General features: G+C 40.9%; 1 protein-coding gene across 10 annotated transcripts; it reads right to left on the bottom strand.

Annotated features, from left to right (window-relative positions):
* Positions 1–16459: 16459 nt before the first annotated feature.
* Positions 16460–115434, bottom strand: OTUD7A (OTU deubiquitinase 7A). 10 transcript variants are annotated; one of them, XM_066196730.1, is made up of 18 exons: positions 113742–113899; positions 80179–80254; positions 76323–76440; positions 75652–75757; positions 69510–69632; positions 61207–61339; positions 54057–54213; positions 52785–52936; positions 42334–42516; positions 40214–40432; positions 35018–35119; positions 33458–33585; positions 32629–32741; positions 26667–26794; positions 24979–25128; positions 20450–20564; positions 20119–20203; positions 16460–18083 (listed from the first exon to the last, which is right to left on the bottom strand). In XM_066196730.1, the coding sequence occupies exons 8-18, from the start codon at positions 52867–52869 to the stop codon at positions 16650–16652; spliced, it is 2742 nt and encodes a 913-aa protein (XP_066052827.1). In that variant the 5' UTR covers positions 52870–52936; positions 54057–54213; positions 61207–61339; positions 69510–69632; positions 75652–75757; positions 76323–76440; positions 80179–80254; positions 113742–113899; the 3' UTR covers positions 16460–16649. The 10 variants fall into 10 exon arrangements, with proteins under 10 accessions (XP_066052827.1, XP_066052830.1, XP_066052828.1 ...); XM_066196733.1 differs by lacking the exons at positions 69510–69632; positions 113742–113899 and adding an exon at positions 115412–115434; XM_066196731.1 differs by lacking the exons at positions 69510–69632; positions 113742–113899 and adding an exon at positions 114436–114453.
* Between the last annotated feature and the right edge of the window lie 7627 nt (positions 115435–123061).

Below are 123061 nucleotides of genomic sequence, written 5' to 3'. Positions count from 1 at the left end.
AACTGGTGTTAAGCACTGTTGTTGCATAGTGAAATTCCTTTCTCTAAGGTGGTACATATTGCATTTTTAAAAAAAGATGGTTATGGGATTAATATGTGTGACCTAAGTTCAGAGAGTCAGCCGTCCTTTCTTTCAAAGCCCATGTCTTTGCAAATGTCCGATATCTCTGCAAGTGCCAATACCATGTCAAAACAGTAGCAATGTAATCTCACAGTATCCTGAAATGTTCTGTCCTAATTGTAACGATGAGAAAATTGAAGTACAAATTTGAGCCACTTTCTCAAAAACATAAGGCATTAGCAGATATGAAGGAATGAATCTGAAGTTTCTTGAGAATACAGGTTACACAACACTTCTAGGCACTGTTTGTTACAAAAGGCATTCCCAAAGTCTTCCTATAATGAAAGACCCACCTCGCGTTTGACAACAGAAGCGCAGTCAGAGATTGTTTCCTAAACTTGCTAGAAGGATGAAAAGGGAAACAATTCCCTCCAAAGGACTATGCCTTTTCAGCTGAAGTCTAGAGTTGCTTGAAACTGTAATGTAATGCGCCTCCCCACCCAGGCACCCACACTCTGAAATGGGTATGTTAACACATCCTGTCCTGCTTCTCCTCTCCAGTTCCTAAATGCAAGGAGTTTGCATCTCTCCTGCCTGCATCTTCTGTCTTGCAAGGGTTTCTGTCTTGCCTGTGACTCAGCATTTGCCATGAAATCTCCACAGACTTGGCAGTAGTCCAGCATTTCAGGAGAGAAGCAAGAATAATGCTGGAATTAGGGTGGCATTTTCTTATTTCCATTTACCTGTGTAGAATTTCTGGCTTCAAAGTAATCCACCTTAAAGATTTATTGCGCTGGCTTTTCAAGGAACAACACTCACTCATGGCATGCTTTGCTAGTTGACTGCAAGAGATTAAAGTGACATAAATATAAATGTGCAGTCAAAAGAAAGAGATAGAAAAGTGAGAGAAGATGAAGACTGAAATAAAAATGAGGTGAGGACAATGAGACAAGTGTTTGTAGCAGCTGACTAGAAAGGCTTCTACAGCACCAGAACACATGTGGGGCTTCCGACAGAATTTCAGAGCAAGCAAGCAAGGCAGCACCTCCCAAGATGAGCAGAGAGTGCAGAATGTTTTCCAAGAGCAGCAGAGAAGGGAGCTAAGTCAAGCAATAGTTGAAGCAGGGAAGCACTTGTATTTAGCCAGCTACACTGCATTGCTGGCACAGCCAAGAGGATAAAGGGAAAGGGAGGAAGTATCTGAATAAATTTCTCAATGCATGCAGCAGAAAAAGGATGGAGTCTTTGTGCCCAGATACGTGAGCAGCAAGAGGGGAAGAGAGAAGCATGACTGACCACAGGCTTTGGGGCAGATTTGTGCTTTGAGCAACTCGGAGAACAAGATTATGTTAAACAAGTCATAAAAAAAAAAACCAAGATGAGAAAAAAGACATGAGAAAACCTGAGGGGTGTTATAGGCAAGAGCAGGCCCCAAAGGTCTGCTAACAAAACCAAACCACTGAGTTTAGTAATAGCTCTACCTCACCAAGAGAAAACAGCCCGAGAGTATAATTGCTACCTCATCATAATTGCAAATAAAGGATCAACCTGTCCCACCTGGTTGGCACTGGCAGGAGTTAGATTTAATCTTTGGCTCCTGCTGGCTGAAGCAAATATTCAATGAAAAAGGAGGCGTTGGCACCAGGGGCTGGACTAAGGGAGGCTCCAGGATGCTGTTGCTGCCAGGTTTCTGCTGAGCTGATGTTTCTTCTCTGCATCACTGGATGATCGTGCCTGGCTGAGCACAGCACAACAGGTCTGGGCCTGCAGCACCAGGACCTACAGGGAATACTCCAGAGGGTCCCAAAGGTCCCTAGAGTCCAGGTTGGCTTGTTCAGAGCCAGCCTCCCCAAGGCATCCCAGAGGAAAGGTGTGGTGTTGCCAAGTTGGTGGATATGAGGACACCATTGAGAGAAAAGGTGAAGGACATGAGAGGTGGTGCTCAGGTGTGTGGCAACACAGAAAGAGGGATGAGAGGAGCCAATGTAAGGAATAGATGAGGTGCAATAAATGGGGAAGGTAAGTTAAAGAGGGGGATGATAAGTATAGAAGAAGGAAGGAGTAGAGGCTAGGGAAGTTTGATGTAATTTTCTAGAGACAGAAGGCCTAAAGTGCAAAATCCTAAGAGGGTTCTAAAGAAAGGAGTGAAGTAGCTCATGTGGTAGTAATTCCAGCAGACAGAAGGTGAGGCACATCAGTGTGCGATAAACAGGGCTGTGTGTCTTTAAGAGACTAATGTTTGTGTTTTCCCATGCTCTCCTATTGTGGAATTAACTTTCTGAGTCACTTCTCTGATCCTGGAGACAAACTGAACAGACACAAAACATAACAAAACACAATAGCAACGGGAAGAGAGAAATTCCTCCCTCCCCCTTCCACCACACACACATTTTATGTCAGTGAGCTGAATGCACTCAAAGCCTCAGAGTGGAAGAGAAGGAAGGTAAAGACTGACAGTGTTGTTTGGTACACACTCATTGAATCAAGCTCACCTTCTCCACCACTGTATAAACAATTAAAACATGAAAGCCACACTTCCCCAGTCTGTTACTTTTAAATGTTATCCAGCCTCTTAGCTTCCAGATTTTGCACAGACAGTGAACTGCAGCAGGAATTTGCTAGCTTTTTTTAAACTTCAAAGCTTTGCACTTCAAAGACCCTGCTCTTTTTTTTTTTTTTTTTCTCAAGCCTCATGCCCCACCCTTCGCAAAAAAGATGTCAGTTTGGGACTCTCAAAATGCCACGCTTGGAAGCTCAGATACATCTAAGAATCAACATCACGGCTACCATCTGCCCAGAGGGGAGGAATGAGATGGGCACACCCACGAGCGGCTGGCCCCAAACCCAGGCTGTATCACGACTTCCTACACCAAAACACAGAATCATCACTCCTCAGAGCCGAGTTTGGAAACCAACTCAAACCCTTTGAAATTATCCATGGAGTTGCAAGGCCTTGCAGGTTCGGTTTAACTTCCAAGCCGTTTGTTGACTTTGGAAGTCGTAGAACAAATCCCAAGATTCCCCTCTCTGGGGTTGCTGTACAAACTGCGTTTGCAGCCTGCTGGAAGGAACAGGATGACTTGTCAGGAAGAAGAAAGAAGAAATTTTTGTTCAGGAATGCCATCCCTCCTTTGCTGCCAGCTCACAGGGCCAGCCAAGGGAGACACCCGTGCTCCCAGGCACAGCAGCTTGGCAGATGCCACAAAAGAAATGACCTACGTGCACCTTCCTCCCCGCATGAGAGGAGCCGCTCTCGGGGCGGAGCGGGTTTGAAGGCAGCCACACACTCCCCAGCTGTTGTCACCTCCCCAGAAGACTGGGTAGGGGATGGCTTCCCCTAACCTGCCCCTGCAGGCAGCTCTACTGATTAACTGGGTGAGCAAATAAGAGCCAGGCCTGGAAACAGGAACCTGGTGCAGGGTGGGCCTGCACAAACAACAAGACTGGGTGAATAAATCAGGTCTGGCTGTTGGCTTCCTGCTAGAAACCTTTCATTAAGGCTCCACTGGATATTTTTGGACCCCAGCTGTCTATTTTTAGGTGGGATAATTAATGCTGAAGGAAATAAGGAAAAAAGTCAAGTTTTAAGTCCAGGAATGGAAAATTTGTTATTCTTCACAAAATCACTATGATTAAGGTTGATCTAGAATGGAAGGGTTGTATTTCTGGAGTAAAAATATACTACAAGTTGCTGAAAAAATTGCATGTTATGTGGTGTTTGCTAAGAGAGGGGAAGTTTTTCAAGGAGACAGCACTTCACCACTTAACTGCTATTAAATCAGAGTCAAGGCAGAGCTGAATGGCCAGCTTCAAATCACAGCTGTGCTGTGGCTGTGTTTTTGGCTGGCTCTGTGCTGGGCTTAGGCTCCCTCTTCTCTGGGTGTTGTGATCTGGCTTTGGGAGGCCCAGCTGGGACCTGAGAACATGCCCAGGCCTGTACATGAAGTAACACAGTGAAAGAAAAATCACAGCCAAGCTATGCAGCACCCTCACCAGGTCCTTCAAATAATCTGCCTGAAGTACACGGTGACTAAGGCCAGAAAAGTGGCTTTATGAACTGAGATAGGAGATTCTCGGGGAAAAGAGACCCACCCTACTGGTTACAGGAGCTGAAATATGATGGACAATGTGTGCAATGCTTTCAAAATTCTGTTTTACTGAGGTCAATGGTTTTTATATTCACATCCCTCAGCTGACATAGGCTTCTACCAGTGTTCTTGTTACCACAGAAGAAAAGAGCTTTTCCTGGGTCATCTTCGGGCAGTGTGCTCACATCCCACTGCATTCCAAATAGCAGCTGCTTCCCAGCAGGGCCTCCCTTCCTGCCTGCTCAGCCTCTTCTGCACAGCACCTTGCAAACAACACACTCAGGGATGGCATCCTTGCCCTCCTCCTCCAAGGGAAAAATCTGGCCCTCTGCTATCCAATTGCAATCTACAGGCACTGTTACACACACGGATCTTTATTCTGTAGGGGTCACCTCAGTCTGGGCTGAGCACAGCTTGCAAATTCCTGACAGCCCAGGGAACGTTTGTGGGAGACACCTGACACAAGTGCAACATGTCAAGCAGCAGTAAGGATCTAAAGCTGTACCTTCCTTTGGGGTGCCTCTAAAAAGATTTGGGGAGTATCAGGCAAAAAATATCTTTTAACTTAGAACTGCCATTTCCTATGAGCATGACTGTGATCTAGGAAGGGCTGTTGCTAGGAAAATCCCTGGGAATTATTCAGTTCTATTCCTAATTATACCTTTCCTGCCGATGAACACTTGCCCTCACATCTCCAGTTACACAAAACCTCTTTGCAAACATGCTGGATGAGGATCTGTTTATTTTTGAGCTCAGGGAGGTAAATGTCATTTTCCACGAATAGACAGAACAATTGAAAGAATAAGGACATACTACAGAGTATCTTTTCTAATGAACAATATCTCTAGTTTTAGAAAGGTTTGCACATGTGACAGGGTAACGAGCATTTCGGCTACTTGGTGTTACCCACATTTTAATAAGAAGCACTATACAAAAATTTGATGCTGCTGCATTTATATTTTGTATTTGTTTTCAATTATTTTTGATAATAAAATATGACTGCAATATTGTCCAAAAAGCTTAGAGATGTTTAGGCTACAGCTAATGAGCTCCTGGCTTCCCTGATAATTTCCTCAAAAAAACAAGAGTCACTGTGAAGAACAGAAGCCAAAGGCAAAGCAGGCCGGCTGCAATACAGCTTTTATCAGTTGTGGAGATACGCAGCCTGTCATGACTGTGCAGATCTAAGGCAGAGGCACTTCACACGCCTCACAAGCCATCAGACAGCAACAGATTGAATTGGGAAATGAGCCTGGTGTGTCCATCCAGCCCTTGGGTGACAATGACCAAACAGCAGCCACTACCATCCACATCTGTGGATACCACACAGGGACACTGACAGAGCTGACATGAGCACTGGTGGTGTCCTCCATAGCTGCATTCTGCTCCACAGAAAAGCTCTGTAGCAGGAACAGTACTGCCTCTGAGCACAGCCCTGCCTAAAAACCATCTTCCTTCTTGGATGTGTCCTGCTCTCTCAACCCCACAAGTTCTTTAGTTCTAATGGCAAATTTATAACACACTTGGTAACACATTAGGCAGCCTTTTGCAAAGTGTTTGTTCCTGTATTCAAACCCAGCTAGCACCCAGAAATTCTGGAAGATTCTCAGAACGAGTAATGGGTCAGCTTGGTTTTTTACTTACTAATTAAAATGCATTAATAGCTGGGTCCTTCACTAGACATTGCCGCTTGCTCCACCACCTTCCTGCTCAAAAAATCCAAGTTTTTTATCATAATTGCAGATGAGGTCTAGGGTCTAATGTCACAGTCCAAAGAAACTTGACTGTACTGTGACTTACAGGCTGTTGAATGCTGTGGAAGAGGAGTGGATGCTTGCATCTGCCATCCTTTCATTCCAGTCTCTCCAACAGTTTTCAGCCTTTGCAGGCATCCTGAAGATGACTTCCTGTAGAATGAAGAAAGTCAATTCAGTGTCATTCTGCACAGCACTGAGACATCTGGCTTTTCTGCTCAGATGGTTCTGTGATCTTCCTGAGTGAACACAGTGAGTTAACATTTTTCTGTGCAGAAAGACAGTATTTTGCAAGCACAGAATGAGGCACAACAGAGGCAGGGCAGGAATCCTTTAGGAATTTCTCCAGCTCAAAGGAGCTCAGGTAACTGCCTTGGGTCTTTGCTTCATCAAACAGATTTCCCTTATGCTGCAAATAGCTAAACATTTTGGCAAATACTATGGTTACAGGAATAATAATAATTTTTTTTCTTTTTCTTTTTTTTTTTGGTCTTAGATTCACAGAGCTTTGTGAGTTTTGATTAGCTGTTTAGCAGTCCATTATTATCAGCCCTTTAAGTCCTTCTCCTTGGAGAGGCCTTCAGCACCACTCCTAGGAGGCACATGGCTGGCATGTCAGCCACAGCTCCTACTTCCATTTCAGGATCCTTTTGCTCCTTTAAGTTCTCTTCACTCAAGCTACCCTTGGCCTTTTTCCTTCCATGATTGCCCTCAAGGGGCAGCCCCTGCAATGCCCTCTCCATTTCCAGTGTGTCCCTGACCTGGGTAACTGTGACACAGACACTTTTCATTGATGCAATTCCATTGTCACCGTTTCTGACGTGCGCTGGAATCAGGTGAGAGACAATCAGCCCCTACAACAGGCAAGAGAAATGAAATCTTTCCCACAGGACTTGTGCTTGCTCTTGATCTGAGGGTTATAGCAACGTTAGGCTGCTTGAACTACTTTGGTTTTGTTTCCTCTTTCGGTAACAGTATTAACAGCTTGATTTCAGCAAGGTATCCAAGCGACGTGGAGTTTTGGGAAGGGACTCAATTTGTCATTTAAATGCACTTCATGGCAGCAGCACACAAGATTGTGCTGAGCCAACTCTCCCTCCAGGTTTGCAGCAGCCCCTTGTCCTTTTCCCTGCGCTTTGGGATCTGGCCAGCATCACCCTGAGACAGCACACAGAAAGCACAAACAAGAATTCAAGCAAACAGGTACTTTAGAAATAAGTTAATTTTATTGAATAGGCATTGTAGCTTCTCTCAGATTCAAATAATGGAGAAGCCAATTCACACAGATTACAGAGCTATCAGTTACTTTGAGTAATCTTTCATAAAAGAAAGAAATTAAATACAGTTCTGCTATAAAAAGTGCGACAGTTATAACTGGAAGTTTTTCAAAACAAAAGCAAGTTTTACTACCTATTGCAAAAATTGGTTTAGTGCTTTAATACTTTACAAAGTAACAATCCAACTGCTAAAAACAGCTCTTACACATCATCTTTGTCAAAGTATGGATCAGATTAAAAATGACATTTAATTTGAATGAAAACTGCATGTAGAAAAGGTTCTCAAGAACTCACATTTTTCACAACAAGAAATATTCCTTATTCTTTAACATTAATTAATGTTCCTATTTCTTTTGAACAGTGGATTTAAACAATATGGCAGTAAGCTTAAAAATGACCAACTGTTTTCTTTTGCAGACAAAGGTGACTGCAACCAATTGTGTTTTGAAATTATAAATAGGGAGGGGAAATGGGAAAAGATAAATTCATTCCTTTTGGCATGAAAATGATCAAACAAGAAACCTGAAAAGTAATTTCAGCTTTGACTAAATTTCTATAGTTTCTATTACACAGTTTATTGAAAGCCTAAATCAATATTTGCTAACAGAGTATAAACTTCTAGAAGGCAACAAGAAACTCAGAGTCAGAAAAATGAGAAGAGTGGTAAGACTATGAAGAAGTTGAATTCTCAGCCAACCAAAATCAATGAGACTTACTTTATTCCTTATTAACATTTTCTCAAGCCCCAGCTAGAGCCAACTACTTTCTTTGAAATAGACTTCAAGTACAAATACATTTATTGTACACTTCTATGGGTTAAAAATGCTGAGTTTGCCAGGTTATTAGCTAGAGTCACATTACCAGTCCTCACATTTTGAACTTCATAGAATTAACTTTGGTTATAACTGAACAGAGACTCTCAGTTAATGAGTAAACAAACTTCTCTAAGCCAAGGGTGTGACATCTGTTACTTTAATTCTTGTTTGGGAGACAAGCCACTCTATATGCAACCTGAATTGAGAAAGCCAAATCTTCTTCACTGGAAAATCTATCACAGGCTTTAAGGACAAAGAGCTTGAGAATTTGTCTAAGAAAGTAGAAGATTAAAAAACCCAGTTAGCAATAGGAAAAAAAGATGTACAAACAATTGAGGGGGGGCATATTATACAATAGCAACAGTAGAGTTATGAGGAATTAACTACATACACCTTTTGTATTTAATTCTTCAGACTGTCCTTCAAGCTTTGCCCATGTCTGAGAGGCATGGGGTTTTAACAACACAAAGTGTACCAAATGGCAGAAGGGCATGTAAACAGCAGTGACACTTTCAATGGTCCATTCAACTTTTTCCATACAAAAATGTTAGTCACGAGAATCAATGAGGAAGAACAAGGCCTCCCAAGGAGAACAGAGTCTTTCAGCCCCACAAGACACAACTTCAAGACATTATGAAAAGTTCATAACAAAATTTTATGTCTTAAAATTGAATGCAAAGTAAAACTTGAGATGGATTCCAAAAACAAAACAAGAGCTCTATGGAGATTTTACAAACTGCTTCCTAGCTGAATCATGCTAAGCCTGCCACATTACAAACACAGGAGTTAGAGACTAAGAGCAATGGGCTCGGAAAAGACACAGAAGTAATTGCTCCTCCCCAGGAAAGAGCACAAACCTAATCTCAGTCACTGGGATGGAGTTTTGTACAAAGCTGTCAAAGCTGGCCTAGTACACCGTGGCTGGGAACTCGCAGCTGTTTAGGTCTATGTGGCTGATTTCATCCATTATTTAGTCTAGGCCTAAATCCTGTTTGCTCTCCTTGGTTCTGGTGAGTGGGCAGACTTGGGCACCATGTGCATGTAAAGCTCTCTGATGGCTCAGAGAGAAAAGCATTTCTGTACCGTACACACACTGGGCATTATACAAAGACTGTATTTACAGTACTCGGAATCTTGAGCAAATAAACAATAAAACCATTGCTTCATTTCTGTTAGTATTAAAAGTGCACACAATTTGCAAAGTCGAGAGATGAGAGCGCTTCTGTCACGCCCACATGGCTGTGTTTCAATTCATACCTGATTGCAAAGCCCATTGGAAGGAGAGGAGGGGCATTCTCTGAGCCTGAGATGCCACATTCTGCTGCTGCATCTCCTGCATATTTTAACCAAAAGCATGGGGAAGAGGCTTTTTGTAACTCAAACCTGGAAGCAGATGGCAGCAAGGCAGCGTTCCACTTCATCTTTACTACAAAGATACTGTTCAGACACCACGGGCCAGAATAAACTGCATCTGTGTTAAAGGCAAGAACCATCAGTGCTGTTTTGGCTACGGCAGCCATGGCTCTCAGGATCCTGACATGCTGTCAGGCTTCATCAGGCAAAGGTTCTGTCCCAAGGGGTTCTAATTTTCCTCTGTGGCAAAGCAATTACACGGAATTTACCTATAAAGGTGGCTTTTACCTCTCAGCAGGGGAAGTGTAACTCTTTTCATGTTTGTATAGGTTCCACACGTTAAAGAAGGAAGAACTGGATCATTAACATACAAGTTTAGTCCATAAACCTCCCCCTCCTTCTTTTTCTAAAGAAATGATGTTTGAAAGGGGCAAAATGGAAATGAAATACACAATGCACATGGGAGTTAGGCACTGTTTAGTTCCAACACTGGATCATATTTTTGCAATCTCAGATGATTCTGCCACTAGAATTTGTGTTAAGAAGGGAAGAGAACTTCCTTTCCTCGCTTCTCCCCCAATGGCAAACCTCTGCAACAAAGTAAGAGGCTCCATGAGATGCAGAGATGAATGGCAAAAACATTTCTCTGTTTTCCCAGAGTACAGAAGATCTACAAAACATACAGTCTTGACAGGAAATAGGTTTTGACACATCTTAACTATTTTCCCCCGTTTTAGTATTTTGGTGCCCTGGTTACTTCACTAGCTACGATAATTTCTCTGTTTTAACTCCATCTCCTCTTTTGACTAACATTTCCTGACACACTAATACTTACCAACCAATCAGAATTTTTTAAAGAAAATTTTCTGTTAACACGACAGGGTATTCAGATGAATATGTCTAGAGACACACGGACTACAGCAGGCTTGAGTGTTTTACAGTCATGGTTAAATGAGGAAGTAGGACAGAGGCTGCATCCAGTTAAGTGACTCCCAGTCCCCAGAGAGTCGTAATTTTAAGGCTGTTTGGAACACGGTGGCTTTAACCCACATGGCCTGTTCCACAGTGCAAATGTGCATCAGCCATTTCAATTCTCTTGGTACAGTACAGGCATTCAGGTAATGGAGATAAACCATCAGAAAACAGCAATCAGAACAGAGTATCCACTTGAGAAGAATAACCCAACCAGACAAATAACAGGGTCACGATACCCAAGGAAAAAACCAAAGTCTTATTTCCCCACCCCAACAGTGAAATACAAGAGCCCCATTAAGAACGCAACAGTTAAACAATTCTGTGGTGTTTTGGTACAAGGCAAGTCTCTCCACAGTCAAACAATCACTTAATGAATAAGCCCAACTATTGCTCACACATGGAAGATCACTAAAGCTAAAATATAAATTCCATTGACTGAAAATACGTGTAGAGTGTTAATAAGGAAAAGACCTGAATATGTGTTGGAGTAACACTCAATTGATTTTCTGGAACCGAGAGGGAGCTTTTCTTCCCACACAAACTGATGCTCAGTACCCCTTAAACCAGTCTATTGATCAGGAGAAATCCAGACTCAGGATCATCAGGCATCCAGATTTGAAAATTTTGGTTGCAGTAAATACCTTAATAGTAATTCTTAAACAAACAAACTAAACCACAAAAGTTAGGGAATTTTAAAAACTACACAGACTTCTAATTTAACATATGCATTAGTTTGTGATTTCTGTTTTTGCACAGTTCATCAGTAATTGATATGTACAGTACAAAGAACTATGAAGAAATAAAGTCTGAACACTTCAATCTGCAAGAAGCTAATGCATATTTGATACATATTAAGAGGATGTATCTGCCAATTAGAGATGACATTTCTGTGATCTAGAGTGATTGTTTCCTCCAGATGTTAAATGATTGCATGGGTTATTCAGTCTTGATTTTCATTCTGAAGGAATAATAAATAGCTGATTCTCTAAAAAAAAAAAAAAAAAGGGAATCCTGCTCCAATGGGTTCAGGGTGTATTATGAAAGTCCCAAGTCAATCAATATCTGTGCAGAAATGTTTCATTTGGTAAGGAAATTTTCCAGATGCATGTTTATTCAGAAGCTGCTTATAAAAGTGGCTATTGGTAAGGACTGGAAGAGAAGAATTAAATAGAGAGGAACAGTGTTGTACCAAAATATATAAAGAAAAATTTAAAGCTTTTCAATTAAAAAAAAAAAATCTGTATATTCAACTCACATTAGATACAGACGTGCACAACAGACAGAGCAGTTAGAAACAAGTACATTTACAAAGCTTTCTTTTCATGGTTAATTTCTACCAGCATTTCTGAAAGTAACCTACTAAAATGATGACCCTGTTTATAATAAAGGCGCAAAATATTGCTCTGTAGCGTATCTTGAAAATAATATAAAAATAATTTCTATATTACAATTTAAACTTGGCTTGTAAAATTCCAACATAATACAGCCTTAAGTCTACAAATAGAACATACTTACAAACACCTTTGCGTTGTTTTCCTCTCATTTTTAACAATATAATATTTTAGTCATATACACTGAAAATCCATGTGCAAATTAAAATAGATATTAGTGTCTATTATTGAAATAATTTCATTTCTATGCTATAAGTTTGGTGATCCTCCGCATAAGCTGCCATTCCCTAGAACAAATACTCTTGAAATACACTGACAAAGACTTAAAATACACTAAGCTGAAGAGCAATCTACAATCAGCATCAGTTATTTTGCTTCTCTGGACTTATGTTTATCTGAGATCATTGTGGTTTCCACCAAGAAATGGGTTTTCACCTGTGCAAGACACTCACAGTGTTATGAAGACCTTACCCCCTTACTAACCTTGTACTTTACTTTCGTGCCCAGTCTGCACTATTTTACATGTCAACGAAGCACTTGATTTGAGGCCCCCACTACTAATGGGATTCTGTCCCCACACTGCAGAAGCAGCAAATGCAGCCCGAAGAGGCCTAAGGCTTCTCTTTACTGCTCAGGCAAAATTCTCATCCCCTGTCTCTCGGCAGAGTAACAGTAGGCAGCCTGTGGGGAACAGACGCTGCCAAAGGCTCAGGCCTCGATCAGAACCACTTGTTCTTTAACACCTGCTGACGTTTCTGAAGATAAGCAGCCTCCTGCTGTCAGGGAGACCGTTCACGTTGGTGAAGGTGAGCACCAGTGCGGCTGTTTGAGAACCGGGGAGGTGGAGGGCAGTTTTGTGTCAGCTCTGTGCTGTGCAGGGTTTGAGATCCACACGTTCATCACCCCAGCAGGTGCCCCTGCGAGGAGGGGCCGGGCAGGCACCGCAGGTGGGTGTGACAGATCCTGTGCAGTGTCCCTGGGCCCCTGCTCACACCTCAGCTCTCACTCCACCAACACCACTGGAGGCTCCACTTGGCCTCCTTAGACTTCTCAGGATACAAGCAACACTAAACTTCTCAAGTACAGCATCTTTCTTTTACTGATGCTCCTCATGTTGCCTTTGATTTAGGAAGAAGCAACTAATTGCTAAAGAAAGCTGGGACAATATTGCCATTTATAGAACAAAAGGTTCACCAATTGTTTTAAAATCCAAAATCTGACGTTACTTTTGATAATCTACAAAACCTTCTTCTGAATGAGCTGCTTGTTAGCCGTACGCTACGACTGACACCCACCTCTGAAAATATATTTGTAAACTCTAACAGTGGTTTATTAACTCTGTATAAATCATTTTAAATAAAACTTTAATATAAAGCATGACTGAAACCCATTATGTATCACAGGTATCCTCTGTTACAAAAAGACTTTTGCATCAGAGTTTAGAACAAAGTAAAAAAAATAAAAATTGCATAATAGGTTTAAGCCTTTTTTAAATTAGAAAAGTTGCACATTCACACACATTTAAAAGAATTCCAGCTTCCTCCAACCTAAGTATCTCCTGGTGATTTTGGATCCATTCTGGGAAGGTGTAGCCTACCCAGTATTTACTCTGTACATCTGACATCTGGACTACAGTGACAGATGTTGAATCACTGTCAAGAAGAGGGGGGAAAGCACATACAAAGTCATAAATACGTGTGTGCATTGCAGCCACTCGGGTAACAGAAGGAATGAGTAGGGTCCCTCCAAAGCAAAGCTGATTTCTCCACATCTGGGACTCTGTGGGAACTCTACAGCTCTGGAGCATATCAGGCACAGGGCTGGCTGGCCTGTGGGCCGCTAACACTTCCAATTGTCAGGAAAAATAACCCAAAAGAGCACTCACAGAGAGATTAGCACACAGTACAACAGAAGAATACATAGGAAGATAATCACCTCTAGCATGTAGCTAAGGAATGACACGATGTCTTTCAGAGCTGGTGAATGCAACTCATGAGCAGTTGGGAAGTCTCTTTAAAAAAATAGGTAGAAAATTTTCTTCTATAGCTACAGTCTTCTTTTAATGGAGCAACATTTCTTCAAGAGGGGGCACAGTTTCTGCATGTTTGGTCTGTTTAATGACAGCTACGGCACAGCTGCCACAAATAGCCCAGAAATAGAATGTTTGAAGAGCATTCTAAAAGAAAACAGTAATTAGAAAATTATTGAAAGATATCCCACCAAAAGATTCTAAGGAAATGGGCACAACTAAAAAGGGTTCTGTCAGTATTTCATACAACAGATTATTTTAAAGTGAGCAATCCTGTAGAGGTAAATATTTCTGAAAATATCTGAGTGTCCTGAGGACGATAACGAACACTTGGTTTGGTATCCTAGGCAGACAAGACCAAATAATTTTTCAAAATAATCTAATGCACAAGTACAATGTATTCAATAATTCAGAACAGAGTAATTCACCTAAATGTTGACCAGCTGTAAATCTCTTTTTTTTGTGATAAGATCTTAAAACATACTATAGAAACAAATCCTATGAAAATGGGGAACAGTAAAATCTCATGGTAATTGCTTATTTTCACATATGCACTGCTTTTTTCCTCATTCACAAAGGGTGTAACACTTCAATACATGGGTTGGTATGGTTTGCTGCTAATGAAATATTTCTGAAACACAACTTTACACAGAAACGGAGTATCACACACTACTGCTACCCTAATGCCCTAAGAATTCTTAAAGATTTCTGTTTTATCCTGCCAGTTTTCTCAGTCTCAGCGGCAAATACAATCAAGTATAGTATTTAATTTCTTTTAACGTGGTCTGGCTTGTTTTAGCATAATTTGCAATCCCAGTTTTCTTTGACAATTAGAACTTAAATGCAATAATCACAACAGCAAAGCAAAACAGGACACTGCTTTCCAGTGTATGCAACAGGAGACGTGGGATTTGGAAGGTGCTTACCTGAAGGACAGAAGTCACACAATCTTTAACAAATACCAACACTTCCCTTTCATGAAGGAATGCAAGTTCAGTAAGGTTCAGTGTATGCGCAGTATACAGCAAGGAATATGAAGTACAGGTCTGGATTCATGGAACAGCTAACATGGCAAAGACCCTAACTTTTTATAAAAGTGACCGAGGGACTTATTTTGAAACCTCTCATTCAGCAGAAAAGCCTAAAAATATGGTCAATTTTAAGTATGTGCTCAGTTCTACCAATTTGGGACACTGGAAAAAGCTCACGTGCTTTTTCTGAAAGCCAGGACACAGCAGCAGAAGCTTGTGCCTCTTGTTTCACAGGGGACTTCAGGCTTGGTTTCAGGGTTAATTAGGATTCACTGTACGCAACGATGCCACCCATGTCAAGAATTAAAATTGGGCTGCAGCAGGAAAATCATCAGAAACAAAGACTCTTTGGCAAAGAATCTTTCCTGGGTGGGCCTGTTATTCCCTAATGAGGAAGGCAGAACTCCTGTTCTGCCCCTTGAGGTGGCAGAGTCAGCAGCCCTGAAGGCAGTACTTCACCTGTTATGCAAAATTAGCTCTGAAAATGAGCCACTGTTGACAAGGGTAACAACACCAAAGAGCTCCTGTTCCTGCATTCTGCCAGCTGATGGTGGAGGGGAGCAAACCCAGTCCTGTATCCCAGAAAACTTCCTCATGTCATCCATCTACTTCAACAGTATCTGCAGTGTCTGCTTTGCAGAAGGGTTTCTGTGAGCAAAGTTTTATTTTCCAAAGTATTGCAAACACTTACGTAAATATTTGGATCTCAGACTTGTGCCAATCTGTGCTGGGAGCTGCCATTCCTGCTGGAGGCATTTTACTGCCATCTGGGAGCCTCCTGGGGACGAGATGACTCACTCCAGGAGAAAACTTGAAAAGAGGTGGAGCCAACAGCCTTCAAGAAAGGCTCAATAGTTACATTTGCCATAATTATCACTCAGTAATGTTCAGAAGGAATAAGTAAATAATGATTAGGTTTGTGCGCTAGCTAAGGGAATATAGTGATGCAGTACATTGGTTTTGGCAAGCAGTTTGAGTCTAAAATGAACCTTAATTTCATAGCTGGTCACCAAATTTTCCATATCTAGTAATTTTTTATATCTTAATTTTATTGTAATATTCCTTTGTATTTTAACATCAACGAAAATACTTCTGAAATTCAGGTGTGTAAAACTATACCCTGTGGGGGGCTTGGGGACATGAAGTCATATTGAATTTTCTTATAAAATCTGTTTAAAAACTCAGTGCAAGTAAAGGTGGCTCAAATCTAATTTTTCTTTTTAAATGAAAATTTAGAAATAATTGGTAAGAACTTAAAATTAGGACAAGCTACAGCCCTCATGAATTCAGACCTTTCACTCCCATTTTTCCAGAATCATTCAATTCCAGACTGAAATATACAAATGTTAGTAGCAATGCAATGTGCTGCCATGTCAAAAATGTGCAGTATGCAAAATCACTACCCTCCTGAAAAAAAAAGGCTATGAACAATTTAGGTTTTACTGAGGAAAAAATACTCTCAATAATAGCCATATCATTTCAAATGTCTGCAAGGCAGATACTACCCCACTACAACACCACATCCTCACCTGTACGACTTTCCCCTATCATCCTACTACCTGAGTGATGTCAGTGTAAATTCAGGCACCATTAGTAAATTTTTGACCAAACATATACACAGCACTGACAAAGGAGTAAACAACCCTTCAGCTTACCAGTATATGTAAAAAAGACACTGACAGAATGGAAAATAATACTTTTTTTTTTATGATAACTTATTCCTATTATTTCCTCATTGCCCTGGAAAAGCGAAGAGCTAGACACTATTTACTCATCAATCCTTTATTCTTTTTTTAAGGATTCCTTTTACTGCAATCCAACACTGTTTACTTTGTAAGTAAGAAAACGGTAAAACTAAGTAGTCATGGAAGAATCCTCAATGCCTGTGTCCCTTGCTGTCCCTCTCCCTGCGCTTTAACTCCTCTTTGTAGCAGTAGGAACAGTAATTTTCAGTCTCAGGACGACCATAAAAGGAACAGTTCTCCTTCTTACAGCGGTTCTGCTGGATGGAATATATTGGGCAAACTGTGCTTCTGCCTTGGTTTTTGTCATTGTTCAGCCAGGTCTGAGGAGCGTCCTCGTCAGCGTACTCTAAGCAGTCTCTGATGTCGCCGGTGTTGAAGCCGTTTGTGTAGGTCTGGGACTTGTGTTCGGCCGGCCGGGCAAAGCTCAGCGACTCCACCGTGTTCACCGTGCGCATGCCGGGCAGCCGCGCGGGGCTGTAGCTCTGCGAGGACAGCGATCTGTTCTGCTGGGGGTACGTGGCACAGGTCTTCAGGGTGCCAACCACTGGCTTGTAGGTATCGTCCTGGAAGCTCGATGGCTTGGAGTTGACGTCATGCAAATGGATGACACTCTGCCTTTGGACGGGGGGGGTATGGCTATAGTGGGCGGACACCGGGATGGGGCCGCTTTTCTTGGCACCGTTGCTGGGTGAAGAAAAGGACCCGGGAGTGGGACTAGTGCGGTCTTTAAACTTTAAAACCAGTTGAGTTGTATGGCTTTGAGGCAAGACGGGTGATGCCCTATCCTGAGGAGATGGTTCTAATTTTTCTTTTGAAAATGCTTCTGGCTCCAGTTTCCTACTAGAGGAGCCATTCAGTGCAGCCTTTTTCTCAGCTTCCTTCCTCTTCTGTTCCTGCTCTGCATTGAAGCGCTCCTGGGCACTGGTCAGGTAATAGCCGATCATCTCCTCGTGGAACTGATGCCTGTGACTGGTCAAGAGAAGGCCAGCAAAAATAAACTTTCGTTCACCCTGCATGGCAGCTCTCAAAATATTTAGGCTGAGTTTCACGTCTGTGCTGTACTTCCATGGGTCAGACTGCTTGTCAGAGAAAGGTTTAGTGTTCACCTTTTCAGTGGGGGAGCTGCTGGCTCTGTCAGTTGGAGATGGAGTGGTCTTTTCAGAGGGAGACGTGCTCGCAGACTGGCCAGATTCCTCTTTGCTCCCTTTGCGAGACTTGGACTTCTTCTCTTTGACTTTCTCTACAGTATCACCATTTTTTCCATTCCCTGAATTAGCTTTGCTCATCTTCCCGTGCACCAGACCTCCAAGACCACCCATGTTCTTTTTCAGTTTAATTCCCAGGGTTTTACTGAGGCTTCCTATTTTATTGGCAACAGAATCCGTCCTGGTTTTATCTTTATCCTTCCTTTGTTTGTCCTTTTCTTTTTCTTTACCGTTTTTGCCATTATTGCCATTGGAATTACTACAGATGGAATCTCGGTCTGAGTCCATTGAGTCAGCCAGAGACTGCACGTCTTCTCCAGCAGAAGCTGTAGGGGATTCTGGTTGAGCCAAAGGGGCCTGCTATGGAAAAGGAATTATAATTAGATACAGCAAAATCCATTTCATACAGGAACTGGTGCAAAAATACCCACCCCAAATTCAATACAGACTTTGACTCTGATTTTAAATATATTTTTTAATTTATGCACTGACATTTTTGACTGGTTTCATCACTAAATAAAGCTTTTCTGGCTGTGCTTACTATGTATTTTGCTTGTTCCTACAGTAGCTTCTGGCTTGTTTCAAGCACAGTTGTAGAATAGAGGACAGTCACTCAGAGGCTCTGTGGAAGTCAGTGCCTGAGTCGTGGGGGGAAGCGAGTCCCCTCCTGCCCCAGTGAGCCAGGACAGGGAGGATCAGCAGTGCAGGCTGTCCCTCAGCCCAGGGGAAAGGAGCTGGGGCAGAAGTGATGGAAGGGGAGTGAGCTGCTGCTGAAAGCTGAGGGGGATACTGTAACCCTGATTCTTTAGCCTTCTGATGTTGTTTACATATTTCTACTGGAGATTCCCACACATGCAGCATCAACAAAGAAGATTGTTTTCACAAACCTCTCTGTGACGATCTGCTGAATTGACCACTGGGGTCAGAGAGGTGTTCCTCTCATCTCCCAATCCTTGATCAAACCCCAAATCCTATTTAAACCCCATATCATAATAAACTTTCTCTTTCTCTGCTCACCTCTGAACCTGAGTGTAGTTCTTTCGTGTCCCTAACCGCGACAGGAAACAGCACACAAACCTGTGTGCAGCAGCATTTCAAAATTGATTATGTTCAAAACCCAGCTTATTTAAATTGACTATTTATTTATTTAGGTCTCTGGTGCATGAAAATCAAAGGTACAATGCACCAGAGCTGAACATCTCATCTGAAATATCAGACATTTAACTCAAGCAAGTAGGCTGAGGAACACAAGTCACATGGTCACAAGTCTGATGTCCACTTTATATTTTAGATAACATGAGAAAACACCTTCCTTAAAAATGCAATAACATGGACCCTAGGGTACTTAAAACGGGACTCTGTTCATGTTCTCCTGCAGAACAGCCTTGCTTTCAGGCACCATGAAGCTAAAATCTGCTAGAGATAAATCCGAACCACTCCACTGACTAAAAGGACATGGGGAGGGGTAAGCTCTGTACAGCTGTATACTTCTGGTACAGAAATACCTGCCTGCCTCTGTCCCTGGGCACTTACCTGTCCCATCTCCCAGGAAGCCCTGAGCACCCCAACACCCAGCTGGGAGCAGAGGTGTTATTCCCATGCACCAGAGGGCAAAGTGCCATAGTGACCTTCCTGTGCTCATGCAGCAAATGTGAGCAGGGAGAGGCAACCCAGGTTCACCAAGAGCTCACCACTTACAACTGCAGGACCATTTTGACTCTCCTTTTTCTGATGTGGTAGCTACTACTTTAGAAACTGTAGAAAAAAAGGATTTCTTCCCCTCTTTGAGCTTGTTAAAATACCTCCTCCTTTTGTGTTCTGTTTCTCTGTTCAAACCCCATCTGTGTCGGCTGTCTAAATCACCTCCATCCTCTCTTAGCAACCTTTTGCCTCCAGCCCAACCCCTCCATCTATTCAATGCAATTTGCAGGGAAATTTGTAGCTGACTCAGTGCCAGCTGGGCATGGCTCTAAAACAGCTCTCTGGAAGAGGCAGGCTCCAGTTCAGTGCCAGTGTGTGGCCTTCCATCAGCCACCCTCAACTGGGAGCTGTTCACAGGTGCAAATGCATTCTCAGAAATTGGTGACATAACAGTAGCATCGGGACAGCAAGACAAAGTTCTGAGAAAACAATGGTGAGAAAAGATCTCTTTAAATTACACAAACGTCTGAAATATATGACATAAAAATTAAGCTAGGAGACACAATCCAGCAAAAAATACAAAAGCAACAGTGTTATTAAGACAAATAACCAGAAAAATCTGTAAGCCTGATTGGCGTCAGTGAGGTGTGAGTGACTGTCCCTGCTGCCAGGACACTGAGGTGTCTGCAGGAAGCCTATCCCGCTGTGCCTTGCATCTCCCAGGCTGTGGGACCAAGGGGGAAGTTTACCTTACCCGTGTCTCAGACGGGATGCGGATCCAGGTTACATTCATGTAGCTGTGCAGAAGATTAAGCTTTGCCTCAAGAGACAGAATCAAACTAAAGATAAAAAAAGAAGGGAAAAAAACAGTCAAAAAGCCTGGAAGACAAAGCAATACTTCCTAACAGGGAGAGATATAACAGCAGCCTGATTGTTACTGTCAGCTAAAGACCCCCCCATGTCTTCTGCCGTGTAAGCAGAGCACATGAACCAAGGCCTCGCTGTTAGCAGTTCTCCCAGTACTCCAACCAGGTACAGCTCAAGACATTTTACTGCTTAACACCAAAGTTACAGAAAGGTCTTACTTGGCCAGTCTGGTGTTATCATTGTCATCTTTTCCCCACTCCCAGTCTTTCCCAGGATCGACCGCAAAGTGCAAAGGCAGTAACTTGTGTTCAGAGTCAGTCAGGGGGATCACCGCTGAAGCAGAGAAGAAACAAGGATTGGGGTGCGGGGAACAAAAATGACAAAAAGAAGAAAAGACTCAGCTGTGAAAAGCAGAATCACTGCTTCAAGAAGGGCAGAATTTGTGCTGCAGAACTGCCTCATCCAGAGCACCACAAATGATTTATATTGGGCTCCATTTGCCTGTTTTCATGTTTGTGCAATAAAAGAGAAGAGGGAGAGGTTAATACACTGATTGCTCCTGGAGTGAACGATAGTCACCTGTGGAGGAGGGGAGACCTCTGGAGAGAGCCACATGGCCATTTGTACTGTACAATCAACATTTCCTGGAGACAGAGCCATTAGAATAGCAAAAAGCAATAAAATGTTGCAATATTCCTGCTTATCTCTCAGATTCAGAGATTCACATGTTTGTTAATTGCTTTGTCTTTTCAGTTTAGTACCTTTGTACTATCAAAGAAATAAAAATACATTGATATTAGCATGAAGAAACAAAGCAGGAGGCAGCTACAGTGATTTTGGATTCAAACTGAGTTAACATAATTGAAGAGCAGAGATCACCATATATATGGGTTAAGAGGTCAGTTTGAGGCCTCTGAGTGAGTGCAGTGCAAAAGCCATTATTGTTCGTACAGCCCAGCACTGCTGCCCGGCAGTTTTTGCTCTTCTGCTCTTTCCCCTCTCTGCCCAGGCTCTGCCCTAATGACTCTGCCTTTTAATGACTGCTTTATACTCAGCATGCAGGGAGCACACTCAGATGTCACAGAGTGTCTATCATTCATCACCAGCAAGAGACTAAGAAATATAGCAATGTCAGTTTTAATTAAAGCCACTGATTCGCTTCCATTTGATTAGGAAAGCAGTAAAAGCTGTTGAGGGCCCGGGTAAGATCCTCAGCATGGTGCAGGTCACTGCTGCTCCTCGGACAGCCAATCAAGGCATTTACCTTTCTGCAAGAAAACCCTTCAGGACTCGCCCTGGGTATTCATTCCAGACAACCCAAGGGCAAAGAAACCTGGAGCAGCCACCCAAACATCGCGGCACTCGGTTATTGAAACATGACCGCACTGGGGGTTCTGTGCTGTTTGTAACCCTTCCCCGAGGTCCAGCAAACGCGCTGTCAGAGCGGAGGCGCAGCATTGCGGTCACACACACTGTCCGCTCGCCCCGGCAGCCGCAGCGGCTCGGTGGCCCCGTGCCTGCGACCGGGGCCGATCCCGGGGCCGCTCCCGGTTCAGCCGACACCGCTCCCGGGGCCGATCCCGGCTCAGCCGACACCGCTCCCGGGGCCGCTCCCGGCTCAGCCGACACCGCTCCCGGGGCCGCTCCCGGCTCAGCCGACACCGCTCCCGGGGCCGCTCCCGGCTCATCCGGCACCGCTCCCGGGGCCGATCCCGGGGCCGATCCCGGGGCCGATCCCGGTTCGGCCAGCGCCGCTCCCGGAGCCGCCGAGAAAGGCGCCAAGTGCCAAATCCCGCGGGGCGCCGCCCCCTGGCGGCCGCGCCGGGAACTGCCGCGCTCCGCATGAGCCGCCGCCCCGGCCGTGTCCCTGCAGCCGCGCGGACCCGGCACGGCACGGGACTGCAGCTCCCCGGGAAACTCCGGGGGCGCGGGCAGGGAGCCCGTGTCTGCAGTTCAGAGTACACTGCACCGCAACGTCCTGGGGCACCGGAACATCACAAATGTACAGCAGACGTGACAGATGAATACGCTTCTAACACTCCCTGGTGTCATATGAGGGCTTACCCTAATGCAGTTAATGAAATTATTGCAACAAAGCGGCTGGAATACCTGAGAAAACAACTGAACGCGTTTCACAAACGTATATGCTGCCAATTAACTGAGTTACCAGCAGGCACTGACAGGCACGGACTAGGCTGACATCTGACCTGGCTGCGCAACACCTCAACCATTTAAAGGAAGAAGGCAACTTGGGGAAAGTAATGTTGTACGTTTACAACTCAACAGTTCCCTTCTGGCAGCACCTGGTTTTACAGGTACAGCCCGGTAAAAAACTGTGAATGCAATCCTTGAACAGGTGATGATGGAGAGCTGGGAGCAAAGAACCGCCAGAGAGCTGAAGCACTCTCTTTCTGGGATAGACACTTCAAAAAGTAAGTGTGACTATCTTCTCCGTGGGCAGCTTTAAACTGACTAATTTTCACATAGTTAAATAAATATTTTTTAATAAAAAAATTTTTAAAGGATACTTTTTAAAGCTTGCTATTTCTACTGATACTGAAAATACCTATTAAAATTGCTTAGTGATACTCCATTTTGTTGAAATACAAAGTTAAGTACAAAACAAAATTTAGAGTTGATTGTCTATAGCATGTGACTGTTGTCTTAACTCCTGTACACATTCTGAGCATCAGAAATGTGTTCACTGAGTCGAGTGCTGACTGTATCCCCATTCTAAGGTATAGTCTGAGGCTGATGTGAAGCACTGCTGTTTTCACAGAAAACAAATCTGCTAAAGTGAGGGACTTCAAAAATTCTGTCTTCAGGGCAAGAGATTTCCTCTCTCGGGGAACTTTATTTGATAGCTGGGGTTTAATGTAAGGTTTCCCCAAGTTCCTGACAGAAAAGTATTTTTATGTCACAACTGCAAGCAGGGTCCATCCCATTCATTTCTAAAGCAAACCCCACAGCCTGCAGCATCTCCCTGACACCCAGCAGGGTCTGCAGCTTTGGTCAGTGCTGGTCCCACTGGGCTGTGGCTCTCCAGCTGGAACTACACTACCCCAAGCACAGTCTACCAGCCCTAATTCCAACAGATGGGATAAGTGACAAGCAACAGCTGCTGGTTGGTCCACGGCAGTCTGAGACACACAGTGAGGACATTCCCTAGCTGGGAGTGCTGCCTTCTGTGCTGTGAAGGAAGTCACAGCACTTCCCAGCTCTAATCCCCATGCCTCCAGTGCCACTATTCATCTAAAAAGAACAACACTTTAACTCTTTCTGAACATGCCAGGACAATGAAATGCTGACACAGAGACTGACACGGTGCTGTTTAAGACCACTGCCACACCTTTCATGGTGTTACTTGGACTGAGCAAGTCAGTGTGGAAAGCTCCAATGCCAAGTAAGCAACCCAGGGACAGCTGAGACCCAGACTGCATTTTCCATAAACAAAGACAAAATATCTGCATCAACAGAGCCTGCATTAATATAAATGTATTTACCCATTTTTAATCAGACAGTGGATTTCAAAACAAGAGGGCCCCTGGTGACCATCAGAACGCCAGGGGCTGTGTGCTGTGTGTAAAAAGAAGTGTCAAAATGTGTTTTAAATCCTCTCCAGACAAGGGGATATTAGCAAGTTTTCTCTTTATATCTATTTATAGCAGTGTTTGAAATGGTCTGATACAGGACTCTGTGCCAAAGCAGAACTTCAGGCATTCACATCAGTATTTATTTGACCACACATACTTCTCAAATAGAGATGCACTGTCTCCTCCACTGGAGAGCTCAGCAGCTGCTTAAACACGTGTGTGTATGTACCTGCAGTAGTTCAGACACCTTTAGATGCTGCTCCTGACACTTGGTTACAGCATAAACACTACAGGTTATGAATGGCCTGGCTCTCCAGGATGCTGCTCCTACGCCGCATTCTGACAGCTCATAGTCTGCCCCGCCCCTGAGGCCCCCGTGCCATTGTTGCCAACACTTGCCAGCTGTGCCAAAGCTGCTCTGCTGACAAGGTGCAAACCCCAGGCACTGCTGGAGCATCCCTGAGCCCATTTCCCTCCTGTCACAGCATGGAGGACAACAGCAGCGCTGTGGTTGCTGCTGGAGTCTCCAACAGCAGCTGGCTTGGCAGCTACAGCTACAGCATGCCCTCCATCTCAGAATAAACGCCAAATGCTCTCTGCTGCTCTACACAACTGAAGCCTGTGCATTCAAGGCCCTGAAGGAAGAGAGGTACAATCAGGTCACACAAAACAAACACCACTTTGATTCACCGACCCTTGTCATTAACCTGGATGAACTTGTACATGAAAGTCAGTATTTAAGGTTTCTGATGCTGTGCTGGATATCTGATAGGGGCTTCTCTCCCAGCACCTTTCCTGTGGGAATACAGGTGTAGGAAGATCCCACAGAAAGGCAGTTGCTAACCTCAAGAAGGATATTTAACGTTATTGTAACATTATTGCTCTTGTAAGACCTGGGGTATTGAAGGCAGATAGATGTGCCTGAGATAAATGAAGTTCCTGTCAGTCTGTTGCTATTATTCCAATAGTTAGAAAGGAAGAAATGGTCTGTGCCACTGTCTTGTGATTAGGCCACTCAGACTCCTGAACGTGCAGCAATATAATTTACTGAGTATTGTTTCCTTTCTGATAGATAAAAACACCTACAGGTAAAAGAAAATACTTTGTGCATATTCAATATATATGCCAGCTGTGTTGCCGTGTTTAAAGCATACCTTGTTCTCTCTGTTGGTCTTTTTGTTCCATGGAGACAAGAGCAGAGAAATGGGCCTGATCATAGGCCAGCACAAGAGGTGAGCAATGGCATCTGTTTGGCAGAACTTCAAGTGGCAAATAAATTCCTCCAAACGGTATGGGTGCAAATGCTGGAGAGAAAAAGAAGATTTTTGCAACTAAGTGAAAGAACAGACAGGAGTTGTATAAACAATTGTGCTGCATTATCTTCAGAGCTCCAGGAGAGCAGCTTAAAGTAATCAATGCAGAAAAACAGTCACAGCAACAGGTAAAATTTCATTATAAAAATGTCAGGAAATAAACGAAGAACCATAAGGAAAACCTACTACTCTTACATAATTTTCCTTGCTCTAATTGTTTCTTAGTAAAACAATTATGGTCTTATAACAAAATCTTGATGACTCTCACGCGTAAGCGAGTTGTACCTTCCTGTAAGGCTTCTAGGCAGAATTATTTTCTAACAGTCATCAGTAAATACACTGTCAGGCCTTTGGGTAACATGCTCTGTGCCTTCCATTTACAGATTTCTATAAGAAACATTACAAACATGCTTATAGCCCACACATTTCATCACACACATTGTATACATCTGAATGTACACACACATGTATATATGATAAAGTTAAGGAAAGACTCAAAAAACCCCTACAAGTAGGATTTGAATGGGATGCTCCATCTGGAGGGGCAAAATTTTCCTTTGCAAGATTCTACACTTGTTTATATATATAATTATGGGAAACAGCAAGTTTGGGCAGGAAAAAATCTTGCAATGTTTTTGTTTCCAAGCAATTGTTTTTCCTTTTGCTACAAAAGTATGAGGCTTAATTGCTGAAATATTTGCAAGATGAGTTCCCCTCATGAACCCCTCGTTCTGGCTGCGACCAATGACTGCACTGTCTTTCAGGTGTGTTTTTCAATAACCTACAGAATAATCTATAACCATTACTTGTAGTTCATAATTTGCAATGGAAACTGAAGTTATGCAGTATTTTCCTGTGGAAGTAAATTTCTGTTAACTCCATCACCTGCTTAACATCCTCCTTTAATCAGCCAAACATCCCCTTTCAATTAAGTCACACCCTATCATGAATCAGAATTCTGTTAGTTCATGGTAGAAAGTGAGATGAATTTAATGCTGAGTCCTGCTCTGACAGTGTCCAGCTGGCTCTACATACAGATCTAACATTTGTGTGCTCACATGTGCAAACTGAATAAAACATTCTGGAAACTTTTCAATGAAAAGCTGCAAAGGAGTCATTAAAAACAAAATCCAAGATACACACATTTAAAATTTAATGTTTCAAAGTCAGATTAGATTAATTTCGGCAGAGTTTAAAGGGGCACCTAAATAACATGGCAAAATTAGAGCTTTGTCCATTTAGACCAGTCAGAAATGTACTGTGTTCTGTAATGTGGTGGCTATGTAAGTTAAAAGTGAGTATCTAGGATAAAGAGGTTTTCAGCAAGGCTTATATAATTATCCTGTATTTTTTTTATCTAATAGAAATGGATTGAGCATCGTTCTGTGTTTTCCTTTTTTCTTTTCTTTCAGAAAAAGGCAGCAGCTCTGCCATAAACACTGATGTGTTACAGCTGGGTGTTTCGCTGGTGTCAGTTTACAACTGATTCAATTTACAGAGGTGCATGGATCTCTGATAAAAGCTCTTACCTTCTCCCCCTGAGTCTCGTAACATCGTGTCTGCTACTACAACAATCGGCCTTCTCAAGATATGGGCTAAGACAAAAACATGGAATTCTTCCAAGCTCTCATACACTGGATCTTCTGCATTGTCCACTCTGGAAGACACAGCATTAAGACTTGATGAACCAGCTTGAACCAACCATGAGGCTTTGGTGGATCAACACACCCCTGCAGCTGTTTCTTCTTTGCTGTCCCTTATATCCCCACTCTTCTGAAACCCATATTTCAATCATGGAAGTAGGTAAAAAGAAATGGAAAGGAAAATGCAGCTTTGTAAATAAAGTAAGAGCAGCATTAAAAAAAAAACAGTTGTCCAACTAGTATCACTATGCTTTAGATCAGCCCCACAACCTTCCAGGAGATGAAAATGCCCAGCACCTTTAGAAGCAAACCTAGAAACTCAATTTCCTACCAAACAGGTCATTCTTTTATCTGGACTACAAGAATAAACCTGTTCAAGTCCCCACTTCTCTAGCTGACCACTTCCCAGCCATTCTATGACTGTATAAACAATTTAATGAACTTTTGGTTTCAGTTACCCCTTTCTGTTTTTCCAGCTTAATGTCATTAATGGCAGCACCACATCTCAAACTTTGCCTGTCTGGAAAACAAACTGCACGGAAGAAGACTGAAGAATGGCAGGGTTGTGGGAAGCAGACAAAAGTAAAGATGATAATTCACTGCTGAGTGCCACTTAAGAATATAATACACCCAGAGCCAAATAAAGGTGACAGAGGCACACTCTTAAATGGAGGCAGCACCTGTCCTCGTCCTGCCAGCTGTGCAGGAACCTCCAGAACTGACTGTGGTTAATTTTCTGCGTACGTGAAGAATAGTAACAGAGCACAAGTGCCTGGACACTGCTCCAGAGTGTGTGGGACAAACACAGCGACCTCTCAGAGGTCTGACAGCATGCAGCCCACCCCTGGAACTTCTCTTTAAAATCCTTCATCCCAGCCTAGGGGCACCGCAGGGTGGGAATGATCAGCAGCAGGCTGGTGCAGGACAATCACTGGTCTAGCAGTGGATCACCTCTCCTTCCCTGGATCCCTCCCCCCCTACCCAGACCCATCAGGAAATTTTTCCTGATGATCAAACCAAATTCCTCATTTTCAAGTTCTTTCCTTATTCCTTACTGAACTCTTCTCCACAGCTGGCTGTGACAGCTTTTTCAGCATCTGCAGTCCATTCTGTCACCTCAGAGTAATCTGTCAGCCAAAAGCAACTCTGGGGATTCATGTTATTGGCAAGAAATATGCCAGAAAGATTTCTAGCTATCTTCTCACATTAATATTTCCAGCCTATCAGTCCTAATTTTTTCCTTCAAATCCTCTAATTATTCCTCATCTCCTAGCTAATGAGGTTTCTAGAACTGAAAGGCATATTCCAGATACAGCTGTATCAGAGGGATCTCTATCCCTTTCATCAGTCGATGCCATGCCTGATTGCACAAACTCCAAAATTCCATGGGGCTTTCTTCCTCTTCAATACCACATCCCCATGTTGCTCGATTCACTATCTCTGATCATATTCACACATTTCAAACCCTTCTCTGCTATTACACAGTCCACTGCTCACTGCCACAGGATCAGAGTGGCTGAGGCCACAGGGGAGCTCTAGGGAACCCCTTATTCAGCTCCTGCTCCATCAGGGCCACCCAAAGCCCTGAATTGTGTCCAGAGAGCCTTTGGGTACCTCCAAGGAGAGAGAGTTCACAGCCTCTCTGGGAAACCTTTTCAATGCTCCATTTTCTACCATCACTGCCAGCAATTCATGTGGCCTGTTTTATATTATTTCAGTGCCACTTGCTGAGGATTCAGTATGAATTTTCCTGAAGATTATAGAGAATGAAAAATCATCATTAACAAGTATCCATAGCAACCTGCCACATCCTTTGATCCACTGATCACTTCACTTTTATTCAGGGATCTTTTAAGCATGCTGGCTACATGACCAGGAAAATTGTGGACAAAATAATTTCATCAATAAAACATGGAAGCAAAACTTAAGAAACTGCAATTAATTCCTCTGTTCATGTAAAGCTAACTTTAAATAATGAAATCCACTTATATAAGAGCATGTAAATCTGCATTGCAGAATCTTGCTCAACCACAGCACTCTGACTAAATAAATTATCTCAATTCTAAGAGCAAATTACTAATAAAAAGAAAAACAAGTAAAAATAAAAATCTCAGTCTGACCTACAGGACCACTGGTAACTCCAGTCCAAACACAGCAGACACTGTCTCATCACTCCAAAGAGACTCCCTCTCCTATGGAAAATCCAATTTGTGCTGCAGCCAGGAATGAAAGAAATCACTCTTTCAAAAAGCTGGAAGGGAAAAGTCACCTACCCTGCTGTTCCACCTGGCTGGCTGCTGCTCTCTCACCTGTAAACTGAGCAAGATCTGTTCTCATGTCCTTGGACTTCCTTCTAACAGCTCCCTATGGTAACCTGGCTTTCCTTCCCCACACACAGCTCCAGATTTTCAGTCCAACAGGCTCTAACAGCTATTCTGAGCTTAGGGCTCATTTTGAGATTCACACAGAGCAAGAGACCAATGCCCTCAGACAGCTGAGATGCACTGAAATGACATCACAGGGATAAAGTTCTTCAACCTGGTGATTTGCCAGAGGCAGGAGTTCAGAATGATATCTGAGTTCAGGGCTCAGTTTGCCTCCATTCCATTTCTGACACCTTTCCTTTCCTGCTTAACAACCCCCAAATGAAAACCAGCACAAACCACAGCTGCAGCTGTAGGTGTAGGAACCTCTCCTTTGATTTCTTCACAGCGTTTGTCAGCAATTCAAACACAGGAAATTGCACAGTAGTGGAACATTCTCTTTCATTCTTCAAGGAAAGAAAAGTATATTGAATTGACTAAAGGAAAGGAAACACAGAATGTGAATGCATTGGGCTCCATATTTGAATCACCACAGCAATTTGGCTGTGCTTGGCTTCAGTACTTTATGTGAACTGAAAATAGGCCAGACAAAAATAGGTATTAGCCTTTAGAAACTACAGCTAATAATCAATAAATATGTTATAACAAACCATTTCTATCTGCACCCTATAATTGTTGAATACACTGAACAGTTTAAAAGAAATAACACTCCTGTAACAGATACCAGATCAAATAAAAATCTTTTTTGGACAATGTCATGTTAAATGGTCTAAACTAAATTCTGTTCAAGGTGAGGGCTGCAGGAGCTGTGTATGAAGAGCTGTTTGTTGAAGCACTCTGAATACCAAACCAAGCCCAAAGCCTCACAGGACATTTGCATTTGTGAGGCACTTCCTGTTTAAATGTTCTGGGTTTCTGCCTCCAACTCGATTCCAATGACACACAGGAAGATTACAGCAGTATTCCCTCCCTTCTTCCCCATTTTAAGTCCCTTGAATTTATTAATAAGATAATGCCAAGAGCACAAACACAGCTAGGAGGTGACAATAAGTACAAATACCATCCACTGCCAGGGTGTGTATGAGCTCAAACCACAACAGCACTTGGGTGTTCAGCAGTGAATTACAACAGTGATATTCACTCTCACATGAGAACAGGCTCTGACTGACAATTGCACAGTGAAGAAAGGGATTGGAATTTTCTTTTGAGCAGGATGGCAATCGCTAGGTTCTCAACAAAAAACAGGGTACCAGACAACTTTCTATTTTCAATGCAGTTCCTTCAATTCAGTGCCCCTGCTTTTGCTTGTAAATGGAGACAAATGAAGCAATTATGTTAATCTAGAATTCATTTTTTACATTTACAGGAAGATGTGCAAATCTGTTTCAAAACAAGAAATCTGCTTCATAAGTTTGCTCTGCTTTACATGCTGGAAACAAGAACTTAAGAGCCAGGTTTTTCTGTGTTTCCTTTTTCTCTTTTTCCAACTTCCCAGCCTCAGAATGAGAGTGCTCTCAAAGGAGAAATCTTGGGCAATTTAGTGACAATTGCTGATCTCCTTTGCACGTAGATCATTCTGAAAAATAAGTAAAAGAAGTTTGCTGGTGAATGAGGCAGCAGAATTCCAGCCTTAAGATTGTCACTGAATTTTTTTGAAGCAGATACAACTTCTGATGCTTCAGCTAATTCTGACAGCAAAGGAAAACATCTCATCTTCAGTTCAAAGACTGATGTGCAAGCTTGCTTAATATAGCACCTAACCAGAGGACAAAATACACCCCATCTCAAAAATACTATTTTGATATTCCTTTTCCTTGTCAAGGGCCCTACTTTGAACATGGGCTCATTAAACTGAAAAAAATAATTCATTCTGCCACATTCATTCTGTCTTTGGAATGAATGTAAAGAGAAGTACACACTCACATCTTGAATAGGATAAGTTTCTTTCCTGATGCATCTTTGACTATTTCAAAGGAAAAATTAATTGTTGGCTATTTGTATTTACTTTATTTTGATTGGAAAAAGAGATAAATGCAAACCATGATGAGAAGGTTATTTAGGTACTAGTATTACTCCCCATGTAGGTACCTGGGAATGGAAGGTTGACTGCCTGGCAAAGATCACATTTGAGGGCACCTCTGACTAGAAGCTACTGAAAATACGTGGCACATGGAACATACAGAATGAAACAGAACAAGTCAGAGAAAACTAGGGCTGAATGACCAGATTTAATAGAAATATGAACTGAACTGCATTAGAAAACTGAAACGTATCAACAGAAAAATATCTACAAACATAGGAAACCTGCTAGAGATTAAAATGGATTTGATTTTTTTTTTACTTCAAAATAGAAAAAAATGAGATGCACTGTGGTTGACAATTTTCTAAGCAAAGTCCTCCTGAATTCCTAGAATTAGGAATATCCTTAAAATCACAAGGTTAAAGGGAAAATAAACTATTCTTTCAGAGCCCAAAGAGTATGTTCTACAAACTTTGTTACTCTCATTGTGCTGTATTGCCTTATTTTGTCAGTTTAATTATCACCACACATGATTTTCTCCAGGGAAAACTGTAGGTAGAGAAAATCATGCACTGAGCAAACACTAAATATTTTCAGTGACAAAGACTAGACACAAAAACTAAAGCTTCTGCATTCTGAAGGCTGGTCAATAATTCTGTCCTTTGGGGATAACTGCACTGAAAGCGAGGGTTTTATCACACTGGCTATTTAAAGCAGATCCTATATGTGGGTCAGGGGTATTTAAATGTTGTAGATACTGTTTCATCCCAAACCTTTTCTCAAACATATTTCTGGAAAAAAAGCTAAGTGATACTGCCAACACGCTTATTCCAGGAGCAAAACAATTATTATTTATTAAACCCAGACTCTTTTGGATACAAAGTAATCTCAAGTTAGTGTGTTAACTGTACAAGAAAACATCACCAAAATGCTAAATATTATTTAGATAATTCTGCCATGCCAAAAGAGTACAACAGTTGCAAAGGTAGTTTTGTGATGCTATGAACACCTTCACTCAGTTGTGCTGTGTTTTTTGCCTGCTGAGAACAAAGCCTGAGAGATTGTGCCACAGTCTGAACTGTAGCAATGTATCTGAATAACTTGGAATACAAAGTGCTCCAGCCAAACTACCACCTGAAGGTATTCGTTATTATTATCAGTTCTTCTGGAATTCATCAAGGTTACTGAGACAACAACAGGGCTAAAAATAAGAAGAGCCTGAAAAACAAGAATACCAAGACAACAAGAATGAGATAAAGGAGGCCACGAAGGCTCAGGACTGTAGCCAGTCAAACTCCCTAAGGGAAGTGTGCCAGCCTCGTGAACAAAGCGGCACAACCAATCCAAAACTGTGTCAATGTGTGAACAGTAGCCCTAGAATCCATGACTGCAGTGTAAAGTAAACAATAAATGGCTTGTGCTGGAATGTAAACAATAAATGGCTTCCGCTGAACTCATTCTGGTTGTGTGGTTCAGAAGCCCTGAGCTCCTGCTCTGAACTTACCCCCCGCCGGTGCCGCCGTTCTTGCTGAAGTGCGTGCGCGGCTCGCTGGACGCCAGCTTGAGCAGCTCGTTCCACTCGCGCTCCCACTCCTCCTCCGTGTATACCAAACCTGACTATGGGGCACAAGGAAATGCTGTCACCGCTCTGCTCACACGCACCCCGTGTAAGCAGAGCTCTGTGGCAGCGTTTAAATCTAACTTGAGTTTCACACGTGACTCAGTTCAGTATCTTGGACCATTAATAGTTCAATATTTCTACTCAGGTGAAAGAATTACCTTATTAAAAAGACCTAAAATACGTGCTGTAGAGCCAGCACGTTCACTTGTTTGCCTGTAGGCTTACTCCTGAAATTGGCTTTTCTAGCCACCGTTAGGAAATAGTAACATGCTGAACGTACAGCTTTTAATCTAAAGTCAAACCAAATTTACAGATGATTTTAGTTAGAACACTTTCACCTAATATTTGACCATAGCTTTAAAAATCCTAATTTGCAATTCTGGGAAATCTTTCCTAAAATGGGGTTCTCTCTCTTTTGTGGATTTCATCCACTCATTTTTAAATGCTTTTCATGGCTAAATTACACATTTAATTTTCTACAGGTTCCAAATGCATCTTAGACCTTTTAGGCACAAAACTCTGCATAGTTATACCCACAAAGTTGCAAACATATTTGCATTCTGGTATGAAAATTTCAAATACAAGTATCTCTTTCCCCATAAAAATGTCAGCACAAGGAATTTGATAGCAATTAAAACTTTCACAGCAAACTTCAGAAGAATGCTTTTAACCCTAATTGATATTAACAAGTCTGTCTTTGGGCCATACAGACCTCCTTATTCTGCTGAGTCTGTTGCCATCTCCATCTCCTTTTCAGTGCTTCCCTTTCAGCTCCACTTCTCATCATAGTATAGAGAGCTTTCCGTAACACAAGGTCTCGGTCGTGAAATCCCCACATCCCTAAGGCAGCACAAGATGACACCCAGTTTTAAAGAAGCTACAGTGAAATAGAAATAGCTAATACATAATTGAAGAGTCTCCCTGACAAATAATTCACTCACTATTTTTAAGGTTTCCAGAAGGAAGAGTCACTGCAAATAAGCTAATGAACAACAAGAGGGAGTTCCAACACATTTTAAACTTTGATTAAGGAACGATCAAGGATTTGAGCTGGTTCAGTGTTTGCTTGCAGGCAACTCCAGCTTTGCTGCAAGCCATGGAATACTGAGTGCACAGGTTGGTTTTAGCTGCAGTTGCCAGCAGGCACAAGGATGTTAATGAGCACTGCAGGCACCTCTCGGAATCATGGATGGTGCCGGCCCCCAAAGGCTCCAGCTGTTACACAGCAGGAAATTTCCTTTGGTTTCAACACCAAATGAAGAGACAAGTGTTCAAGATGATAGAAAGTCTAAAAATACAGCCAGCCACAGGCTTTCAAGTTCATTTTTAGATAATGAAACATCTTTATATGGTTGGGAATGGTAACCTACACCAAAAGAAAGCAGAGTTGCCCCAGTCCTGTACCTACAGACAGCCAATGTCGTTTCGGTCACCACATTGTCAGCTGCCGGGGTCAGATCACAATACTCCAAACATTTGCAGTAATTAACATACAAAACAAAGTAGACAAAGATAAAAGGATCCTTGGATACAGAAAAACCTCTTTTCTTACTAATTCTTTCAACAAGAGAAGTCTCTTCAAGATATTAAAAATCCCAGTCTTTTTAAGAAGTCACTCTTTGGAGTACTTTTGGTGGAAGATTTTTGCAACAGCAAAAAATCTAACTTTCCTCATAATAGGTTAGGATGTAGAAAGCACAATAAAGACCTTCAGCTTCACAGGTTTCTATTAATTTGCAGAAAGGCTTAAAGAATCTTGTATAAAGAATTAATTTATCAATTGGAAATTATTTTAATTCATCCCAAATGCTATTTCACATATGCTTAAACTCTACAAAGAACTAACGGAGATAATAGCTTGACTGCATTCTTGAAACAGCAGAGAACTGTCTGAAGAAAATCAAGAGAATGAATGAAATTCCTTGCACATAATGGGGACAATCCTTCAGAAGCACCTGGAATTTGCCTGTTCCAGACCTGTTAGGCCAGGAAAACAAAAAATATAAGGAAAACACAGATCACAGGTGTCTGTGATTCATGGCTTTGGATATTGCTCCAGTAATACCTTCATATCCCAAGAAACCTTTTCCTTTCCTGCTTTAGGCATGCTTGAGGGAAACAACACTACAGAAAAATGTGAAGGACATATTGCTCCAGAATCAGACTTTCAATGCAAATCTTTGGATCTCGTGTGTTTCTGAGCTTTGTCTGGGGCTAGAGCAGAGCAGTGAATACTCCTGACGGAAGGTTTCCTGCCCAGACTGTCCCTTACCCAGAGAGGCAGCATGCAGGAGGCAGTTTCCATCACCCGTTGTCGCCAGGGGCAGCAGGCGCTTGCAGCTTGTGCACACCGTGGACCACCAATTGAGGCGTCCTGCAAAGGAAACAAACACCTGTTACGGGGGAGAGGAACCTGCAACAGCAGCAGTGCTCTGTGAGGTAAACACACTGCAGGAGGGGTAACCATGAGCATCCTATTGAGCAAACAACCTTGAATGTAATGGCAGAAGTCAAAACTGAAAAGATTAGAAATGAGGCAGATAAACTATTCTCTACATGGACCTAGAAAAGAGAAGAGCACCTTTAATTGATTTGCATCTTCCAGTCTCATATGCTGCATCCAGGGATGGATTTCCAAGGAGTTTATTGCCTTAATACTATTATGAGCCCTGCTGTCAGTTCCTAAAGGCAATCGATATTGGCCTCCCACACACGCATGACAGATTATATTAAGGTGATAAAGGAATTTTTCTTACGTCAAAAGACAAAAGTAATATGTATGTGGTAATCAAGATATGTTACTATAAAGGTAAGTTTATTAAGTAAATTATTTGAATCAGATGGATTGTTTCAAGAGCTGATTCTCCTCTCATTTCCCATCGTGTCAATCATTATTAGATCTACTAAAACCAGCAGCTACACTATCAGAGAATTAAAATGACACCAAAGCATAGCCCGAGGTGTTGTACAGAATGTGACCTTTTTCTTTTGGGAATACTTAGAGAATCATTTATCCATCATTGCTATGTGAAGCATGTTTTACAGATTATAAACCAGAGACGGGTTCTGGAAAAGCCTGGCAAAAGGACAGATACTCGATGAAGAAACAAGTCATGAAGATTATCACTGCCCAAGCCCACACTACAAGAAGGTAATTCCTGGCACACAGGTTGTCATGTGGTAGCAAACTGAAGTGTTGAGTCCTGGTCAAAAGGTCATGTGAGCACCTCTAACAGAAAGAAGGCAAATGGGGGTAACTGTGTAACGTCTCTGGGGATGAGGAAGAGCAGATGATTAACACGGATGAGTAGAGCTGGTACATTTCCCAAGACCTGGCAGAGCTGTGGGTAATGCACAAGTGAATAATTGAATGAATAATGCAATAGGCATTTCAGTTTCTCAGAAAAGAGAAACTTTTTCTCTCCCAGTTTCTTGACTGGGAAGCTGGGAGGAAATAGCATCTTTATATTTGTACAGGCATTCTTGCACTTAAGGTTAAACCCCAAAACAAAAGGAAGTTCAAACAAAAAAATAAATGTCTCTCCATTAATAAGTTTTCATTACAAAATTATGTTGAAGTTTATTTGTAACTACACATTGGGGGGAAAATAGCATAGCAATAGTTATTATGTACCCCAGTTATTTGTTCTGGGTACTTTGAACTACAGAATTAAATTGCAATTAGTCAGAATGGGTTAAGAGTACCACACTGTAAAGATGCATAGCAGATCAATAAGCACATCTGGTAATCCTCAAATTATTTTAGCAGCTGGTTTGTAAACGCACAAAGGCTTCTTGAGTTCTAAATTAAATATGCAATAAAGAAACTGAATTTAAAGCACTATTAGACAGCCTTTGGAAACAAGAAGATAATTTTTAGAAACTCCTGCATCTGTGAAATAACAACTTGCCACCTGTTTTTAGCAGAATGTTTTGGTGGAATCATATTCAGCAACAAGTTAAACCAAGGTGCTGCGTAAAGCATAGTTAGAAGACCTAAAACCAGACAGACCTTAGGTAGGACTTATGGAAATAATGAGTGGGATTGCTTTGCAGGTTAACTAACATCTATTGGTAAGAAATGCCAAAGTCTGGTGTTGATGAATCTTTTGAGTAACAGGAGGTTTGTATAAAAGTGATCTTCCATCAAGTGCTTTCCACAAGAAGCGTTTGGGGGCTTGGTTACCATCACAAAGCTTATGGCTGACCAAAACAATAGCAGATATGGGGTTATGATTGGATTATAACAAAAAAGCGGTGCATTTTCCTTTTTCAAATCTGGTGGTTATAGTGGGCCCCTTTAGGGAAAAAAACAGGAAAATGGAGCTGAAATGAAAACTGAGATCAAACATTTCCACAATTTTGGTGGATTGGTTTGGGGGACATCAAGCCCAGGCTTAACAGCGTATTACTGTTTACTTTGGCAGTAGCTGTATAAAATGCTTCTTAGGAAACACAAAGATGAGCACAGAAAGAAAAGTGTAGGAAAACAGTTCTTGGACTTTCACACAGTATACTTGTACTATTTGTACTGAATTATATTTCAGCACTGCAATAGAATTGGGTTTTCTTTCAGTTAAAAACACTGTGTTAGACCAGCCATTCCTCTGCCTGTACTGTTTTTTAAAACACAATACTTCAGTACAGCAGAAGTTTTCATTATATCTCTCTTTGTGTCAACCCACACATCAGCAACACACAGGGGACCATGTGTCTATAATGAAAATCAACTTGCTACAGCAAAATATGTAGAATTATAAAACTGCTTCTACACAGACTTCATTTAATATTATGAGTACCTTGAGCCATCCTGTGTTGAAGAACCACAGCAATTCTTGCCAGAGCTCACAGAGATCAGTCTGCCCGTTATTCACAACCTGACCTCATTCCAATTCTGGCAATAATCAACAGCTGAGTTTACAAGCTGGACAAAACCTCAAAATGTTTTTATGGATGTGATGCATTCTATCCTTTCAGAGGAATATTTGGAAAGCAATCATATGAAGGAGTAAATAATACACTGCAGCAGTGGGGAGTAAGTAAATCACACTGCCTTTCTCTGGGCCTTTCCTTTATCATCTCACACAGTGCTTTGCAGTAAATTGGGAATTCTGTTCTGAGTTTCCATACAGATAGGATGTAACCAGGACATGCTGTCACATATAGATGTCAAGGTAGTGAGAGTGTAACATATCAAAAAAGAACAAAAAAACCTTACAGGCTTTTACAGAGACCCAGCTCATGTGGCCACTTCAGAACCCAGTGTGACACTGTTAGTGCAATTCTGCTCTCCCAGTCCAGGCTTTGGCAGTAGTAAGCTGTCAGTTCCTAGCAAATTTCCTCCTCCTTTTGCCTAATTAGCCTCTTTCCTATTTCTTTTCTCTTGAAATTCATGGCACTATACCCAAGCAGGCGTGCCTCTTCCTTTAACAACATCCCCCACCTCAGCTGCAAAAGCTACTGTCCTTCATGGAATTTGGTTTGAAATACATTTTCGGCTCTTTGCAGGGAATGCACCTCATCTTTTAGTTTTCTTTATGTCATTGACCAAACCATAGTCAAACTGTTGGTAGGAGAGGATAAAATGTTTAATACTCTGTGGCTTTTCTATTAATTCCCTCTCTTCATTTTGTAAAACAAATAAAATAAATAAAACAGGCAGGAAACTGAATATCTTTACATCTAAAACCATGACAAAAGGTTTATGAAGCCTTACATGATTTTTTTAAGCAAACTGTTTGATCTCTTTCATGTACATGAAATACAGAAGTGTTTCCCAGGAAGTTCCAGGTTACTTGAATGAAATGCTCACAAAGTAAACTAAGTCTATGTAGGCTACAAGGAAACCTGTGATCAAAACCCTGACTACTTCAAATGGGAAAACCTTCTCCTTTCCAGGATGCAAGAGGCTCTGGGGATGAAGGCACTTTTCCAGAGTGTGTCAGGTTACTGCCCTAATTAAAGTGCAAAAAAAATAAATGATTTATTCTAATTTTCAGAGAGATTTGAGAGAGGAATGCTAAGAGGCAGAAAATTCTGTCGTTTCTGCAGCCATTTCAAGTTCAAAGCCAGCCAGCTCTGTATGGATTAGAGGATGTCAGCTCTAAATTCACATATTCTCTGATTTTAAGGTCAGAAAGCCTCTGTGATCCTTTAGTTCATACTAGACTCTAAAGGCTGTAATTGCACTGAAGCAGGTAGGTCAACAATGGTACTGTACCAAGGCATCTTCCGATATCCCTATGGAATTTGGAGGGTTTGGCAGAGCTGCCAGAGGGAGAATCATCCTACTTTTTCCCTGTCCTCCTTGGGTTAGCTGGTTCTTAGAGAAACTGGATATATTTTCTTGATAGGTGACTTGCAGTTTTCATGCCTCATAGTGGCCTGCTAGCATTCCTACCTTATTTCACGCTGCTCTTTCTCCCAAAAAAAGGCCTTCTGAACACTGCTTGGGGTTCTTTTAGTTGTTTTAGGTTTTGTTTCTTTTTCCTTAAGTATGCACTGTTTGAGGCTATTATCTACGTATGTCTGGCTTTTCAATTACCAAAGCCAAAAAAGAGCACATGACAACACCTCATAAGTACTCAGTGGGACACCAGATTAGCAGAGCTCCTGCCTCAAACCCGAGCTGCACTTCATCAATTTGGCTCACACAGGATACCAGGGCTGGAAAATGAATCTCAGATCAATCCACAGTGTCACACAAGCCAGTGGAGCAATCCCACACACAAAAAAGCAACTGGTCTATTCCATATCCCACAAGCAACCATGAAATCTGATTTTACAACTCTATTATATCGCCAGGGTTGGGCATTTCACTATACAGATGTGTTCATTTCATGGTTCATTAGCACTCCTGCTGTTTCATAAGGCATCAATACTAATTTTAAATAGATTTCTCCATATCCTTCAAAATTGGCTTAAAACTTTAAACTACTAATAGACGTGAATTAACATCAATTTTAAATATCTACACTTTTTCCCCCATGGCAATACTGAAGCATTACTTTAAAATTCTGTAGTTTCTCATTAAAAAAAAAAAAACATATCTAAAAACTATTTTCTCAAGCTGTAACAGAACCTGAAGATGTTTCCTTTCACAGTCGCTGCAATGTAATTTCCTCATGAGAACTGGAAGTACCAAGCCCTCTGACCATCCAGACTCACATCCTCATCTATTGCATGACTTCCTCATTAGTCCTTTCCCTCCTTTCCCAATTTCTTCGTTTTATTAACTAAATTGGACCATTTTTCTATAAAGTTTTAAAAGAAACAGAGGATTGGGATATGTGTCATTTGGCAAAGAACACAGTAGTTGCTTTTACTCTCTGGCTTTTATTTACCAGGCAGGATGTGCAAGCTCTGGATGTAAAGCAAGATTAGAAATGCCAACTCAAATGTTGGATTGGCCACCAGTGACCCCCCTGGTGTCACCCAGCTGCTGGCAGACACCTGAGGTGTCACCCACCTGCTTGCTCCAGGGCTACCATGGTGGCCTGCTCGATTAAGTCCCGCTCGATGAAGCTCCTGAAGTCCTCGCTGTACACGCTCAGGTCTGGCAGCTGGAATGTGTAGATGGGCATCTCCAAAGGGAACTGCTCATTGCTGCAGTCATTTGCTACATGTGAGCGAGCAAGGGAGACTATGGCTGAGCTGGCATGGGAAATGCCTCTGGAAAGACGCTTTTCTGTGGAGAAACCAAAGACAAGTTACATCTGTACCACTGCATAAAAGGCTGGGAATGCCAAGACTGGTGAATGCATGTTTATTTCTCTAGGAATTTATTCCATGTTTTGGTTCCTGCTTTTATCAGGTTATTTCCCTGCTGTAAAAGATTTCTTGCTCCTACTACAGATCCCTTTGGCCAGCCAAAGGAACTTGACTATCCTTCTAGCAAAACAGACCAGCAGCAAAAGTAAAAAAATATGAAAGACAAATATTCCTATAACATTTTTCTTGATGTACCTTAAGTTTTCAAAGATTCATTGAAAGAAAGATTTATTGACAGACAGATGATTATCAGTGAATGTTCTGAACTCCTAATTAAAGCTTACTTTAACATAACTTATCACTCATAGTGTTTTTAAGACATCTCAAACTGACAAATGGTTATTTAAAATTAACTTTCTTGCAATTTGTGAAACTTTAGTTTCTCTAGTGGATCAAAGTCTTTCTGATTTTGAGAGTTAAACTGCAATGCCTAAATTATTCTAAATTGAGGGAGAGGGTAGAAGGTTTGATTTTGCATTTGTTTCTTCTCCCTGTACATGTCAGCCAGGCCCCTTAAGGAGGGGCACCAAAGTGCAGGGCAGCAGCTCCCTGTGACATCCCCGCACTGCCACTCCACCACCACAGCCCAGCCACCCCTGCTGGCTGCATCCTCCACTCCTTGGTGCAAACCAAGGTGCTCCTTTCCCTTCTCTGCTCCTCCCTGAACACCCCTAGGTCCACCTGTCAGTCAGAGGTGGCTCTGACCAGGAGATCCTCAGCTACACACTGAGCTGGCAGCCAAATTCCTGTCAGTCCAGGTGGTCAAATCCAGATGTACCCCACACCACCTACTACTGCACCCACTAAACATCAGATGGACATCTCACTGCAAACTGTATCCCAAAGGACTGAAGGGACATGGTTTTATCAACTCTGCTGCTCTTCCTCCCTTTATTTGTATCCAGAGCTTTAAGGAGTCACAAGAAGCACCATAGCTCCTTTTCTTCTGATGGAAGCCAGCAATTTCAAAAAAGCTTTACTGAAACTCCTAAGTACTGATGCTACTTCCTGTTTAATAGGTGGGAAGAGCCAGCAGGAGAAGGGAAGCCCTTGTGTTCCTCTTAATGGCTGCACATAAAGCCATCACCAGGCTACTGCTATTATCTGCCTACATGACAAGCTGTCAGACCTGCAGATTTATTTTGGTGCAAACTACAGCTTCTTGAGAAATTCATAAAAAAAGAATTGCAACCCAACAGTCAGAGAGAGAGATCTGAAATAAAACCCCTAAGAGGTCTGCAAACAGAAAAGCAAATTCTAATGCTTATCATCTTGCACTGGAAATTAACTGTTAGAGGTAGCTGACTAATTTTTCCTAAGGTTTCAATTTTTATTCAGCAGGCGATAGGAGGCAGTTTCTGTGGAACCATAAAAGAATGAAATTTTAAAGTTGAAAGTTATTCATAATCTTCATACGCCCTATTCACACACTGTGACTAAGAATGCAAAGAGCAAAATATGGATTTTAGTGAACAAACCTTTTTGTTTGTTTGTTTCAATAAGCATAGAAAACTATATACAAGAGTGACACCCTCTAATTCACTCCTTTCATGAGTACCACAGGACTGCTTGGGGACAACACATTTAACTTCAATCACACATTAAAAAAAACAACTTGCAGAACTGAGGCAGAGCTCACAACCACTAAAACATGAAAAATAGGGTCTAGCAGCAGCTCTGAGCCTCTGAGCCCCGTGACAGTGGCACAGCTCAGAGGCTGCTGGCACATGGCCTCCCACTCTCTGCAGCCGAGCACAGCTCCCGAGCAGACAGGTTAGAGACCCACCTGTCCCTGAAACCCTGCAGAGGAGCTCTTACCTTGGGCAATGTCATCCTGCCTTTGCAGGCAGGGCCTCTCAGCCTTGGTCACCTGGGGAGGCTGCTCTGGCTCCTGCTGCTTGTAAAACCTGCCCTCGTTGAACACCTGGGGCAGGTTGGCCGTGTGCACCTGCCGCAGCTGCTCATAGTCATTCAAAGCCGCTGTCAGGTCCCAGTTCTTGCCTGCAAAACAGCAAAGGAACCACCTGCTCACCTCTGTCTGGGGGGCAGCTACCCCCACCACCCAGCCTGTGGCATCCCAACACAGCAGCACTGTGGGAAGAAGTGTCAAAGCCAGCTACGTTGGAGTAAAAGCCACCATCCACTCCTCTCCTCTCCTCCACAAACCCAAAATCTATGACATTGTATCACAGGAGATGATCAAGGCCAGGACTTCCTTTGCTCAGATTCCAGCAATTCCCTTGCTCAGAAATCAGAAATTTAGGATGAACTCTAAATTCCACTGAGAGGGAGCACTAATTTGCAATTGTGTGGTTGTATTAATAATAAATAATAATTAGGAGCAATGATGGAAAGACAAGACTGATAGTGTCATAGCCCAAAAGAGTGAGAAACTCTCTTATCTTTCATTTGAAGAACAGACAGAACGCAAACACAAAATATTTTAGGTCCCTTTATCTCACACAGGAGAGAGAACTTGCTCTCTTAGAGATTTTAAAAGCCTTTTAGAAAGCAGACAATATAAGACAGTGTTCTGTAACAACACCTGCAGAGAGACTCAGCCAGCGTGGTTCCATGTCTGTGGAAGCTGCTCGTGCAACCTGTCAGCACAGAATCCTCTGAAGGATTTGCTTCCACCCTCCACTTCGGCAGATTGCTCTGACCAGCAACCACAGAATGCAGGCCAATTTCCAGAGATGCATAAGTCTGTTTAGTATAGGTGATGAAACGAGACTTGTCATTCTCAAAAAACCATGAAAAATATGTTGAGATGTCTGCCTGCTTTTTTCAAAGCAACCCTGCTAAGTTAAGATACAGAGATGTCTACCATTCTCCAAGTACTTGTTTCTAACTGGAAAATTAAAAATATTTAAAAACAAGAGAGACCCTACAAGTTATATGAGGCTTTCAGAGCATTCCACAAGCACTTTTCCTGGCAATTCAAAAGTAACCTGATTCTGACTAATACATGATTTATTACACCATAGAAGGCTGTCATTTTATGTACTTTGAGAAGCTGCATTACCTGAATGGCAGTTAAAGATAACTTACTTGCTTACACCAAGGAGATAAGCTAAATATAGCACAAAGCAGTTTTAAACAGATAAAAGAAAGCCTTTCACTGTTACAGTCATATCGGTGAAGAACAAAAACCTAACCGAAGAAGAAAAAAATAGCACAAACAGCTGGTACCTACAGGGTTGAGCTCAACTTTTCAGGTTTTTAAGTACTAACAAAATTCTGAAAGGAGAATTGGTATCATTGGGCAAGAATGTTATCTAGCTCCTGAGCAGACTATAATAGAAACCACCATGTCAGCCATACAGAATTGTTCTGTAATGCTCTAATTATCTATTGGAAAGTCTGTAGGACAAAATGCAAATTCAGTGAAAATTGTCAGAGACACTGGAAGAAGAACTTCAGCTATTACCGGCATTTGTTCACTAAAAAATCCCACGCAGAATGAATGGCTGTAATCCAGTCAGGGCTCTGCTCTAACTTTACACACATCCCAACCAAGTTACACAACCCAAACAGGCACAGCCATGAGTGTGTTCCCAAAACCAATCAGTGTTTGGAGTAAGAACTGCTTTTCTTTGGTTCTGATTTTAAAAGGCATTTTAAACACATTTTGAAATTATTCTTCTCAACCACAAAAACAATAAGGTAGATTTTTTAAAAAAGGCGACAATAAGTATAATTCTAGGAAATGTAGCTTTGAACAAAACATTATTATTCTAGTATTGGCAATGCTACAAACCAAGGGCTATGTGACCCTCAGGAACAACCTGGATTCATTGAGTACAGATCCCTGAGTACCAGACCTGTAGCAGTGGAACACAGGCAGCATTTCTCAGGGCATTCCCTGCAGTTCCCCTGCTCAAGATTTTTTCATGTTTAATTCTGAAGCTAACAAAAATCCCAGTGCATGTGCTGTAAGTGGCTGCTGTGTGACAGGGCTTTGATGTATGTAAGAGGAAAGCAGAAAATCAGCAGACTCACAGAAATCCCGCTGGCCTCAGTTTTAAGCCAAATGCAATCATCTTATAGAAAAGCTCTGTCATAAAAATTACATTGAGCCTTCAGAAAGCAGGCTCACAGTGTGTTGCATTTAAAACTGGATTGCACTTGAGTTACACTCCATGGTACATTGTAGCAACTGAACTACTACAGACCTGAAACCTCACAAAAATTAAAATTTCTATACCTAACGCAGAAGTATTTTATTTTCAACTCTCCCTATATCCCAGGAGTTGTCTCCATCTCCGGAACAGAAGCACCAATTGAACACCAAAGCCATAAACTTCAGAGAACCAACACAGGAAATTATGATTGGACTCACTTTCCCTAAATTTGCTAGAGCCCCCAAGCATTGAAATGCAAGAAAAACATTCAAGCAAATTAAAGAACATATTCAGCACCTTTCCATCTCCATGAAATAGTGTTTTTGAAAATTAGCCACCCTCACTGAGCAGCATAAGTGCTCCCAGCTACCTTCTCCACTGGAAAGATGGAAGGTTTCCCCCTTTGCCCCTCTCCATTTGTTTTACACTTTCACAAGTAAATACAAATGATAAATCGTTTTTTTCCCCATTGCCCATTGAAAAAAGAGGTGAATTCATCAGTTTGGAAGAATTAGCAAAGAAAAATCCTAAGTGAAAGTAAAGGAAACTGGAGACAGCAAAGACAATTAGAGAAAAGAAAGAGAACAAAACAAAGGGGTTTATGAAAGACACTGCGAGAAGAAATACAAATAGGTACAAAAATTTAATCCAGTGAAAAATAAATTTAACAAATTTAACAAATCTGATAAAAAATACGATGTAATTTGGAGCACAGGAACTGCAAAAGCAAGGAGCAAGCTGGGAACCAATCAGGAAGATTATTAAATTCAGAAATGTCCAGATCAGGTGATCTGAACAAGGGTTTCTATCAGTGTGACAGGTAGGTGAGAAAGTTTCAGCTGCAAGTCTCCGAGGAAATAAGTGGGGCTTGTGGTTGTGGAGATTAACGGAACTAATACTGCCTATCTCTCATCCTTTAAAATTTGCATACTAAAAGCTTTTGAATTTCTAAAACTGTATCTTATTACATTACAAACCAAGTTTTGAGAGACAAAAATCTCTGAGTTATGGGTTAGAAATGATGAAAATAAATTCATACAACACGGAAAACAAACACATCCTGCCACCCAAAGCCTACAGGGCAGGTCCCTCCTTCCAGTCTTGCCATTTGTCCAACAAGTGGCATTGGCCCCCTGGATTGGGGCAGACTGCACAGAGTCCCTCTGGCCCCTAGAGAAGGCAAAGAAGAAGTCTTCTCCTAAGTTCTGTTTGTATCTGTCTCCCATGTTCTTCTCTGACAAGTCCCAGACCCTGCTCCTCACACAACTCCCTTCTCTGTCACATCTCTCATTGTCTTTGCCATCACCTGCACAGGCACCCAAGAGAAAGGGTCAGTCTTTCCTACACCCACAGAGGTTATGCCTGAAGGACAACTAATAGGTAATTACTTTATTCTGCATAATTTCATCAATTAAATTAAGTCAAGTAAAAACTTCTTTTTGCAGTTTGACAGACAAAAACCAACACAAGACTATTTTTTAGATTCTCTGCTGTTTTTGTTTCACAGTTACTTATCTGATGCACCCCATACACTGACTGCTTCTTTGTTTATATGACATATGATTGTATTTTAAACGGCATTTCAGAGGTACAAAAATGTTATTTCAGTGCACACAATCACTGGCAGCTCTGTATCAATAACAATTTGCTCCAAATCAGCACTAACACACTTCCAGTGCTTCCAGTTTTGAATGTCCAGAGAACATTAGTCAGCAAAAAAGCTGGAGCAGCACAAAGCTGGTTAGGAAACACAGGTAGTGGAATCATGATCAGGGTGCTGGAACCAAATCCACTCACTGACTGAAGAGAAACAACACTCTTACTGAGCAATTGCATCCTGAACAGCCACATGTGCTACGTGAGTCAGCAGGTGTGCAATTTAACAACACTCAAAGACTCAAAGGTTTCTGCTTTGAAACCAAGTCCTTCTTGTTTGGAGGAGAAACAACAAAACAAAACAAAAAGTGCAGCAGAGTAAGGAATGGAAGATACACTGTGGCTGAAGGCTGGTACTGATGTTTTAATGCCAGAGACAGTGGACGCCTACATAAAAGGGAAATTCAGAAATAAACACAGTTACACTGTGAAGTTTCTGCCTTAAATAATGGTTCCTTGAATAACAACAGGAGGCATGATGAGCCTGAAGAAAAAAAAAAAGATTTAGATAAAACAATATATGGTCTAAGAAGCCACTTCCAATTTTTGCCTTACCACCTCAAACTAGATTAGCAGAGGGTTAATAAACAAAGTGCAAAGTAACAGCACAACTAGGATTCACCTTAGAAGCATTGATAAAATCATAGACTCAAAGAATGGTTTAGGTTGGAAGGAACCTCAAAGATATTTCATTCCAAACCCCTGCCACGGGCAGGGAGACCTTCCATAGGACCACATTGCTCCAAGCCCTGTCCAACCTGGCCTTGGACACTTCCAGGGATTCAGGGCATCCACAGCTAATCTAGACAACCTGTGTCAGGACCTCAGCACCCTCACAGGGAAGAGTTTCTTCCCAATATTTAATCTAATCTTGTCCCCTTTCAGTTTGAAACTACTCCCCCCTTGTGTTACCACTCGTGCTCTTGTCAAGAGCCCCTGTCCAGCTCTCTTGGAGCCATTTTAGGTGTTGGAAGGTGCTCTAAGATCTTCCCAGAGCCTTTTCGTCCCCAACAGCCCAAGGGTGTCATAGCAAAGGTGCTCCAGCCCTGTGAGCATCTTCATGGCCTCCTCTGGACATGCCCCGAGAGGTCCACTGGGGGAGCAAAACTGGATGCAGCACTCCAGGTGGGGTGTCACAAGCGCTTTCTCCAGTGCTGTAACCCCAGAGCAACATGGTATTATTTAGTCTTTGGGGTTTTTGCTTTGTACTGTTTTGGCTAAAACATTATAGCTTAGTGGGGTTGTAATAGTTAATAAATTTGTTGTCTTTCACTTCTTAAATCAGATATAATGAAAACCAAGAGGATTTTATCATTAATTAGTAGGAAAAGCAAACTTGCAATTATTACACAGTTCCCCCACCCCCCAAGCTTTCAAATATCCACCTACTCCAATATGTTAAAAAGAACATTTGAAAGGTCACCAGAAAATCCTGATTTAATGATAAATAAAATGCTGGAAAGGATGCAATTTGAGATGGAGAGCTAGCAAAGATCTAAATAGTAAGAACCACAATGAAAGGCAACTTGCAGCAACAACATGTATAGACAGGACTTCAGCAGAGGAAACGTTCTAAGGGACAGGAAACGCTGCCTGGAGTGAAACAGGACCAATGGACCCAGTGGGATACAGCCACTGTGGGACAACAACAACTGAGTGGGCAACAAGTCCCCTTTCAGTTAGAGAAGAATAATCTGAGGAAGGCACTGAGCATTAAGACAGTATCTGTGAAATGCACCTGTAAGTGCAACCTGAAGGCAACACAGAAACATCCCAGGCTAATGCAAAGAAGACTGTTTTAACAAACCAACTGCTAATAAAGCAATCCTCAAATTCAGTTTAAATGCAGGCACTTCTTCCTGTTTGGCATGAAGTAGATTAACAAATATTTGCACGCAAAAGGTAAGAAGAACTTCAGACCAGCTTTTTTCCTTCTGAAAAACTAATACACAAAATCAGGATAAAATTAGACCATATGCTTTAAAACAAGATTTCATTTTGGTCCATGTTCTGAAAGGAAAATAATACAGCAAGGCCATTTTGTTAACACATGCCTCATTTTCTGCTAGAATGCAAAGTCACTCCAAACTGAACAGGCAGCTGGAAATGACAGTTTTGCTCTCTGCTTAACGAGACATTGGTAGCAGCTCAGCTTCCTCTTCCCATTGCCAAACCTTCCACAAGAGAACTAAAAAAGGAACCATCTGAGGGAGAAGAGAATGAGAGACTATTTTTGGGGAGTTAGTTTTGTACACTCAATCACATGACAGCACTGTAAATGTCTCTCTCCCTCTCTATAAATTACATGCTTTTCTTTGAATTCTGCATGTATACATTGTTCTTAGAGGAGATGTGTCTATACTGCAGTTCAGTCTTGTTCCATGGGGTCAGTCACCTTTCCTGCTCACATTTCATGACTGCAAAGCCAATCTCCCAGGTCCTGAGTTCATGTTCAGCTATGTACCCCTCAATTAAGTGCTGTTTGAAGCTGGAAATAGACAGTAGTTATTTTCATGGAATGGTGAAATACCACATCATTTATATAAATAAATGAAACCATTTATACAAGTCAAAGGGCAACTTTTCAGTTAAATGGATTATTTTTGAATCGGTTTGTATTATTATTATTTCACAAATCCTCCAGTACCTGATGACTGCCTACACTCTTGGCATTTTTAACTATTTCATCCTATGCCTTCCCCCTCTATTCCAGGGGTCACTGCCTGCACACCTGCTGCTCCCTGAAAACTGAGCTGCTTTCTCCTGATGATCAGTGATCTCCGAGTTCATCCACACCTACAGCCCTGACACTGTGAACCACATACAGTACAACTTGTTCTAAAGATCAAACTGTTTTCTTTAATGGCTTTTCTGCCTTGGGGCACATTTTATGTAGATTATACATAAACACACCAGCATCACATTCTATGTGTGAGAGAATCAAGGTGCCAGCCCAGACTACCCAGGAGGGAAAGAGACGTGCCCTCCTCACTCCTAGACACTGGGGGAGTTGGGAGCTCACACAGCTGGAGAGAAATCAGTTCTCCACCATGCAGAGCTCTCAGTTTACGCTTAAGAACATTCCCAAAGCTCAGTGAGCCAAAGGAGTCTTCCCAGTGACTAGAAAATGCCTTGAACACACAGAGGTGACATCTGGAGAGTCTTGCAGCTGATTTCCTGTTTCCCTGTGACATGAGGCTGATCCATTTCTGAATTCACTCCTGCCCAAAGCAGTGATACACGTCTGCCAGCACAGGCTGCTTTTCAAACTGTTTTACTAAGGTTGTTGTTTCTGTCACCTGGGTCACATTTATTGTCAAATGGCTCTGTCAATGTTAACCACTCAAGTGAAGGCTTTTTTTTAGGCTGCTTTTAAATAAATCAGCAAAGGCTGAGAATGAAAGGCTGAAAAGGCAGACCCAGCGAAGGTTCACAAAATGTAATTTCTACTCTCCCTCACCTCACATACAGAAGAAGGCTTTCAGTTCTCGAGAGCACATGAGCAAGGTAAAAACCTCAGGAAGTGGCAAACAACATTTCAGAGATAAGAAACGAAACATGAAAGACTTCGTAAGTAATCATCCAAAAATGAAAGCAAAGCTGGAAAATAACATTTCTAAGGAACATTTCTAATGGTTTAGCATGTGTGTATAATCCACTAACACAGAATAGCTACAGCTAATTTGTAATTGAAATTTATGAATATTAATTTATAATTAATTTGAAACAGCTGTAAGCATCTTAACAAATAGGGAAATCCAATATTAGACCTTTATACCAGATACCAGCCATGAAAATGTTATATAACTATTATTTTTTTTAAATCTCTTTGCCTCTTCATTTCAAAAGTAGAATGGACACTTTCTGAAAGATACATGCCAAGCACAACCAGCAGAATGTTTTCTGAGCTAGAGAGACAAGCAGCTGCACTCAGTAAAAAGCTCAGCAGAAGAAAACTGCAGGGATTTTACCAGCAGGAGAGGCAGAGTATAGAAACATCAAGTGAGCCAACATTTAGGACAGCTTCTGGCAATATAGAAAATCTATATGAAATGTATAGATTTTTTAGCTATTTGCACAACAGTCAGTGTGTGTTTAAGTCACCCACTTGCTGCCAGGATGAACAACACATATTTTGCACAACTGTGCTGTGGATGTAGCAGGACATAATCAAAGCACAACAATCAGTATGTTAAAATAATTGGATAAGGAAGCAGAAATTGGTATCCTTGCTTATCTGCAGGATAGAGAAATTGAAGAAATTTCCCCCAAGGATGAACAAAAGAAAGAGCATTGGCTCTGAAAAGGAGGTGTTACTCCATCGGAGCACACTGTGAAAATTCAGTCTGAGCAAGTTATAAAAATAGAATTTTTGGGTGGGTCAGAAAGAGCAAAGGGATACGGGATCATAGATGATCTGACCAAAACTTGTGATTACATGGAAATGAGGGTCTACACAAGCTTTTTTTGGCTCCAAGTCCACTATAACCATCATTTTTAGGGCTATGAACAACCAAATCTTGAAAATTCTGGGAAATATTTGTGCACACCTGTTTTTGAAGTTTGATTCTAACCACGGACATCATCATTCCAAGGCCAGGTACGAGGCATTGGCACCATGGGGTGGGGGGCTGCTCTTCTGAATATTGTTTATATTATTGTTAAGAAGCTACTCCATGGGTTTCAGTGACATCTGGAGAGTCTTGCAGCTGATTTCCTGTTTCCCTGGGGAAACTGACACACTGGGGTAATCAAAAGGCCGTGAGAGTGCCAATCCCTGCTGTGTCTTTTTAAACAAATGAGAGACCACTCCACCAACGACTGTCTCCCAGCACAAGATATGAACAGTGCTAGAAGCTGTTACACCGAATGTAGCTACAGCCACAAGTTCTGAAATGGTTGCCTGAGCACATCTTGTTCAGAGCTTGCAACAATCCCTTTTACTTTGAGAAATTCCTGTGTAGGAGGAAATGATTTGGGGCAGATGCATATGTCTATTAGCCTGTCAGAATAATTAGATTGTTTATTGCTTATTTCTTTGTTAGCATGTTTGATATCAATCTATTCATCTACAGAAATGAGAAGTACAGCACAGAGAAATTCTATTCGATGTTTATTTGAAAGCACTGCTTTTTATAGAAAGGAAAACAAGGTAACTAACTCTTCTGAAAGACCTCTAATATGTAGGAACCCTTTGAAATTTTGGCAATGCTCTATAAGCACAATAACTGACAATCTGTCCTGATATAGCTGAGAAAAATCTCAAGTTCTTTTTCTAAAAGACCATCAGACTAAGACAGGCTCTAGGCAAGAATGACAGGTTGATCAAATCAGTCAGACAAAACAGAGGGCTCTTAAATATAGCAAGTCTATGCTAATATTCTTTGCTAGGCATTCCAAGATTTCATTTCATGTATCAGATGACTTGGGAAATGCTGCAGAATTGTGTGCATCTCTGTGTTAATAATCTATCATGCCTTATTACTGAAAAGTCCAGAGTAAAGGAAGAACTTAGCACAAAATGAAAAACTTTTAGGATACATAAAGTCAAACAACTCTTGCAAAAAGGAGATGCATAACATGAGGAATACTTTAATATCTGCTGTAGATGTTCAGTAGTTACTTTGATTTAACACAACTTCTTAGAGCACATTAGGATTAAAAAAAAAAAAATAAAGCAAACCCTAAACCTCTCAGGCAGCAAGTCCAGTATGGAAGTTTCAAGCCCACAGAACCAACTTGTCATTAACAGATATCATCTACTCTTCTCCAACCTCCCCTCTTCACAATTACTGCTAGGCCACGTAAGAAGAAAGTAACAAACCAAACTACTATGAAATACTCCAATATCAATGGTGTCTTTCCACTTTTAAGCCTATAAACCTAAAAAAACTACAACAAAATTAATAAATAAACACTTATTTTTCTTTTACAGCTTCTTAAATGTTTTTCAACCTAGCCACTTGGCTCTCAAGCTGTGAAGTTCAGGTATGTATATTAACCACTAGGACCTGAAAATACCTCTGGTGTCTCTATCACTGTACAGTAAATCCTGAAAATACCTCTGGTGTCTCTATCACTGTACAGTAAATCCTGAAAATACCTCTGGTGTCTCTATCACTGTACAGTAAATCCTTTTCAGACTTAACTTCAGACTAAACACAGTGACCTGAGAAACTTTCACAGTTACTTTCAGGCAGCTGAATATGAAAATTCAGTTAAAATCTTCTTCTTTCTCTCACTGGCACATAAATATTTAGGGCTTAACTCTTAGTAACTTAACACAGCCATCTAAAACTAAGAAGTTTTCAAGTTTTTTTGTTAAAAACACCTGCCTTAGTATAATCTATGGTGAGCTTATTACAACAGTTGACTTGGTAAGAATAATAAGAAATATCTGTTTCCATAGCCCTGAGCTCTCTTGTTATGACTGGTTCTTGGTTTAAGCAAGCAGTGAACACAGGAAATGGTTGTGCCCCAAAAGTTTACCTTCTAGTAAGTCTCTTGCCAGACCTGGTTCTGCCCCTGTGGACCGAACAAAGTCTGACAGGACTGCATCCATATCAAGAGTCATGTGATCATTCAGAGGTGCTGCCAGACATGCAGCAGCAGGATTCACTGGCTGGCTAAAAGGTCTCCATCTGCCAAGGAGAAAAAGAAACAGGGTTTAGAATATACTCCCAGGTGACGTAAACAACATTTTTCCTCTATTCCCTAAACAAGACTATTTAAAAAGCTAAAACATACAAATTGCAGCATATTAAAATAAACAGCATTTGTCATCCATCTCTGCCTTAACCCAGAGCTGCTGATCACTCACACTGGAAGGTTTTCTCTATCTTAATATTTCATTTTTTAATTGATTTTTCTTATGTGCAGCTCATAAATAGCTTTGCAAATTGCCTGCAATTCAGCTAAACACAAGACCGGTTTATTAAAAGCACAATCACCAGATCATTGTCACTGTTCATGAACTGAGGTTTAGCAAGGATTTAAATATCTAGAGCTCTTTTGCCTAACTAATACTAACACGCACACAGAGCAGGGCTTAGGATTTGTTCATTTACCTGGCCAATACAGCTTCTGTAATTTATAGATTCTCTGCCGTGCTGGGTCTGGCTGGGATGGAGTTAATTTTCTTCTTTTGTTTTCTAAAACTGTGGCTAAACCAGTGTTCATAATAGCTGATGTTACAGTAATTTATGAGGTTTGTTTGTTTTATTTCCCTTTATTGGTGACCAATGCTGTAGCTGCTGAAAAATTTTTACTGTGTTTATGAGCAGTCTGTGGGGGACAATCTTATCAGCATGCTCCCCTGGGGGCACGATCACCCAGGGACCTGTTAGGAAGCAGATCATGTTTTGCCCCAAGTGAAATGTGACAATGTCTGGCATGGGAATTTTTCTTGCCAAATGCATGGCCAACAAAAATATATCTGCTCTACTGCACTTTGCATTTTCTTTTTATTCCTGAAAACAGGAACCTCCTCCTTCTAGGCAACGGCCTTTACAAACATAAAATAGAAATTAAAGCAGGCACCACAAGAGGAGTTCATGCTAGGCAAGCTATTAAAACAGCTGGAATTTAAAACACAGTCATCTTAAACATTTTTCCATATTTTAACCCTACCTGCACTGCTGCTGAAACAGTGCAAAGCCAAGAAAACAGGATGAAAATTAAACAATACACAAGGTAAGGAAAAGCATATGTTTTAGTTTCACACTTCTTATTCACAAGCGTGAATATAAGGTCAAAGTTTACCTTTGAGCATGAATTGGATTTTTCCTGTTGATTCCTCCTCACAGGCTCAGTTGCAACTTTACCTCGTGCCAAGGGTAAGGACTGGCATGGAGATTTTCTATTGGCAGCAGATGATGTTGGTTGGCTCTTGCTTGCACCACAGCTACAGGGAAATAAACTGTGAAAGAAATTGGAATCCAATTAATTTCACCGTCCCCTATATGAAACAGTCCTTTCCTCTTTCATGTGTAGTAACCTGGTTATGCTTAGCCTGAAAAATGGAATGCCTTTGCTTTCTTAGACATTGCCCTTTTCTGCAAGTACATATCCCTGCGACAATGCAAACATCATTTACCTTCTCTCTCAGGGGGGTGGGGTCCTTCTCAGCCTCGTCCATGGGGACTGGCCACTAAACCCAACTTAGTCCAACAAACTAAAACTTTGTGGGATACAAAACCACAGAACCATAGAATTGTTACAGTTAGAAGACACTTTTAAGATCACAGAATCAATGAGGCTGGAAAAGACCTCTGAGATGATCAAATCTAACCCATGACCTGACACCACCTTCTCAACTAGGCCATGGCAGTAAGCGCCATATCCAGTCTTTCCATAAACATCTCCAGGGACAGTGACTCCACCACCTCCCTGAGCAGCCCATTCCAATTTTCATCAAGAAACTCCTCCTGATGTCCAACCAGAACCTTCCCTGGAGTACCTTAAAGCCACGTGCTCCTATCTTGTCACTGTTGCCTGGGAGAAGAGAGTGACACCTGTCCCACCACAACCCTCTTTCAGGCCACAGCAGTAAGGTGCCCCTCAGCCCCTTTTTCTCCACGCTAAACAACTCGAGCTCCCTCACAGCTCCTCACCAGACCTGTGCTTGGTGGATACCAATTCCATGTTTTTCAGGACAAAGGTAGATTACACTGTTGATAATTCCACCTATTTCATGCTCTTTTGGCCTCTACACTGTACCACCATACATTTCACATCTTTTATACTATTTATATAAATGTATCATTATGTTTGGGCCACATGAGGATAGCAGGGGAGGGGATCTTTTCTTCTCTATTCAGTCCTGGCGAGACTTGTCTGGAATATCATGTCCATTTCTGGATCCTCAACACAAGAATGACATGGACATGTTGGAGTGAGTCCAGTGAAGGACCACAAACTGCAGTGGATCACCCCTGTGCAAGGGAAACACTTCTAAAAGGTAATCCTAATGAAGATGTAGTAACAGAAGGAAACCTGGAAATACTGAGGAGACTAGTTAAAAAGGAATGCAGATTTTTTTGAAAGAGAACTATCTTAATGGATTATGGCCAAATTTGACATCTAAGCTCTGTCTCAACTGAATCTGTTCCAATGCAAATGCAGGACAAAAATGCTACTTTTATTTTTAACAAACATTCACACATAGATGCACTGTGCTCAACAGCAGTAATCTGTACAAAAAGATCACCAGAAACTGAATACAACTAATTTCTTTGGTGACTACAAGAAAGAACAAAATTAATCTTAGCCAGCAGGATGGAAACATATGGATCGAACTAAAGGAACCTGCCAGAGATGATACAAAGCATTGGTGCATTTCGGATCACCACCAGAAGTGACTCAGTAGTATAATGAGTGTTAATATAAAATGCACCAGCTGGGCACTCAAGTACAGTCACTGTGTGGGGGCTGGAGTGCTCATAAGTTTGGGGAGCTGAAATACGTATCAGCTTGGAGAAGCCAATTCATGAGCTGTCTCAGAATCAGCACTACTTCAGTATTTTCAACAGTAAAAACCCACATCCTTCTCAGAGCGAAAGGCAAGCGCAATCTCTGCATTTATGACGTCACCATCAGCTCAAAATTACCACACAGAATCTACACTCTGGAAGCAAAGAGCAGAGTTGGCAGGATCCTCTCTGCACACATTTGAACTAACACTGCTTTTTTCCCCATGGAATTTGTTTGTTCATCCCTCTAGAATTTAGATTAGAAAAACCAAACAAAACAACAAGAACAAAACCCAGCAGAAAAAGTCATAAAATATTATCTTTGGGAGAAAACTACTATCAGCTGTTAAAACCTACCAAGATGGAAGTGTAAAAAGTAAGCAAAAAAGAAAATAAATTATAAATTCTAAAGGAGGCAGTGACTCAGAAGGCAGGTGGCTCTCAGACTCACTTCTCCCCAGACAGACTTGGTCTCTCTTCACCTAAGGAACCATCAGCACCACCTTTGCTCTTGATGGCTTGTCAAAGCATTAACACAACTTCCACTTTAGATACACACACGGAGCAGATCTAACACCTCATTCACCTCATACCACCTGTCCATGAGCACCACTCCTCCCCTGGGCAATACTACAGACACACATAGACACCTGCAGCTTTCATTTCAAATGGGTCAGACAAGACACACAAACGTCACTTAGCACTGAATGGAAATTGAAACATCTTGGCCATTAAAACACAGAAACACCTTGCTTTTCACTCACTTTCTGGCCAAACTTCTTCCCTAAAAAATTTCTTATCTATACAGTGCAAATACAAGAGGCAATGGAATTGGATAATTTGTTGTATATTATAAGAAAAAGCATTTTTAAAGTATTTAAAGAGGAGATACTGATTACTTAGAAATGTTAAGATGGGCTAATGGGACTTGAAACCAATTTAGTACAATCTCAGTTACATCTGATCTTTTCTTCTCCTTTAAGTACCTCTCTCTCAAAGCTGAGGCATACTTGGAAATAAACAGTCTTCACCTGAATCTAAATTTAGCTTCTTCAAAGCCAAATAGCTTCACCCATTTAAATGATATGGAGATTTTTTTTCTAAAGAACTTAGAGATGCACAGGGCTACCTAAGGAAGCAAAAGCAACCATGTTAAAACAAATCCCATCCCATGCATCCAGAACAGACACAGCTGACAAAACCAAAGTGAGGAACAGAGAGAAAACAGCAGACACTGGATGAATCCTCAGGAAGACAGAATGACTAAGCTGCAACTAAGATCTTTCCTAATTTTCAAAGAAAGGATGAAATAAGCACCATCAATTAAGATGCACAGTCTTGGTGCTCTGGGAAACCGATGGAGAGACACCCAGTGATTGCATTAAACCAGTTCCCCCAGGCTGTTTTCATGTCCCTGCAGTGTGACAGGGCTCAGAGCCTGTTTAACACCACTGCTGGCTCTCAGCTGCTCTGGCAGTGCACAAAGGTGCAGTCAGCTCCTGGGTGCAATGTTCCTGCTGCTTGGGCTGCCTGTGAAGGCAGAAACACCCTCTTTGTGCACTTCAAAAGTAATTCTTTCTGGCAGGCCATAATTGATGGGAAACGCCATAGCTCTACAATATTGACATTATTATGAAATTAAACCACTCTTTATTAGTTTAAACTATTAAGGAAAAAATCTATAATTAAACAATCAAGTTCAGTAGAGAAGATTTGTTTAGGGGGAGAACAGAAGCTTTAAGGGAAGTAGTAGTTAATGCAGGCCACTTAAGAAAGTGGAGATGGTATTTTTTCTGCTAACTGGATTAAAAGGCATTAGTTGGAGAAGACAAATCAATGGTAATTACCTAACAAAAGGTTACTGTGAACTAGACCTGATGGCAAAGTGGGGAATTTATATGTTAAAATGTGGACTCACAAAACACAGGAAAATTACATGACAGCATTTGGTAAGGGCCATCTACCTTCTCGAGCCTAAAAGGTCAGAGTTTTGGAACAAAAGGAGAAGAACAAAACACACAAAAAGTAAAAGCTCAAACCAGATATTATTCCTCAGGTTTTATCTACACAAAGGAACTCAGGAAAATTAACCCAACTAATTTAACTGGATTTGTCTATATCCAATAAATTCCTTTGGAAACACTTTCATCTGTGAATAAAATGCTGGCCTTAATTTGGTTTGCCTTATCTTGCCTTCGAAGTGAGTTAAACTGAATTCACTGGAGGCCAGTTTAATTATGAATGGGACAGTGCACACAGGGACTTGGTAGGATTTAAGCTGCCCCCTTTAAATTCCTACATTTAGTTGATTTGCATCAATTTTCTCTGGTATCTTGTGTAGACAAGTCCTGAACAGATACATTAGACACAGAAGTGGAAAAAACACAAAGAAAGAAGCTGTGCTGAAGAATTCTTGGCTCTGTGGGAACCATCAAAGAAGAGCTGTCCAAGAGAACTGTTCAAGTACTTCAGGTCCAGTTCTAGGATAAATACCACCAAGATTCGGGCACCAACTGGGAAGTATTTTAAAAATGCAGCTATCTTTCAATTTTCAGAAATGCTATTTAAAGTGTCTGCTATTTGCTCACATATTTGAATTATTTCAAGCTAGAACTATAATGAAGGACACAACTAAATTATCTTTAGATGAGATTTTTACAACTGTATTTTCACGGAGTTTCAGAGGGTTTTCATAACACCATTTTTCTTACTTAAGAGTGATTACATTCGCAGAAGGAAAAAATGTCACAGATAAACAAGAAGTCCATAGAAACAGGGGTCCTGAACTGGAATAAAGCAAGCAAGAGACAGAGCGTTTTCAGATAAGAATCTTCTACATCCCTGCCTCAGGATTTTTTCAGGATAAAACACCACCATTGCTATGGCGTTGTTTTTTCAAACAAGAAAACATGATATAGATAACAAGATGAAACATTTTATGGAGAATGAATGTAAGTCAATTACAATGTTTCCCTTATTTTATTCACAAGGGCCCTCAGAGTGTGTTAATTGCATTCTAACAGAAAGCAGCTGTGCAAAGGATAAATGTAATGCCACTGATAAAGTCAGAATTTCTCTGAAACAAATACCTTAATATTAAAACAAATTCAAGTATTAATCATTCTTTTATCTATGAGAGCAATAAAGATGTAGACAGTACTATATTGCACTGGAAAAATGACAATTAGGCTTTCAGATGTTAATCTGAGGCCTCTTATTAAATGCAGTTTCACTAAGTAACATGCATCTCCTTTACTAGAATATATCTCCAAAGAAGCAACATGAACAAACTAGACTTATTCTTCATTTGGATTTTTTTCCCTAATTTTTCCCCTCATTTTCCTCATTTGTCCAATACAGCAAGAAGATCTTATACCGAAATATTGAATATATTTCTCCAAATGCCATCCTTCTTTCTAATAAGGATGGTATGGTGGCCAAAACTCTAATCTTAACACAGCTTTCTCTCTCAAAACATCTATCATGCACTCGGCCTGCATAAAATTAACTTCAGCCCATGAACAGCACACATTCTGAGCGGCCATTTTTGGACATCTCTAACGTGGAGTTTCATTACTTTTTTCCAAGTCAGCCTTGCGTGAGGAGCGATGCACTTGGGCCCGTGGCACCGCAAGGAGCCTTCAGCCCCGCAGCCAACCCCACCAGCTGCACCCCGTGCAGCTCCCCACATTTTGAGCTCTTTACCCCCGTTTCCCCACTGCGACGTCGGAAATCAATTGTCATAGCAACAGCAGGATGGGCTGAGCCTTCGTTTGCACCGCAGATCAGCCTCCTGATCAGCCGCTGTCACCGGGGCCTGGGCCCCCTGCGCAGAGCCCGCTGCTGAGGGGACACCCGGGTGACACCGGAGACGGGGGCTGAGCGCAAGCCCTGCCCCACAGCCCGCTGCTGAGGGGACACCCGGGTGACACCGCAGACGGGGGCTGGGGGCAAGCCCTGCCCCACAGCCCGCTGCTGAGGGGACACCCGGGTGACACCGGAGACGGGGCTAGGGGCAAGCCCTGCCCCACAGCCCGCTGCTGAGGGGACACCCGGGTGACACCGGAGACGGGGGCTGGGGGCAAGCCCTGCCCCACAGCCCGCTGCTGAGGGGACACCCGGGTGACACCTGAGACGGGGGCTGAGCGCAAGCCCTGCCCCACAGCCCGCTGCTGAGGGGACACCCGGGTGACACCGGAGACGGGGCTAGGGGCAAGCCCTGCCCCACAGCCCGCTGCTGAGGGGACACCCGGGTGACACCGGAGACGGGGGCTGAGCGCAAGCCCTGCCCCACAGCCCGCTGCTGAGGGGACACCCGGGTGACACCGGAGATGGGGGCTGAGCGCAAGCCCTGCCCCACAGCCCGCTGCTGAGGGGACACCCGGGTGACACCGGAGATGGGGGCTGGGGGCAAGCCCTGCCCCACAGCCCGCTGCTGAGGGGACACCCGGGTGACACCAGAGACGGGGGCTGGGGGCAAGCCCTGCCCCACAGCCCGCTGCTGAGGGGACACCCGGGTGACACCAGAGACGGGGGCTCAGCGCAAGCCCTGCCCCACAGCCCGCTGCTGAGGGGACACCCGGGTGACACCGGAGACGGGGGCTGGGGGCAAGCCCTGCCCCACAGCCCGCTGCTGAGGGGACACCCGGGTGACACCGGAGACGGGGCTAGGGGCAAGCCCTGCCCCACAGCCCGCTGCTGAGGGGACACCCGGGTGACACCAGAGACGGGGTCTGGGGGCAAGCCCTGCCCCACAGCCCGCTGCTGAGGGGACACCCGGGTGACACCGCAGACGGGGGCTAGGGGCAAGCCCTGCCCCACAGCCCGCTGCTGAGGGGACACCCGGGTGACACCGGAGATGGGGGCTGAGCGCAAGCCCTGCCCCACAGCCCGCTGCTGAGGGGACACCCGGGTGACACCGGAGATGGGGGCTAGGGGCAAGCCCTGCCCCACAGCCCGCTGCTGAGGGGACACCCGGGTGACACCGGAGATGGGGGCTAGGGGCAAGCCCTGCCCCACAGCCCGCTGCTGAGGGGACACCCGGGTGACACCGGAGACGGGGGCTGGGGGCAAGCCCTGCCCCACAGCCCGCTGCTGAGGGGACACCCGGGTGACACCGGAGACGGGGGCTGGGGGCAAGCCCTGCCCCACAGCCCGCTGCTGAGGGGACACTCAGGGGACACCCCGGTGACACCGGCGGCGCAGGGCCCGGCCCAAGCCCTCCCCACTCCTGAGGGGACACCCAGGGGACACCCAGGGGACACCCCGGTGACACCGGCGGCCCCAAGGCGCGCAGCCGCTCCCCGCCTCTGCTGCCGCTCAGGGCCAGCAGCAGCTGCAGCAGAGCCGCCGTGCTCAGCTCAGCGGGGCTGGGTGCGGAGCTGTAAATAGACACGCAGCTGATTAAAGCTGCCTTTAAGCAAGTGGTTCATTTGACTTACAATAGACTTTAAACAGGAGTTCCTTGAGGCAGGTGTTGGATGGGTGTTATGCTGCTGGTTTTTGGTGAGGAAAATAATCCATTTTTGCCACAGTAGTAGGTATGAATAAGCAAAATTTTGTCCCCTGAGAAATCTGGAAGAAAAAAGAAAAAGCAGTAGAATATTAATCATACACTTCTGCTATTTGAATAATAATAGCTCCCACAATAGACTTTACCTTTGACCTTAGAAGCCTAATAGATACTATTCTTAATACAGATAAATTACCAGATACAGTAATTTGCATTAAGAATATTACTTAGGCACAGCCCAGACAATTAATAAAAAAAGAAATATGATTGTACAAAAATATCCTTATTACTCTCCTACATGAAAATGGCACCTTGCACTTGGAATTTAACAGTTCTTTGTCCTAAAATTCATCAAATACAGCTTTGAAAGTTTGCTTCTCATAAGCTTCCAAAAACCTGAAGCAATGACCTAATGAAGAGATATCCAGGAGAAGACTCAATCAAGATAGCCACTCTTTTTGATGCAAATAGATGAGCACATGAAGAAAGAAGGAACACCATTTCATGGGGTTTATTTATTTTTAAAAGATACAGCAGTTCCCTTTCCATATAATCAACTCCTATCTCCTAAGAATAAATCCCGTTGCTTGCAAATACATAATCCAATTACTATAAGCTTCACCTTATTATTCTAAAAGGCACTTACAATCAGTTTTACTGTTTCTGGTTTTTTAATCCTTTCACAAAACTCATACAGTTGTAACTGGGCCCAAGCCCACCAAAATCAGGATTTAACCACGCAAATCTTTTTATCATGGAACACATTCCTTCTGATAATGCTTTTAAAACAGGCAAAACTATAACAAGGTCCACAATTTTTATGAATTTGTAAGAATTAGGATAAGAAAACAAAACATAACATTATTTCTTGTTATTTCCTAAAGTACATACACAAGTAACCAAATCTCAATAGATAGTGGTTCCTATGCAAAAACTCCAGTTTTCTGTGTGACAACTCAACTGTAACATGAGTTAAGCCCCTAAATTAACAAGTGTTAACTTCCCCAACTCTGACTCAGGTGTATGTGAACTAACATATAGGAGTTAATAAGATTCCTACCTTTTTTTTTTTCTTCACTGTGACAGATTTTCCTGCAAGAACCATAAATCTGACCAAAGTATTATCTTCAATTCTTTGTTGGAACTCACTTACAGATGTAGCACACCACAGATACTTTCACACTGAAGCAGATTATTTCAAAGTTCGCAACAGCATAAAAAGCATCATTTCATTCATTGCAAAGGAAATGCAGTCAAACCACATTCGCCTGTGACCCTCTCTTTATCACCCTCAGGGAACTTAAAAAAAAACAACTGTAAAACCCTCAACTTACAGAAGCAGTTTTTAATAACTCTTAACACTTTCAAAGGTACTTGGACTGCAGGGGATAGAAATAATCATCAAGTGTGAATATGCCTGCACATTTCCAGCTAAACAATATTGACAAACTGAAATATCTGCACTGTGAAACTCCTGTTAGCTATCAGGAAATAACTAACAGCTCTGATATCCAGCCCCCAAACCAAATGATGGTGCTTCTGTCAATGAGATGTAACTTTTATCGTTGCCCTGGAAATAAACAAGCAAAGTATATTTCTTTTCTTTCAACAATATTAATAAAAAAACGATTGAAACATTTTTATGGTTTTGTTCAACACATCTGCTGCACAGAGTAATAAACACTTTCCAACACTCAGCCTACTTCTTCTGTTGAAAGAGGACTCAGCTTATGTACTTGCAGTATATTTTTTTATTATATCACAATTTACCATTTAAAGTAAAATAAAAATTATTCCATTTAGCTTGTGGTTGTAAAGAAGTTATCTAAAATATTACCATAGATACTGTAATGGTCAGAGCACAAGGACACGCACATAGCTCAGCCCTTTCCAGCCTCACACATGCACTGGAGCTTTAGCAGTTTATGATCAACCCTAAATACTGCTTACTCTGCTGTATTTCCTTGTATAGTGGGCCAAGAAACTGAAGAATGCTCCCTATATGACCCAAACTTGGTCTGTGACAAACTACACAAAGATATAAAAGCTCAGAATAAAATTATCATGAGATTCAAAAGGTTCAGGATGGAATTTCAGTTGCAATTCTTTCATCATTTGGAGCACAGATTTTGAATTTATCTTTTTACCTTTGCATGGTCCCTGCAACAGCTTCTGTGTGAAGTAAGCAGAGAAAATGAAATGCAGACTGGAGATGCTACATATGTACTGCAAACCAAAGAACTCAATCTCCAACAGGTCTTTTGAAGGTAAGAGTCTGAGACAAAATCAGCTGAGGCCAGAGATCAGAGATGTTCCTTGTTAAGAATGAATATCCACAGTAACTCTCATTTTCCCCTATTTTTATCTGACATTTCAAAGTAGTCACTAACAAAGAGCTGAAGAAGCTTCCTCCACTCAGTTTCTAGAAATACCTCAATTCTCTCCCAAGATGCTCATGCACTGCTTGTTCTGAACTCAAAAGGAGTTCCATTTTCCACTTCTCCTTCTGACACAGGACTCAAATACTTCCTACAATTTTCTCAGCAGCTTAGGATCAGCTGCACAGTGCTGAAAACCTCTGCCAATAGTCTGCTGAATGTGGATCAGCATCTCCCCAAGTGGGAGCACATCTCAAGTGTATGCTTGCTTCCATTATTTTTGTTACATATATGCACACTGAAGTAGCTGTAAATCCAGACATAAATCATCACCTTCTGTAACATCAGCTTTTTGTGCTTGAATTCTGTCAAGACTTGGCTTCTTCAGTGCAAGTTCTACATTCAGTACAAGGCCTTGCCCACTGCACGTTGGTTCTTCACAATTTTTTAAATTTAGCTCAAGCAACATATGAGGGAAAAGATATCTCTAATAATAGGGAAGCAATGATATTCAAGAAATAATATCAAGACCACCAGCAGGAAGGGGTATTCATGATAAAGATGGCCAGTATCAGTACTGGTCTTCTCAAAGACAAAGGACATGTGTCAAAGAAACGATAATTCTGTTCTAGCTATGGAACTGTGTCTATCTGTGCCCTGCAGATGTCTGTGTTGAAAACTGTGGGGGGAAGGATGCAAAATTTGACACATAGCATCTGTCTACAGCTCAGCCACAAAAAATCCATGACTAGCTAATGTTTCATGTTCTTGCAGATCCCTGTGATAGTTGTCATTCCCCAGAGTAAGGCAGCACCTCAATGATCTAACTTTTCAAAGACAAGTTCTTGAGCACAGTCTGAAGTGCTGGCACAAACTCAGTTTCTTTTTTTTCTGAACCTTCATCACTTGAAATCTCTTTATAATGACTGCATGAGAAACACCTATTGCTTTATCTATGTCCTAAGTCTGCAGTCTGTCACAAGTTACTGATGAAGGGAAGGATTTCTCCTCCTGCTAGAAAAAGGTCTTACTGTGACCAGTGTTCTTGCATGTGAACACATTTCTCCCCTTCCCAGCTTATGCCAGTTTGACTCAGAAAAATGTGTGCAGTGGATTGAGCTGACAGGGATATGAAGGCAGAAGCTTAAAGGACATCAAACATGTTAGCAGTATGAGCTCTGTATAAATAGTCTTACTGATACAAGTCTCCAAGCATCCTTTATCTTCTTGTACACAGAGATTAGAGGAAAGCTCAAATGCTTAATTGTATGTCAAGTGCACAGTCAGCGATTAAGGGTTCAGTATAGTCTTTAAAAATGGAGTCTGCAGCACATCCATGCCTTGATGGAGACAATTCAGCTCTATTTTAAACACAAGGCTTGACTGTCTGTTACTCTGCACGTTATATTGTTCCTCGCATCAAGGGAAAGCACATAATGGTGATTTTTCCACATTCCTCTTAAAAATACTGATCTACTCAATTGGCTCGTCCCACAGCTTCAGTGACAGACTGATGAGAAAGTTCTCCCTCTTACAACTACCCTAAAAATAGCAGCAGAATTGAACTTCTGAAATTCAGATTATGTGCAAAAAGCAAGCACTTGTAAGTCCTCAGGTGCACATAATATAGAAAGAATAGTAAGCTATGAGCAGGCATTCGTTTAATGTGCTGGAATTTAGCAGAAGCTGGAATACCAGCTTGGTGTGTGCTGAGCTGAATGAGCTCCAGCAGGGAAGAACACACACACACACAATGCAGCAAAACAGAACTGGGTAATTTCTCCCCAACCCTGAGACTCCCACCCTTATTTCTGTGAAACACGATGTTCCTCAGTATACTGCATTTAGTTTAGAAAATGAAACTAAGTAGAAGACTTAATTCCTTTTCATCCTAAAAAAACCATATCAGTAAATATCCTCAAGATTTTAAAACAGCTAGAGATACAAATGGGGAAATAAAAATTTGAGACATGGCATCTAGAATGATTCATTTCACAACATTTTGAAGATACATAAGTATAGCATACATAAGTAGCTGAAAGTTGTGCAGTAGGAAAGTCATTCAGTGAAATAAATGTGAAATTATCTAGTATTAAGAATGGTTGTTCATCAAAATTTCTTTTTAAAATGCCCTGAACAGTAAGAAAATTCCCTCTTTCATTTAGTCAAATAAATTTGGTAACACAGGCTTAGTTTTTTCTAGCCATAAATAAGCTGTAACTACCTCTACAGTTATGATTTTTCCTGTAATTCAGGCAAAATGAAAAATAATAATTAATAGGAAATACTCAGGCTAAACAAGGAGAACTAAAAGCTGATGAATCAAGGAAAGTGTTATAAGGAAACATGCAGCAGAATTGCACACACAAAAAAAGCACCAGCAACTAACAGATATTCCAAGTTTGATGTTAAAATAGCCTCATTTCTGACCAAGTTCAACAGGATTAATGGACATTCAGCATCTCTAAGAAGTAGCCCATTAGTTCTAATTGCCACTGTCGTCATCATCTATTATTGCATTCTATGGAAAAGCAGGACATGGAGTTAAATAGGACTGTACAAACTAGGAAATTCATAATGCCAGGAAAAAACATATGGAAAAGGCTATTGATTGCAAAACAGAGCCTGGGGGTGGGGGTAAAAAACCCTTCACTACACTGAATATTAATGCCTACAGGCAACAGCTAAAAAAATAACAGTTGCCTGCACTTTTTAAACTTTTGTACCAAATTCATACATGAAAAGAGCACCTGTAAACTAAATGAGGAACAATTTCTTCTGAAACAAACAGCCCATGATGGACTCCCAGACAGGAAAAAGAGAGGAAAATACAAAAGAATTTGCAGTCTCCTTGAGCCTTAGCTGACAAACGTGATGACAACATCACTCTGAGGAATTAGGACATACTTGCAGAGCTTACTGCAAGCTTCAGCATATAAATATCTTTCAATTTAATCTGCTGCTGAGAAAAATATTTATATATTTTTTAAACATCTGAAATTGGATTCTAAAAGGATTTCAGAAATACCTGTGTTTTTCCCTGCATTTTGTCGTAAAAGCCTTGGAAAGTTGACAGATATATTAAAAAAAAATCCCTTAATCCAAAAAAATATTCTCTTTCATACATTCAATATTTTTTCTTTATTTTAAAGACATTGATCAAGCTCCTCTGCTTTGCTGCTGATCAGAAGCAAGATGCACAGCAGAGCTGATTGGGAGTTGTTGCTGATTATTTTTAGAAACAAATGTTTCAGCATTTTGGACAATACCCACTGTCAATTTATTAGATATTATTCAAAAACTCATGGCAGAAAATGGCTCTGCCTGACTAGCAGGGCTGCTTATTAGCCAGAAATGCAAGGAGGAGAGAGAGAATTCTGTTACTGTTGGTTCAGAATAAAAAGTTGGGGATGTGGAGCAGGAACGATTTCAATGAAGATCTTTAAGTTCATTTAGGTTTTAGATGAAACACAAATGGCTGTGTGGGAGGGAGGGAGGGAGAGAAAATAATGATTTGATGCAGGGAGTTGGTCCCACAACAACAGATCAGTAGCGTTTGGGGAGACAGATGCTGAACAGACAGACAAGACTATAAACCACACAAAAGGAATTTTAAAAAAATCAGCAAATCCCACCAAAAACAAACAAACAAACCAAACCAAAACCCCACAAAGCAAACAAACAAACAAACCCCCTCAAGCCCCCCAAAACAAAAAATTCAACCAAGAAAAAAAAAAATCATGAAGAAGAGTTTGCTTGATACCATGGTCCATCACCTGCAAAAACCCAACTATACGAGCTTTTCAATTTGGTGGCCTAAAAAGTGACCAACCACAGTGCAAGAAGCAGAACTCTCATTTCCCCTGCTCAGCTTTGCAGAAACCTATTTGAAAAAACGATGGCTCTGTTTTTCATGTCAGTCACTTTGCACTGAATCAGTCAGTCTGCCAGACAGGCACTATGTGCTGTTGTGGTTTAACCTCAGCCAGCCCAGCCCCACGCAGCTCCTTGGCTGCTCCCCCTCCAGCAGGAGCAGGGTGACAATTGGTAAAGGTAAAAGTTGGAAAACTCCCAGGTTGCGAGGGAGAGAATTTTACAGGGAGAGCAAAGCAAAGCAAAGAATCAATTCAGTGCTTCCCATGGTTGGGCAGGTGCTCAGCCATCCCCGCAGGGCCCCATCACATAGCATGGTGGCTTGGGGAGACAAACACCATCCCTCCAAATGTCCCCCCCTTCCTTCTTCTTCCCCCACTTGATGTACTGGGCATGATGTCCCGTGGTCTGGAACATTCCTGTGGTCAGTGGGGGTCGCCTGTCCTGACTGTGTCTCCTCACAGCCTCCTGTGCACCCCCAGATCCCTCCCCAGCCTGGAAGCAGGAAAAGCAGGAAAGGCCTTGTCTCCGTGTGAGCCCCATTCAGCAATGACAAAATCATCCCTGATTATCAATCCTGTGCTCAGTACGAATGCAAAACACAGCCCCATACGGACAGTGTGAAGAAAATTAACTCTAGCCCAGCCAAAACCAGCAGATGTGCAATATTCACTCACTTGAGTCAGCTCTTCTCTTCTGTACAAATGTTTGGGAAAAACCTCTTTTCTGTTTGCTGAACCAGTTGATTAACCAGCAGTGTTCTCCATTTCATGACAGACAGAATGAGCTCATTTCTTGGAGCTGCAGTCAGTACACTGAAAGGCAAACTATCTGTGGGGAGTTCACGATACTTGAAAGTGGAAAAAGGTACAAGCTGAACTTTACTCAGTTGATAATCATTTGGTTTTTCAAGCACTAGCTTCAAAGTAAAAGTGGTATGTCAAGAAAAGAAGGTCACCACCATCAAGCAGTCAAATATTTAAACTTGGATCAGAACTAAAGTCATGCCGCAAGCATTTGTGTTTTAATTAATATAGAAATGGATTTGCTTGTGTGCATTGTAATATATGCAACTCAGAAACTATACAGCAACTACTATTTTCTTATGCATAGCAATAATGTTTTCTCTGATGATGATCTCTATAGATTGGAGACTTTAAATAAAAGGAAGAAAAAAAAAAAAAAAAAACACTTCCATAAATAGATTCCATCCAAAAGAGATTTAGTTGCAAAGAACTTCTTGGGCAACTTCAAACAGTCCTGAATCTGACCTGTGATTTTTTTACACACAGCTTATGTGACTGAATATCTACTCCATATATACAAATCCTCACCTGCTTGATTAAATTAGACTGTCAGTCTCCTGAAATAAAGCCACAGCCAAATGGCCCAAAGTTATACAAATGATCTTCAGGAGGAGGTTGAAAATCTGGCTCTGTACCTTCTGTGTAATTCAAATGATAGAACTTAAGCTCTCAAACAGAAAGGCATTCAGAGAATTCATATTATAATTGAAATTCCTGCTTAGAGATAAGCAGTAAACGTTCCCATAATACTTTACCTCTGGAAAGTCAGGCACTTAATAGAACGTCACTTGAGCCGGTGTCACCCCTGAAAGCTGACCTTGGAAATCTTCCTGTCCTATCAGGCCTTCTACAAACCACTACAAGAATTTACTAAGGGACACATCTGCTCACATTGTTCTCAGTTCTTTCCATGAACTAACCCATCTGTTAAGCACTGAGATGAAGGCACACCCATCTATGGGAGCAAACGCTTCAGCAAGAGCCTTTTTTTTTTTCCCATGTGGAGCCAAAAGGTAAGGACTGAAGCTGTAGTGTATCGGGTTTCTTACTGGAGAAACCTGGCTGAAAAAATACCTGAACCACTGGAACTCTATCACTTTGCCTTGCTAACACAGAACAGCAGCAATGAAGTAATGTTTGTAATGGAAAGACTGTAGACAGGTCAATAGACTCACCAGGCCTTGGCTGAGCAGGAAAAATGGGCAGCATGTATTGCTCTAAAGAGTGCTAATGTGCTAAGGAAGAGCAGGGAGGAACTGCAGTCTTTTTCCTTCTCCTGTATCTGTATTTTATCTAGCCTGAAAAAAACACAGAAAATTTTTCAGCTCCCTGCTCACTGTAGGTAGAGGCGTTAAGACAAAATTTGGGGTTTAGCTTCTATTTTTTGCTTTCCCTTCTGGGCCTTGGCAACTTTCTCCTGGGCATTACTAAGCTAGCTATGATGTCAAACAGCACAATGTATATACTATGTACTCTGAAGAGAAATAAAGAGAAACACTTAGGCCTTATACATCATTTGCAATGTGCCACAGCGCTTCAGTGAAGATAAAATATCCAGTATTCTTGCAGAAGGCCTTAAAAATAGAAAAACAGCCTTGTGATTGTGAAAGCTAGGAATAAAGTTAATTACAATAGTACATCAGAAGCTGAACCAACAAGCATAAGCATGATAAGCCACATACAGTCCTGTGATCTTCCAAATTTATAAATAGCTGCAACATTTTTCAGAAATAGAAGGCAGATCTCAATGCTGAAGGTGCCAATCTCTTCAGTTCTATCTGGACCCATCTCTCTACTTTCAGTTAATAATAACACACAAGGATCAGCATGCTTCAAGGCACACTTAATATCTATGAATCCACAGAATGAATAAACCAGTTCCACACGCAGCAAATTTATTTGGGAAATCCTATCAGTTTTGCAGGAAATTGTTCTGCAAGCAGCAGAGAGAAGGAAGCATCATTTTGCTTGGATTTCTGTCCTTTAATACCCTAAACTTGTGCAGCCACCAACACATCCCAGAGTTAGCCCAGACATGTGTATGCACTTCTGTCAAGCAGTGTAAAAAAGAAGGATTGTGCTAATTTCAGGGATCTTTTTCTCCACCAGCCAGACTTTCACAAAAGAGACAATTGGCTTCCTCTTGGGGGGCACCTCCTCTCAGTGATGCTTTAATTGCCACAAGAATCAAAATTGTATCTAATTGTCTCATCATGGTATTGAGCAATCCAGCAGATGCTTTCAGAATCGATGAAAAAACACTGAAATGATTTCTTGTATGGAGTAAAATCTGTGTTAACAACAATCGCTGAAAAGAGTGTAAATCTCTCTTAATTTCTGCATAAAGGGAAAGATCATTCCCTCACAAAATGAAATACCTCACCATAAAAATTTATCCAATTACTCACATAACTTTTCAACCAAGACATTTTATAAGACATCCTTTTAATCCCTGTCTGTTTAATAAGACAAATAAGACATTTGGTAGTTCATTATACCACCAGTGCACAATTCATTTTTGTAGCACAGCAACAATAAATAACACAAATGAAACAGTCAAATCTCATAGCCTCCAGTGAAACAATATTTGGAATATAATTACATGCAGTACACATTTTGCAAAGGATATAGACTCAGTTGCATATTTAGCAAAATGTGACCAGGATATAAGTATCTGTGACTTCACCACAGTGTTTGTTTGACCTTTTTCACTCTTGAAGTTTACTATTTGCCAAATGTGGTTTCAGCTTATAAGAGTGCTAAGGCTCCTCTGTTCCTCTGTAAAGAACTGACTGCTCCATGTAGAGATGCTTTTACAATCTTGCTGGTCTAATTTACACTGTAACTTATTTTAGTTACCCAAAACTTTATTCTCTCTAGGTAAAGTTTCCAAAGATTAAGCATCCATGTGAAACAAATTATGTCAGTTTTTCATGCTTTAAATATACAGAGGTAGCTCAAAAGAAATGTGAGAGGAGATGATTTATTTGGAAACAAGGTATTTCCTGTCTTCTCTATGAAGCGGCTTTCTTCTTTTAGCAATACAAACAATGCCAGCCCCTCCAGCTATACACTGTCTGCCCTTATAGACATTAAAACCACCAAGAGATCAGGTACGGATAGCTTTTGTCTCATTTACTGAAACCCTTTCTGGCTTTGCAGGGGAGGTGATTCAAAACCACATGAATTTACTCATAAATATGACTCTGAAAGAACTTAGGCTGGGCCATAATTTAGTTGTGCAATGCTAAAACTCTACTATAGAACCCATGCAGCATCTAGAACAGATAGATATATTTATTTTGAATCATTCTGATTTTTAAGGTTTAACACATTAGAAATTAAAGTTTCTAACCATCTCATCTAAAATAGTAATACCTCAAGAGAGACAAAGATCATACTTTCATCATGCAGCCACTGTCTCTATTTTTGTCTGCAGAAACCATGCTAATATGCACATCATATTCTTAACAGCAAAACCAATGGAACAGAAATTCTCATGGACTTCATGCTAAATAACTATAAAAGGAGTGTATAAATACTATCAAAGTATACTGCATCAAATACTTAAACTGTATCTTTCCACTGCTCTGTATTGGTAATTTTCACAGATTAGCATTCTTAGATTAAGATTTATTTCTATAGAATGTCAGGATCTTGCTCTAAACTGAACCAGTGCACATTTTTAAATTAAATTTATATCCTGATGGTTAGATTGTCCAGTGAGAACATTTTTTTAAAGTATACATTTAATTCTTTTCACCCAGGTCTAGAATGACCTATGTCAGAAAAATAAGTTTACTGTGAAAAAGAAATCTCCAAGACAAACAAAAAATTCCTGAAATTCCATGAGAAACTGCCTTGGACAATACTGGCTAAGAGAAGAAATACATTGGCCTGAAAAGCTCTGTGAAGTTTGTGCTTTAGGGACATGGATTCACTGGTAAAAAACATGATTTAAACAGTTTGGGGAAAGAGAATGAATCTCATTTCTCACTGTGGAATAGCACTTAGAAGTATTTTACTCTACTTCTAATACATAGCAAAAGTAATTTGATTTTGTGAGAACTGAATAAATTAGTTTATTTCACACTGACAAAATAAGTGATGAAAGCTGTAAAGGTATGTAGCAGAGGTAAAGAGCACTAACTAGAATGTTTATGTTTTCTACATCTCCATGCTTGCACTCAGTCACAGTATGTACCTCATGCCATAACAATATTGTTGTAATTGTGTAACATACTTGTCTGATAATAGACAGTTATTAAATAACCAATCCAACTAGAAATTAAATCTCAGAATGACAGAGCATTGCCTGTTATTACAACCCAGTTCTACTTCCACCCACGTCAGGCAGAGCTGCCCAAGTATCCTAATGCAGCAGTTAATCTTTATTAATTGTATCTTAATGAGGATTCCTAGGACAAATTCAATATTGAAATTCAGACCATAATCAAATGGTACATCATCTTAAATCAGCCTAAAATGAACAAACTTCCAAACCATGAATTCAAGAGTAAGCTGCCTGTAGTGGCAGGTAATGTGTCCCAGTTACTTGCAAAACCAAATGCCACTGCTCTATAATAAGCCAACTTCTGTAAAAATACTACCACAGCAACAACCAAGATGGCACTTAAATAAAATGGAATAACATTTGTGTCTTATCACTCTGACTACAAGTTATAGTAACTGCATCAGAAAATTAAAAGTGATAACCACCTCCTCACTACAGGAAAGTTCTGGGACATGGCCTACATCCCAAAGAAGGCACTTGCCTACCAACTCGTAGGCAGGAGTTTGTTGTGCTTTGGGTGATGCTGTCACCAGCCCTGCTGGGAAAAGCAGCTGCCTGATGCAGATGTGTAAAACAAACTGGAACCTGGAAATTCCTTTGCAAAGGAGGAGCATCCAGGAGGCACTGGGAGGAAAGGTGAGAGATGCTTGGGATTATTTACAAGCCAATGTTGCTCCAGTAGACACTGAGCTTAGTAGGACCTGAAGGCTCCCACAGTTCAAGACAGCAACACAACAGCACCTGTGACTTGAAGGTTTAGCCATCTAAACCAGGGCATCGAGGGGCACATAGAGAAATTAAGTTCTGTGAAGTTGGTAAAAGGAATATCCAAGAAAGATCTATTTTTACAAAAACAAGTAATAGCTTAAAAGAGACTTATACCATTAAAAACATTTATGCAAGGTGGAATAACAGATAATTAAATTTCCTCCTTTCTCTTCAAGTCTGCAGGTTCCTTGGTCTAGTCTAATTTTCCCCTATTCCAGACCTTAAAAACTAAAATCTAACAGAAGTATACAGCAGAATTAAACAATTCAGATGCACAAACAAGATACTTTGGATAAATTTGGTTTAGATTAGATACACAGAGTTAATAGTATACACAGGGCTAACCAGTATTACCTGAAATCAAGGTTGGAGAAGGTAAACCACGTGAGCCATGCAACGTTATGACTTCTGAGAACCAGTATAGTTTTTTTTTTCAGTTCAATTAGGCCCAAAATGAGGCAAGATTAGAGTCTGACTTGTCTTATGCTGGCACTGCTTATCTCTATTTAACCACTATCCCTAGCAAGAGAATGGAATTGGCTGGAGCCACTGCCCCAAATAAAATAATCACTTTTAAAAGATTAAAGAAGCCATTAACATGGATTGACTTTGTCCCAGCAGAACAGAGCAATGCAATCTGCTCAGTGCTGGTGATCTGGCAAGGACAAATCAAAGTAGTCTGACACCCAAGTAGAGAGACAGGGACTTGCAGATGCTGAGTGCAGTGCCCAAACTCACAAGGACTTCTGAAGCGACAGTGGTTCCAAAGGAAAAATTCTCTATTCAACACATGGATGCAGCTGCTTCTCCATGATCAAAATGGATACTTATACAATTCTCAGCAAGAACCCCAAAGGTTTTACTAATACCATACTTAATCCTCAAAAGCTTAAATAAAATCCAGTATGCACAAAGGAGGGTGGAGCTTGGAAAAAAAATTGTGCATCAGCTATAGAGAGAAGTGATGAGCTCAGCAATAGTTCAAGAGCCTTAAGACAGTTTGGAACATCAAGTCCCACTTGTGAAAGGAAGAGACAAAGAATCTGTGTTGAAGCAGAGACAGATAGAACCTATGTTCAAGCAGAGACCTATAGCAGTCAGAAGTAATAAAAAAACCCCAAACCTCTCCCCCCCAAAAAAACCCCACACAAACCCTTCCCCCCAAAAAAACCCACCAAAAAAAGCACCCCCAAAACAACACAGGAACTGGAGAAATTCATGCTTGAAGGTAGGAAAGAAAAATTTTTGAATTCTAACTTTGCTTTTTTGATTATCCACACCAAATCCAGTCTGTTTACACGCATTTGGTATGAAGGATTGCTTGAAAGCAAACATTTTTCGGAAGATATTGCATCTGTTTTTGTTTAAATTGATCTTGAATTAATTAAAACTTAGCATATTTGTAGATGCCTAAGTGCTTAGGCCTCTCTGAGTGCAGTGTGGGGGAACCATCTGCCCAGAAGCTTGACCTGATGCATCCTTACAAAGTACTGAGATGATGAGAAAACTGAGATAACACAGAAGTGGGAGGCTTGGAAAACCTGGAGAAATGAAGGCAATAAAGAGGGCAAGACATGAGACAGAACTCTCATCATGAGGAGGAGGGAGAAGGGCAATGCTTCTGTAGCAAACTATGTTTCATTACTCCCTATTGCTGTTGAGAAAGTTCTTTGCAGTGAATTTCAAACCCAAGGTTAAGCTTCAAAATTAGAAACAAATCCATGAAGTGAAGATATCAGGGTAGATACAATGTCCGTGCTGCAGTGCTAGGGACTTTCAGCAGTTCTGTTGGGGCTCCTTCACAATCACAGTGAACAATGACAGAAAACTTCATCTGTAGTAATGGAGAATTAATCTCTCTGAAGTATTTTAAAGAGTATTTAGCAACCCAAATTAAAAACACAGTTCCCATGTACTTAATTTTAGTGTAATGTTCAAGACAGATGCTGTGGTTCCAAATCAAAGCTACAGACCACAGTTTCTCATACTTTTCATGTGTACATGGTAAAAAGTAATTTTCAGCTCCATTCGATTTCCTGCTTTAATTTGCTGAAGGTCTCCCCATCACTTTGTGGGCCTCATGTGGCAGGGGAGGCAAAAGCAGTAGGGAAGAACCTCTCAATCCAGCCCTGCTGCCAGGGAAGGGTTATGTGTAACATACTTCCAGGAAAGAGAGAGTTCTGTGTGAACAGTTTGGTTTAAGCGATGTACACTGAGAAGCTCCACAGCAAAAGCAGGGACAAAATCTGACTCACCATGATAGGTTCTGCTTGCAAAAGTCTCCCTCCTCTCCTGCATGCCCTAACTCATTTTGGTGAAGCAAATGAGGCAGGCATCCACACCAGCAAACCCACCTTCTCCCTGGAGAAAGAAAGGACAGAGAAGTCAGCAAGGAAAAGGCGGCTCAGAGCAGGTGAATACCAGCTACCAGCAGCTGTTCAGCAAACATTGTTCTGGTCACTGCCCTGACCAAGGGGGTCACTCTGGGGATCTTCTGTTCAAGCCTCACAATGGGTTACACCAGGTTACTACAGAATGAACTGCCAAGAGATACAAAAGCAAAGAACTAAGCCCCAAACAGCTTCGGCAGTGACACATCAACTGCAGCATCACTTTAACATGGCAACGATACGGATGGTTTTAGGAACTAATGCAGCATCCAAGCTTTAGGAAGCACAGATAAAGGTTCATTTAATGAGTAACAATGCATCATCCATCAGCTCTGTGCAGCCACAGGCAATAGGCACGCTGGTAGCCTGTTAATAATTTAAGTTGGTTTCTTTGGTTGGCTACACTTAATTGTTGTCAACAAGAAAACAAATTAAAATTTTTGTTTTCTTCACCACATCCTTATGCTCAGCATTCCTAAACAACAACCTGGCAGATGCCGATTTGGGGGGTGAAGGGGATGTTTATAGCTACTCACAGGAATGAGGTAGGTAGGCCCCTTTTTCTGTTTCTAATATGTTTGCCTATTTAGGAAGGCAGGAGGCAACTGTCCAGCTGATTTACTTCTGATTTTGAATCTCTGCAGTATCATGTGCCTGTGAGGATGGAGAGAAGAGCAGAACAAGTTTTACTGTTTTATTCCAAAGGTGACACTAATTTACTGTTCTGCATCCATTTGTCATCCCCACTGCACACTCTGACCCTGGAACACTTTTCCGTAGTACTATTATGGAAAAAAAAAAAAAAATTCTGTGCTATCTACATCAGATGACAGCTTCTTAGGAATCCAGCCCCCTTCCTGTTTGGCTTAGATAAACAGAGGAAATACACCTCAAAATCCAGTTTAGAGGACTGGTTTTCTACCAGTTTGACCAGTTCTGTCAGAGGCAGAACTCAGTAAAATATTCTAGTAGGTTCAATATATTTAGTCCCTTACTATTCATGAAAAATTCCCCTGCACATTGATAACCACTCATTTTGTTCACAGAAAGTAATATGATTAAAAAAACCCTCCAATAACCCCAAACCAGCAAGCACTGCAGACTGATCTAAAAGAATCCTCAATATTAATTAAATTAACCATGAAGCATAGACCAGAGCGATTTAATGAGCTTTATCTCAAGTGTTTTGCATCCTGACTGGATTTGTAAGCATGTTATCATTTATATAGCTTTAATCTGCTTTACCTGCTAAGAGCGCAAAAGTGACCTGCCCACAGAATTCACACACAATGTGTGAACACATACTCTTCTTTTGCGGCCTGTTTAGAAATACTGTGACCAAATATGATTTTTTTCTTTGAGACTGACTAAATATTGCTTCTCTATTAGTCTATGCATCATTAATCAAAGTCTTAAAACATAATTGGAAGTTTTTGGGGCTTTCATTCTTGTAATTTTTAAATGCTAAGAATATGAATTGTGAATTCCCACAATTCTTTCAAGTTACATTCCTTCTAGTTACACTTTCTCCCTCATTAAAAAGAAGAAGCAAATTATGTATTTATGTAAGGAAATCCACATATTTGTCAAATGTGTTTCTTTTACAAAAAAAGCCAGACTAACAAACTCTTGTCTATTTTCCTTTTCCACTCCCTTAGCTGCAATTTTTCCAAGTATATCCTGTTGCACAAATTTATTTCAACATAACACACCTTTGCTGGACATTTTTAAAGCTCTTAGACACTACCTGCTCCACAGGCTGAGTTGAGCTCACCTGGTGAATTCATGTCAGCCACCTAGAATAACAAGGTCACTATTCAAGGAACTGCACTGAAAAGGGAAAACAACCAAGGTAACCTGACCAGAAAGAACTAAATAGCCTCCATATTCATACACAGAGTATTTCCAAGTGGTGGTGGTGATCACAAAGTCAACATATTGAAGATTTAGAAAATGAAGATACTGTTGGGAACTTACATGCACATTTTAACAATTTCTACTGAATTTCACTTGCAAAATTTTACTGACATTTTTAACTAAAGATAACACACTTTTAATTCTCAGCATTATAGGAAACAATCCAAAATGCCAAATTTAGACGTTTTAAAGAGATTGTCCAGATGCTTTTTTCACTCTTGCCAAAGTCTTTGTTTCAAACTTCTAGGCTGAAACATTACCCAAACTTCACCTCGGTTTCACTGTAGTGTTTTTATTGTTATCTGCAGATTGTACAAGTACACATGATTATGCCAAAATTCCCATAGGTGAGAAATGGTGCTCCAGATCTGTGAGTTCATCTGATTCCTTTAAAACAGCAGCATTTCCTGCACACACACATAACAGCCACAGCCACAAATCACTGAGAGGAAGAGGCGCATCAGTAATGCTGCTGTGCTGTCCTGGTGCCCTCTCCTCCTGCTCAGCTGCTGCACACTCCCAGCACTCAGTTAGAAACAGCACACATGGAAGGACTGCTCAGAGTGTCACTGTCTGCCAAAGTGCCCCGTGGTCTCTCGGAAGGCCCAACAAAAACAGCTGTTCCAACTGCAGAAGTCAAAAGATAGCCAGAACAAACCTCTCTCTAGATAGCAAAAACCCAAAGGGAAAAATTTAATACATAAGGGGCTGCAAAGAAAAGTTTCTTGTGATTTCTCTGCCTCCTGTTAACACCATCCCTGGATGTTTACATGCATCCACTGGATAATAAAACAGAGGGTAGGAAAATGAGAGAAAGAATATTGGTGCCATCCTCATTGGATTTAGCTCATATGACAGTAAAACAATGGGCATGGAGACACATATTCTGTTTTTCAATGAAGAGACTAGAGCAAAAGCCACAGCTTCTTACAAGTGTGAACTATGGAGTTAAATAAATTTGTAACTGCCAATACAAGCGATGAATTTGACCTCAGTATTCAATTCTACATTCAGCTATTTGATGATTCATCCATAATGAAAGAAAAACAAATGGCACTAGGAGTCAAACTGAAACAATCACAAGAAAATATTTCTGGAAAGAACGTGAAACATTTACAGTAAGTTCCTATAAAGGTCATCAACACTTTCAAAATTCAAGCTGGGTCTTGTTTATGGCAGAACCAAAACGTGACAATCTCTGATGACTCATGAACGTTTTGGTGACAGAAGCAGTATCACCAAGGTATTGGGAAGCTTTCTGTACATTCCCTTTGGCTCCCAGAGCATGTGTCACTTTGAGGCAGCTATCTGGTTATGTGTCAGCATCTGCAGTAACAGCCCAGAGTCACAGGAAACAGCAAATGTTTGGTCAAAAGCTAGAGACACCTTTTTACAAGGGAAAACTTTCTTTTTAATTAAGACCTTCCACATTACACATGCACAGTTCTATATCACAAAAAACAAAGGCACTTTTCCAGGCCCATGCTAGAAAGATACCAAATCTCAGCTCTCAAGTTTATCAATTATCAACATTCTACATTCATCTTCTGAAATAAAATAGGTACCATCTGAGTCTTGAACCAACAGTGGATGTTATCCCTAATCTCCACCTCTCTGCCTTATAGCACTTTCCCAGCAAAAGTGGTCTGCACTGACTCAAAGGTGAGTCAAATCACTATGATTTAATGAGGGGAGTGTGTGTGTGTGTGAATGTATTTTGAACCACAGGCAGTACTCTTCTATCGCTCAAAATAGGTACCTATGGCACAGACATTCCACACTTCTATGGTGGAGGATGGGAAATTTGTTTATAACAATGGCCCTTGCTTTATTAATGGCCCAGATGTCAATGAAGGTTTTCCAAAAAACAATTACACAAAATCTCTTTTCAGAGGAAAAACCAAAAAGAATTAAACCACCTTTCTTGTTTTTCAGAGATGCTCTAAGTGGAAAACATGATGATTACATGATGAGCTGTCACTCGGCTACAACCCACTCAGTTCTATTACTGCTTGCTCCAGCTACTTTAACATTCAGTCATCTCAGTTACCTTTTATACTCATGGCATGCAGGAATCATCAAATGCCCCTTACAACACAGGGCAATCCTTGCCCTCAGAGTCCAAGCTGATTTGATCACTCTGTGCTTTACTGGAATTTAGGACTGCATTGTGAAACAGAGGGGAACCCTCTCTCCATATCATTTGAATTCCTGCACCACACACATTTTTCTCTGCCCTTCCTTTTGCTCTCTAGAAGACTGAGGTTACAGAGTACAGTGCACCATTTGCATATCAAAAGCAATAGCACTTTACATAAAAACTAAAAGCACACACTTTTCTGGTTTCAGTGACTAAGAGCTCAAGATTTCCTTCCTCTGACACTGTAACTTCAAATTCAGGTGTAACTCAGTTCATCAAGACTGGTTCAGACAAGTATTTTAAAAATTAAGAAGCTTCCCCACTACCAGTGTTACCTGATACTTTTTTGGCAGAGACATTTTCTTTCCAAACCCTCTTCTTCTGGAGCAGTTAAAGACTTCACTGTCTTACCTGAAAGAACAAATGAGAAACATGCAAACAAGTTCAATGATCATAAAGAAACAATTCTTATTTATCTCAAGTTATATATAAGTTGTTTGAATGCTGGATGGTGCTACCTCACTTATGGGAAGTTTCAATATCTTCTTCCAGCTGGCCTCCTGGGGCTCAGGTGTGTCAGATTTTATGATTAAAAGAAGTAGGATGACTCTCTGCTCTACCTTACACCATCTAACAAAAGAACATATACATGAAATACTATTCCAGGTCACTGTAGCCTCATGCTGAGGTAGCAACCTTGCGCGAGGTTGTTGTTTAGGTCTGCTGAGCATAAGGATGCCCTAAGTTTTGACATGGAGGTGCCTTTTCTGCAGCAAAATGTCCTACCCTGGTGTTAACGGACAAGTTGTCAGTGCAGGACGGTGAGCACACCATGAACTCTGACTTGTGACCTTCATCAAGCTCCAAGACACCCAGCCTTGATACTTCATTATCGCACCAGCTTTTCTCAGCAGGAAGCAGAATTGATTCAAGCACAAGCCATACTACCTGGTAAAGTTAACATGTCCCTAACTGTACCACCCCTGACCTTTATACCCTTGATCAGATCAACTGCTCTGGACCTAAAACCACCATCCACCCTCGAGAAAGCAGGTGGGCAAATGAAGACAATAACACAAAGATATTCACAGTTCTGTTTCTGTAAAAGACCCTCCCCGCACCTCAATAGGGATGTGCAGCCTAGTGCCTGGCATGCCACAGACAGGTGAGACTAAAGATACAAGCTCCAGTATCCTCCTGAGGGATCGTAATTGGCCATCTCTGAGTTGCTCCCCTGCCCTTTTTACTGATGGTCACAAACAACATGCAGGTGAGTACAAAAAGGCTCCAAAACAGGTAAGAAAAAGATGCAGTCATGTCCCCTCTCCCCCCTAACATGACTGTGAGATGTGACATCAATTTTAATGGCTTCCTTGCCTAGGAACGTACCTGGCCGCCCACGCACACAGACAGAGCGATGAGGTGGGAACAGAGAATGAATGACTCAGAGAAATCCCAGCTGTTTACCACAGTGTCTCACTACTCCCCACACCAACAGCAGTGGGTGTTGTTCAAGCTGTCCTTGACCCTGCCAAATCCCTCTCCCATTACTTCCCACCATTAGAAATGTTGATGTGTTTCCATGCCCCACCATGCATGCACTGCCAATTTCATGAAGAAGATCTATCTGCTTCAGATGGTTTAAAAGAGAAACAGGCAATTCTCACGATCGGGAGAATCATGTTATAGTATGAGTGTACTGGATTATACATTCCTTTGACCTGTTTATTATTCACTATTTACCTATTTGTTTTACCTATTCACTATTGCCACTATTTGTTAATCCTCAGAGATATCTCATCTGCTTCCCTATATGTGTTCAATTAGAGTCAGATCATTTAAAGAAACTGCACTGGATCAGAAATAAGATCACTATTTAAAATCAGCCCCAGGAAATGTCCTTCAATTTTCCTTCTATTTTTTACCTAAAGCACAGAGCATAATGGCAAGCTCATTAAACACAACACGAAAGTGTTTATGAATACATTGCTTTTTGCATAGGAATCTTAATCCCCTTTCCTTAAAAAAAAAAAAAAGTTTCCAAATTCTCACACGCATTTCTGTACTAATGCTCTGTGCCTCACACAAAGCCAGTCCTGTCAGGACCACGTTTGAAGAGAGAGGGATCAGAAGAGTGGATGCATAAAGACATCATTGCCATCACTCCTTAACCCTTACAGGAATACCACTCACCTGAAATGCCATGTCCTGTTATTGCCTTTTCAGCAATAAAAGGGAGAACCTCCTCGAAGTGCAAATTTGCCTTGGCTGCTGAAGTCACACATCTTACAGTGAATAGTTCTCTTAAATGGTTGCCAAAGCAGAGACTGAATTTGCTCATTATTTGGAGAAAACTACATCCATCTTTCTACAAGGACTCAATTTTGGGGATTCTGGATTTGTGCTGATTCTTCCAAGACCCTGGAAAGCCAACATGCTGCACATCAGGTGTTCAGGAACCCAGGTTCCCCACCTGTCTGGCTGGAGACAAGTGTGAGAATAGCAGCCATGTTTCAGTACATCAGCCCTGCTCTCTGGAAGTCTACACCAAACACTAATGAAAGAAAAGGATTTTCCCATAAAACTGCATAAACTGATAAAAGGCACACAGAACATAAATAATTACAGATACCTGGCAAAGACCAATGTGATCTAAGATAGGTTGCAAAACTGCTGGCAGGTTCACAAGAATATCCACATTCAAACCAAAACTGACTGGATGCATGTGTTAGGAGTGAGCATTTCTCACAGCTCTATTTCTCAAGAAGCATGGAGAAGAAACTTAAAATTCTCAATTCCAACAACACATACAAACCTCTTAAAAAAAAATCCAAATTCAGCTGTCAAAACTGTCTTTTATGTCCAGTACCATCTTCAGTGCAAATCCTGCCTTTCTGCCTGCCTGATGTATTCAGAGGTTGTTGCTGGAGTCACTTCCTCTTGTCTGTCCTATTTAACTACTGCAATTCAAGAGAATAAAATAAACTATTTCTGCAATAGCAGGAAGGCACATAGTGAACTGTGGAATACCAAATCTACGAATCCACTTTATTCAGTGGATACAAATTTTACCCATAATACTTCTCTGTAACTGACTGACACCAAAACAGAACAAATAATTCAGTAATCACACCTGCACCCAGAACAGTCTGTCTTGTTCAGAACTGAGGTCATCCAGAGAGGGGAATTTGCAGTGCAGCTGCTGTACTTTACATAAACACAGAGCTTCCATGGAAATTTGAATGCTTGCTTCTCACCCCTCCTCCTTTTTTTTTTTTTTAATATAATTTTCCTATATCTTTTGGAAAACTATATATTTTGTGGGCAGATGTGAGCTTTTTCCTAATATGAGAATGAAATACATTAAAAAATATATTTTCTCTTGTAAACAACAGAACTCTCTGATTATTTTAGTATGATATTAACAGAAAGTCCTTAACTCTTTTTATAGCTTAAGAAACAAAATTTTAAACTGCCTGACTCTACTTTTTTAAAAGCAGGCAAGACAGAGTTTTAAAGGAGAAATGCCCAACATTTTAGATTAAGTGTTCCAAGCTGATGTTTTATGCTTACACGGTTATAGAGTTTCATTGGTACAATGACCCGGTTTGCCCTCACTTCTTCACAATGCTAAGTTCTGCTCCAAAAATTACCGTCCTCCTCCTCCACAATTTTTATTATGTTAAATAGAATAGTTACTCTTATTTCTCATGTGCTAAATCAATATTATTTTCACAACACCCTTAATAGTTCCCTTTTATTAAGGGCATTCTCCAATACACATCATCTCAGTCTCTGTGAAAACCAGATTCTAAACATTTCTCAAACTGTACTGGTAAAGTATGAAATTCCGATGCGATGTGCAGGACAACCAATTTTACACTGACAGCTACCATTCAACAAAGACAGCAAAGAGTTCCGCAACACAACTACACGTTTACTAAACCCCAAGATAAGTTCACTACAATCCCTATGCGTTTCTGTATCATTAAGCTGCATCAAAACACTTTGAAGCTCTCATTTTACAAACAGCTCGGTAAACGTGCTGAGCCTTATTTACCATGTTCCTGAAACAAGTTGCAAAGGCAGATATTTCAATGTTGGCCAGTCTAGGTGTTCTGACTGAGCCCGAGCCCCCCGCCCCGCAGAAAGCTGGGAACCCTGCTTCGATGAGCATTCTTAGTAGGACCCATTCAAATTCTCATATATATATTGGCAGAATAAGCAGGAACTTCAATAACAAAAGAAGGAAGTATATTTGCATATTTCAATGCATTAAAATAATGCAGGACTTCCATTCTTCTCTATTCAAGTTCCTGTGTATGTGTGTGTGTGTAAAAGAAGGTGAAGAAGCAAAATTTTCCATTTCAGCTAAGGATTGTGTTAGAAACGGCATCAAAGGATGAAAATGTGTCTCTGCCAGTCCAGCTGAATGTCATCTAGTCAGCTGTTATAAAAGGTACTTACTGAAATGAGTGGCACAATCACCATTCCTTCAGTAACAAAGAATCCTCTCTGAAGCTCAAAAAAATTACAACGTGGTTGTTTTGCACTTTTACTAAGTTCTCGCATTACATCAGCGTTTGCATCAAAGCTGGTAGTGCAAAGAGGAAAGCAAAGCCCATTTTATGAACTGATGTAATCAAGCCTAGCATCTCTCTGGGGTTTTTTTGTTCCTATGGTCACAATGACATCAGCCTACTCTGCCTATTCAGTAGTGGAGAGCAATGACAGTTCTTCACCTCTGCTCACACATTTCTCTGTTCTTTTCCTCCTGCTTGTACATCCTGACACGTTAAGAGCCACTTGCATTTCAATGGGACACAAAACAACACTTGCCTCAAATCCCTCTCCTCACTCTTTTTCTCAATGTTTCCAGCTGTCGAGAACAACATCAAAACTTGGCTTGAGAAAGCGGAAAGAGGGGAAAGTGAAATCTCAGGCACATCTAAGCACATCCAAACACTGTAGAGGGGCCACGAATTTCCAGTGTGGATCCCACACTGTTCAGGCACTAACCTTATGTTAAATGCAGCAGACACTTTGCCGCACGCAGAGCTGACCTGCAAAGGTTCTGAAGCTTGTCTGTCTGCCCCATGGCAAGGGAGATGTTTCACTGGTACCCACAGACACCCACACTGCAGTTCCAGCAGCAGCTTGCTGCTCGCAGCATCCTCCTTTGCGTGGCCCCAGACGTGCTCCAAAAGGTTCCTACAAACCCATGCAAGTCACTCCGCTTTTCCGAATCCGTTTCTACGCCTGTGAAATGAGACTAATTATACTAATCTTTAAAAGAATTTAACATCAACTGAAGAGAAGTCGATTTACTTGCCTTTGACATAATCCAGCCCTGGAATTCCCCATCTAATTAATTCTCCCATCTGAGACACAACATCTAGGCCAGAATACATTAAAGAAAATATATTTACACATGGAAAGTACTGTAAAGCTTAGTGACAAATGTGATCTGTTACTGAAGCCTACCAGCAAACACACAGTACATTTTATAAATTTTCCTATTAAGAATTTTCTTAGATCTGCTCTGCTGTATAGCACACAAACATGTATCTGCACAGTAGTTGGTATCAAAACTCATCGAAAAAGATGAAAAAATATCCACCATCAAACTAACCAACCTATTAACCAAAAAACCCCCCAATCTCCACTTCTTCTTCCATGTTTTAAACTACTTGGAGAAACTAGTAAAGAGAAAATAATATTTTTTACTTTTTCATTGAATTAGGTCTTCTGCAACATTTAAGGAAGACAACATTATGGAGCACCTTGTGCAAACTGCAAGAAATGTAACCTTGCCATAGACTGAAAAAATTAAATGTCGTGAAAGAGAGTTGTGTACATAAGATTATCACAGGCTTCTTATGTTATCCCCTTCATATATTCTTCCACTGAAGTCAGAGAAATTATTTCCATATTTTCCATTATAAAAAGTAGACAATGAGAAAAATATGATTCTGTGTAGATGAACTGCCTATTTCAATCCCTAGCACTGTTTTTCATTTGCCAACTGTCCTACCCATTAAAAAGGAGCCCAATCCCCCCACATCTGCTATAATTTTTGAGCAGCTTACCAAGTAATGTACAAAGAAATGAGCAAATATTTTAATAAATAGAAGTCAAACGCATTAGAATAAAGGCATTAGAAATATAAAAAATACAAGTGAATTTTTATGGACAACAAGAAAATGTTATGCACACATTAAAATGTATCTAGATATCACATATTTATAGAATCTATATGCAACATCTGTACTGCATCTACATTGTCTATATGCCTGTGTATTATGGATATATTTATGCAGATAGAAACATACATACTTTTTTCTCTAGATAATATGGATCTCTTCACTAACATCTCTATGACCATTTTTTTTTTCCCATTTGGGAGAAGCTGTCAGTTTAAAACAGAGAACTTGATACACACTTATCCCTAACCCTATGGTAAGCCATGCAGTCAGAGCCTAAAGGATTTATTTAATATTCTTCTTACTAGCAGCTGACAGACATCTGACAACACAGAAATGTAACATTTCATTTAATTTCTCCACGGGCTGATTTCATGGAGCCCCAGATGTTTTACCAGAAGAAAGAGAAAGACATTCCACATTTTTATGGTGAGGGATGGGAAAATTGTTTGTTACAAATGGCCCTTGCTTTAATAATTTCTATCAAAAATTGAGGCATTAATTTAAAAAAATATCTCAAGTAGAATTCCATTCTTGGCTCACTGGCTTGCTTATCTCTTTTTTCTTTTCTTTTTTTTTTTTTTTTAATTATTGTGTGTGTTAAGGCACCATATGTGGCAGAAACTAATATGAAATTTTCTAGAGAACATTCCATATTTTCCCCCTAAACTTGTCATCCATCTATGTAAGACAAATTACAACACAAGACAAGTAGTTCTTTCTAGTGTCATATCCCATGCATGAGGCAGTATACAACAAAATGCAACGTGAAAAAAAATTACAATAATCCCTAAAGTGATTGTAAGGTTCATTTCCCAAGCCTTCTAGGATTGATTTTGTGCCTTTATTTAACCTGCAGTATCTTGAGAAACTCTTCTGAGGGCTTTCCCCAGACAGGACACAGACACAGTGACAGAGTGCAAATGACAAAAGGCAGAGTCTGTGACAGCCGCAGCTTCCCCCGCTCCTCGCAGCGGGTCAGGTGAAGGTGTCACATGTCCCATTGGCACCGGGAGAAAGGTAACACTGCCAGGTGTCTTGAACTCCATCCCACTCGGGTTTGTTCCTTTGCCAGTTGCATCCAAAATGTGTGTAATTACTATAAGGGGAACCAGCCATTTACAGAAGCACTTTAGAAGCACCTCAGGCTGTACACATGAAGTCTGTCAAATAATTAAAGACAACATTTCAAAATACACTCACTTGCTATAGTGTTAGACAAAGTAAAGAGCTCTGAATTGCTGCACAAAGGTCAAAGTAGAGAACAAAATCCTCGGTAGAACTACAGATAAAAGTGATTCAAACACAGTGACAAGATGTAAGTAACATGCAATTTAAGGAAGCTCAACTTTTCAACATAACAGCTTGGCCAATAGCAGAAATCTATCAGAAACTAAACAGAGTATGATGGTTACTATTACCTTTAAAGGTAAGTATTTAAGCTCTTTTTGCTCATTTGTTAGATTGTATTTTGTCTGAAATGCATATTGTGAGCAAGAAAGTTGGAGAATGATGAGTTATGGGCTGTTTAGAAAGAACAGAAAGGGCAATATAAACCCACAATTGCCTCATAATATAGATATTACCATAGTCTACAGGCAAAAAAAAAAAAAAAAAAAATCAATCTTTACCCTGACTACAAGTGACTGAATACTGCTTAGGACAAAACATTTCCAAGGTTGACCTGGAAAAGTTTCAACGCTACCTTTCACTGAAAGAAAAAGAATCCTTTTATTTGTTAAAAGACTAACACTTTATGTAGTCAGCTGGCTAATGAAGGATCACATATACAGCAACTTAAACATAATTTGTAAACCTCAGCAAAATATACCATTCTTCCAGAAAAAATCAAGATGCTCCATAGTGACACTGGCAGAGCATCTTTACATACAAATAGAACAGAAATACATCCGGCGTGCACACAGGCCAACGTTCAATAGAAAGATTGCCATCCTGCAGAAGTAAAAACCCGTTCAGGTCATGAACAGAACTGTGCCTGCCTAAATCTCCAACTGAGCGACTGTGTCACTGACTGGAAGGACACTGGGCAGCACAGAAGAAAACCAGCCCCAGTTTTAGCAGTCAGAAAATACAATGGGGGTTACAGCTGGAAGGGAATTGAGCAATAGGCTGGAGATGAAACAGTGCACCTGACTATAAACAGAGTTTCAAGTACTACAGAGTTACAGCATTATTACAGTAAATTGCAAAAAGGGAGGGCATTACTGTTCTAAAAAAACCTTCCACATAAAACTGTAGCAGTGCCTGGCAAAATGAGCCCTGATCTTGAACAAGGTACATCTGTGACTTAAGTTAATTGGAATATTTCCCACTGAGACACAAACTGAAAGAGAAAAACCCACCATAAGAGGAGAGTGAGATGTCTAATACAGAAGATGAGAAAACAGAATCTCTTTGTCATCTTTCACTCTCTTTTCAGACACTCATCTTCCAAAGATGTCAAACAGATAATCTGACAAGGCCGCAACACAGCAGGAAAGAGATATCACATCCTAACCTCCTGCTCTGTAACTCTGCCTTACGTGTGGGGCATCCTAAGGGTTGAATTACAGGTCAAACCTTCAATGGAAGAGAAAAGCTTTTAATACACTACACAAAACAATAAACTAATTAACACTTGAGCAGACATGAGGACACACTGTAGATCATCATCGCAATAACATTCACAAAAGTCATAAACAGCTTCAGCAAAAAGCCAGCTGAGATACACCTTGAATATAGGGTAGCCAGATTTTCCTGACGTATGGTGCTGCTCAGGGCACACCGACTATTTCAAAACAAAAAATCTAGAACAGGGATCCCAAACTGTCCTCATGATTTGCACTGTGTTTCTCAAGAATCTGTGGAGGTTTTTCCAGATAAAAGCGGTTTCTAGATTAACACGCACATTTTTCCATCTCTAAATCAGCTCTGCAATTACTCATGTAACAGGGTGAAGACTGGCTTGGGCCATCTGCTGCCTACTGCAGAGTGGTCCCTTCCCCACCCCCATTATCTCTACTTAGGTTCTCCAGAAGCTGATGCACTGGAAATCGAATATGGGAAGAAAGTTTTAATTGCATCTTCCACTGACATTTATGATTTTCCTGTCAGAAAACAAACTGAGTTTTTAGGTCAGACGGGGCACCAAGCTCTCTATCTCAGCCAAGCTCGATTTCTCTGCCATGTGCAAATCTCACCTCCTGCACATCTGTGGTACATCTGAGCTGTCCACACGTCTAGGATTTCTCTGCATCTCTAGAGGAACTGTGACTCCAACTGAATGTCCCACGGCTTGATGGGAGTCACACAGGAATTCCCAGGCAATCCTCCAAAGGCCTTACAAGGCACCCAGGCAAGAACCAGCCTCACACAAGTTCCAGACACAGAAACCCACAGAAGCCCGGAGAATAGATCACTGGAGCAGGACAGAACATTCTCCTTTGGCAGAGGCTGAGCTTCTTAACAACTTGGTCATTCTGACACGGGCTTCAGGAGGGAAGAATTATCATTCTAGAGATATCAAAATCTTCAGAACACAGATGGAAAAATTCACTATGTTACAATGCTAATTTATTGGTTTTAATTTCCTTAAAATTTAGAAGCTTTTGTGTGTGTTTACCAAGAGAAGAAAATAAAACCACTTTTCCTCTATAGCTTCACCCTCAAAAATAAATAATGCAGGGATGTCAATATTCTCCAGATCCTTTGGAAATTCTCACTCTAGCTAAAATGTTGTTTTACTGCTGAAGCAGATATTGACCAATATTCCAAGACAGAGTGAGCTCCCTATTCAGATTATCCCCATCTCCCTTATAAAAACATTTCTCAGCCACAGGAAGGCAATTCTTGCAGTTGAAGGGAAAAAACTCTACCATCATTCGTAAGGGATTTGTTACCTGGATCAGCTTAAGGGTGTACATCTGTGTATCACAGACTTTTATGAATACTGTCAATGCCACAGTAAAAACAAAGTTCTGCTTCTATAACTGCATGTTCCATCTGAGACATCAAGAAGAAATAATGATTTCAGTTCTATGACCTGCTTAGGGACAAAACAAACATAAATAATATTAGCCAAAGACACCGAACCACTGACTCCCTTGGTTGTGACCTGAACAGAGGGATGTTATCTAAGGAATAAACATTGAAGAGATGTCTGGGGAGAAGCTGAACTAAACTGCAACCAGTTCTTCCCTAAAGTAATGTAACGCCCCCAGAGGATCAGAAAAATGACTTTTAAACTATAACCTGAAACAAGATTTTTGCTGAATTTGTGTGAATTCTTACAGACTTCCACCAGAGCAGCTGTCTAAGCAGGGCTTTTACAACTCACCCCAGTACATGCACCCTCATGGTTTTATCTACATGTCCTGTCTCAGTTTGCTCTCCTAACAAAGCTTTGCAAAGTATTTCCATACAAAATAGCAGAGAACTGTCTGGAGGCTCAATGAAGACATCTGTCCCTGAATTAACGCAGAAAGCAAAGAGTAATAACACCGAAATTTGTACTTGGAGAGGGCCAGGATTTACTCCATCGGTAATCCTGTCCCCCATGGACTATTCCAAATGCACAGACAATTGGAGCCAAGTGGAACAGCTTGCAGACTCAAAATCTACCTGAGCAATGCTCCTCTTGACCTTGCAGGCACTTGTCAGACCCAGTTGAGGGCTGTAAGCACTCCCATCCAAAAATGCTGCAGTGCTACCTGACTTGGACAGGTCACGTAGAGCAGGTTACTGAAAATTGCAGAAAATGTGCAATTCAGCTGGCTGATTGTAAGCACACAAGGTTTCCTGTGGAAGAGTCCTGCTGGAGTGAGGTTTTCAGCAATGATCACTGCTGAACCTTTGAACTAGTGCAGAAAACCAGATAATTAGCAGAATGTAGATACTTTCTCTCTAAATATATAAAGTAATACATTTTTATATTATTTTCTCAAAATTTCAGTCTAGATTTCTTAAATTTCAGTTTAAAACAATGTTTAGTATTGCACCATATTTTAGAACAAATACTGTATCATATGAAGCAAAGGTCAAAAGATTTTTAGGAAGTCTTTCAGAAGTCAGGGAGCACACGATGCTGTTCCATGGATCAGAAAACCACCAATATCTGCTGCACACCGCTCAGAGTTAACTGGAATTTTCCCCTATTATTCTATCCATGCAGTGTGCCAGCGGACAGATGGCAGCAAGGTACAAAGTACGTAATGGACACAGATCAGCTGCATGATAGGGAACTTGTATATTTTTCCAGCACATTCAGGTTTATGTCAAGAATGAGTTCTTAGAAAAAGCAAGTATATTTACAAGCATGTATAAATAAAGCAAATATGTATTAGCATATTCCCATATACTTTCATAAATTAATTTTTTTCATACAGAGAATATTTTTCCTCTTTCTTGGGTTTTCTTCAACTGCAGCCATCATTGGCCACACTGAAAAAACAGATGAAACATGCAAGTTGAGAAACATTCATACAATGCTGTACAAAAATGAAGAAGAAAAGAAAAGGGGTCAACAATTACGGAGCTGCACGCACCCGAAGGCTGCACATTGTCCTGCAAGAGGCTTGCAGTGGTCACAGGCTTTTACGCCCATAGGCTGCCTTGAAGCTTGTGATTTACAACATGAACAAACTCATGCCATAAGACACCTCCTCTCAAAAGAACATCCACAAGTTTCCTTCCTCACCCAATTAGGCACACAGAATGATGTGTGCACTGAGAAAGCTTTTGTCTTAATTTTCCCATTAAGTGCAATGACCACAGGAATACAATGCTTCCAGAAAACAGCAAAACTGTTCTTTCGGTTGTCAAGGTCTGTAATACAAAAAATCATAAGCAGGGAACTGCAGTTGGACTTGATTAACTTGGAGGTCTTTTCCAACACTAATACTTCTATGATTCTATTCATTTAAGCGACAACATTTGATTTTAGGAAGACAACCAGAACTGATTAAAGACTTCAGCTGGTGGAAAACCCCTCAGACTCCAGATGGTTAATTAAACTTGCCACTGAAAACTTGGTCATCTGCTTCCATTCTGCTTTATGTAGCCCCATTTTCTAGGTCGTGGAGCTCATTATACCATGTCTATGCTTAAAGACATATTCCTACTAATATTAATCTTTTTCTCTATTCTAGTAATTTTAGGCAACAATTAAATCTCCTCTTACCCCTTTTCTCTCCCCATAAAGTAAATAGTTAATTTTTATTTTTGCAAAGCTTGTCCTGTAAGAAGAGATTGTAGAAATTTCAGTTCTTATCTCACATATAGACAGATCAGTATTCCTACATTACTAGAAACCCACTTTCAAAAAAACACATGAGATGAGATTTACCCTTCGGCTTTAAAAAGACACTTAGAGCTCAATCAAGTCCCACATTGGTGCTGCAAGCAGCCAGCAGGATTCTACATGACAGTACAGGAGGCTTGGGCACTCAGGACAGGGACCCTGGTAGTCACGCCTGACAGTCGCTGCCACTCCTTTGCCATTCCCAAGTGTTCACTGGCAGTTTGCACACTGACAGCTGACGACACCATTAAATGGAGTTACATGCTCAACTTGCCTGTTATAGCCTGTGGACTGTCGGGCATGGCAAAAGGTTTTTAGCTTAAGACATTTTCTTTGTCTGGAAGTAGTCAGTGCATCTCATAAGAAGACAAAATTCCTTTTCATTCATAAAGAAGGGCTGACTAGAAAACATCCCAGTTATAAATACAGAGCTCTCTAAACTGCAGAATATTGCCCCACACACTTGTGTGGGTGGACTGTGAGCCTTCACAGATCTCTGACCTCACAGAAACCTTTACTAAAAATACCTCAACAAGTTTATGAAGAGCCTTCCTATTTAAGCCAGTACCAGGAAAAACTTTCAAAGAGAATCTGCAATACAGAAAAAACCCCATATCTGCTGATACGGAAGAGGAATCGATGAACAAAGTCAGTTAATCTTTAAAAAACATTGTTCCATTTTGAAAAATCTTCTGGGTCACTCTTTTCAGGTATGTCGGACATGCTCAAGTTATAACCTTGAAATTGACACCTAATAAGTGACTTTATTACAAGGCTGCATTGTAATAAGCAAACATAAGACACAGAGCTACAAATCTAGATAAATTTTCTTTTATCACTTCCTAGCTTCTTGATCTTTGGATTTTCAAGCATAGTCTTCTGCTAAGGTACTTCTTGCAGTATGGATTTTTGTATTGTTTGCTTATTGTACAAATAAATAAACTGCAGACTTTCAGAACAGTTTTTACTGTGTTGTGTGGATAACAGGCAATGCAGTTTTCAGTCAAACTGCTGGAAATATAAGGTGAATTTTCATTATCAAGTACGTTCACAATTTCTTTGTGTTATTGAAATAAAATCCAACAAAACCGCATGAAAAAATCTGTATCTCAAAAAGGATTCTACCAAGTCCCCAGAAAGTTTGTCTTATGCAGAAGTATATATATATATATATATATGTATGTATGTATGTATGTATGTACATATGTATATATAGAGGAACTGTTAATAAGAGCAGGTAACCCAACACTGAGGTACAATTAGCAGGTTTTAATTCCAAAAAGGATTAATATGTTCATTGGCATGGCACCCAGCAAGCAGAAATGGATCATGGTATGGTTTTCTCTCTCTGAAGTCAAAATGGCAACAAAACCCCCTGCTATGTTCTATCTGGTAACAGAGCTGCCCCTCAGCAGACACACATCTTCCCATCTCACAAAATCAGCCTATATATTTTGTCTACCATCTACTGCAAAGAGGAAGAGAAATGCTGATTCTTTTTACAAAATCTATTTATTTCCTGGCCACTCCTCTGAAGAATAGAAGGACTCATTAGACGAGATACTTCAATGTCAGAGGCAAAGCTCTTTGGACAACTGCACGAGTGCTGCAATACTGATCTTGCAAAGAAAGGCTTTGGCATCCAGAGGATGTGAGTGAGACCCCAGGCTCTGCAAGTTACTTGGCTTTCAAATATTAACAAATGACAAGAATAGAAGGAGAATTTTGCTCACTGTAGATACACCTAATAGCAAGTCCCTATCACAGCCAGTCTGGTTATTCTTTAAAGCATCAGCCTCTCTGGGGGAAAAACAAACAAACAAACAAACCAAACAAAAAAACAAACACCCAACCCACCCCCCCCAATACTCACAGATAATGACGAAAAGAAAGGCACAGCAGCTTGTGCCTCTTTTGCAGAGGTCTTTTTACTCTTTTGCCCCACGACTGATGGGGCAAAACAACTGCAACTTTAAGTGATACCACAGATCCTGATGAGATGTTTTGCAAGCAGGCATCCTTCTAGTAAACTTAAAGTTTAAACTTGGAGTTTTCCACCGTCTAAATAACAAAATATTTACTGTGCTGTACTGTATCTGGCAGATGCAGTTGTCTCTCTAACAGTGGACAAGGCTGTCTGGGAAAGCAGCGAAGTCAACTGTTCCTAAGCCCGGAGGGAAACTTATATTTCAGTGTAAAATTAATTTAATTATCATAGCTCATAGGAGGGATGATTTAAATTCTTTTCCTTTAAATGGTAATAGGACCATGTGACAAATATTGCACAAATAGGAATATACTGATGCAAGGAGAACCAGCTCTGTTAAAATTTGCACCAAATAAAGTCCCTCTCCCCAGCCTGGGGACATTGGAAAGTGGGAAACGGATTAACAAGGAGTCTTCTGGCTACTCACATACTTAGTGTGCTCCTTTGCTGAAAACCTTCAAAATACACAGCATTCATTTCTTTAGGCCCTTACCAGAAGCCTTTTCCCCTCAACTTTGGGAAGCAAACATGACAAAAGCTGCTTGGACTTCTGATATTCCAAAAATTAACACAGCATGCTGCACTACAGCTATGTTCTTTGCCATGTTTCCATTTTTCCTGCTCTCTCACTTAGAGTGAGATTAGCTGCCAAAATATGTTTCAAGCTTGAAGACAAGAAAACACCTTCTAAAATTAACAATAAAACAGCCAGAGAAATAAAGTTGTTGCCCTTGTGAACCAGTAACACATGCAGAGTCAGGGAATATATTGCCAGAGGTGAAAATATTACTTGAAGATAAGCTGGTAAACCAAGTTACCAATGCACAGTCCCAAAAGCTTGTTGGCCTTTGTTACATCAACCAAATTATTGAGAAAATCCTTCTGAGACACAGAAGACAAAAGAACAGGAAAGGAGAGATTATGTCAAATTATGAAAGTTAACAGAAATATCATTATTATTGATAGGAAATCCTCCATCCAATTTCTAGAGAGAAAAACAAATCAAAAAAACTTCCTGAAACACAGCAGCTGCTAAATCAAAGTTACTGCAATAATGTGAGTATTTTATTAGGTAGCAAGTCGCTAAAGTCCTTTTCCTACTAAAAAATCCCATTTTAGAGTCCCTAAAGCTCATTACTTTTACTACTTTTGTATTACGCCCATCTTTCATTGACCACAGCCGTGGCCCACCTCTTGGAGAGAGACAACTGTAAGTGCAGCAGTGGAAAGCTGCAGATATTTTCCCAATTCCAGCTCCCAAAGCAAAGGAAAGCAAAGGCTGTGTAAGGAGCAGGAGCACTGCGGGAGCAGCATCTCTCCCTGCCTCTCTTTTTGGGAGCAGCACTTTCTGGAGTGCTGCATCCAAAGTTACTTGCTTCAGTACCTGAAGAAACAGCTTAGCTCATCAATCAAAAGCGCATTCTCAGACACCCACAGCAAAACCACCCCCACACACTGGAGGCAAAATGTGTATGTGTAGCAAGAAAAAGAAAATAAGGCTTTCTGACAGATGAGCAAGCTTTTTAGAAAAATAAGTCTGTTATCATTTAATTATTGAATTTGTACAGCATCTTTAACTACCTAGCTGCACAGATTGCCATAGTACATGAGACTGAAAATACAGTCAATTCCATCTCAAAGTCCCAGCCTAAGCTGTTGCATTACAAAACGATTCTTGTCTGAACATTAAAATTAATTTTAAAATTAACTGGATGACATACCAAACCAGAATTTATTTTCAAAAATCTATGGAAGGCTTTGAAACCCACAGAAAAGGGGATGGTAAAGTATTCAGTCATAAATTTATACTGGATTATTTGAAATATTTGTTCCCCACTGCTACAAATACATTTTACAACTATTTTTGTACAGCATCCTTTCAGAAAACTACAGTACTAAGGCTGGTATTCCATAGCTTCTTTGATTTTCAGATTTTTCCCTTGGATATCTGTTGAATTCAATTCTCACTTCGGCTTAACTATCACATTTCATTCTCCAACACGTGGAATCTCCTACACCAAAGCTGACTGTCTTTCAGAAAAAAATCTCATCAAATTCAACATGTTCTTCTAAAGGAAAAACACAGCAACACAATTAGAAAACCTTTTGTTCTCAGTATTTGAAATTCTTTTGGATTGTATGATCTGGCCTATTGAAAAAGGTAAACTATTCAAACTGAGTCTTAACGTATCCACCCAAAACATGGAACATCTACGAAATAGATGCCATGCATCTTGTCCTAAACTATTTTCTACATAATCTATTTATTCTGTTATCTAGAGCACAACCCAAACTGGGTATTATATCTGCCATCTAATAGCTATAGCCCATTAATAGCATTTCTGATTACACAGAAGTAGATATTCCTCAGATAAAGCTGTATCCAATCAGCCAAGTCAAGCTACCTTGGACTTTCTAAAATGCAGAAAAGTGAAATACTGCTGCCAAAAAAAAATATTCATCAGAACTATGATGAAAAGATGGTGTGAAAGGCAGTATGCTGGAACTTTTAACAACCCTACTGCTTCTCATAATTTGGAAGAAATGAAAATTATACCCGTGATTTAAGGGGAAAAAGCAAGCTTTTACCCCTGATGAACTGTGAGCATATTTTTTACTGTCTTCTCTTGATCTGGGAAATGTGTAGTGACTGCGTTCATCAGCACATGCCTGCAGGCCTCAAGTGATACCCTGGCTATGCTTCCTTACCCTTTCACTCTTCGGACACAAGACTGCTGGTTTCTCCTGGGGCCTTGCCCAGGAGAGGGCTCATGAAAGCCACACACTTTGATCTCTGTATCTTGTGCCTTAATGACTATGCAGAATCACTGTACAGCTGTTGATATGTATAGTTAAAAAGAAAAAGAAGACTGTATTAGTAACAAATCTCAGAGAACTGGCACTGCTGAGGTTGTTTACGGTTTTGGAGAGGTGGGGGATGAGAGATTTTGCTGACATTTGCACTTGGATAGCATTGAAACATGAAACAAAAATGGTTCATGAAATGTATATTAGTTTCTCCACAGCACTGGAAAATAACACTACTCTCTTCTCAAATTACACATAAAAATAAAGAACCCTTCATGATGGCTGCTTTCTGCAGAGCTCACATAAATGGCTTCTAGCTGTCACTGTCTGGCCCAAAGCTTAATTCCACTGAGCTGCTGAGAATAAAAGAGAGTGATTAAAGGAATACAGTGTCATTTCCAATACTGGTTTTGTGGTATACTGGAACAATATCATAGATTAGCATCCCTAAGATATTTTGGACCTCCAATATGTGTCTGCTGCATACCCCAACTCAGAAATCTGGCCGATAGACTTTAGTCTGTGTTTGTCTATATAGTTGGAGACTACTGGTTTCATGTAAAGCTGCACTGATCTGATTTTAATACCTCCCAGCACAGAATGTGCTGGATCTGACTTCCAATGCTGAACTGCAGTAACGGGCTGAACATGCAATTGTGCTGAGGATATCAAAGACTATTTTCCCTTCCAAAATACAAACATCTCTGTCAGTCTCTCCTCTATATAGATGTAGTAACTTTTTTTTTTTTAATTTGAAGATGTTTTCTTGATTACAAAATCCTAAAGTTTCACTATATATTGTAACTTCTACTTTATAATCCAGGAAATGATGGGAACACATTAGTTAAGCCTAAAAAACCCATAATAAGCAACCTTTCTTTGGATAATCTATTAATTCATTTTATGATAGAACACGTAACACAGCTATTGGAAGAGCTCCACAGTAAGCTTCACCTAAAGCAGACAGTTGCAAATGTCTAATTAGAAGTGAAAAAACTCCCTGCATTCCATATCTGATTCACATTTTGCTTTTAAGAAAAGGAACTGAAATGTACATACCTTCTGAAGCAAAATGAGTGAAAAATGAATAAAGCAATTTGAGAAGATCCCAAGAAAAAAAGAAGAGCCATTAATTTTAGTATGAGGGAGAGGTTCAGAGAGATGACACTAAAGTAAGTAGGAACAGGGTGAAGCTCTTGGGTTCCAGTCCAAATCTCTCAAACCCAAAGCTCTAAATGAGAGACCAAAATTTAGAGAGACTAAATTTAGGTGTCTAAAATTAAAATGGCCTAAGGCGTCAACAGTCTGTATCTTCCAGTTTATTTAAGAAACTGTACAGTTACTCAATTGTGTGAAGAAAAAAACCCAACCCAAATCACAAAGCTCATGCCCTAAGTTCAAATGCCCAGGTTTAACATATAATGATGTGCTGTATTCTATGCACTGATTTTCCCTAAAGTTAAAACTTTTGCCTCAGACACAGAGGTCTCTTTGCTCACAGTTTTCTGAATATCAAAAACCCTCTTCACTTGCCATGGGCAGTAATACAGCTGATTAACACATGTATTAAGCAGCTGTTCCCTTTGGTTTCTACAAATTTGGCAATTGCCTTCTTACATTTCTATACACAATTTGGCAATTTTCTTCGATACACTTCCCCCACACCCCTTCCCTCTTTAGAGATCTATCAAGGGAAGAAGAAAGTACAATTCAGAATCTGAGTGTTAATCCTCCAAACATTTAGTAAACTATGGTTGAGAATGATTGGAAGTTGTAGAATTGTGCTGCCAGAAGATGCAATGACAGGTTAGTAGGAGTTGAGAAGCCTTTGATTTTAAAGGGTCATTTTTAAAGAGTTTTTTACTCTCCTTTCTTCTGCATCTTTGAAAAGTTTTTAAGAGAACCACAAAACACACATACCTTTGAGTGGACTATGACATCTCCTGGCTACAGCACCTGACTCTAACTCAGACTGAGGAGAGATGCGCTGTTCATATTCCATGTCTGCACTTCAGCACCTGATGTATCCATCAAGATGGTGATTGTCATAACATCATTTTGCAAATGCAGGAAACATTTTAATAACAAGAGATCTTAGTCGATGAGCCAATAACCACACAGCCACTCAGCAGAAACCCAAGTGTCCTTTCAGTGCCAGGTCTGCAGCAACAAACCTCGCACAGTTTGTACATAACATTCACTGTCCTGTAGAAACAGACACTGTGACACTTCAATCATGTCTTGCACCTGGGAGGTTATTTCTATCCCAGGTCACATGTGAACTAAATAATGAGGTGGTGTCTCTGCCGATTACATTGCAAATCCTTGCTGTTAATGATCTTTATATTTAACCACATATGTGAGAGAAGAAAACCCCACCAAATCAAAAATACCCACCCCCAGTACAAGATTAGAACAAACTCAAATTCAAAGAAAATCCATACTAAAGAGCATTTAAAAATCCCTGCATCATTCACTCCCTAAAAATCTCATCGCTTCCCAAATCCTCTCCCTTGGGAAGCCAGCATGGCATGAGCTCCACTACACACTACATCCCTCCGCATTCCCTGCTGCAAGCCTAGGACGGACGGGTGAAGGAGAAAGGAAGGGCCTACGGAAAAAGCTTTCCCTGACCAGCAGGAACAGAAACTAACATGTTCTAGCGGTATATGCACACATAAATACGAGCATAAACGCACATATGTATAAATATTTATTCTGCCCTAACAGTGCATAAACCCCTGTGTGGCAAACATCTTTCTCCACCACAAATACAGGGAAGGTTTACCGTCTAGAATGTGTTTTATCTTTGCATAAAGGTTTGCATATTTTACATTCCCAAGTGTTCCTGACCCCTTTTCTCTAACTGATTGAATTAAAAATTAATTAAAAAAATATTAAGACATCTCTTTCAGTTTTGCCACAGAAGTAGTGCAAACTGCCCAAGAAGTACTTTGTAATTTCCTTCCAAGTTAAACAGCAGAAATGCTTTTGATTTGAACTGTGGCAAGCACACCTTTTGCTACAGTTCCTTTGGCTTCTGTCAGCAGCACAGCTCTTGGAGCTGGCTGAAGCCTTTCCATTATATTTGATACTCAGCAGCAGAAAGGATGCTAAACCAATAGAAGAAACCATCAGGCTCCTCATTGTTTTCTCTTGGGAACACTGGACATGGCAATATCCCTCTGATTAAAACAGATCAGCAGAACCAAAAGCTACAGAAACAGTACAAGGAAAGAACAGGAGATGAGTATCTGCTCCTTGAAAGGCCTATGGCATGAGAAAATAAGAAGCTTCCTCATCTCTGAAGCTGTTCTTCATATTCCAAATGCTTTCTCCTCAACATATCCTGAAGCAAAAAAATAACAGCCAGCAAAGAAAGTGCTCTGCTGCTTCTACAATGCAATTTAAGGAAGCCCATTAACATTTCTTTCAAATTTATTAGCACCTTAGTAACTGAAAAAAAATGTGGACAGCCAACAGTGAGATGTACAAGTGATGCTTTTAGACCTTGACTGCTCCCAAACACTTTCTGTTTCTGGTCAACTGCCAGAACAGGAACCCTGGCCAGTGTTTTCCAAGACAGGTAACTTCAATGAGAGGCACAGCACAAATCAGTGTAACTTCCAACCTTCCCAGCCTAGCAGTGCTCAGCCTGCTGGGAAGGGAAGACCCACTGAATGTGGTGCTGGCAGCAGAGCAGGTGAGGATATCCCAAATGGGACCAATGCGGTAAAAGTCTCACTCTTGTTGGTTCTACAATAAACCCACTTCATGCTGGTTTCAGCTCTGCCTCAGCTTTGGCAGCAGCAATACTCAGTTTCCTCTTGGTTCTCCTCAGCAAGCTGTGGCCTACCTTAGGAATAATATTACCTGTTTACAGATATTTAAGCACATTTGATTCACCATTTACAAAATAAAAATATGAAGAGAAAAAAACAAAAAAAAAACCCAAAAAAACCAAACATGTATATACCTCTAACTCCCCCAAATCAAAGAAAAAATTATTTTATACTGATAATTGCCACTACCTCATGGAAAACACAGTCTAACAGATTAAAAAAAACCCCACTAACCTAAAACTGAAGTTCACAATTAATAATAATAAGTTAGGAATCCATTGAAAGATGTCAAACAATTAATTTTTATTTCAAGATTTCTTTTTCACGTATCATGGAAAGAAGCAGGCAGATGTATAAAAGCCTGAGCAAAGAAAGAGCATCTTATTCTCCTGGGAGTTCATTTTATGCTGTAACTGGTGAAAAGCCTCTTTAAAAAGGTTATAAATACCATATTAATTTCATTAGGAAAGGTCCCATGGCATATTAATTTCATTTCTAGCACTGTTATTGCATCTTTTTAGATGCATAAAATCTTAGAGGTAATTTCATTAACAGTAAAGATCTGAGAGAGGCAACTAAAATATTTTAAACAGATTGGTGACAATTCAGCTAGAAAGCATGCAAGTTTACTCTAATTCTCTTCCAATTAACACCAGCCTGACACACAAGAGCTAGCAGGCTCTGCTACTGAAGTTATGTTATCCCCAAGGCCTGTATTTGCAAAGACTGCATGAACAGCTCTCAAAAGATTAATGACCTGCTCCTTTATTCAAGGCAGGTACTCATCTTCAGTGATCACATATGAGCTCTGCAGCTAAGCATGAAATTTAACAGCTGTCTTAGCTTATTCTGCAAAGAAAGAAGATTTTTTTTTTCCCCAAACACTTGCTACCCTGGGCACTGGACTATTCTGGACATATAAAACACTCCAAGTGCCAACATGTGCAATGGCAGTAGCGGCTTCTCCATCCTGACCTTGATTCTGCAGCCTGACTTTGCATACAGGCCTCTGAAGTTACGTACCCATGGTCTCAGCAAAGCCAACAGGAGCTTTCATCATAGGATAAATTTATAAAATGCAATGAGATAGAAAGCAAGTCCTAGAAAAGAACATTTCACGCCCTGTGATCACTTTTACAAATACAGGATGTTTATTTTGTATGTTTTAAGTCATGACAATTCTAAAACCCACATACACTTATGCTTAATTGAAACACCACCTTGGCTACCACAAAAAAGGAAATCCTTTCCTTTTAGTTGTTTTAAACCCAAACTCTTCATTCAACTTCACTCTTAGTGACAAGAAAGGTAATATGAAAGGGCTTCTTTCAACAACAAAGGTACAACCTGTGGGTCCAAGGCTGCTCCTTTTCACATATTCACAAGATTCATCTAATGAGTTAAGAGTCTATAAATCAGGAGTGGGGGGGTCTTTTCTGAAAAGGATGCCATAGTTCAACAAGACCTGTAGAATTTTAAGAAGAAAATCCATTGCTGAGCTCTACAGCTAGAGTGATTTCAGGAGATGAGACCATAAAACCTCATAAATGTCCCACCAGCCTCAGAAAACTAATGAGTCACATCCTAGACATCTCTCCATCAAAATACTAAATCCCCACAACAGATGCAAAGTCTCTGAAGAATTTACCCATTGATACATAGAAACTACATTCTGAAATTAAAAAGAACTTTTACGCCCTAGTCCCCCTTAACACCAAGGCAAATTTTGATGGTAGTAGCACGTTTGTCCATTCTTTGGGCATTTCATTTGATGGGGTTAAGAGGCACTGAAAATTAAAATTTTAGCAACTTTGCTTCATGACTGATTATTATTCACAAAGCAGTCTAAGCCCTATGATTGACAAGCATGGGATTCATAGCACAACATGGATTTAGAGCAGTTCTAGAGGATCCCAGAAAGGGAAAGGTTGGAAGGGAATGCTGGAGTATCTGCCATAGCTTCCCAAAGACTACACACCTGCAGGTTCAGTTTTAAACAGGCTATGAGCTAGGAAAAGGTTCTGCGCATTGCTGAAGAACAGACAACACACAAGGGTTTGGGACTTAGGTGCAACTCTACTTTTGCAGATATAGAATCAGTGCTTTGAATTGGGGTTTTACAGCTTGGCTATTAATGAAGTTACAACTTGTTCTGGAAGTTTAATCATCAGGACAATAATAAACTTTTTAAAAGTACTTCACATGACCTAGAAGCCTAAATCCCATTGAAAGAAGTCATGTGATCTCTTAAGGACCTATAGTCAGCCTTTCAACTGAGGCAAGGAGCATTAGAAACTTTTAAAACAATTTCGTCTGCATGGCTACTGATAGAAAATAACTCATTTGAATCCAGCTTTGAAGGAAAAACCAAACAGATTTATCTCAACTATTCAAACACAAAACTTAAATGTGCTATTGCAAAACACTAACAAAAGAGCTACCAAGCCACTGGATCTTAGAGCTACAGTCTGCTTTTTGCTAAATTTGATCAACTTTATTGAATCCTGAGCCATTTGCATACAGAGGAAGATTCCAGAAGAATACACTTTGTGAATGGCTAGTAATGTATTTAAAGGAAATACATTATTCTCGCTTACTCTTAACCAAAATATGTTTCCTGTAAATACTGTGAGATCCTGCTGCTAACTTTTTCTGTAAATACAACAAACCCTCTTGTCTTATTTAACATGCATTATTATTCAGTGACCCAATTTTACAGTGCAAGGCTTGAAGAAGAGCTGTTAGATCTACAAATATGTAACACCACTACATTCCAGCCAAGCAAAGAGTGGGAACGTGAAAAAGCAACACAGAAGGAGAACTGCATATTATTAGCAGTTCTCTCCATCCAGATATTTTATTAAACAGGCCTTAGGCTTTTTCTTGCCTGGCTGCTTAGGAATTTCTAAAAATTAAAATTAAAAAAACGCCCAATGAACCAGCTAACAAAAAAGCCCCACACAACTTCCCTGGCAATTACTGGAGGATTAGCTAATTCCTTACTTCAAAATAATTTTCCAAGGTTTAAAGGATTCTACAGGTTTTTCAGGAAATATTTTTGCAATCTGACAATAGCTCATGCTTCTAGAACACATCAGTAAATCTTCAACTACTTTTTCCACAACCTTTTCCTTCAAAAGTAGTGAAAGCCCCTTATAACTGTGCACATATAGTTTTCTATCTACAGCTACTGCATTTCATTTGCTTTGTAACTTAAGCCAGAAGATCAAACAAAGGTCACGTTTTGCATAAACGGCTGTGCAGACAGCAAAGTTCTGCTTTGGCGTTTCCACCTTCACAACACTTGGTGAGCCCTTGCCTGCAGTGCTCATTATCTCAAATTACAAAACTACAATTAACATCGGGTTAAATTTATCACGGTATAGCAATAAAAACAAATAAGATAACCACAAGATACTATAATTAGAGTTTGGCTTACTAGACATTTTTGAATCTAGATCTCAGGATTTTACTCTAGTGCATTGAATCACTTTTAAAATTAGCTGCACTTAAGACCGCAAAATACACAACAGTGATGAAGTTACAGGTTTCACGAAAATCTATTCTTTTATTCTTCCTCTCCCTAAACATAATGTATTTTCCATAGCCATATCCAAGAAAGATATGGCTTGGAGATAAAATATCACCAGAAATCACACCTATGTGGCAAACTATTTTATATAGTTACATTTTGCCCCACTTTAAAAGGGAATATACTAACACGGCATCGTTTCAAACAGCTCAAAATAGTCTTTTTTTTTTCATAGATATTAGTCATGAGACGTGTTTTAAAATATCTGGGCCTTAATCTGCAGGTCTCTGACAGTAAAAGACAGTTTTATGGGTTGGAACAGAGTAATGGTAATAGTGAACTAAACCCACTTGTTGTCCATCCACTCTTTTAGTATTTGAGCTCAAAATGTATGTTGCTGCCAAAACGATTCCCTCTGAGGTAATCTTCTGCCAGAGATACTCAGAACTCCACAATTCAAAGGCTATTTTCTGGCCGTATTTTACTAGGAGAGAAGGCCTATTTCAGTGGCCTGGAGGAGATGGGTGGATTCTGTATTTTTCAAGACCCAGACCTGTTTTTCTCCATGTTCCTAAGGACCATGGCAGCTTGACTCTCAAGGTACTTGTTACAGAATTATTTTCTCCTCCATTGATAAGTCTCAGATCCATAGAAGAAAAATGGTGCACAGAAAACATACACACACGTGTTACTATAACCTCTATAAGAAAATAATTGGGGTAAAGCCAGTCATAGGACTGTTTCTACCCAAAATGTACAGTAAAATTATGTGCTCTCCCAATCTTTATCTCACAAAAATAAAGCAACGTTATGGAAGTATATTTCATTACGAAATCCAAAGAAGGATATTTCACGTTTCTTTCTGTAAAGATTCATTTAATGACAACCAAATGGCTCCAGAGATATCTTCTCTCGTGAGTACATATCTCTCTGTTTATATTCAATTGGAAAATATTTTGTCTTAAATATGAGAGGCGTGGGGAATGTAACCTAACAACTGAATATCTCTTGAAGGGGCCATTTCTCATGTAAAGCATATTTTAGGAGACAAAACTGGAGAAAGGAAAATGACAAGAGCTCTGTTTCTCAAATTCTGTATCAAAGAAAGTCAAGATATTATCAGCTAGATGCAAACATGTCTTCAACTCCAGACACTTAGAACTGAACTGTTCAGGCTGAGTGAGTATTCATCTCTGGTGGTAGCAAAAGATAATGATTTGTATTTCCGTGCTAATTGAGGTCTACACTTTGCAGCCTTGTGTGCTCATAATCAAGCACCCGATCTGCATTAGCACTGAGGGGGGGCAGCCAGCAATACCTCAACTGGAAGCACATGCATCAGGTTTTCCAGGGTGAGTACATAATGCCTAATTGCAGACACCAGAATATCGTCCTTCTGAAGTCAGAGTGCAACCAAGCCTCATGAGCAACACACCACAGCAGCGAGGGGCGTGTGCCAGTGAGTGCCACAGGCCTGCTTTAAAGATTCCCTCATGCATAAGAAGCAACTAATAGATTATAGCATGTGTTTCTAACCACAAACCCAGTTCAAATAGACTTGGACCCTACCACAAAATTCTTATTAATTCTCCCAGTCACAAGTACGGAGATCCAATTTCCAACTATTAAACACTGTTTGACACATCCTCCTCTGCCAGTCACAGGGATTTTCCCCCTGAAAGGTAAAGGAACTGAGAACAGTATTTGGGATGGACCAAGTGACAGGAAATGGGTATCTCCTGTTACAAAGATGATGTAGCCCAGAGAGAGACAACGTAGCGATTATTTTTACAATCGACACTGCTCTAGATTTATGATGCTGCTCTTTCTTCTGCACGGGCTTTTTATCTGTCAATGTCAGAAAAAATTCTGAACAATGCAGAATCATAAAAATGTAAACTGTGTTGCCCAGGAGACAATACAGATCTCTACGTGAGGTTCCTTCAAGAGAATCTTCATATAACATTTTTTCACAATCTTTTGTTTCCTCTTACTCTTGCCATGCAAAGGCATCCTTTTAATACTCCTGATTACATTCTGCTTTTAGCATTTACAGCCTGACTATCCACCAATGAATATCTATCTTTGTGTTTCCTGCCCAAAACTGTTATACAGTCCTTATCTACTAAGCATGTTCAGGTTGGATTGCCAGAGCAGAGACAAGTGTGACTATACACGGTGAGAGAAATACGAGAGAAAGAGAAAACCAGCAAAGCGCTTCTGGGTGCCTCTCAGAAAAGGAGGATTACTCACATGAGTGCAAACAGCTTCTCCTGCTTTATTTGAAACTGTCTTGAAGTATTGAGCAGTGAATTGAACCACAACACAAACATCTAAGAAAACTTCAATTATAAACATAAATGTGAGTTCTGTGTACCTGAGGCTCATATGCATTCATATAGAGAAGCCTGAAAGAGTAAACTGTCTATTGCTAAGAAACACTTGGCTTCTACAGTTCTCGCCAGCCACTAAGACACTCCCAACTACAAGACTCAAAAATTCATTCCTTCACACAGATCTCCTTTCAAGATAGAAGAGACACCGCAAAAAGTCCAGTAGTAGAATATCTGATTTTTTTTTTCACCTGTCTCCTGAGATATCAAAACTTTACAGGATAAGAAACTGTGAGAGTAGCTCACAGGGCCTCAAATCTCTGTGGAAAACTGTCACTAAAACCTGGCAATGCCACCCTACATGACTTAACATTGGCATGCCTTCCCATAGTTTTAATTCGAACCTTGCTTTTTATGATTGTTGAAAAACCAAACATGAAACAACAACATTGATATAAATTTCAGCTGTCGTGATTTTTCATTTAAATTCTGAATTTTCAGGTTACCTTCACAATCTCCAATTTTAATCCCTTTCTTGTAAATGTGTGCTACTCACGGGTAATGAAAAAGGATACTGGCAATTTCTTACCAGCAAACAGCCTCAATTTAGCAAGGTGGAAACAGTGTATCAACCTGATTTTAGTCAACCTTGTCCTTGTGGTTTTCTCCATTATATGTTACTTCTCTTGATTTGTTCTGAAGGGAGGCTTCTCTCCAGCTGTACTTGGCAGAACAGATGAACACACCACACCATCTGAATCTTTCCCACATGTGAACTTTATCTACAGGTTGCATATTCTGTCATTCTTTCTGCTGAAATTACATAAATCTGCCTTTCCTTTAAACCACTGGTACTCTTCCAGAGACAAAGATGTAAAGAGTTTTTTAGAGGGACATGGAGGTGATTTCATTGCTTCACACTCAATTATAGTTTGCTAAATCAATACTTTACTTACACTAAAACAATTGTGTCTCATTACCATAATGTTATTTAATACACCTGTATGTCCTCCTCTTCATGAGAATTGACAATGTAATAGCTCTAAGCCTTAAAATAGAAGCTACTGGGATATTAAATATTCTCAGGTAAGAGATGCGCAGATGCTAAGAGACGGCAGATCTGAAACTGTACCTGATACATCCATCTGCAATGCTTTGGTCTGAGTTTTGTTCTCAGGTAAGTATGTTATTCTGATTAGAGAAAGTGTGTTATCATCTCTGTATCGAAGTGTACAGCTTGATAGTCAGTGTTTACTGCTACTGTCTGCTACTTAGCACAGGGTGCATCTAGGTAATAAACTCAAGTTCACCACCATCAAGCAATTGTCCTTTACACTGATCTCAGCACTAACAGGAAAAACTATTTAACACAGGTTAAAAGCTCCTCTGCACTGCCTCAGAAACTCTGCAGGCAATGTAAGTGTTTGCACAGAAATTTAGTGGGTACATAGCCAGACAGATACATCTGGGTTCATCCCCCCATGTCCTTGCTTAGCAATATCCTGTGGGGTGTTAGTACCGTACGGGGCCACTAATCAGTAATAGTGAAATGACTCATTCCAACCAGAGACAGAGCAACATAAGCCAGGCACTGCTTCTTGCGCTTTGTTTCTTGTTGCAATACATCTCAAAAGAGAGGAGAAAAGCTAAGCCAGTAAAGATATTAGTGTTACGTGATATTATTTGGCATTCTTGTACTCAAGATTTGCGTAGTTCGAGACAGACAAAACCCTTTACAAAGTCAAGCTCCCAAATTAAAGTTCTTCCACTACTGTACTGTGTCTGTGTAGACATTGGGTATGGGACACAGTCACAGCCCTTCTTTGCTTGAAGGGTGCCTTTGAAGGAAATGATACTTATTGTACTATTTAGAAAGTAAGTACAATGGAAAAAAGCAAAGTGACTTAACAACAAGTATCAGCTCTGTAAGAAAGGTCTCCTACCCCAGTGCCCTTGTTCTTGAGAGTAGAAGTCATTTGTGGGATGACTGAATTGTCAGTCACTCATGCATTTAATGTTTCAGCAGTACCAATACAACAACCTGAGCCCAGTCTGGTGTGTAATACAAAGGAATTCATTCAGTATGGTTTTCAATCAGGAATATAACATCAGCAGTTTCACTCCTGTATAGGTGCTGAAACATAAAAGACAGAAAACTAGAGAAGAATTTTTCATTCAGATTTCCTAATAGGCACTGATTATTTCACCAGTTTCTATGGCACTATCACCATGGCAGCTAGCCATTTTAATCAAAGGCATTCGAACACATTTCTGATAACATCACTGTATTACATCTCCTGGTCACACACAGCAGTAACCACTTTGTACATTTCCACAGGACAGAGGTCACTAATGTCAGCAGACATCAGGATTAGAAATGTGATATCTCAAGCATCTAATTAAAGAACAAGTTCTCAGTGTTCCTTACTCTAATTCTGAAAACAATAGTGGAAATATAACCATTATGACCAAAATGAGAATCAAAATTCTTCCACAGCTTGCTCACTTTCTACATGGGTTTTGCCCCTTCTTTGATTGACTGCTCAATGCAAATGATTACTCAGCAGATCCTAAGAGAACGTGCAAGTGAAAAAGAAAAAATCACTGTAGAGAACTGAGCATCTGCAGAACACTGACAGATAAAAATAGCTACTTTACCCTTTGTACAAAACCCCCAGACTTTGTTCTGTGTACAGGCTAAATTGATGCATTGCATACAAGACTGAAATCATGAGCAGAGAGCGGCAAAACTTGGGATTCTCACCAAAGGAATTTTCAATGTACAATGGGAAACATTCTAATTTTACTACATATATCATGAAGCGTTTGCAAATATTCTCAGTCTGAAAAATGCCCTGCAAGTATCGAAAAATACTTCCAGCAACAGCAATCTTTCATGTCATCAATAAAATACATAAGAAAATACATTTTCAAAGTAATTCAGAGCAAATTCATACTTTGTCTTGAGATTTCTAGGGTTTTTTTTTACTGGAACTGTATTTCTAAAGGCTGTGATACTCTAAACAAATGAATTTATAAACCCTTCTAATAAAAGCTAATAAGCAAGCTGAAAAAATTCTCTATTTCAAGCCTAAAGCTTTTCAAAGGGTTCGTCCAAGAGATATTAAATAAATGCAGAAAATGTCAATAATCCACAGTAAAACACTACAGCAAAGCACTACGACTAAAAATCACTGGTATAACAGCATCCTAAAATAGGAAACACCGACCTCAAATAGAAGAACAAGAAACTTAAGGAAACTGAGAATGAGACTTGAAATACATCATAAATTAGCTTTGTCTTTTTAAACAACTTAAACTCAGAAATAACCACAGAGACAGTGATGTTAGGAGAACAATATGAAAACAGAACCGCAAGTCAAGTCTTTCATATCTCCAGTACCTCCATGTTTGTCAGATTTACAATTCTTCCTTCCTTGGGGAAGGACAACAAGAAAAAAAGTCTAGAAAACATTTGACAGTGAAAGTTTTGTACTGTTACATTTACACATATATACTAATTAATCTGCCCTTAAAATAAAACCAATCGATTACCACCTAGGATTTGAGACCAGTTCTGCCATCTTATTCAACTTCTCTGCTTTGTGTCTTCTCTGCCTTAGGAAAACAATGATAAAGAAATACAGGAAAATGCACTGGAATATCCATGCAATATTTGTACCACACCTCAACTGGTAAACTACTTTTGTTTAAGTCTATACAGCTGAATTTTCAGACCATCTAAGTAGACAGGTTAATCTCCCAGTTTTTTGATTAGGGCAACCTGATTCATTTGTTTAGAAGGTCCACATACAATTTAGCTCCATGCTTTAGTCTAAATATCTATGAATGCTTGTATAGTCATATCAATGATAAATGAACCAGTAGAATACAAAATCAACAACAACAACAACAACAACAAAGCCTTTCCTATTTTCAGTCCTCAATTTAATAACAGTTGCATCTGGTATTTTAAGCTTACCATTTGCTTAATTAAGTGTTTATGTTAAATTTTTGCTTTATATGAATCCCAATATATACTATGAAATTTGAGTCAAAAGGAGCTTCAGATTTCATTATGTTTTTGAAATGCATAAAATTTGAAACAGAAGGAGACTTCATTAAAAACTCCAAGACATGAGGTGCAGACTATCTGGAAACAAACATTCTGCTAGTTCCCTTAGTCCTTTCCTTCTCTCAGGTCCAACTTTCCCTCCTATACAACTCAATATATAATTATGTCTTGCCAGTGTTCTCCTCCTCCCACGAAGACTAGAGGGTTACTGTGTCTAAAGGCAGTAACAGGCAAAATAACAGTATGTGACAGCACAATGACATATGCATTTTTTAAATTCTTGAGTTTATACGGTATATAACAAATTTAATAAAATTACTCTTTTCCCCCAGATAACACAGATATAATACCAATGAACTCATACAAGACTCTAAATGATCTGAAAACACAACAGGGATTATATTTAAAACATACAGTTTTAATTTAAATCAGGTGTTCTATGTATAGTACTGGGTAAAGCATAGATTCCCCAATTTTTAAATAAGTAACTTGAAGGACAACTATGGCAGCAATTAGCACCGTGGCTGCACCGGGAACATCAGGCAGTGCTCATAGCCCGCATGTGTGCAGCTCTGTGAAAATCCTCACCTGGAGTCCCATTCACTGAATGGCCTTTTTGCTGAGTCTGCCAACATGACAATAAGAGAGATGTGCCAGGGCAGTGAAAGATGCAGAGTTAGGCTTGCTAGGGAAGGACTAAGTACCTTTCTACCTGCTCATTACATGCTTCCTTGGTCTGTAACATCCAGCCACCAATCACCACTACATGAATTTGGACTGATTAAACGAAGACTAAAATCTTCTAAAATCCATTGGCTAAAAAAACCCCAAACCAAACTCTTCTAAAAATGGTATAATATGATTAAGCAATCAGTTACTTTTGCACTATACATGCATAAAAATATGACTGTATAAGACCTGATCCCTAGCCAGCCTCATTCCCTTAGCACTTGCTACATTATACCTGAATTAAGCTGAAGATGACTGAGTTTCTTGTAAAAACTACAGACATGAAAACGTAGTATCACAAAAGAACCAGACTCACGAAGGTGTCATTGCTAGCCCGTGTCATACCACGATTGCTGCTGTGTGGGCATGTACAGCCCACAGAGGTTCTGTCCCCCACACCAATGCTACAGCTTCAGCAAAAGCATACAGCCTTTAGTAATAGAAAGTGTTCCAGAGGCTGGAAGGCGCTGATATTAATCTATATTCCAGATTCAAATGGGAAAAGTCTAGCTTGCCCCTGTATGAGCAGCACAGTCATACCAGGGAAAAATCTGGCCTCCATCCATAGAAAGGAGACCATTTAGTCAATTCACACCAACAGCAGAAAACAGAGCCAGATCCAGCCTCAACAGCTAACACACTCATATTTTAATAACAGATTGTAAATAACAAAACATTTTCCTATCAACAGCAGTTTCAATTCCAGAACCTTAATACAATTTGCTTTAAATCTGTGCCATAGCAACCTTTATTAAAGTCAATGTCATCTGTAAGGACTGAGTTAAAATAAAATGTGGGCCAAATTTGTCAGACATTAGTTCCCTTTCACACAGAGCTCAGAACAGTGACTGTGTGTCATCCTAGATACGGTATAGGTTGCATACATTGCATCCAGCAACATATTTTAAACCAGGCCTTTCCAAAATACTTCCCCTGATCATGAGTTTTGAGTATTTGTCTGAGATGGTGAAGGTCAAATGAAAAGTGTGAAAGGTTTCCTTCTGTATACATTAAATTTATATCCATATGCTAGAAAATGCAGCACTATTCAAGCCTAGGGAGAGAAGCCTCAAGAGTTTATTAAAATATGACAATGTTTTAGCTGGTCAATTTAAAGGCACATGTAAGGGACAACAGGAGACCATCCCCTCTGGCTGTGGGAGCTGTGTACGCCCATGTAGCCATGAATATCACTGTGTGTGCAAGACACTGAGCAGCAACGAGGAACTTACTGTGACAGAACTACAGCAAAAGTAGTCAACAATTTATTATTTTATTTTCAGCACTGGCTCATAGGGCACACTGCATCTTTATATCAGATAGGCACCGAAGGAGTCTCCAGAAAGCTCTCAGAACAGACACATTCCTACAACCTCCAGGGTAAGCGTAGGGGTAGGGAGCTTTTTAAATTTAGATTATGTAAGGTCGTGTGCCTCCCTGCATTATGTTTTATATGCACATTATATCTCACTGCACTATATTGCACCCTGTGAACTCCTAGTGAGCATTATTCACACAAATCCGGGCAGATGCCCTTTTGTAGCTGTTTTAGAAGGAGAACGAACATCATATGTACATCTAATAGTTATCAAATGAGGTCAATCCCCCCCAAATGTCCTGACACGGTCCAAGAAACACAGAAGGATATACCACCTGCCCAAATCGGCCTCTTGCCCAAGCAGCACCGAACCACCCGGCCAGGGAACAGGCTCCTTGTACAGGCTGAAGCCGCGAATGCAGAAGCGAAGCGAGTCTGCAATGCAGAAGCCCTTCCCGGAGCTCATCAATGAGCCGGGGGAGACGGGGCGGGGGCAGAGCCCTACCCGCATCCCCGCCACGACAACCCGAGGCACGGGGCGGGAGGCGTTTCTGAACGCCGGCTTTGCCCTTACGGGCTGCGGCCGAGGGCGCTGCCCTCAGGCTGTCCGCCCGCAGCTCCGCACAGCGGGACCTTCTGCGGCCGGGGCGGCGCGGGCAGCCCGCGGGCAAGGACACGGCGGCGGCCGGGCCCACCTGTGCCACCTGCGCCGGCGACACCGGCCCGCCCGCCGCTCGCAGCCCGGGCGCGGGAGGAGGAGTAGCAGCTCTTACCTGCTCCCGCTGCTCCTCCCGCAAGCCCTCACTAACCGAGCTCCATCTTCCTCCGGCCGGGAGGGGGAAGGGGGGGAGGGAGTCAACCCAGCGCTGCCGTCCCCCCCCAGCTGCCGCTTTCCGTCACCGCCGTCCCCCCGCCCGCGCTGCCCGGCGCAGCGGCCGCCTCTCGCCCGCCCTGCGGACGGCACCGGCAGACGGAAAGCGAGACCCACCTCCCGCCGCCGCCGCCTCCTTCCCATGAAGTCACCGGCCGCAGGGCCCTCCCTCCCCTGGCTGCCCGCAGCGGCCCGGGGAGCCGCGCTCCGCCCCGCTCCGCCCCCGCGGCAGCCGCGCCGAGCCCCCGGCGCAGCCCTGCCCGGGGCCGCCCGCGGGGCCGCCGCCTTCCTCCCTCCCTCGACGGCCCTGGGAGAGCGCGGCCTCGGCGCTCCCGGACGATGCCGGCGGCAAAGCACGGCCGGGAACGGTCCCCAGCCGCCCCTGCACCACGAGAGCTCCTCCGCCCCGCGGTGTCCCGCGGCAGGGAGAGATGGGAAGCCTTGCTTCCTTTCCGTTTCCATCCTCCTTCTGGAAATCACCATGCCCCGTTTTGCCCGCTGCCAGGTGCGGTACGTTACAATAAGTTACTGCTTTACACGTGCCTTCTATTTCGACACGAAAGTCTACTTCAGGCTACAGTAACTTCTCAGCTAACCTGGTTCCGGCTATTCCAGTGTGCAAACAGGTGTGTTCTGTCGCACTCGGTTATATCGACCTCCCCCGCACCAAAGCAGGCATTCACTGTTACTCTTCCAATAACATTAGAGTTGAAAAGGAAGTGGATTAAGGAATACGCCTCTAGAAGTAAGCACCCCATTTTTTTCACTTACTATGACAAAACCAGAAACACGTAAGACTAAGAACAAGGCAAAATATGTGGGAGAGAAGGGGGAAAAAAAGTCACAGCTGTTCCTGTTCAAGAAAGGCCTCCTTATCTAGAAACACCAAGAATTCTCATCTGAAATCAGTCTACTACAGATGATGTGCAATCAGTGACAGATACAGCAACCCTAAATCATTAAGAAACACCAGCTGTAAACAGTGTAATTCATTTTGCACCAACACACCTGAAGAAGTACCTTTGGTGACACATGAAGACAGTTTGCACATATGCATTTTCATATCATAAGGAAGTGAGGGTTGATGGTTAGGGAAGAAAACCAGATCTAGTTCTCTGATAGACCCCCAGCATTAGTTTGGAATATTGTTGAAACTCCCAAAAGAATCTTATCTTACCTTTGAAAAATATTTCCTTCTTTAGCTAATGTGAAGGACAGGAAAAAAAACATTTGAAAAAGTTCCCAACAGTTGTACATATAACTTTTTACTGTAAATACACTGAGCTATTAGCTTTTGGCAAGCCATGGCAGGCAAAAACCACAACAGTTTTGTCCAATACTGTTTTGGACCTGCATAAAATGAACTCTCACATTCTCTATTCTCCTTAGAGAAATTCTTTATGCTCATGATTGAAGATTACTTCAAAAACCAAAAAACCCATGAGCAGAACAGTTCCTTGGTTTCTTCACCAGTGCAAAGTCCAGCATTCTTTAAATGTGGCAAAGCAAAGTAAATTGTGAAATGTATGGATAACACACTCAAAAAAGAACCATAATTACAGAAAGACATACTTTTTTCCTTTCCTTGATGTGACTGTCTGTACAGATTGTTTTACAGGTGATTCCCAGTCAGTGAGAGTTCTGTCTGTATAAGAAAGAACAGTTTAACAGAGTTTTGCTGAAAGGTCTAGTCCATTTGCCTTACAAAGGAAATTAATTAATGGATATATGACCCTCAGGTGGCTGCTCTAGAGCTCTCAGGACTGAAGATACTCTAAAAGTAGTCAGAGGTTATATAGTGCCAGATATTCAAACACAGTGTCTTCTGAAGGCTCTAGTTCGCCAAGTGGTGACACAGAGCTGGGGACTCATTTAGATGGTCACTGCAAAGGAAGTGGCCAGTTGTCTGTCTGTCAGGCAAAGCCAGAGATGCCAGCAAAAGTCTAAAGGGCTTAGCAAAGGAAAGCACGGCCAGGTTCATGCAAGCAGAGGCTATCCTTTGGGGCCTGAAAGTTCCTCATTCTTCATCTTTTCTTCCTATAAGCAAAAATTTCTTTTATACCATCATTATGCAAAAACAAACATGTTTCTAACATGAAAGTCCCAGATGAAGTGTGAAAATGCAGAGATGCTGGATTTAGGTGGAGTATACTTTGGGGCCAATATATTCTGCTCCCATGGAAGTGGCAGTATCTCCAAAAACAGCAATGTGAACAGATTCTAAAAACAAAATTCTCTAGACCAAAGAGATTCAACAAATACTGCAATGTGCCATCTGAACATCTTCCTCCTCTTCAAATTAGAAAGCAGGTGTACAGTAGGCCACAAAGATCAGGAACCCAGAGATCACCAAGTCATTCAGACATGTTAAATTTCTAGGCTGCAAGGGAGGAGAGCCATGCATATGACTGACACTCCCTGCAAAATCTGTTTTACCTTCTCTGTGACCAGACACAGACACAAGGGGATGAAATGAAAGTAGTATTGTCAAAACCAATGTTTGACTCTGCTCATTCGTCCTGGGGGTTGGGTGACTGTCAGCGTAATATGACTGTAGAAGAAGAGAGGTTCCTGTTGTGGGGAAAATGATCTGGTATCACGGAATAGTTTGAGTTGGAAGGGTCTTTAAAGGTCATCCAGTTCCAACCCTCCGCCAAGTTGCTCCAAGCTCATCCAACATGGCCTTGGACACTTCCAGGGATTGGGCAGCCACAGATCCCTTGGGTAACGTGTGCCAGGGCCTGACCACCCTCATGTCTGATGACATAAATCCAGTCCAACAGCATACTTCCCAATTTTCACGGGAAAGAGCTATTTTGTAGAAAATTATGAAAACATAGAATTCGTAACATTTAGTGGATAAAATGATCTTAAATTAAAATCTGCTGAATCCTCAGCTTGGGTAACGAGGTTTCCTGTACAGCATTTGCTGTGTATCTCCTTGACATACTTCAATGTTTTCTTCATCCACCATACTTTTTTCTTTAGCCTGTCTACATTTCTACACCTCACTGAATGCAGGAAGTTCTTTAGAAGACCACAGATGTGCTGAAGCTTTAAAAAAAATATGTAAATACATATATATGACCAAAAAACCCCATGGAATAAGATATCTAATCAGGCCTCATTGGTTTGTTAGGTATTTCGCCTTTATAAAATAACTTTGTTTCTATTCTGTGTCTTTTGTCTTTAATATAATGAAGCATTCATTTTAATCTCCCCCTTCAGAAAACATGGAAACTGGGGCAAAGCCATTAAGACAAGTTATACACCACGATTTAAACTATATCCAACAGAAATGCAAATTAGATCCCTTTCCATTGCGACTGATACCGAATATAAATGGCAAGCACAACATCCAGTGCTCTTTTTTCTGCTAATACCCTTCCGCAAGATCTTTAGAGACTAGATGCAAATGGACAGACAACAGTTGCATCTTGCATACTAAGATAAGGAGATATTTATGCTTAGAGTCCAACAGAAAGTTTTCCAGAAACTCTAGCTTTGTCTAATTAAGTGAAGCCACAGTCATCTATCCCTAAGAAGAGATTCCTCTAGTCATCTTTCATAGTGGCTGCATGATAAATAGCCCTTAGTGGTACTTTGATGGTAAATCTGTAGCATCAGGAAGAGTTTCTAATGAAAGACCTCTTAATAAGAAGTATTACTCTATTTTAACATACAATATCCACAGAAAAATATTTCCTTAAAGGCTTAGGAAAAATCTTCTTTAACTCTAGATATAAATTAAAGCTTTAAATAAATAAAACCACAGACAAAAGGAGGCCAGTTGAAATGGCAAGAAGGACATACTCATGTTATGAATATCTCTAAATACTTAACTTGAAGTAGAAAGGAGGGGCATAACTATTCTTAACCGGTTTTGAGTAGTTGTAGCTAGTAGTACATAAAATTAGGGTTATTATGAATTGCTGCTTCCCCTCCATATGTTTATAGAAATCAAGTCATCAGAATTTTTGCTGCTCAATCCTGCACTGTTTAAAGCACATACACTGCAGGCCAGGACAGAATAGGGCAGGACAAGAAATCAGACTGGTTACCTCTTCTTCCTCCTGAACTGTGAGACTGGGACCAAAAAGACATTATTTCCTAATTAATTTGATTTTTAAAGATATTATTATTATTTGGTGTCACTGAAACCAGCAGCATTTCTTGCCAGCCAATTGCTTTTATGACTTGTTGACTCTGTAAATATCTACTCAACAAGAACACATTTTTCTGTCAGGTCAGCTGGGAAGTTTATTTCTCCCGTCATTACATCAGATTACTATTTTACAGTTAAAGACAGATTGTTATCAGCCTTCAGAGACTTTAAAAATAATACAATATGGTTCCTGACACTCACAAGCAGACTGACAAATGCCACCCACACAATTAGCAACACATTTTTTGTGCAGCATGCAAGAAGATTTGTTTTACAGATGTTTTTGAGTTAATTATGCAGTGAAACCTGGTACAGAATCACCTCAGCATGACACTTCTCCACTGAAACTTGCAGCAAATCTGCAATGCCTTTGCCATTTACTGTAGAGAAAAGTAGATCTGGAAGTTGTTTGTCGCAGACAAAGGTGACAGGACATTCCAATTTAAATTTTTTTTATTTCTTATTTCTAAATCAAGTTGAATGGCTAAAAGGTCAGCACTACACACATAAGGAACACAGTAAGCATTCCTGATTTATAATTAATATGGGAAAGTTTTGCTTTGTGAGAGTGACCACACTTTTGGCTGATACTTCAGGAGTGGAGTAAACTTCCTAATCCACTGGATCTCCATGAACAGAGAGGTCTTTCTGTACAAAATTTAGAACTTGTAGAAGAAGATAACTGCCTATGTGCTATGACAGAGCACTCAGAACTGTCAGTTCTGGATATGGACAATAATCCATTAATGAGGATCATCTCAGCTTTCTTTAATAGATCATTACCCTTGCATTACCATATTACTGTGAAACAGGGAACTTGTTCATTTAACCAGATAAATCAACAGTAGTGAAAGAACATCCTTGTGCATTCCTGACTCCTGCTGAATTGCAAGCTCCTGATATATTTTCCACATCTATGCAAAGGCACAGCAATACTGTTCCAAAAATCACAGAACCAATTAGCAGGCTTGTGACAACTGGTTTGAAGAGAAACAAGCTACAAATTTTAATAACTAAAAGCTTTTACAAAGTCCTAGGAATTAAAAGTGGGAGATACATTCTTCTCAGTTTGCAAGAGCCTTGGAAAGAGCAAAGAAAACACTGTCTTTCAAAGGTGGTAGCATTGTCAAATATTTTACTACTGAAAGGTAAATTTTCTTCTGGATTATTGTGCTCAGCCTGAAAATGCTATCTATGAGCAGAAGCTGAGGAGACTCAGAAAGATGTAAAGAAAGAAAAGACTTTTAGGTGAAAAGACACTACAAGCTATACAGTTAATAGGACAACAGTGGTGGGCTTCTATAATCCTCAGTGGGAAAATCCAAATTTAATCCACTGGGGTTATTAAAATGAACCCCAGTGACTGACATTATAATACTTCTCCTTCCCTTTTAACACATTAACTGCCCCTGGAACTCAAATTCTCAACATATCTGAGACCCAGAGATTAAAACGAAGCCTGGACAACTCAGGAAATCTCAATATTGCCTAATGACAACAGGTACCAAATTCTCTCCAAAATGGATCTAGGAAGAACATGACTAAGTAATATCTTCATCTATTGGCTCATGAGAGATGTTATTTTACTGCCCCATGAAAGAAAAACACTATGAACTGTTAAAATACTATTTATGGTCATTCCTGCCAAGAAAAAGTTTACTACTCCCATTGTACCAGCACACCAAAGTGCCTAATGGAACATGTTGCCTTCTCTGTGATACAGCTTGGAACAGACAAGTTTTCTTTACTAAGAAATCTCCAAAGGTGTCCATCAGCATCTAGTCTTAAAAGCTAGAAATTTTGATCAATATTTGGTTGCTTTAGTTAAAGTTAATATACTCAGTTTACACATTCAATTCCAGCAAATGAAGCATAAATCTGAATAGTTTATTACTACCTTAGGATTTTTTAAATTCTTAACCAACCAAACACAGTCATGCTAGAATTTCTGCATCATTATTTGAATTTGCAAAAAGGCCGCTCTAAGCATGGCTGTAAGACTAACTTAACAGTCCAAAGGCTGCTTCAGACTCAAAGCAGAAATTATACATTGGTCACACTGAATGAGCAGTTGTCATAGGGATTTTGGAGACCATTACTCCCTGCATGCACATGTAGCTCCTACTACATTAATAGGCTTATCAAACACATTGAGAGGAAAGCTGGCCCATTGTGAACACTGTTGCAAAAAAATTACCTGATCCCTCATCCTAGATGGATGGAATAGAAATTTTCAACACTGATTCGTTGAAGAACATGAGAGAACGCACTGCTATTAAATGAAGGTGTGGCACAGATGAGAATTGAAAGCCTGCCTTTGGAAAAAAGGGGCTGCAGGGAGCAATCCCATTCCCTAGGAATCCTCTGCTTCAGAGCATGGGCAGGTCTGGGAATGAGGCTATATGGACTTCATTTAGGTTTCTGCCATGGATGGATACAGGGTTAACCACACGCACAACTTAATCTCTTCAGAGACCATTAGTGCCATCTAGTACAGCAGCCATCTCATACAGGTGTCCAAATTAGCAGCCTGCACTCATTATACAGTCACAGAACCTTTAGAGGACTCCCAAACCTAATCCTACCACTCTCCACTGAGTATTAAAGAAGGCCAGACTGCTGCTGCAAACACTTAAGTATAAATAATTACATTTCCACTAGCAGCAAAATACAGTGTTTTTTAATTCTGCAGGAGGAAAAAAGCACTGGCTGAGGAAGTACCAAATGAAAAACCACAGAACACCTCACATTTGAGTAATGACACAATGGCACAGTACATACCTGTGTCAAGGCTTCCCAGGCTCACCCTTCCTGATGAATGAATACAACTGAAATTGGAAGAACAGCTCCCTGGAACCATTACCTGCAGGGATGTCTCATCACCAGATTCCGCAGCAAAGACTTAAAGCATTAAGAAGCGTGAAGGACAGAAAAGCAGAAGGCATGGAAATGCTCTGTCCCTTCCTGGAGCATCTGCCATGTGTCTCATCCACATCCATGTGCGCACGAGGAGGGGAATGTGACTGTGGGGAAGCACTGCAATGCCATGGCAGAGCAGAAGAACCTGAGTACACTCTGTGTAGTGCATGTAGGTCAGTGGAGCATGGGAGAGAATGGGATTTCTGGAAGAGCCTTCCAAGAACAGCTGGGGATCAGCACAGAAACCTGTCCTATGCAGGTTTGTGATCACACTAGTGACTGACAATTACTCATGTATGTGCACTCAACAGCAATAAAATATCTCAGTCCCATGTCACATGAACAGTAGTGGTTTTTACAGGAACTATAAAAACAAGATGATGGAAAAAAACCTCCAATATTTTAAATACAGTGGAAAATTTGGCCACAGAGAAACAAACAAGCTAATTAACAACCATCCAAATCAGAAATTTCGTCTACCTCAGTAGCAGGTTCGCTCTTCTTCCCATCAGTTAGAGAAGGAAGGTAACATAAGAAGTATAAAATTAGGTGTATATAGGATCTAGTTTTGAAACTGTTAGCTCAAGGTGCAAAACCATGGCAGAGTGCTGCACATTTCAAGACCAGCTTGTAAAGGAACGTTTCTTGCTTTACCCCGCAAAACTCAAAACCACAGAAAAGAGTATTATTCAGGTAAGAGATGTTGTGAAACCACTCTTCAGTGGTAACCAGTCCCTAAATCAGCCTTTATGTTCCTGCTCAGTTCTTTCCCCAATATAAAACAGAAAATAAATCATCACTCCCCTGCTCCCCTCTAACATTTAAAAAAAGAAAAATTAAAAATTGCAAACGAATGATTTAGTACTAAAAGACAGTTAATAGACCAGTATGTAGCTGCTAACTCCTCCTTGATTACAAGTCCATGTTTACCCTTTGACTCAGGACAGGGCTATTGCCCGCCCCTGGGGTGGAAAGGAAGGTTTTATGGAGAGAAACAGCAAGCAGGAAGTTCTTTATATCAAAGGAGACAAACCTGTTTTAAAAACCCCCTGATGTGCATCTCAAAACACAGGAGGGCAGGATGCTTTCTAAGGCCAGTCATTACTGTGGGGTTTACTCCAGGCTGAAAATGACTCATTTATCAAGTTCTCTGGTGAAGTTCAGTAACTGGACACACTGAGTTTTTATTGCTGCTCCTGCATTTCTCAGTTCTTATTCCCTTCTCCTCAAGCAGCAACAGGCCATATGCTGACTAAAAGCAACCAGAGAATATATTTGAGCAAAAGATTCTGCAGCATTGGCCCCATCCCCTATGTGAGGCCAGTTTTCCACACTGTTCAATGCTACCAAATCCAGTAGAACCTAGCCCACACGTATAGACTATGAAAAGTGGGCAGCTTCTACCAACAGAATTTACTGGAAGTGTTACCTAGAAAAAAAAAAGCCTCAGGAAAAAAAAATCAGCTTTGGCTGAGAGTACAGAAGACCTAATTAAATAGTTGGGGCTTTTTCCTTCTCTCCATGAAAAGAGCTGAGTTAGGTCCCATCAGAGGTTTGCTGATAGAAAGGATGTTTAATATAACACCATAGAACTCATCCAGTTTGCTTTTACACATAACGCAGACATTCTTAACTAAGAGAGGGTCTGTGAATCTGGGATAAGATTTTATCCTCTGAAGAAGTGAGCTTTCAACAGTTACCCCATTTGTGCTGATTTTGAGTTGTGGGGTTTTCAATTTGAAGGGAGCACAGAGCACACTGCATGGCTGGAGTTTACCTCAGGACACTTAGCTATGACTCACCACAGTAATTTTGTGTCACTGCTGGGTGAACAAGCAGTCCCTGGGCAGATGGGTGGATGCCACACGTCACTCCAGGGTTTAATGACAGGAGGAATCCCTGGGCAGATGGGTGGGACACCGCACGTCACTCCAGGGCTTAATGACAGGAGAAGCTCACATGCAGCAGTTTCAGGGTTTGCAGTGTGCAGAACTTTGCCAAGCGCATGTTCAGGAGGCTGGATGACAGTCTCCCTGGAGACACTGTTCCCAAAGCCAGAGGTTTTATTGGCACGTACACATTGGTATGTGAAATACTCCCAAATGAGCCACAGCCCAGGCTCCAGCTGCAATCAGGGT

The sequence above is a fragment of the Chamaea fasciata genome, unplaced genomic scaffold (genome assembly GCF_029207755.1).
Source record: "Chamaea fasciata isolate MVZ Bird 193981 ecotype frontalis unplaced genomic scaffold, bChaFas1.0.hap1 SCAF_14, whole genome shotgun sequence".
NCBI lineage: Eukaryota > Metazoa > Chordata > Aves > Passeriformes > Sylviidae > Chamaea > Chamaea fasciata.
The sequence above is the reverse complement of the archived record's forward strand: the minus strand, read 5'-3'. Positions and strand labels throughout refer to the sequence as shown.

Bases quoted from the DNA above. Each gene is read 5' to 3' on its own strand.
- OTUD7A (XM_066196733.1), bottom strand. From the start codon at position 52,869: ATGACTCTTGATATGGATGCAGTCCTGTCAGACTTTGTTCGGTCCACA. The intron at 42,517-52,784 runs GTAAACTTTTGG...GCTGTTTTGCAG, and splicing joins GGCAAGAGACTTACTAGAAG to GCAAGAACTGGGACCTGACA. The intron at 25,129-26,666 runs GTAAGAGCTTTT...TTTTCTCTCCAG, and splicing joins ACGAGACTCAGGGGGAGAAG to CATTTGCACCCATACCGTTT.